At 36.0% G+C, this 144,179-nt stretch overlaps 1 protein-coding gene across 3 annotated transcripts; it reads right to left on the minus strand.

Annotated features, from left to right (window-relative positions):
• Positions 1–1,176: 1,176 nt before the first annotated feature.
• Positions 1,177–118,985, minus strand: NOVA1 (NOVA alternative splicing regulator 1). Of its 3 annotated transcripts, none has more exons than XM_080909883.1 (5): positions 118,310–118,985; positions 116,607–116,750; positions 22,704–22,870; positions 15,165–15,236; positions 1,177–4,183 (listed from the first exon to the last, which is right to left on the minus strand). In XM_080909883.1, exons 1-5 carry the CDS (start codon positions 118,443–118,445, stop codon positions 3,179–3,181), a joined length of 1,524 nt encoding a protein of 507 aa, XP_080766009.1. In that variant the 5' UTR covers positions 118,446–118,985; the 3' UTR covers positions 1,177–3,178. The 3 variants fall into 3 exon arrangements, with proteins under 3 accessions (XP_080766009.1, XP_080766010.1, XP_080766011.1); XM_080909884.1 differs by lacking the exon at positions 118,310–118,985 and adding an exon at positions 117,734–117,814; XM_080909885.1 differs by lacking the exons at positions 116,607–116,750; positions 118,310–118,985 and adding an exon at positions 62,563–62,598.
• Between the last annotated feature and the right edge of the window lie 25,194 nt (positions 118,986–144,179).

The raw sequence follows: 144,179 nt of genomic DNA on the forward strand, positions 1-144,179 counted from the left end.
GTGCTGAAAGAAAAGCTCCCAGTGAAAACGGAAATAACCGAACCAAACCAAAAACCAAAACCCAAAAACAAAAACAAAGAACCAAACAAGAACCAAAACAAAGAAAATAAACTGCAATGCAGCTTCAAGCAGTAATTTTGTGGTGCTGAAAGGACAGCTCCCAGTGTTGAGGAAAAGATCTTGGACCTAGAATGAGGTGTCCAATCTGTATGATAAACAGCACACTGTGTCTCAGAGCGTCCATTCAATCTCAGTAAGTAAATGAAATATTGATTGAAAGTGACCCTGAAACAGAATGCATTAAAAAGACACAGAAAGCTGCAGAACTGAGGTAATTCGTATTCAGCGTGTTCACCAGCCTCCTTATAGCGAAACAAGACTATAAATAGTTGCATTTCATAAGATGTTTTGCCTTGTGTCACCACTTTCCCCCACTTTGGATCAGTATAGCTGAGCAGCCTTTGTTACACGCCTACCTGTGGCAGTCTGAAGCCAGACTAAATTCTTGCAATGAATTAAAGCATCGCATCACAAATCAGTTCTACATGGTCTATAAATTTCAGTACGTTTAGAAACAGCGTGAAGCTGATTTACACATAATGCATACAAACCCATATTTGTTACCATAAATTAAAATGGAAATATCTCCAATTTAGCTTTCAGTTTTTAACTAACATATAACCATGCCAAGTAGGAAAAGTTCGGAATTCCCATTTACAATTATAACTGAACTGAGTGCACTGTCAGCCACACTAGCTAATAAAATACATGTTACTGTTAAATGGTTTGGCTTCAAAGAAACATTAAATTCCAGATGAAATGTATGGGCTCCACAGTGGACTACTGGAATTTTGAAAAAAAAAAAGATCAAAGATTTGCTAATACTGAACAAAACACTTTAAAGACCCGACATTTGAAATGCTTCTAATACACATCCTAGATCGCTTCCTTTCTCTTCTTCCAATGAGTGGGGCCCCAATCTTTGCCTTTCTTCACTGCTGACTCTGAGACAGCATGGTGGAAGAAACTTACATAGATATTATTTACTGTTAATGTATTATAAATGATCTGAGACTTGTGACATGCAAGGAAAAAATGAGACGGGAGACAAGTGAAGCTACATGATGAACTGAGCACATTTATAATGATAAAATGAGTAAGTATAATAGCGGCAATGCTAACCACGGAGTCCACGAGGTACACTATATCAGAACTTACACAGCTACAGAGTATCGGCGAGAAATAGTCATTACCAATTAACACAGTTTACTACAGCTTTTCTCTTTCATTTAAACAAGCATATCATTCCCTTTGAAAATCATTCTCTAAATAAATATTTAGAGATAGAGAACTCTAAATGAAATAACAGTCCAATGTTAAAAATTAAAAAGAAAATGAGTCCTACCCTTACAGTTTGACAGAAATGAATTATTAATAGTGGAAGGGGAAGGGATCAGGAAATAATTTCAAGTTCTCAATGTCCAAAAGTAAATTGCACAGTAAATCAAATGAAATGAAGAGTCCATATAGTTCAATGAACAAAAGGGAAAGTTCATGAGGACAAAGATCACAGTTCAGAGAGAGGCTGGACGAAATTCAGACATGGAGCATCACACTCATTGTTCTTTAATTGGTTGCACAGAAAGGAGCAGCTGGGATGCCATTTAGCTTGCTAGGATGGACGTAACCAATGGGCTGAAGTTGAGATGGAAGTAATTCTCTTTTGTAATTCAGTTGCTCAGCCAGATGATCCAGAGGTAGCCAGCATTTTATTTTTGTCCATTGAATTTAAGACTGCATGCACAGCATGAGGAGGTGCTTGGGGATGGATGCCCCTATGAGTGGCCTTGAGCGGGCAAACTCACAGGTTAACAGATGGTGTGTCAAATGGCCTGGACAGTTGGCACTCAGGAGAGGTACAGAAGAGGGTGACAGTTGTTGGGTCTTGGGAACAAAGGCTTACTCTGAAATGACCTGTCAAAAAGCCTGACAAAGGTAGATCACGCTACCTCTCAAGATAAACTGCCTCTTCTAAATAAGCATGCAGGAAATACTGTCTGGTTGGTGACATAAAAATGCTCCACAAAACATGCAAATTACCGAGTATTAGAAACTGCACTGGCTGCTAGCGCCATGCTGCAAGGACTCCGTCATGGAGCAAACAGCTAAATCACAGATAGCTTCACAGTAAAATCTACATTCACAATACTAATAGGTTTCTAGTGTTAACAAATTATACACAATTATAAGCTCTTAAAATGCAACATACTTATCCAGCAGTTGCAGATAATGAAACATTATCAGCTATCAATAATGTGTTGGCACTTTCACTTTTGTTTATAAAATTTCCAATACACTGTACCACAGTTATGTGTCTAAACAGTGAGGATGTTAATGGAGTAATGACTGTTCTACTGGCCAGGCGATGGGATCAGTAGTGAATTCAGTGCTTAAAAACAAATGTACAAACCTCTGAAGAGGTGGGACTCCATGTGAGAACTTTTGTTGAACTTACAAATGATGAAGAATGGGCCATGGCCAGCACGCAGCATTATTCCCATTGTCTAGTTCAGATGGAGAACAGGTGCTTTTATTGATCTGTAAACTTACCAATGTAATTTTCCACAGTTTTAACCTTTGAAATATTTTACAGTGCTTTTATGCAACTATATTGCTTTTTGATCATTTTAAATTTAAAACTTATTTTCAAAATATTGTTTCCTACTTCTCTGTGCCCTAAGCAGGAAGTAAGACATACATGACAGTGCTTTGGCCTCACTCCAGTTTAGGTCACTGACCCCACCATACTCAACCTAACAGTAGTTAATTTAGTGTTATCTAGAACTAATACTGAAAACTATACGCATATCCCTGTCTACATTCAATCATTAAACTACAATAATGCTGGTAAAATGGCAGGCTTAAATCTTACACTAGAAACACCTCTGACAAATATACACAAGCAAAGTATAGAGAACAAAACAGGTCAAGAAAAAATTCTATGAAACATCTGGTAAAACACATATTATTTACATATACACATTGTCAACATAGTCGCATTCATTTGCATAATTATATATTAATAACAGAAAAACTTCACTTCTGCAAAGTACAGTACATCCTTCTTGAAAATGGGGTAAAGGAGGGGTTAAAACAATCTGACGTATAATTGGGACACTCAACCCACTTTCTGAGGATTGGCAGCCCGAACTCCTTGCTCATATGTGATCCTCTGTGTAATTAAATACTGAGCAGCCTGTGTTGCAGCTGGTGTTCCAGTAATGGTTACCTTCCGATTCCGTGTGCCAGGTACGAATTCTCCCTTTTTGGAGATCTGTATCCTTGCACCAGTCAACTCCTGGTATTCCACTAAGGTTTTCCCTCCTTTGCCAAGTATTGCACCAACTAAGTTTTCTGGAACTGCTATTTCAACTACATCCTTTGATCCATCTGTGGATTTCTCTGTCCCTAGAATGGCACTGGCAGCTAGGGGCGAGGCAGCTCCAAAGTATCCATTGGTTGCAGCAGTAGCAGCAGCCAGGCTACCTAATGCAAATGTCCCCGCCGTTCCACCAGCTGTGCTGCCGCTGGCCGAGGCTTCACTGGCATAGGTGGCCAACAAATTGGCTGCTGCTGCTGCTGGGTTGGCACTGGCAGCTGCGGCAGCCAAAGCCCCCGTTGCTGCTGCTTGGCTGAGACCTAAACCTAATGTGTTGAGATTATATCCATAGCTGGCTAATGTATTAAGTGCAGAGGTGATGGCCACCAGGTCATTGCCTGTAAAGCCAGATAAAACTGCTGGGAAGGCCGCAACGCCGGCAAGGTTAGCATGTCCTAATAGCCCTGCGGCTGCTGCAGCAGTCGGTAACACTTCAGCAGTGTTTGCATAAGGAGATCCGGTTGGATTGGAATTTGCCACTGGACCTGTCACATTGGCATAACTGATATTGAGACAGCTGCCACTCTGTGGATCCTCTTGTATCTTCTGGATGATAAGTTCAACAGCTTTTCGGTTTTGTTCAGGTTCTCCACTCACAGTGACAACCCTCTCTTGCAAGTTGATCCCATCGGGTTTCTGGGAAAGCTGCACCCAAGCCCCTGACTGCTCCATTATAGCCTTCACAGTAGCACCTCCCTTCCCTATTATCAGACCTGCTGTGCTGTTGGGAACTATAATCTTTACCTGTAATTAAAAAAAATACGTATAAATAATACTTCTGCTTTGTGCACATGCATCATATTACTTTGCTATCCTAGAAAAAGTACAGTAATAAATTGATAATTAGTTTAAACACAATTTATTAAGATGGCAATACCACAACTTTAAAGTGACTTTTATCATACTTTAATAAAACTACCTTGTACAATGAGTTTCCCAAGGAAAACACATTTTTCAAGTAAAAAAGCAATCCTCAAGTCAAAATTACTAAACACAGATTTCCTCGACACTCTGCATTTTGCAACAGTCTGTAGAAAGCAGCCTGTCAAAGAGGAGGGACTCAGAAAGTTACAAATGGTAATGTCTTCACATAGCTAAAACCACCATGCAGCTGCTTGCTCTTCATCTGCTGCAGCTCAGAGACTCCCTCCCCCGAGAGAGGAAAGACAGCAAAGTTCACACAGACAACTGGAGAGAGCACTCACCTAAGCCTTCCAAACATTAATTTCATGTTCCTTTTTATCTAGCAGCTTGGGGGTTATTCGCAAATACCTTATTTGTTTTATGGCTCTATTTAGAAGTCAAGATCAATAAAATTGTTATTAGCATTTTATTTTTTTATTTGGACGAACAGTCATTTAAGTTTATAGAAACTCACCATCAAGTTGTCAATAATGATCTAGGATGTTCTGTAAGTTAAAGGGCTGTGGGAGTTACATCAAGTACACATTCTGATGACGTGACTCTATTTTAGAAGGTAATTCTCTTCAGAAGCAGTGCTTGTTACTCTATCATTGGGCAGTGATGAGAAATGACTGTAGTCACTGAGTGCTTAGGACAGTGTGCAATGTGGTCATTTTGTTAATTTATACTGTGCCCAGCCACAAGAATCATCACATCCTGTCTTACTTAACCACAATAAAATCATACTGTTTAAACACACAAGGACAATATTTCCTTAAACCCCAAAACTAAAGAGCTAGATACCAACCTTGAGCTTGCACTTGTTGACATCCACATATCTATCTACACCCCTCCCAGGGTTCATCAAACCTGCGACTGCAGTCACTGACAGGGCACTGAAGTAAGATCTTCATTCTCTTTGGCATGGTGGCTAAATCACCTCTAACATCTGAGTGGAATTTTAGGGTTTGTACTTGAGATTTTTTTTTATAATTCATTAGGTAATTTGAAACAAGTGTCACCAATGCCACCTTTGAACCCAAATCTGCAAAGGGACATTTTAAAGGCAGTTGGTGGTCTGGCCATTCTGCTCCTGAAGGAAGCAGTAAATGAATATAAATCCATGTTCCAGTGGGCACGTGTGAGTACAGTTATACATCATACACATATTATTTTGTTTGAACACATATTTTTTTCTGATTGTAATTTTATTTAGTCCTGCGGTTAAAATAGCTTAATTTTTGAAAACTACAAAATTCAAATTTAAAACCAATTCTTAGGAAAGGCAAATATATTCAAAGTTGCTGCCTAAGTTAATTTTATTTTATGAAGGCTATTGGAAGAATGTTTTAACAGTTATTAATTTCATTATACTTTTTCCAAGAAAATTTCTTATTTTTAAAGAATTATAATCTTACAATTCTAGCCCCATTTCTACCTTAGGCGATTATAAAGATGAAATAGAACTTATTCTAGAATTATTTGACTTAACAGCATTTTGCTTTGCTTCTGAAATATTTTGCCTTTTTGCAAATGATGTCCCTTTTAAGATTTATCACACATACGAAACTCTGGAAAAATACTATTCAAGTCCTTCAGTAACTCTTCCCAATAAGACTCTGCACTGAACTAGCCAGGAGCCCCGTAGACTGTACACGTCCCTAGACTGTACCTCAGTGTTTGCGTCTCCTGTCTGATCTCATCATCTGTGAAGAAGCCATAACAGCTCCACATTCAGCACACACATTAGCTGTGAATTCCTAAGTGCACTGTATGCTTCTTGTGTTTCTCTTTGCCTTGATCGCCGAGACCTTCCAGCTGACTGAAATTTTTCTCTTTCCTTACTGAGAAAAAGTCCTTACTGACTTTTTCGTCAGTGTGTGTAATTTCACCCACGAAGTCTTCTATATGCTACCAGCAGTTTAGTTGCAGCTACGTAGAAACAATCAAACTTTACACCTCCAAATTTTTTTCTGCATTTCTTCCTATGTAATTCCTCTTAAGAAAAGGTTAGCACAAAAAGTCATCTGCTTATTGGCCACCCTGTTATCTGACTTTACCACTCCTATTTGTACCTGGTTTAACTTACACATGGGTAATAATCAAAGAAACAGCAAAAATATATTTGTATAGGAATAAGCTTATATAAAAAATTATTTACCATAAACACAGTGAGACATTTATGTCTATTTACAAAATTCTCAGCATTGGGTTCATTATGTTTTAATTTAAAAATATTTACTTATTTCATGCCTGTATTTTGCTTCATGTACATAATTGTATCAGACATATGTGGTGCCTGCTGAGGCAAGAAGAGACTGTCATATCTCCTGGAGCTGGAGTTACAGTTCTTGGTGGAGGGTGCTGGGTACTGAACCCAGGTCCCTCACAGAACAAGGAATCACTCTTAATGGCATATCTCTAATGTCTAACTTGTTTCTTAAATCAAGGGTAAGGTTTATGATCAAATCCTAAAATTACATCATGCATATATTGAAATATTCAAAAGTAAAGGGCATGATGTTTCAATATTATCAGAAAATTTCTGAAAACACAACTACAAGGTTTTCCCACTGGCAAATAAACAATTAAGTGCATTCCATCCGTCTGATTCCTACATGTTCATTTATCATTTGTTTCATTTATTATTAAGATATACTTTCCACCATGTTTTCTAGTTTCATAGCATCTATGAGTAGTTAGCCTAACTCAGCCATGAAAATGTGGTCAGATTTAGAAGTCTAGGACAGAGTGCTACTTGATTAAGTGGTGAGAGGGGCTAGTTAATGCGATGGCTCAGTGTGTGTAGACATCTACCAGCTCACTCAAGGAGTAACTACTGTGGATGTTCCTCCCTTTCTTCAAGCCTTGTGTTTTAAACCCATACTATACCTGATACACATGAGTATCTCTAGAGTGTCTGTAGAGGTTCTGCCTCATCACTTTACACTTGTCTTTGTGTGTGTGTGTGTGTGTGTGTGTGTGTGTGTGTGTGTGTGTGTGTATAAGCTAAAATAGTGAGGGAAATTGAATCACATTTTGTCTGGCTCTGGAAGGAACAGAAAATGAACAATCATCTTCATAAAACTCCTAAAGGGAAAAAAGGCTTAGTATACGTATTTGACTTAACGTTATTCTGCTTTGCTTCTGAACTGTCGTCATTTGTGAACCATGTCTACTTTAAAGCTGCACTGTATCAGTGCTTGGGAGGTGCAGCTGGGATGAGGACTGGGCTGCCCAGGCTTCCCGGTGCAGAGCACTTCCAACCGCCCGCTACTGTGAGATGCCAAACTCTCCTGTCAGTTGCACGAAAAGGAAAGCCGTTAGAGTCAACTGCAGGGAACCCGAGAACTTGTAAAAATGGTACAATATGGCAGAGAAATCTGTTTTAAAAGTGAGAATAATTTAGAGTAGTCTTGCTGCTTTTAAAAAGTAAGATTTTACTAAACTGAAGTTTTGTAATAGAAGAAGGGCTATTTACAATTATTCATGGGTGAAATAAAAAGGCTACTCATGCTGTTATTAAAGTCTTCCCATATCCATTCTGGCACATATGTCTTAAAGCATATGCTCAAGAATTCTTAACTCCAGTTAGCAGAAAAGTGTAACTGAAAATTTTTAAAAAAATTAATATGCAATCTAGGACTCTCAATTTTTTAAATTTTTTCACCAAATTCAATATTTAACTTAAGAACTGAATGGTGAAAATCACTATGAACCAAGTCAGAGACTATATTCAGTGATGCAGATGATGGAAAGAAAGAATGAGACATGTGGCTAGAAAGGAACATGTTCTGGACATTTCCAGCTTGAAACATCTATTAGACACTGGAGTAAAAATGTCAAGCAGATGAATGGTTATGGCTCTGGAGAGTAGAAAAAGCTTGAGAGTTAAGGAGACACTCTGTCATGGAAATACGTATTATCCAGATAGGGTAAATGCAAAGAGCACTAAAATAATGACCAGTGAAACATTAAATCCGGGAAGGTCCGAATTTAAAATCACGAAAGCTATCAGAGCAGTAAGTTAGGAAGTGTGAGGCCACTTGTGGACATGCACGTGTGTACACACTATCACACCTACACCAGAGTGGAGGAAGGTTCTGCAATGAAGGAGCATGGAGAGAAAGCATCTACTTAATCGAGTCCCACAGTTTTTTACAATAACAGCACAAAACAATCTTATAAACCATAGTTATAATTCATATATAGAGAACTCCAGGGCAAGAAATCTAACCCTATCTGTCTATAGGTAACCCGACTAATGTAGCCTCAGACAGAAAAACACCTCTTGAATAATATGCCTTTGTGCCTTAAATCAAATTAATTGGCAAAACTCAATTCGAAACTAATACCAACACTGAAACTTTTGTAGTTATCAAACTATTCAAATATATCCGTGTTATCTTGTCCCCAGGAGTCATTACATCAAAAACTCCACAATAAGCTTTGATATGAATATGGGCTCAAGAACTTAAACTGTGAAAGATAAAAAATACTGCATGTCTCATATAATAATTTACTTTGTTAAATTTTTAAGGCCTCAAACAATGCCCATTCCCTTACAGTAAATGAGCTTGTCTCTGGGATAAAGCATCTCTCCAGGGACCCTTCCTGACACACACTAGCACATTCCAAGAAGTACAATAATGCAGGGCCTTTTGCAGCTCAGCAGGACATACAAATCAAGTATTTCCACTGGACACTTCTAATTTCCACTTAATATATTGTGTTAAACACATACCTAAATTTTTGTCCTGTTGTCATTTTTAGCTAACTTTTAGGAGGAAGGCACGGTAATAAAAAGCTAGTAATTTTCATATTTCTGCCATCACTCTGATGCATTCAAACATAGAACATGGCAAACATTTTCTGAACAATAAAAAAAGGAAAATGCTTCTTAGTAGCTTAGTTCCTTTTAGCTCAGAGACAAAAGCTATTGGACCAGTTCACCTGGGTCTTTTCTGTCACTTTCATAGGTTCCTCGTAACTGTCTGCAATACCAGAAATACTTCAAGAATTTTAGTAGTAAAGATCAGGTTGTTTTCCTTAGTTTGCAAGTATAAATATTGCTGAATTACATACTCATATATCTATATATTCTACACATCAGATTAGGCCTTAGGTGAGCTTCTTAAGAGCTGTCCCACAGTACTTCCTTTACTAGCATTGTGCATGAATGCTTATTTCTGGCTACTTAACAGCATTTGACTTCTAAGCACACATATTGTTTCTGAATCTGAAACATATATTTTTACAAGAATTCTGAGAAAAAGGTTAGCCTTGTGACAGACAGTGCAATTGAACCTGAGGCTGGTGAGAAGTTGAACATGCTTTTCCTGGACATTTCTATTCCCTTCTCTGTCAACTAACTTTCTTGTCCTTCACTTCACATTTTCTAACGGGTTTTTAGATTTTTTCCATAGAAATTGAGAAACAATACATATATCACTGATGTTAGTACAGCTGAATAGAAGAAAAGTATAGCAAAGACTATATATGTTTTAAGCTTAATCTTTTTACTCAATAAATCAATTTATTCTATTTTCTTTCCATGATTAGAGACAAAGTTTTATCTGAAGGATTCTGCAAAGCATATGATCCTGTTTTATGTAATGGCAGTCACTCAACGTGGACCTTCTCGGAAACTACTATGCACGCCCTGGGTTCTGTTTTATACATCAGAGGATAGAACAGAGAAAATTCCTATTGTCATACAATGTCATGTTCTAAAGGAGTGACGGTGCACACAGTATACAAAAGGTGTGTTAGGAAGAACGTGTGTAGTTCTCCCAAGACAGCAGAACAAAAAGCAGCATGAACAATGCCATCAGGAGTGTTGGGGTGAGAGGGGGCGGGACGGGTGTGCTAAACAAGGCAGTGCTCTTCTGCAGGAGATGGGCTTGAAGTAGTCTTGAAAGATTATAGTAGTTTTAAGAAAGCAGGTCTCTGCAAATAGAATTTCACATGCAGAAAGACAAGAGCTGAGGAAGAATCTGTCAGTATCTGGAAAGCATATCACATCACTCTGTGATCTGATGCCCAGCGTGAGTGATGGGTACTGTTGGGATCACATAAAAAAGGCAGTGTCGTCAGAGACAGAGCCTCACAGGTGCTGGTGTGATGCTGGGTATATTGCTTCTTACCTGGCAAACTGGTTTGCAACAGTTCAGATGTAGGCAAGAGAACACAAACTTGACAGTTTCAAAGGAGGTTTAGGGTGGTCTTTCGAAATGTTGAAAAGAAGGTAGCACTTAGATTTGTAAGTGAGAACATTAAGCAGGCAGCTGCATACCGTCTGGAATTTCTGTGAGAGGCAAGGTCAAGGAACTTGGGACCAGAAGCTTAAATTTTATAAAATGTTTCTGAAAATTATAAATTTAAATAATGAACATTAAAACATGGTAAGTAGCTCGTGTGGGTCTACATAAAGATTCTGTTAGTTCATGGTTGCTTGAATGTAGTATGCTTTTGTCTTGACAGTTCACGTGCTGTAATTTGACTCGAATGCAATGGTGTTTGGAGGCCAGGGCGTTCATCAGTGCATACATTTTGTGGGCTACGCCCTCACTAAAGGGTGACTACCACTATATGACATATGTTGGTGGAAATGCTTTCTGTCTCTTCTGCCATGTGAAGATAGATAGTGTGTTGGTTCTTTTCTCTGCCTTTTACTCTCTGGCATGTGGGTATGCTGCAAGAGAGCTCTCATTATTTGCCAGGGATTGAACTTAACAGCCTCTGGATCTGTGAGAAATGTCCTTCATATGGTAGCATGTATAAAAGCAGCACAACATGCCTGAGGTGCACATGCTATACAATGCAGACATAAAAGACAATATATATGATGCTCAGAAGTTCCATATTAGGCAGAACAGGACTTCCATCAGTGTGATGGGACGAGGAGAGTAAGAGAGCAGAAGCAGGATCAGCATAGCACGGTCAGGGAGGGACATAAAGCTGAATCGTGGATTCCAAGAACAGGAAGCACATCACAGAAGTGGATGTAAGCACATTGGATACACACTGCCAGTAACATGTGGATTGAGAACAAACACCTGGAACTAGCAGTGTGGCTATCCCTTTGCAGATCTGATGAGCGGTGGCAGTAGGAGCCTCGGTGGAATATCTTTAGGAACAGGAAGTACAAGGGAAACAAAATAGAAAGAGTACTGTTATGGAGTTTGCTATGAAGGATGCGAAGAGGGTTTAGTTTGTGCAGGAATAAGGAAATAATGAGAGAAGGCTGTTCAGTGTTTTCAAATTGGAGACAGGAGTGGGAGGGGATAAGAGAGGAATAAAGTGCAGGGTGAATGTGATCACAATACACTGCGTACACATACGAGAGGGTTAAACACCTAGAAAAAGATAGAGCAAAACAACTGCATGCAGATTGTAATATTGTAATATAGAATCAAAACTTGACAATGAATAATTAGAGAGAAGGTTTGTTTCAGTACTAGGAAAGGAATCTGCTTAGTGAATAATTGAAATATCTGACCTTCGGAGGAACAGAGAGACCAAGGCCTGTGGAAACAATGTGGATGTGAAGTGTTGCTCTAGTGAGCACTGTTGACATCAGGTTATGGAAGTTCTCTTTTGATGGCTTCAATGATTTCAGTGGAGTATATGTAAGGTTATAGGTCAAGAAAGGGGAAGTAGCAAGATCGATGGAAAAATGGGGAAGAAAAGACAGTTGTGAGCCTGCATCCTTTATCTCTGCCCCCTCCTGATAACCATACACCAGTAACTGGCATAAAATTATAATGAGATGACTGAGTATATAAACATCTTCTCGAATTGATAATGCTACTGAGCCTGTTGACGCTTATGAAAGTTTAACCAATTCTCTTTACTTTAAAGTTTTTTTTTACTTGAAACCATCATAAATAAAAAAGCTGCAAACATTCATCTTAAAATATTAAACACACAAAAAATAAAATGAAATGTAGCAGTGTCAGCTTTACCATCTGTCTCCAGTAGAGACAGAGGTACTGCGCCACCAAGAGCGTGCTCCCAGGCTGTAATCATACAACTGTGCTAAGGGCAGCGAACCTGACCACAGAAATGCCTTGGACTTCAGAGACACACAATACTAGACCCACAAAACATAGTATTGCTATGTTGTTAGCCCGAACATTTAAAATAAGCTATTTACCAAGTAATTTACTTTCATAGAGTAAGTTTTTTCACACTTCCTTTAAAGAAAGACACCTGGACACTGAAGCACGGTGAGAAGAGCTGGGGACTTTCCTATGTCAGATTAAAGGGTCTAAGAGAGTCTAGCATCTGAGTTTCAAGGGGCTTACTCAATAGGTAACGAGCAAGACAAGGTCCTCACCACATCCAGTGTGCTATTATAAGGCTCATCACACAGTGGATGTTCCATTTGTCAAGGACGTTACTATTGCACAATACTGTGCTCAGACAGTGTGACCCCCGGACACATGCTAAGAAGGCTGTAGACTAAAATAAATAAAAGTCACGTGATAAAAATGAAAATGTTTAAAATGTAAAGTTCTCGAATAATGTTCCTGCATACCAAGCATATACTTCGAATTATTCTTACAGTATATTTCTAGACCTGCAAATTTACAATTCTTTTCTGCACATCAGTAACACAAATGACTAATCACAAATGAGAACTTGATCAATGTCATTTAGCCAATGTTGGTTAGAAAACAATACAAATGTTAACTTTTGACAGCATCGTTTTGTTGCTTATAGAAATTTTCTTAGGGAAATTCTTTTTTCTTCTTTTACAGCAGGGTTGTACTTGTTAAAACTTATGGCAGTAATTTATTACCTAAAATAGACATCCATGATTTTCTCGGATATAAGAGTTGAAACATTTTTGAAAATAGCTGAGTAAATATAAACTAAGTTCAAATAAATTTATATCTATATGTATGTATGTACATGTAGTATTTTACTTTTGTAAAGCTTAAAATTATTACATCGAGCTACATTTTTCTTAAATAGATTGTATTCACAGATAAATCAGTAAATTACTTAGGATAACTCATAAGAAAGGACTAGGTGCTCTAAATTTAAAGTGTGAATGAGTAACAAAGACAACATTCCTTTGCTACTGCCATCTGATGGGAACCTACCAGGAAGGAGTACAGGGGAGAGCTACAAACTACCAAGAATGAAATGTTATTGATAAGCTACAATTCTTTCAATAAATTAAGAGTTTGTTCTTCTTCATCTAATGCTTGCTTCATGTGGTCCAGGACCTATGCTTCTTTGTACACAAACAGAAAAAAAAAAAAAAAAAGAAAACAGCATGAATAACAAAACATATCAGTACAGTAGACAGAATATGAAGTCACAGAGCCTATATTTCAGATCATTATGATAAAATACATGGCAGAAGCAAGTGTGATAATAGATCTAGAGAATAACAGAGCATTAATGAGAAAGGAGATATACTTGGTCTTTCAATAAATCACCTATAAAAATCCACATTAATATAAATAAACTGTGAGTCTAATTTCAGAGATAAAATTAGTAGATTGGATTTCTACATATCGTCTTTGAGAAAAATCATTGGTTTTCTTTAAGCTTTACCCATCTGTCCAGCTTTTCTTAAGAAATCAAACCATAATGGAACACAGGCAAGAAATTTAAAGCAAAAGACAGTCATTCCCTTGGTGAGTTTCTGTACCACAGAATTAAAGCATGGGAGAACAGAAGCAAAAAAGGAAGAGAGAACATGGTCTTCAGAGAATAGTGCTGAACATATCATCCTGATGGGCCTTAACTCTCTCAGGGACAGAATGGGAACACTATGACAATCTTGTGGTTAAAGGAATTGTCATAACATAGAAAGAAAAAATCAAACTCCTACTGTAGACCAGCATCTTAAAAGTGCTTAGATTTGCCTAGGACACTTTATTTTTCCTAGGTTGAAACATTATTAGAATCACTTGATGGGCAAAATGATCCTGATGACATTAAATTAAATAATATGAAAAATGCCACATATACTATGTGTAGAAATACCTTGTTGTCCAACTAATAAAAATAGTTTAAAATATAAGAGATTAATATTTAAATAATAGTATGAAGCTTTATTTTACTAAAAATGAAAATCAGATATAATAAGAAAATACTTCCCATCTAAATAAAACTCAATTCACACAAAGTAAAAATATGTTAAAACATTTTAATACATTACTCAACAAATTTGAAAAGTGGCCTGCACGTAATTTAGTCCTAAAACAACTGTCAAACTGAAGTAATAAGACCTAATTTTCATTGTAAAGTTTGATACTCTCGCAATTAATGTGATTAAGAGTTTTTAATTAAGAAAATATATTATGTTTGTAATTAAGAAACACTAAAATTATACCAGTTTTCTAGCTGAAATGCTTAATGTTTAACTGTTAACAAAGTAAGGCTGGTTTCAGAAAGTTGAATAATTTTTCACCTTTAAAGACATATCTATGCTTAATTTTAATATAATTCATAACCCATGTGATAAGCCTACTTTGTTTATAAAAACTATTAGGAAAATAATTGAAAGGGATGAAAAAGACCAACTCAATAATTAACCTCCAAGGCTTTGTAAAGTGATCACTGTTTTAAGAAGTCCAAAATTCTGATTAAGTCTACTACCTGAGCAGTTTTAGTTAATGAAGTTAAAATGCATGTAAAATTAAAAAATGATTGATATTTATTCATTAGGTTGTTTGGAATCTGATCATGGGCATATATGCGAATGAACGAATAAATCCTTAACCCACCATTGTCTTTATCTCCAGCTGGCAGGCAACCGCTGTGAAAGTATGGTGTAGATGAGAGGATGATACTGTACCTGATTGGCTCTGGAGGTGGTCATGGGGTCAGATGGAGAGGACTTGGTGGTAGTTGGGGAAGATGGCAATGTCTGGGAACAAAGCAGTTCAGGAGCAAATCAACGTTTATGAGCCTTAAGCTGATCATTAAACAAAACAAAACAAAATAAAATGTAATATAACGAGAACAAAATCCTATGGACAAAGTTTCCACATAGTTGTTCAAATTTAATGGAATTTAACGTCAACCAATACATGTAAATATGCATGCATAAGCATGTAAAAATAAATTCATGGCTTGAAATCATGGTGGTGACTGATAGGAACTCACATGAGTGCTAAAGGCATCCTGCCCTCATGCATGAAGAGCAGTCCCATTTCTTTCCCTCTAATTTGCTTTGGGAAAAGAGATGTCAAAGAAAATTCAAGAAGTTAGATGAATACAACTGAAGAGCTACTTTCCTGTTCATGAATACAGTCAGATCTGAACAAGTGGTGAAATGAAGTGTGCTTTGGCATAAAAGTATTCACCTACTTAATCTGTTGACTATCACCAACAAGCTGATTCCACATGAATTTAGGGATCCATACATAAAAGCAATTTAATTTGCAGTTCTGAGTTCTTAATATCACATTATCTTCTAAAATAGTAAATTTTAATATACTTAGAGCCATCTGAAAATGTAAACATTAACCTCATTAATAAGCAAGTAACTGACCATATTCTAAAAATTATCATTGTTTATTATTTATGATAAATGGTACATTCAAAATAAAGAGTATAATATATTGTACATCACCCACCTATGTTCAAAACAATCACAAGATATTATGAACTGATTTTTCTCTTCATTGATAGCTGTTTCAATGTATGTGACCATGTCATTAAGCTAGGTTGAGAAAGTGAACCTTTTGATGTTGAATTCACACAGCATACCATAGCATGATGTTAACAAGGCCTCAGTATATCATTGCATGGAAAAGAAAATACATGTTAAAGTGACTTTTGATGATGGAAAGTAATGTTTCTGTAGAAGTCTGAGAATTAATTACAAAGTGCCAAAATAGAAAATAAAAGAGATGAAGCTATTAAGTGTTCATAAGGGTTTATCCCTGACTTAGTACCTTTTCCAGTTTGTGTGTGTGTGTGTGTGTGTGTGTGTGCATGTATGTGCATGTGTGTGTGAGTGTGTGTGCATGCATGTATGTGCGTGCGTGTGTAATATACTACAGAGATGCAGCACAGCAAACTATACACATCCACTGAGTCATTCCCCCAGACTTTTTAGAAACCTTTTACTTGTAACAAGGGGTTCAGAGTTTTGGTCAAGTGTTGTACTGTACTTAACATATAATATAGCTGGGTAAGACCCCATAAATCGAATATTTCTTAATAGGCAAATAGGATAGTTTTCTATAGTTTATACAGGCCTATATAAATGGTATTATGTGTTACTTTGTTATATGCCTACTAGCTACTGATACATGAACCAAGTCCTACCCTTAGAGGTTTGCCAGTGCAAAGAAAAGTGCATGGAAGTGTTTGTGGTTAAATATTTGTATCAGGTGTCATACTTTTCAATTTAGACAGAATAAAGCAGTTCAGAATAAAATCAATGATTAATTTGATCAACTCACTGATGTCCAGTAATACTATCAAACTACTTGCCCCAGTTGGCTATGCCACACAATCAATCCATCACACATACATTCTCTCTCTCTCATACACACACACACACACACACACACACACACATGCACACACACACACACACACACACTCACACACACACACACACACTCACACACACACACACACTCACACACACACACTCACACACACACACACACACACACACAAACTGGAAAAAGGTACTAAGTCAGATAAGTCAGGGGTAAACCCTTATGATGACTTAATAGCTTCATCTCTTTTATTTTCTATTTTGGCACTTTGTAATTAATTCTCAGACTTCTACAGAAACATTACTTTCCATCATCAAAAGTCACTTTAACATGTATTTTCTTTTCCATACAGTGACATACTGAGGTCTTGTCAACATCATGCTATTGTATGCTGTACAAGTCAACATCAAAGAGTTCATTTTCTCATCCTAGCTTAATGACATGGTATTATAGGAGGGATCACATACATTGAAACAGCTGTTCTGAACTAAACTGGAACCAACACTCAAGTTCATGAATAAATAGATGTTAAAGCTAGAGTTCTTTTCTCCCATTATAAGTTCACTTCCTCCTGAACCCATATCCTGAATGTCCATGTTCACTAGGATAGGAACAATCTGAAGTGCTGGATAATATCTTGTTGAAATACAAATCCTTACGAGGTTCTTAAATAGTGCTAAGAGGTAGGTGTAAAAGTAGCAATATGAGGCTCAGATTTTGTAATAACTTAGATTCAGATGATGTGTCAAATTTTTATTGCTATTCTTTATGATTTTCATATATTTTAAATATCTATTAATAATTGAAACAACTCATTCATCAAAATTGTCTTTAATAAGTTGGTTGCTTTCCCTTTCTCCTATGAGTGAAATAAATGATTTAAGCCTCAAAATTATATTACTGTGCTTTAAATATCTTAAAGTTTTATCATTAAGCATGATAATCAAATAAGGAGCTACATTTTAATATTTTACATAGGTGAGAATTAATCAAATGTGTACTATAAAGGATAAACTTATTGAAGCATTACTAAAAAGAGTCAGTATATTTTCTAGGGTGACATATTTGATGTAATAATGACAGAAAAATGTGACAACTTCCCTAGCTACTACTCACACATATCCTTTGAAGCACAAATGCATCACTTTTATAATTTGCAATAATAACTATATGTGAAGCAGTTTTCATTTCAGTTGCCTTTTCAAGTTTCAGAAGAAAAAGTGCCCCAATAAACATATGACCATGGATATATTACAATAGTGCCTTTAGTTTAAAAGTTCAAATTAATTAGGCCAGTGAAATAGTTGAAAAAATTGTTAGTAAGTCCATAGATATGGATGACAAATCATGTAAAGTGTTTTGACATGAAATATAGGAGTACAATGAGTTTTTCTTTATTATGCTATAAAGAAAATATTTATATCAGCTTACTATGCAGTTATTAATATATGGTGATTATGAAATGCTACCAATTCAAATATGTTGTGAATGTGTAATTAACTTAGTATCCTAGTACCAGCAATCAGTGGCTAAATTTGTAATGTATAGCATTTGTAAGCACATGTTTTAATGATATATATTTTCTCAATTTTAAGTAGCTTTGAGTTCCTCTTCTCCTTTCAAAAGAAAAGCCTCTAATTTATATTACTTCATTGACTATTTAACAATTCATCAGACTCTAGGATGAATTACTTGTTACAGGAACATGATTTTAAGAAAACAACCAAACAAACAACCAACCAAACAAACAAAACTAATGTTTCATTATATAGCCTTGACTGGCTTGGAACTTGGTAAGTAGACTAAGTTGGATTTAAACACACAGAGATCAGTGTGCTTCTTCCTAAAACTGTGGACTCTTTGGAATATAAAATTATTTTTTAAAAAAGATCAAGGTTTTTTTTAACACTAAACATTTTGTAAAATATTGATGTAATTATTTTGGGGGAATTAAGAAGCAAAATATTTTAACAAAATATATAATGAATTCTTGTCAAAATTAGTTTTGTTGGTCCAGAGACTATTCCATAAACAAACTGTACTACAAATGTGGCTTTCCTTCTAGGAATTCTGTCACAGTTTTTAACAACATGTAATATTTACAGGTAAACCATGAAAAGCCATCAGCAACAGAACTCAGTTGTTCTCCATGCACACCTCCAAACATCAAGTAACTTTATTCTACCAATCCAAAGTCCCAAATTGTGAATGTTATATTAAACAAGTCCTGTATACTACTCCTTAGGGACAAAATATTTAAATAGCAACTCTCCCATTAGCTTATTGGTGAATAGCCTGTCTGTCTTACAACATTAACATTAGTCTATTGGCCTATTCATATTTATTTTATTACCAATAACAAAGCTTTAAAATCTGGTTTGTTTTAAGCACAAAGAAGAGCAAAGTGCAGAGAAGCCTTCACTTTTTAAAAAAAATCTTTAAGATTAATTAAAGGAGCTTCCTCAGAAAATGAGGAATGATCTTATAGTCTATAATACCCTTCAGACAAACATATAAGTTCTTACTGATCTGTCCCCCACCTACTTAACTAACATTAATTTTCTCTAAACAGTAGAACATACATTCCAAGTAGTCAGTCCTCTTACTATTCAAGAGCTGTCACAGCCTTCTTTCCAATTGTATCGTGTCTCACCCTTTTAAATCAGACTTTTCCCTGTCTTCTTTGCCTAATCTCGTTCTTCTGAGATTTATGGTATACTGTCTATATTACATCTCTGGAATATAAATATGCTTTAATATTTCATAGGTATACAATATTACAAAACAGACTAATATGAAGTACAAGGTGTATCATTTTATATGATTTACAATTAAGAAAGTATTTTAATTAATTTATGTTTAAATAAATGATGTTCAAAGATTGACAAATTTTGCCGACTTATGACAGAAGTAAAATTCTGGACAGATTTTAAAGAAAAATCTTGGTATTTTTTAAATGTAAGAAAAAATTTTAAGTTCACTTAGATTTTTCCTTATAAAGTTTGGATTTTAAAAAGGATCCAAAATTAAGAACCGAATAATCTACAACATGTGTTATATGAAGTTGGATCTCAGACATTGAACCAGAGTTCCTCACTGTTCTGCAGTGGGACTTTAGAGGTGAACATGTATTTGCACTTGCATAATGCCATCAGTCAAGGAAAGGTACATTTGCATAGGGTATTATGGCTAAAATGTACTCAGTCAGTGAATGTATCTGAGAATACAAAGTAGGCTATAACTTATTATAAAATCCACAGTGCATGGTGAAGTGTCATCACTTTTAAAATCCAATTTGTTGAAAACTACTTTTGACTTCTGATTTTCAGTACAAATTATAACTTACAATTTAAAAAACAAAACACAAATTTAAAACTGTCAGCCCAAAACAACCAACTAAGATAAGAATGGAAACACTAGCAAAATTCTTAATCCTATTTTTCACCTGAATTTGTCTTATGTAAAAGATAGATATTTGACTCCAGCATTTTCTTGAGTCCAATTTTATTTTTAAATAAGCTTGTGTAGAATAATATTTGTAATTAATACTTGAAAATTATTTTGTTGACTAAAGCCCACAGCAAAAGCAAATGCATGGGGCTTGTTATGAGCAACATTCTTGGCAAGACAATTCCAGATTCTATGAATTAAAATTCAAACTTGTAAGCATCAAGTAAACCACTTTTATCTATTTGATGACTAAATAACTTACAAATACTTATTTTGTAGAAAAATTGATGTTTCTTTGAAAATAAAATCACAGCTATTTAAGTTTATATACTTGACAACTATTTAGATCATGGCTTGATATTCAATATTAAATTGGTGAACTAAGTCCTTAAAAAGTTAAAATTCTGCAGGGTAGAGAACAGATCTATCTCTGTAGGAGGTCAGAAAGCCATTCTTTCCACAGCTCTAAGAAACTTGCTATGGTGCTTACACTGTACAGACCGACTGTGGTAAACATGCGACCCCAGCATGATCAGTGTTGGCTTCTGGCTCCCTTGTAGTGAGTCACTATGTTATCCAGATCTCTGATTACATGAAAATGTAGTGCTTAACAATAATTTTTAATCCTATGAATATTAAGACATGTAAATGAATGTGAGTGTATGAAACTAGATGAGTCAATATATCTTAAATATAATAAAAATTAAACAGGGCAAATGAACAAAAATCAGCCAAATTCTATAAAATTCTGGTGACATTTGTCAGTCTACATTGGTCCTGCATGTATAAGAGAGATTCACTCATAGACACCCATAGCTAAAAGTGGAACTTTAATGATTCAGACTACTATTTAATGGTGCACGTTATTGTTTCAACACAAGAGAAATCTCCTATTACTATCTAGACCGTTTTATACTTGTCAAAGTTTAATTTTATGACTATTTTTTAAAAAACATTAAAATGGTCAGCTAAATGTTTGTATATTTTAATAGAGGTTACAGTAGAAAAGGGGGAAGCAACGGGCTGGAAGAAGGTGGTAAGAAAAGAGACCAGATACTTCAGTGCTCCTGCAGGACATTGCTAGCTCTACATGATCCCACCCCAGATGTCTGCATCTAGACACCCTGCTTTCCAATCTGACAACATCCTGATATCACCTAGCCTGGATAAAATAAGCTCTTCAAACTACTAAATGATTATGAATAAGTACTAGTATGTAGAGTTTTAAGGTATGTGGATGCTTCCATGTGTACATAGGGGAGACATTGTGATATACTTTTGGAGTAATGGAACAGTTCAACATTGATGGAGGATCTTGCTAGTAATCTTTATATGGTGTGATGGCTACTTTCTTATGGTTTAAAGAAGGAAGTACTTTTTAATAGACTCTTGATATACAGTTAAATATTAATCTATAATTTGAGTATATATTTGCTATTTATAAATTTTAAAGTTGATATAGGCTTAGTATATTTATCTAAATATTGATAAAATTATGATAGATCCATAACACTGGTTTACATATTTTCAATTCAGAAACATGAAATTAATAGAACTTTCAGCTATAGTTCAAATTACAATGAAAATAAATTTTCTGTAAATTGCTGAATAATAATACATTTATTCTAAAATCACAATCTATTCATAATAAAATTAAATCACAAATTAAGTGGCTAAGTAAAAGGGCAAAAAGTAGACAATAAATGTGAACATAACTTTTAAACATATATGCTAAAATATTTACGGTAAAAAAAGCCTACATTATTTAACATCAAGCAATATCATTTCCCTATATCATATCAAAAATTATTCCATCTTAAAAATTCACAATGTTTTTTCTCAAGAAAAATTTTCTTTACAAGAAAAATCTCATATATTAAAATTCAACATTAGACTTTTATAACAGATATATAAGCACTACACATGTGATACAAAATGTAATAGCTGATTCATAACAAAGACCTGAATACTAGGTGTACAACATGATTTATACATATCTGCTGATAAAGTGTAAACAAGACAAATCACCCAGACAGGACTATATGCAATAACTGTCTTGAGAACTACATGTCACTAAAGTAGGGCACTGGAAATGTTGAGAATATAAATGTCATTTCCACATTTCATAATTCAAGAAGTGCTATATATTTTAAACAGAATATATTTCTATAAATTAATAAAACCCATCTTTCCATATTTGCAAAAAAGCCATCCTAGTCATGTCAGTGCCTCTTATGATATTACTAATGAGGATAAAATTAATCAATATATTGATCTGCCAACTAAAGGCTCCAAAAGTCTTCAAAAGCTAAGTGAGAACTTTAGATCAGCGGAACCATTTTCATGCTGAGACTCAACTGTTTCCTCTGAAAGGAAGAGTACTATGCCGTGGACATTTCTCCCTGATTCCCAACTGAAACACTCACTTGTTTGATGCGATCAGGATTAACGGTGGTCTGAGGCTGTAGGATACTGACTGGTTCTGTCTTGGCGACATTTTGGGGCATTTCTCGAATTTTTTCTGCAATGAATCCATGAACTGCATTCAGTGCTTCAATTGTTCCCTGGATCAAGCAAACCCTCTCAGTAGTACCTGCAGACAGAAGACTCATTTTCAGAAAACATTCCCTTTTCAGTTTACATTGAAAAATTATGAAAACAGAGGATAGCATAAGGTCACTAAACACTGTAACACACGGCTCTGCTCTCTAATACTCAACTGAAATAAAACAAATCACCACATCTACTTCATTTAAACATGACTTTAGAATCCATTCCTTTTTTGTAGTTTGAAGCAGGTATGTGAGTTCTAGAAGAACCAAAGATCCAGCGATCCAAGCACATCACTCATTTCTGGGGATAAACACATGCAGTACTCATAAAAGCCTTAGAAACTGTTGCAGACAGAACCTATGAAAACACTTTTTAAGGATCTCATTTTTATTGGTAAGTGATAAACTTTTTGAATACCAGAACAGATACCCATTTTATTGATGATGTATTAAAAATAAAATATAGAATACAAAATGAGATTTAGATGGTTTATGCTACAGTATAGAAATTTTATGAACATGCCTTACGTCAATGACAACACATCAATAGTAAATCTGAGGCTGCCCCAGCAGGTATGTCTTACAGCAACCACTTCCTCAATGAACCAAAGCAGTACATAACTTGCAAATCGGAAATCAGTACTTTCTGGGACTTTCCCATGATGTTCTACAATTCCCATTGCTCGCAGTCTTTAAGAAGTCAAGCCACTCTGTACATGAAAAATTATAAAACTGCTAAGGTCCAAAGCAAACAATCAAAAACAATCACAAAGAGTTAATGTCGATTTAAGGGCCAATTCCAAAGACCTTTGTTGTTTTTATAGAAACAGACTTAGATCACAGAAATTAGACAAAAATAAGACTACAATTATAGGAGTATATATGTTATGTTTTCATATTTTAATCAACAGAAATTTGAATTAGTAAATATGATTGCTCAGTTTTAGAGAAACTTTAAGAGAGCACAGCTTACTTTTAAGGCTATTTGGAGAATAATGTGATCTGTGGATTTAGGTTTTCCTGTTTCTATTCATCAGCTTTAGTTACTCTTGTCTATGTTGATTCATCTTTTGGTCCTAGGGTAAAACAATCTACTTTATATGGATACCCTGGGGGCACTTTACAAGACTGTATTAATTGTCTAGTAAATGACCAGAGAGGATTCCCGATCAATGCAGCTAATGTAAAATGTTATTCAGGTTCTCAGACCACACAGAAAACAGATCAGATTACATCAACACATTCAGAGACACCACTGAGCACTTGGCAGATGCCAAAACAGTCTAGCTTAAAGGATGACTTCCAGAGAAAGCCTGGCACCAGGTAACAAAAGATTGTGTAATCCATGCTATTCTTAGCATTTTCATTTGACATAACACAACTCTGTCCACAGCAACCAGTGTTCGGCAGACTGTGAAGACCAACAAAATAAATGGAAACCCCTGGATCCATAAAGAAACATGACTGTCTTAAAACAACATCACACAACAGCAAGTACAATGTCTTCTAAGGGCAGTCCCAGAGGACCACTGTTGTAATATATACACTGAGGACTGGCTGGATTTCTTTTCCTTGCAGCTATGCAAACAGGGCAGGTCCAAAAGGAAATAGTGCTTAACACTAGTAGACTTCGCTGAGACTGTTAGATTCTGCTCCTGAATTTTAATGCCCTTTCACTCAGGTAACACAAAACCATAATTTTAAGAAGAGAGGTTCTTTTTTTTCTTTTTCTTCTTCCTTTTGTTAAAGAATACTGTCAAGTATATGACCAAACTGTGTAACACAAATGAGACTATAAATCATAAAAGTTGTTGGGTTTTGTCATTTTAAAGGCTTTTAGACTCCATTAGTGTCTGAGTTAAACTGCCAGTTGTTTATCATTTTATTTGCTTAATGGCAGCATTTACTAGGCTTTGCAATACAGTACAACAAAGCAAAGAAGCAGCTACAGGAATACGCACACCCGCCCTACATAATGCAACGCACAGGTGTGCAGGACACCATTTCTTCCAACCCACACTGCATGAGACTCTTGTTTCACTGCACAGTGACTGACTTCATAATGGCACTAGACTGACCACCTTTCCTGTCCTTCCTAACAACTCCACACCTCCTGCTCCCTCTCCACATGACCCTACCTTCTATTTTCATGTCATATATATTGAGAGAATTTACAAAATGCATATTGATAACAAGAAAGACACATGGTAATGAGCAACAGTGCCTTTATTTTAAAAGCAATACCAAACACTAAGAAATATGTTCTGAAGCATATTCACAGAAAAGTCTTTATAGAAATGAAGTAAAACTCTTTCTCCATGCTACTGTAATTCTGGGCTTGGCATTTAGAAAAGATTTTAGATATTATGCTCCATGTGCACTGGGCTTCATTCTTTTTTATCCAACACATACTCCACTTCTTAAAAGATAAGAGTTTTTCCATGTACACTGTGCATTTTCTTTTAGATCTTTTCAGTGGCTAAAATTAATATAATTGGAACAAGACATTTCTATAAATCTAATGAATTATAACCTATCAAAAATAACACAAAAGGAAAAACTGGATGAACATAGTGGGGAAATGTGTATTGAAGCATCAGTGTTTTCCCTTAATCTCACATGTCAATATTAGTATGATGAATAATAAAGAGCCATGCACTGATGTGAGGCAGGGCAAAACACTGTATTGAGAAATAGATATACCAAAAGATGTGGAACTAAATTTAATGAAACAGTTTCACATGATAGTTACATATGACACTGAAAACTGAAAAACTGACTATACCAGAAAGGAAGAAAAATTTCATTAGGGATGTGAAAGACATCTATTGGCCACTCACTCAGTTCTCTTAGCAAATAAGGATTCTTTTTTATAAGACAACTCGACTTTAAGGTACTATAATCAAATGTAATTGAAAATTTCATTAGTTTCAAATGTAAAGAACTGCATTTGAAAGATAACTGGAGCAATGAAAAGAAGTATACATTACATAGCAATAAAGGACCACTAATTAACAGTTATGATTACAGTATCAGGCTAGATAAAACACCCTTTCCTTATGTCAGCATTCTTGCAGGAATTATATATATATTCTCTATCTACCTACCTATCTATCTATCTATCTATCTATCTATCTATCTATCTATCTATCATCTATCTATCTATCTTACTTTCTATCCATCCATCCATCCATCCATCCATCTATCTATCATCTATCTATCTATCTTACTTTCCATCTATCCATCCATCCATCCATCCATCCATCCATCCATCCATCCATCCATCCATCTATCCATCTATCTATCTATCTATCTATCTATCTATCTATCTATCTATCATCTATCTAACTTTCCATCCATCCATCCATCCATCCATCCATCCATCCATCCATCCATCCATCTATCTATCTATCTAAATTTTACAAATACCTCAGATATATATATAATATATATATTATATATATACATATATATAATTTCACAAATAAAGACAAACCATTTGTTTTAATCTACATTTTGTCAAATGGCTTTTAGCTTCTTCAGATGTCCCACCTTTATTTCCTGCCAAAGCCATAAGCCATAGGTTTTTTTAAACTAATAGGTGAGGCATCTATACGATACAAAAGATGATCTCTCTACACTGTAATGCCGTAGTTAGGGTTTCCATTGTTGTAAAGGAACACCGTGACCAAGGCGACTCTTATAAGGAAAGCACCTTACAGGCTCAGGGGTTCAGTCCACTATCAAAGTGGGAACATGACAACTTCCAGGTAGGCATGGTCCTAGAGGAGCTGAGAGTTATACAACTTAATCCAAAGCAAGCCAGAAGCAGTCTGTCTTCCAGGTAGTTTAGGAGGAGGGTCTCAAAGCCTACCCCTCCACAACAAGACCATATCTCCTTTTTTTTTACAACTTTATTTTTAAAAACCTAGAGATACATTTAGAAATTTTTAAAAGCATTTTGGCATAAAACTATATGAATATGTTTTTGTTAGTACTTGACTTTTTTAATGGTTTGATAGTTTGCATTGAAATCTTACTAGTTACAATGAGCCTAAAGAACATGTAAAACAAAACGTAACATGGAAATAGTCAAAGTTTTCTCGGTGAAGGCCACACCTCCTCATAGAGAATAGAGTCATTCCCTGGGCCAAGCATAATCAAACCACCGCATGTATGATACAAATTTGTAATTTCAGCTCTGAAGAAGATAACCTTAAACACCAACCCGTCCCCCAGATCTACTCAATTATTACTTTTTCTACAATGTCACCCACCCAAACGATCCATCACCAGTGTGTCTGGGCAGAACCCACCTCCATGGCTACTCTGTCTGCCCCGCTATCAGCACTTGACTGTCCTACTGTCAAACATTGTTTTTCTGAGTTCTGGTTTCTGATTTGTTCACTCCTTTGATAAATATTCCCCGACACTCTACTCTCAAACACTACATTGAAGGCTGAAGACGCAGTGATGGCCCCGTACCCACCCTCATTGCCTGCATGATACTCACAGAGTTGTTCACACATACTGCACGTGAAACAAGCAAAGCACACACAATGAGGACAAAACAGACAGTAGTGCTATGGGGACTACATTGGGTACTTAGCCAAGTGCCTGACCAACTACAGATGCCCAAACTGCCCTTCTAAGAAATGACTACCATCTTCAGGCCGAATTTTCTCTCTAAAGTGAAAAACATAATTAACTTACACAGCTCTTTTTACTTTTCTTTCATATCTACAGATTATAAAGTCAATAAACTTCTTCTGATTTGTAAGTTCTGCTAAGGTATGTAAAAATGAATTTTGAGAGATGGTTATAAAATAAACGATAGCAAGTTTAAATTATTTCTATGTTTTTGAAAAGGCTCTCAGTAAAATAAACTTAGGCAAAAACACAAAAACATAGAATGAATATCAAAACTTTACTTGCAATGTTCAAAATAAAAATAGAGTTAAAAACGGCGCAGTGAGTATAGACAGTCTCCCACAAGCTTGGAGAGTTTGAATTAGAGCCCTGGAACCAGTGAAACACAGTGAGAAGCATTTCCCCAGGGCTGTTGGGCATCTTCCATGCTTCTATTGCTCCTGTGTGAATTGTCATTTCCTTGCATAATTTGTGGGTTATCTTTCTTCCAAAATTATTTTTTCCCATTTTACAGATTGTCTTATTTCCTGATGGTAATTTCTTTTGTGTACACAGGTTTTATTTTTTCAGCTTTGTGTGTATGTGTTTGTGTTTATGAGTATGGGTGTGCACATTCCTTGGAACCCATGTGGGAGCTCGGAGCATAACCTTTAGTGGCAGTCCTCACTTTGTATCTTGTTAAGGACACGATCTATTGTTGTTTGCCTCTGCATACTCAGGGTAGTTGCTCTGTGGAACTTCTGTCTGGGCTTTCCCTGGAGGAGCTCAGGGCTTACAGGTTTGTGTTACCACATGTGGCTCATGAGGGTTCTGTGAGTTTGTCCTCAGTCCTGTGTTACTGGTTTACCCATAGAAAATACTTATTTATTTTTTGCCCATTTCAATATTTTTTTTGATAAAATTAACAGATATATTTGTTTTCTCTTATTATTTCTTCTCCTAGTGCTAGATTTTGGATTTCATTCCCAAACCTAAGATGGCAAAGGATTCCTTTGTTTTCCTACTGGTTTTTGTGGTTCTCTTTCTTATATTCTTAACTGTTTTGAAGTATTATTATAGTGTTAACTTACCCAACAAAATAAGTAAAAGTTTTCTATAGGGCTCAAGATGAGGTTTTAGAAGTTTTTGAAAATTCTTTAATATTTAAATATTTAAGAATGTGACTGATAACATAATTCACTTTAATGCTGAATATTAAGAATTATAATTTAAGAGATACATAATTATTTAAAGACCTAAGAAATAAATAAGTGACATGTAAAGAGATTATACATCTGTAAATACTTGCCTATAGCTCAGAATTGTTCTTTGAGACCATGGACTAAAATTAAATGACACACAACTGTTTTTAAAAATATCTAAGCATTATCAAACTGTGTTCCTGTATTTTGATATTCCATTTTGTCTTTTTACATATAAGCTTCTGTTTCTTTTATTCATAATCATATAGGTGTATTCTTAACTGAAGGAACTCTCCCCTAGATATTACGTCAACATAACACATTGTGATTCAACCATTGTCACCTGGTTACACAATTCTACACAGGCTCAGGCCTCCTGACTCACCGGACTGTCCTTTAACTTCTTACCCATTTGAAGACAGATTCTTGGACGTAAGTTCATGTACTGGCAGTGTATCTCTGGGAGGACAGAGAGCTGGCTCTTTGTCACCCATTTCCTTTTGAAGGCATCCTTGGTCTCTGGTTTCTCGTCTGCTCTCTATGCAGTTTCTGGTCCCCTGCTTTACTCACTAGCCTACTCTTCAAATCCTTCAGTATCCTTCCACTGATCATCTTAGCCAAGCCTCCTCTTCTCCATTACATAGCATAACATTCTATTTAGTGTCTTATGACTATCCTTTCCATAAAGGCCTCAAACAATTTCAAAGAACAGAAAACCTTGTGGTACCACATGTGATTAAAACAATGACATGAATTAGAATTCTAAGAGTCTTTCTTCCCACAGTATACCATGATGCTAGTCACAGTGCCTTTAGCCACCTGCACTAGACTCCTCCTTCACTATCCTTTCCAAGCCCTGTCTTCCCCAAGGCTTTCATCTCTGAACGTCTAAAGCTCCTCAGAGCACTTTCTATTTTAAAGCACATTTAAAAACTGTATAGCGGCTGAAAGTATGTTCAGTACTAGAGTTTTCAGTCATCTTGACAGGATGGAATGAATATTGTAATTTATAACAACAAGAAAATGGTAAGTGGAAGAAAACGTAGGCATTTGCATTTTCTTCCCACATAGAGGACTTGGTTAGTTACGTGTTCCTTATACAAACACGCTCTTCTTTGGTGTTCTTGCTGTTACTATCTTCCCATAATAATCTTCCTGTAACCCCCATGTAAATATAAAATGTTGTAAATATAAAAATGTATTATGAAGGAATCCACTGTCTACGAACACTTCCATAGACTCAAACTAAGACTGTCTTATAACAAGGTCATTGAGAAACACTAATTATGTATTTCACTCTCTTATTACTTATTCTCTATTCCTTCATGTCTTTCAAACACTTAGATCATATGTAATTTACCTTTCAAAAATCAATAGTGTTTCCTTGCCAGCTAGAGTTTAGTTCCGACTCCACTGAGACTTTCGGGTCCACTAGGACTTGGCTCACCTCTGCTCTGTCCTTGTCTCATATGATCTTCCCCACCGTCTACTACTCTCCAGGGACTCAGGTCTTTTTTAGTTACTGGAACATGCCAGGTTGGTCTCACTTAGGATTTGTTTCCTGCTGATCTCTGTCTTAGTAACTCAGCTCCTCTGCTGGTCCTATGTCATCGCCCCAGCTGCACAGACACATGCCATTTATCCCTTAAGTTTTGGCTTAGCAATATCTCATCAGGGAAATCTTCAACAACCATGCTTCTGGTGGCTACTTGTACTTTCATATTTCTTTATTATAACCCCTGCCCCTAACCAGTCATTTTCCAAAACTGTCTGGTGTATTAGTTTTTATTTGTTGTTTTTCTCTCGATAATAAAAAGAAATTTTGACTTGTTTTAGTCACAGGTATAACTGCCCGGTTCTATTTTTGACTGTCCCCCTCCCACAGTCCCTTTTGTCCCTTTTCTCATTACTCCTCTCCCTGTCCCCGAGAGGATGTTCCTTAAGTCGGCTAAGCCTCCCCAATCCTCAAGTCTCTCAAGGGTTAGGTGCATCTTTTCCCACTGAGGTCAGACCAAGCAATACTCTGGTGTATGTGTCAGGGGGGCTTCAGACCAGCTAGTGTATACTGCCTCGTTGGTGGATCAGTGTCTGAGAGATCTCCGAGGTCCAAGTTAGTTGAAATTTCTGGTTTTCCTATGGGGTCACCTCCTGTTCAGCTCTTTCAAGCCTTTCCCTAATACAACCACAGGGGTTACTGACTTCAGTACAATAGTTGGGTACAAGTATCTGCATCTGTCTCAGTCAGCTACGTGTTCTATTTTTAGTAGAAGGCAGAATACAATTTTAAATAAGTTTTAAAAAAAGCTTTGGATGAGTCACATGCAATATTTTGTTAATCGAGATGAGGAACTGTCAAAAAGAAGAAAAATAATACATGAACTGCCACAACTAAAGCTCAATACTTAAAAGAGTACATCCTACATATTTCTATTGGTCCGGGAAGGAAGATCAGTCTAGTTATCTAGTTATCTTCTACTTGCTTTAGGGCACATCCAATATAGGGAGTAATTCTGCAAATTGTTTATATGGGGGAGAAAATTAAACTGCAGTAATATCTTAACTATATTACAAACAGATCAAGCTCCAAGGATTGGCTACATCTTTTTCCAGGACAGCCTGACCTACAAAATCATACTGTTTCAAAGGAACAAATTTAAAAATTCTTGATGTAACACTTTGTCTTTTACCTATTAAAAAGAAAATACATTTACATAAATATTGCATCTTAGTTTTCACATAAAATGATCAATATACTAATAATTTGCTTTAGCTCTACACCAATAGGACTTGTCAAAATATTTTATTATATAGTGGTTAATTCAATTCAGAAGCTTGATCTGTTTGTAATATAGTTCTAAATCTCAAGAGGCTAGGATTTAAGAATAATCGTGAGGTTAAAATGGCACACTATAGAAAAACAGAATTTAAGGTGTAGAGGTAATAGAATTTAGATAATTGATTGTCAGAGCCTGATATCTCATGAAACTGATCTATAAAGGTGAGAAAAATCATGTTCACTAGGAACTAGAGAAGACATGAAGATGAGCAGATAATATACAGCATGCAGAAGGAAAACATATTATCACAGACTAAGAATTGTGATGAATTCTTTGAAGTTACATCAAGAATAATCAGGAATTGGAGAGGAAACTCTTTAAAAAGAAAATATGCTGAGCTAGTATAGCAGTTATGTTTAAGTGTTTATGTATAACATGTTATGTTTAAACAGAAAACATTATTGTGAAATTTAATAATCTTTGAAAATCAAGTTGATGAAAGGGACGATTTTAAAAAGGCAGCTGTGCTTCCAGATGCTTGTCTGGCACTTCCACCTGTGAGCGACAGTACAGTTGTTCTGCAGCAAGCTTGACAAAACATAGGCTCTGCTGCAATAGCTTTGAAGGGAAGAGGTACACATGATATTCTCCCTACTTCGTCATTCACAAGGAAGTCCTATGCAAATCTTGCATGTCAGCAGTTTGGCCATGTGGCATTTTATAGATCATCTTCTGCAAAATTTTACAGGGTCACAAATCAACTGTATTGGTATATTAAACCCAAAAACTTAAAAAGTAGGAAATCAATGGTAGTTGTAGAAAATAAAAACAAAACGTTAATGAAGGATGGTATACTACGACCCCCAGTACAGACAGTTTTGTCTATACTTCACTGCTAGTTTTAGAGCTAGTTTGCCAGAATCATGGAAAAACACAAAAGATGAAAAAACCACCAAGTGGAACAGAGCTAGAAATCTAGTACAGTCCAGAGGCACATGGGAACCCAACTGCACACAAAGAAATCATAAACTCCATCTGCAAAAAAAAAATGCACATGTGCACTGAGCAGTATCGGGAGTGAGTGCACACACGCTAAGAGTCTGCTTCTCATGGTGGGGACAGGCTGAGGAGTCAGTTGGGATTTGCTATGTAGGGTAGCTGAGGCTTGAATTTGAGATTCTCATTTGTTAGTATCCTAAGAGTGAAAATAAAAGTATTTTTAAACCCATGTGAAGTTTACAATGTTATAACAAAAAAAAAGTCACTGAAGTGTTCTGAAAAAAACCAATTAACATGTTTGCTTAAATGTAGGTAGTTCATTGTAGATATGTGAGAAAAAGTTCTACTATTCCAGTGTCTAATTAATGCAGATGTGAGATAAATTTTAGAATTTAAGTTTCAATTAAAAGATGCTGGAAGAGCTGGTAAAAAAGGAAGGCACTTTCTGAAAGTTTTGATTCTAATTCAGAAACTGTACAATAAATATAATTGAAAATTATTTAATTATTTTGAGAGAATACTTGTTATGTTTGCTTAAGACTTTGTAAATATTAAAATAGCCAGAGCTTAAGAAGTGGAATTTCTATAGTACCCCGCTCTGTGAATTTTATAACAAGCTATATATACTGAAGCTTAAATATCATGTTTGTAAAAATAAATAAAATGAAGTACATATAGAAAATTATATTACAGAAAGCAAATGGTTAAGATTTGTTACCTCATTTAAACCTTACAGATGTCAAGTTTAAATAAATAACTTCACTTTGATCTTGAATAATTTCACAACTATACGGTGCCTAGCAACCCCAAACAATAAATATGTTAGTGCTATCTCACCTTATTTGAGTAGAAAGAACTACTAGGCATTAGTTTTATAGAGAGTGCTGTTAATATTCTTCATAGGTGTTTCTTTTACGCTTCTCAATGAGGACCAATGCAGAACTGTGAAATATTTCTATTTCTATCTGCTTAGTCTGTTGGTTTCTATTAGCAATGTCAACGTCTGTTTCCCACATAGGCTCTGTAGGCAGCATTTTAACAAAGTTCACTCCTATGACTCCAAAGTGTAGCATGAAAACCACCGTTTGACCATGACAACTGGAAGCACAATTGCTGCAGCCCAGAATGACTTCGAATATAAGTTCTTAACACAGAATGAGGTAGAAGCCTTAAGAAATAGACAAACACCAGGAGAAGAAGATGGAGTTGAGCACTGTAGCACTCTTTCCACAGACATATGTCACAGGAAAACACAGGGGACAAGGAGAGAGGACAGAGACACAAGTGGCCTAACAATGGAATGTACACACATATAACATTACTTATTAGGAATTAGCAAGCAGGTAAACACACCACATAGTGCTGATCAATAAATGATTGTAAAGGTTTTGTATAGAAGACAGAAATGGACACGCTAAGACTCCTTCTTACACTATTGGCAATTATTAAATGTAGGAATTGAAAATTTGACAATAAGCGGGTTCTAAATTCATAACAACCAAAATCTAATTCAAAGTCAAGCTCATAATGAATACAAGGGTTTCTGAAAGTGCTCACTTTCACTGCATCTTTGAGTCCATAGCAGTCTAGGTTTTAAATATGATACACACATTCGGCACTTTACAAGCCTTCATAGTATGCAAAGCCAATTAGCACTGTCTCAAATACCTCTACCCTTATCTGAGACTATTACATCATGACCCACCATGTGTTCAACAAACATACCACATTTCTGCCACATAATTTCTGAAACATAACTATTTAATCATAGAAAATAAAGGGAATAATTTTCCTTAGCAGTAAGTGGTTAATAAATATTAAGTTAATATTATTATAATGTTGAACTGTATGACTGTCGATTCAGTTGCCGAAATTCTTTTAAAAATCTACTGTGTTTTGTTTTTCAAGTAAAGCAAAATCTATAGCAATTTCTGAAATGTGTCGGACTATACTCTGCAACTTTGTTCTTATGAAGTGACATGTTTTAGAATTTTGAAAGTACTGACAAAAATTTGAAAACCAGTGATTCTCTGTATTCTCTATGCTCTGCAATAGCAAATCCTCAGCTGAGATTTATTTATTTATTCATTTATGTAAGAGACAGGGTCACACAGTGTAGCACAGACTGGCCTAGTTTTATGCCAATCCTCCCGTCTTAGCCTTGCAAATGCTAACACTTCATATAAAGACAAATATCTTATTAGATGTATTTCTGTAAATAGTTGCTCTTGCTTCTAAAAAATGGCAAAGCTATGCTTTCCTAATGATTGCTTTACTAGCAATTGTGATTTTTTTATGCATAATTGATTTGTAGACCTAGTTTATAAACCTATATAAGCAGGATTATATGAAAATGCTTTGGCTGAGAATTGTAGGTGACAGGAAAAGTTTAAGAAACATTGCTGGAAGTATGGGCTGGGCTGTCCCATTCATTGTAGAAGACAATTTGGCAGAGGATACAGACACATCTGCATTTGGCCATTTCATCTAAAATTTACAATTCCTAAGGATTTTACTCAAACAAGAGTCTCTTTTCTAACACCTCCCTCCCCAATTAAATTAAAATAAGGCTCAACAGTAAGTGATTAAAGCTTGATTCATTATGATAAACACAAATTAATGATTACTTTCCTACCAAGTATTGAGAAGCTCATGATGAACCAAATTAACTAAGTTAACTAACTAACTAACTAACTACATATTCAGCAATAGGATGCTTAAGACAAACAAAGGCAGAGAGGGCTCGATGTGCTGTTCACTGTTTCCAGAGGGCAGAAGAAGATGATTCTTTTCTAGAGTATAAACTAAATCTTCTATTTAGTGGGTGTCATGACTTAAGGGAGTTCCAGGGAGTCATGCCATCAATTTACACTGCACATTAAATGGTTACTCTAAAATTCAAGTTGACTTTTGACTATGATCCAAAGTATCAACAAACTAAGCTCATGGTTTATAACACAGCCTTTGACTTGTGGCACAGCAAGACAGGCAACATAAAGTACCCAAGGATGCTCTTTACAAGTCCAGTAATTATAGGCTTTATATGGTTCTAAGTAGACTGAATACACTCACAAAAGAAGGAAACCAGATTTTTATCTTACCAGCACCCCAAGTCAACTCCAGATTGACTGAGTATATAATTGTGAGGGATGAAATAACAGAAACACAGGAAGAAAATGACAGAAATGTGTCTGGATATTGTGATTTTTTTTGAGGGGAGAAAGGACAGAAAAAGCACAGGAAAAAAGAAAGGAAACACAGTAAAGTGGTTTGGTGTGTGGGTACGGGAGCCCAAACCAAGCAATATGAGACAACAAAAAGTCAACAAAATGGTGGGGAGGTGAGAAGAATCTGGGAAGAGTTAGGAAGAAAAGTTATGATCAGAATATATTTTATTAAAAAGTTAACTGAAAAATGTAGAAAAAATGTGTAGAGTAATTTTAATCCAGCAACATGGCTGCTCTGGCAAGAAATCAAATCCAAAAATATGATCTGGCTGGAAGGCAAAACCACCACACACTCTAATCCCTCTGGCGGCAACACAGACACGCACGGTACACACCTCAATTCCAAATAATGAAGGCAAATTGAGGGCAGACAGAGAGATTTGACAGAATGAGTCACAGAAAGGATAAATCCAAGTCTCACCCAAACAGTCAGGAAAGAGAGGCTACTTAAAAATTAAGTAAGGGAGAGAGAGTTCAGTTTGCTGCAGTTCAGCTGAGTGTAGTTGAGTTCATTTCAGAGCAGAGCAGTTTTGAGTTCTGAGCAGTCCTGTTCATGGAGTTCACAGGCAGTCTTTCAAACAGCAGTTCAGTTAGAAGCCGAGGAAAGCCAATTTGATTCAGTCATCTTGGAGAAGAGTTTGAACCAGAGTAGCTGAGTTGAATTTGCCAGTCAGACTATAGAAAGAGCTAGAAAGGGTGAATTTATTCAGCTGTTAAGTCTCTGAGGCTGATACATTCTAGGCATGTGCTGGGAGAAGGAGGCTAGAAGCTGAAGGAAGCAGAAGATTAGATTGTAGAGGTCAGAGCCTTCCAGACCTAGGCATAGGGTTAGTTACATAGAAAAGCTCAGGCCTCAGCCCAAGCCTTACATTCATAAAGCTTGGGTGAGACTCTAATCGCATCCACATTTCTGCTGAAAACCCCAGGGAGTGGGACATCCCCTTGGAAACTGGGATGAGATGAAAAACTGTTGAGGGGGGGGGGCTCAGATCCTAAAGGGGAAAGTGAGTGGAATGTAAAAAAAAAATGATTACAGATAATTTTTTAAAAAAACATAGGGAAAATACGCCAAGATATACAAAAAAGGAAAAGAGAGAAGGGATTACGGTGAAGTTGAAATTTCTGTTCAGCGAAGCCAGTGGTACCAGGGTGAAGAGAACCTACACAATGGCTACTGCTGGTAGAAGACAGAACTCAGGCAGAGCATCAGTAAACACCAAACGGAACAAAAATTGGGCAGAACTAAATAATCATTATTTAAAAACTTAAAAAGAGGGCTGAGAGTTGGCTCCGTAGATACAAGCATTGGCTGCTCTTCCAGAATATCTGGGTTTCATTCCCAGCACACAAATGTTGGCTTACAACAACCTGCACTCCCAGTTCTATGAAATTTGATGCTTCCTTTAGGCCTTGGTAGACCCTGTACGCATGTGGTATAGATAAAGCATGCAAGAAAACAACCCATACTCATAAAATAAAAATAAAATTGGCCAATAGGCAAATGAAAATGTAAAAATACCAGTAATTACCAGGGAAATAAAAATTAAAGCCAGGATACGAATCTCTTTCACTCAAGTTAGAATGAGTATTTTCAAAAGGACAATGATGCTGGAGATGAGGTGGAGGAAAAGGACTACGACATACTTTTTAGCAGAAATGAAAACAGCATGGAAATTCTTCAGTGAATTGAAATTAGTATTTCTCAAGGACACAGCATCCCAGGAGGTAAAGATCCAAAGGAAGAAATGCAGACATGTCTGAGTGCCATGTCTACCACAACATTTCAGTCACGAGAGAAAGTAAGTGTTCATCTAGTGACAAATGCAGAGAGAAAGCATGATCTATAGGCACCAGGAACGGGAATTCAAACAATAAAATAATGAACTTTTGACATTTGCAGTAATGTAGATAAGCATGGAAATTATGTAAAAAAAAAAAAAAAAAAAAAAAAAAAAAAAAAAAAAAAAAAAACAAGCAGCGAAAAACTTGTGCCAGATGAGTTTTACAACATGGCTTTTTAAAAGGTGTTCCCCACATCATATGTGAATTCAAATATTTGAAACAACTCACATAGAAATATGGAATAATGTTTCCTGGATTTAAATTTTGCAATTTTATAAAATAGGCTAGATTATTCAATGTCTAACATGAACAGTTTCTTGATTGATGGTAAACTATATCTTAAGACATAAAATTTCACATCTACTTGTCATAAATTAGGATTGTTATTTTGCTAACATTAACTACATAAGTTTCAAACTTTAAGCAATCTACTTAACATACAGATAAACATCACATCTAGGTAGGTGGTACAACTGGAAAGAATGCATTAACACAGTTTAAGTGATTCTCCAGCTTTGATTCCTGACACAAGTGAGTTTCCTGTCTGCAAGTCTCCTCACAATAGATAAGATGGGAATTGATCACTGAAGCATTGCCCCTGATAATGTGAATTTTGTTCATGTAAGGGTGCTTTTATATTGCTATAGTAAAAGAAATCAAACTTAGCTTTTTAAAAACTTTGTAATGTGTTATTTCTAAAGTTGTCAAAAATAAAATTTCAAGGAGAAAATTAAAAGATACCACAAAATGATTAGGTAATTAATGTCTAAGAATTTCACTGAGTTTTAAGAATTCACATTCATTTCATACTGAAGTCACTGTCTTGCTTTGTCTAATCTGAGTAGGATTATACATAAAGATCTGGGCAATAGCGTGAGAAAGAGTGTGTTTTCTGGGGCTTTCTGCTATATGACAGTCCCCATTGATCACGTTAGCCTCCAAACTAGAAGATTCCAATAGGAACATATACTATCTCTGAGTGGTTCAGTCTCCTACTTGAAATAAACCTGTTCATCTTGGAAGATACAAACCTAAACACCAAGTACTGAAACAAAAAAACTCTTTCCTCAATAAAAGTTGGTTTTGTTTTTTATTGTTATTGTTGTTTTCTTATGTTGTATTTGAAAACAATGTTTTCATCAAATAGAGAACAAAAACAACAACAAAACAACATTTAAAAATGTGTTAATAATACAAGTGTTCTCGAAAACTTTTTACTTCTTGTAATTGTGTACAAATGGTTTACAATTTATAAAGACCCAGATTAGGATGTTTTCAACTTCTCAAGGATGCAAAATTGTATCACATTCTATATAAATTAGACTTAGAATGTTGCTCTCATCTCAGTTGAGGGATATTAAGGATATTAAGGGATATTAAGGATACATTATATAATATTGTCTAATGAATCTTGCAAGTAGCAAAAAACTCTATGCCACACATACAAGGTAAAACCACTGACACTCTCTAGTGCCCTACCACCATTGCTACACAGAACACAAACTGCCAAAAATAAGACTTAACAATGATGTAGATTATAAAGTCTCATTAATGGGGATTCATTATTTGTGTACCTGGATACATTAGTTTACAAAAGATAGGCAGAGGATTTATAGCATATGGCATAGAAAAGAGCACACTTTAGGTAGACCAGAGCATGGAAGTACAAACTAAGGTACAAAGTGTCCAAACTATCTGGGTCACTATCGGCCCCTACAGTTCCATATGCAGAAATGACCAGAGAAACTGGTGGATGAAGGGGTTAAAACACTGTTGAGATAAAAATCCCTCAAACAGCTTTAATTTTCAGGAACAGATGACAATTTGGTTGATAGGAATTATTCAGGTTAAGATAAAACCCAAAGCAAAGGCAAAGAAACACCAGTAATTTTCTATGAGAAACACAAATTCTAGAGAAAAGCAAAAAATAGAATTCCTCATTAAGAAAAAATAAGTATAAAACTTTGTACACATCTATATAAATATCTGTATATACTAATTTTTAATTTTCCTTTCAACACCTATATTGAAAAAATTTCTACAAATGTACTTGAAATAACTACAGTTGTCATTACTATATTAAATTATGGAAGAAGCATTTTATGTATGTTAATTATATGTGGGTGGGGCACATGCATTTGTATATATGTTTTCTCCTACTGAGTGATCTCTGCAGCCCTGACAAATGTGTTTTTAAAAAAGGCATCGTCAGCATTTTTTATAAATTATACATAGGTGTCAGCTATAATTATATTTTTTATAAAGTATATCATATATATATAATTATATTTTTATAAATTATATCATAGATTACAGGAGCCTGATATGGATGCCTTTTCAGAGGCTCTTCCAGAGCCATACTGATACAGAGAAAGATGCTTACAGCTAACCATCTTTCTGAGCATACAGACCCCAATGGAATAGCTAGAGAAAAAACTGAAGGAGCTGAAGGTTTTGTAATCCCACGAGAAGAACAACCTTAACCAGCCAAAACCTCCAAAGCTCCCAGGGACTAAAACACTAACTGAAACACATGGAGAGACCCACGGCTCCAGCTGAATATGTAGCAGAGGATGGTATTGTCTGAAATCAATGGGAGGAGAGGCCTTTGGTCTAGTGAAGGCTCATTCTTCCAGTGTAGGGGGATGTAGGAGTAGGTGGTTGGGAGTAGAAGCACCTTCATGGAAGCAAGGAGAAAGGGTGGGGGAATGGGTGTAGGGGTAAAATGAATAACATCTGAAATGTAAATACAGAGAATATCCAATAAAAATGATTTTAAAATTACAGGTAATGAGCTATACTGACAATGAGGTAAACATCATGGTGAATTAGACTGTGGTTCTTAAGGCTCTTGAGAGACTTTTATCGCCAGGTTTGAGTATGTCCACAGAAGGTGGATTTACACTAAAGACGGTCTGCGCTGAGGAAGTTGGGAATTAAAGGGTAACAGCATATACTCCGAATGTGGAGAGAAGGGACAGAGACATTTGAACTTGATGTCAAATGATGTGACATAAGGGTGTTTGAATAATGTTAGGTGGTTAATATCTACCCTATAGGGAAAAAGTATCAACAGCAAGAATGGAGTACCAGTACAAAGTGATGATTGATCATGACAACAGCAGGTTCCCAGAACCCACTTCAACTGAGTGAGAGGGCTATGAAAAATGAAGATCTCTTCAGAGCTGACAAGGTCTGAGACTTTCTGAAGTTTAGGTGGGCTGAGATACTGTTTTGCCTCACAATCTGGAAGTCACTAACAATATCATCAGCTCTAGAGAAAAATTTATTTTCTTAGGCATAGGCCACATGGCTGAGTCACTGTCTTTACATATGTTTAGAATACTTTCCATGTTGATTTGAGGCACACAACCAAAACTAACAAAGACAACAACCAAGACTAAATAGTTGACTGCAGACAATCATCTGCTTTATCTTTTCTGACAAAAACTTGCATGGTCAAGTTTATAAATGCCAGTGGCATTTGCAATTGATATTTGTTTATGATTAGGAAGTACTAAAATGTACTCATAGTACCTGTGGGTTAGTAGTAAAACAATTAACCACCAATTTTAAACATTCAAATCTTCAGCCAATACAAATACATTTACTCTAAACAATCTGTGTGTTTCTGCTTCACTGTGTCAGTAAGTGTGTCCATGTGCATCTCTGCAGAGGACAAAGCAGAACGTTCAGTGTCTTCTTCCCTCACTGTCTTCTATATCCCTTTGATGATAGGTACAGTGAAGAAGGTTTGTTTCCCTATTCCCCAGGCCTGCCAGCCCTAGAGCGCTTAGAATCTGCTTGTCTCCATCACGAAAATCTGGGTTTACATGTGCAGCCATGTCTGACGTTTTACATGGGAGCTCAGGACTTGAACCTGGGTCCTCATGTACACAAAACAAGTATTCTTACCTGAGGAGTGTTCTCATCTCTATAAACCATTTTTCATTATTGTTACTGGAAACTCAATAGATTATACTTTTAGGAGTTTGAGATTCATAGTTTTCTAAGTTTCCTTGAAATCTTTTCATTTGTAAATTTCCATGAAGATTATTCATAGGTATTTAATTGGTCAAGTAAATTCTTTGAATAAACAACTTGACATTACTATCTTGAGTACACTATCTTCTTCTCATAGGTTTAATTTATCTGCATTTTGAATCAGGTTTCCTTGATGAATAACTACTCAGATCATGATGGGAGAGTCCTCCCGTGTCTTCCTGACCATTGGTTTCTTGTAGAGCACTGTAACAATGCAGAACCTGCTGACACTGACACTTACTTCAAAGCCAGCCTGCTGCCACAGAGTGAGATGATCCTGTCCCATTTTTCTTTGTACTTCATGCCACATTAGAACTGACCAAAATGATGCTCACTTACATTCGTGGTCTTTTCTCATTTAGATATGATTAATATGTGTCAATAATACCAAAGAAGCACAATGCCATGGTACAGTGAACACTGCCACATTATCACTGGGTTGCCAATAACTGCAGTGGGTTAAAGGGTGATATATAGGGAGGATTTCAGCACATGAATTTATTCGTCAACTGTACAGCTGTAGGTATGGGGCAACATCAGTTGGAAGGGAAGCATGCATGCCTTCTAGCAACTATGTTTTTCTTTGCATTAAAACTGTATTTTAAGCCAATCTTCATATTTCTGTGACATGTTCTTAATTTTTTATTTACTACATTTAGATACGTATTTTAGAATGAAATTTATTTGTGTGTATTTGTGTTTGTGTGTGTGTGTGTTTATTCACTGGACACTCTCTAATATTTACTTAGTCTAAAGATTTCCTTAGAGAAGTCATAACATTTTTTAGAACCTTTTTTGGCCTTTTTGCCTCTAAAGTGCCTTTAACATTGATTCTCTAGTATTTTTCTTCTGTACTGTTTAGCCAAGGGAAAAATTAATGTTCTTATAAAAACTGTGCTATAGTTGTCTTGAGGGACAAAGGCTTCTACTTTCAAATTGTTATTGAAGGATGTACAATATTTGTACATCCTTTTGTACAAACATTGAATAGATTATTGTACTAACTACAATATTTGAGATTCTAAAATTCAAAATATTAAAAAGTTTTCAATTTTAAGATGAAATTATTTCCACTTGGTACTTTTCATTTATTTTGCATTATATTCATATTCATGAAATATTATTAAATTAAGTTTTAGAGAACAAATTCAGCTTTAAAAAAATGCTTTTTTTTTTTGTTGTGGTTGATACCCATAATTCCAATGGCACAGAGGCCCAAGACAGCACAATCAGAAGGTGAATACTGGTCTAGGCAGCTGAGAAAGATTCTATCTCAAGTTAACTCACAACAGGCTGAGTGCAGCTCAGTAGCAGAAAGCTTGCCTCACATGTCCTGAACTTAGGTGCAATGACCAGCTCTTTCCCAGCCCCACTCACTGAGCTCTCCAATGTAATGCATTACGTATTACCACTCCCAAATGGTATTAAATGTTTCATTAAACTGTTGGCAATTTTATTTCAGTATATAACAACAAATATGTTAAATAAACATGACTCATGTTTGAGACACCTTCAATATGGAATATATTAGTTTAGCTCTGTAAATTGGGTGGAGTTTGCTGATGACTAACAGATTTCTGTTTTTAATCATTTGTGAAATTCCAAAAGGATAAGAAATTTGGGTCAGTTGGTTTCCTGAGTATTAAGTCACTCTTACAATTTCAAAGTTAGTGTTGCCTAGTAACTTGCATTAGCACATTCATGGTGTGTTTAAAAGTTAAAAAATAAAATAAGAACAAAACTCAACTTCATTGGCCTACTTTTTAAAATTGGAGAATTATACATTATACCAAATATGCTTTTACCTATGAAAAAACATTTCCACTACTTAGTTTTTTTTTTTCTTTCTGTCACTGAGATAATGCAAGGATAAGCCCACCCTCTACTTTGCAGTTCAAGGAGTAAATATAATGTGGAGACCTACCCAAGTACATCGCTCCTTTCATAGTTTCACCATGACCCTTCCCAGTCAATCACCCACACAAAGGGGAGGCTCAGATTTTCTACTTCATTTCTACTGCTGAGATTCCTTTGGCTCCTCCTCTGGCCTCTCCTACCTGGACACAAACTTGTTGACTTGACACAACTTACAATACTTTAGCTAATGATCTGACTCCATTATGATCAAGCTTTACTAACATAACAATGTCTAGTGTGCTGCTTATTCAGGATACATTAAAATGTTTATTTAGATTACAGTAATTTTAATTTAAAATTTCTACATCTACATATTTCCATAGTTTGTATTTCTTGGTTAAAATGAACCATGTTTCAAATATTACATGTTAAAAGATTGGAATCAACTCTTTAGAGTTACTATGTGCTTATTCTGGCATGCATATCATATCGGAGTTTTATTATCTTAATTGTAATATGGCATGTTTTAAACCATACTTTGCTTATCTAGTGCATTTTTGTTGAATTTTTTATACTAAAGATACCATGTTGCTAACCCCAGAGGCTCGGACTGCCCTAGAAACAATTCACAGACTGTGTGAAGTTCAAGAAAAAAAGAAAGCAAAACAAAACAAAACAACAACAACAACAACAAAAATGCTCAATCCTTACACACCAAGAACACATTGACAAATTCCGGGTTACACCCTGTTTTACATGTACTTTTTGCTCACTGTAAAAAAAAAAAAAAAAAAGAAAAAAAAAAAAGCCAAGCACTGACACAATTGTATTTGTATACATTTATGCAAAAATGTTTAAAATTTTTTTTTATCTTTGTTTTTTAAAATAAAGTTAAAAAAAAAAGAAAAAAAAGATACCATGTTGCTTCATGTCTGAGTTATGACACCTATAAAACATGTAGAGATTTGTTTTTTGCAGATAGTTCATTTCTGAGGAGTCAGCTTGATCTAGTAAGACTTAATTTTAGACTTTGGTAAGACTCTTTTTCACATGTACTTACTTCAGACTTAGGAGATTTGTTGTACAAAATTCTCAGTAGGAAAAACTAATGTTACTGAAGTGGCCCTACATCCTCATAGTGGAGCATACACGCATCCCTCACTCGTGCAACACTGACTCGTGTGGTTTTGTAACCAGTAAGATTTCATCTGAAAGCAACATAAGTGTTGAAATTGCCTATTTAAAAGTTGCGTGGATTTTAGAAACAAGGGAATAATTATTCAGAATGAGATGTCACTATATTTTTTAAAAGTCTTGCTATTTTTCAGGTCACCTAAAATATTTCAGTTTAGGGTGAGACATCATTCCAAAGCACAACATATTGCAGGTTATTATACACCGAAGACAATATTAAAGTCACATTAAAGCCCTGCAACCAATAGCAACCTGAAAGAACTACCTTGAAACCCACCCTCTGCAAACAACTCAGTCCAACCCAACACTAAGGAAAACACAGCCCCTTTCCTTTCTCATATATATATATACAGCTTGTCATTTGTCTGGCATCAGTGGGAGGAGAGGCCTTTGGTCCAGCAAAAGCTCATTTTTCCAGTATAGGGAAATCCCAATGTGCTGAGGTGGGAGAGAGTGTTTGGGAGAGGAAGCACCTTCATGGATGCAAGTGGAGGGGGAGGGGAGATGGGAGTTGGGGGAAAAGGTGGTAACATTTGAAATGTAAGTACAGGGAATACCCAATAAAAATTAAATTAAAAAAGTATATAGCTAGTCCTAAATGCTATGCCCCCTTTGCTAGGATGCATGGAAATGTGTCGATTAGAGGACACTGACAAAGTACATGTCGCTGATGCTCTGTTATAGACATATATTCTCAAATATATCTTATCAGATGATGATTCTGTCTTTGGGGCAAAATGACCCAACATCAGAGACACATACTGGACACTCCATGTCCCACAATATCCTCAGAGAAGAAGGGCTAATACAATTTAGAACAGACACAGAACAGGAAAGGTAAAATTGACTCTGCTTTCATGGAACATCCAAAAATCAGTTTGACTTCAAAGTGTGCCAGGGATCCAAATGTTCACCTTCCACTTAAAGGGATACTTGGATATGAAGTCTACAAAACAAACAAACAAAACCAAAAAAGGAAGCCAGACTTCCTTTAAAAGATCCAAAGCATATACTTTTTTCTCAGATTATTTTCTTTCCTATCTACACTTGGAATCATGTTTCAGAACATTCCAAGCAAAAGACAACCCAAAGATTGAGTCTCGTGCAGGAAAATTCCACCCTAATCCTTTCTCAATCTGTTAATTTGAGGAATAATCACACACACACACAAAAGCACATACTACACATACAAGTATGAACACATGCAGGCATGCACCATCCAGTCACTAATTAAGTCCTTATCCCAGTCATTTTAGTAAATTTGTTATTTTTTTGCTTATTCAAACTTTCCAGACAAAATGATGAAAGAACTGGCACAGTATTCCCTAATGATCCACTAAGTCTCCTGCTAGGCTGGACCTAGGGATCAATTTAATTTTCTCTGGCTTAAGAGGTTGAGACTAGTTGAGTCTGTTAGTTCTCCTCTGGGGTTTCCATTAGCTTCCTTGCCTCAATCCTTCCCCCAACTCCTCCATAAGGGTTGATGACCTTCTTCCAATATTTAGCTCTGTGTATCTCCATCAGCTTTAGTCGGCTGCTGGGTAGAACCTCTCAGAGGACAGTTATGCTAGGCTCTTGTCTGTAAGCATGCCAGAGTATCACTAATAGTGTCAGGGATTGACACTTGCTCATGGGGTAATCTCAAGATAGGGCAGTCATTTGCTGGCCAGTCCTTCAGTCTCCATGCCTAGATATGGGAGGTAGCTTCTTCAGGTTCCATGTCCCCACTGTTGGACATCTTGGGTAAGGTCACCCACATTCACTCCTGTAATTCTCCCCCATATCAGGTCTCTATATAGAGTCCCTTACCACCCTACCCCTCACAGCAGCTGCAGATTCCCATCATGGCCCTCTGGGTCTCTCTTTTGTCTCTTCATACACTTGACTCTGTCCCCCCATTCCTCTCCCCTCCCCTTTCCCACGCATGTTCTTCCCTCTGCATCCTGTGATGATTTTGTTCCCATTTCTTAAGTGTGATTCAAGCATCCTAACTTGGGCCTTCATTCTAGTTTAACTTTTTAGGTTCTATGAGCTGCATCATGGGTATTCTGTACTTTATGACTAATATCCACTTACTAGTGAGTACATACCATGCATGTCCTCTTAGGCCTTGGTTACCTCAGATATTGGGATGACATTTTATTGCTTTATCTAGTCTTCATGTGGGCCCCCGAACAAATCCTTAAAGCTGTCACCAGACTGTGGTATCCCTTCCCCTATAGGGCTGCCTTATCTGGCCTTAGTAAGAGTATGGACCTACCCTAAATAGACTTGACCCATGAAAGGCCCATTCTTTCAGAGGACAAGGGGAAGAGGGATGTGAGAGGGTCTCTTTGAGGCAGGGAGTGAGAGGGGAAACAGCATTTGAAGTACATAAATAATTTTTTAAAAAAGTTTGAGACTTATCTTCAAAATCCACCTCATCTGCTCAGTAGAAGACAGGTTTGTCCCCAGACACAAAAGTATATTTAAGTAGAGTATCCTATTTAGTGATATGCTCTTATTAATTGTTATTTCATAGAGCCAAGTCTGGTTGTACATACTAGTACTCTTACTATTAGGGAAGCTGAGGTATGAAGATTATAAATTTAGGGCTAATCAGTGAAATAGCATGAGATGCTATTTCAAAACATACATACACACACTCATGCACATACATATATACCCACACCCATGAAGGCAGGACCCAATATATGTTATGTAGACTTTGAAAGGGCAAAGAATTGAGGCTCTCATAAACTCACACCCTCATGATACTATGTACCATGAACTTATATGCACAGCCAACATGGGCAGTATTTGTCACTGCATGAAGCTAATCTTCATCATGGCTGGATGTTTAATTGTCCTCCTAGAACATGACAGGATAGAAGAGATTCACGAGACAGTTTCTTGTGGTGATTTAGTTCTAAAGAAGTACTAAAGTTGTAAAGAGGCTTTCTGCTTCACACGGCTTCACCTTCAGTCCTTCTAATGATGAAGCTATAGAGCAGAAGATGTTTTTCTGTGGTGTAAAACCGACTCCTCTATCTGGGAATAATCTGTAAACCACAGTGATGTCCATTGCTTGCTTTGTATCCATGTCATACTTTTAAATGCAGTAGATATCTTTAGCTCTTTCGGTGTTTAAGTAAGTAACAAACTACTTGACTCTAAACACAAAGCAGTAAAAACAAAGATGGCATTAACTTTGTACTGTCCTAAATATCTTATGACAAAACACTCAGTCCTTTCAAATAGATAAGTATGTGAGTATGTATTGCCAGTAGACATCAGCTAAAAACACAAAACTATCTGATGGCAAACATAAAGGCTTTAACAGTAATCTCTGGGGCAAAGACTGAAGCAAAATATACAGTAGGTCCACTGCTTATTCTATGGTGACTGTTGACATTTTAACAGATACTCACAAGTTGTCCACACAACTAAAATACCAAGGCCAAATATCTCTAAGAGGCTTACCTAGCATCATTTTTAGAACCCTTTAATGATTTAGTTGCCTGTTGTTGAGTGTGTCAAGGGAGAGTAAGAGTTGAAAATATCAGAATCAAAGATATCAGCACTATTTTGTGCATTATCTTTTGTACAATTCATCAAAGCATGTACCCAGAAAGAGCGGGGAACTATCATGGAAACTAAACCAATACCAACTGTCACTAAATGTTTTATGTGCTCCAAGTCCTGAAATTGGAATTAATATGTACAAATTGTCCCTGAATTATGTACGTAACACATACCTGAAAAGGCTACTACTAATGGAAAGTTTGTTATTTTACAGAAAAAGTAAAAAATTCATCTGCTGTATGTACTTCAACCAAAACCAAACCCAAAACAACCACTCTCTTACCTTCTCTGCATTAGAAATCTATCAAATGTACTTTTAAAAACCTCTTAATTAAATAGATGAATTGATAAAATTTTCCCATAATATGCAACAATTAACTTGAATTACTGATCTGTCCATAAAGAGTAAACCTTCAAACATCTATGAGAAAAATTCTTGCTTGTAAAAGTATCTCAAGACATGTGAAGGAAGAAACACAAAGAAACCAGTGTAAGTCACACTTCACAAAATTAATCAAAATGTTCTGCCTGTGGAAATGCCTGAACATATATATATATATATGTTGTATACATGTTGTATATATATATACACACACACAACAACAACCTTGAAAAGCCATGTCAATAGTATACGAACAACTCTAACAGCTAATAACAGGAAGAACCGGAGTAAATGTGCTTAAGTTTTGACAAAATAGTTGTCAAATGTAAACAAATCAATATTCAACAAATACATAAAAAACAAAACTTAAAACCTGAATATCACATCCCAATTAGAAGAACAATTTTTAAAAGTGTGATTCAACGAGACTTATAGAGGGTATGGACCCTCTGAAATCCTCATGAATTGACAGTAGAAAGGAAAAATTAGCCAACTTTTCTGGAAAATAATGATGATTATCTTTTATATGCGTGCAGTACTTTACCTGACCCATATAATATGTGATAAAGTAGTGACCTAAGAGAAATAAGAGCTTAACTTTGCAGCAGTATACAAGCATTTCAATGATTTTAATAATAACCAAAAAAAAAAAAACTAGGAACACATTGTTAATTCAATTGCACAAACTATAAAATTAGATGATACCTATTATCAATAATAAAAGAGTCCTAATTTGCAAATCTAGGACCAACTCTCACAAATACGTGGACCAAAACAAGTCAGAAAAAGAGGCTACATAATAAATGATTGTATTCTGACAAGATGACATGTGCACAGTAGCAGCAGTTCAGTGATACCTGCAACAGGAATGAGCAAGGAAGGAAGAGTATTAGGAAGAGTAAACAATATTTTATGTTTGCTTAAAAACATATATACTTTATATGCATGTGTATCCATATCCAAATCATTTAAATTCTGACACTTTGGGTTATAATGATCCCACAAAGAGATGTACATTATCTAACCAAGTTCAACCAGGCATGAGAAACCTTACCAGCTGTTTATCAAGGGAGTTGAAGAGACTCCCAGAATAATACAGGATATATTGCATTTCCCTTGGTTGTCTCCCAGAAATTGAAGGTAAGAAACTATTGTTGAGGCTGCTACATACATTGGATACAGGGTTTGAAGGAAGCAAAGTGAAACTGACCTGAAATTCTCTTATTTAGGGCCTAGTTCTTAAAACATCTGAAAGTGCTATGCAGCTGCCAAGGAAGAAAAAGAACGAAATGCCAGCCGACCTAGCATAATATCCCCAAGGGTATAAGAGTGGCTCTTATATCTCACAAGTAACCAACAACTGTTTAACTGGACCACTCAGGAGGATGGAACTGATGCCTAGTGTAAACCTAGCCAACTACCTGTGGCTGGTTAAGTTCTATATGCCCGAGGAGGTAAACAAACTACTATCACTTTATTAAAACAGTATAATTACTGACTAAAATCTTTATTTATTTATATCTGTAATTGGTAAGTGTAGTTCTCACCCCAAATTACTTTTTACAGGAAATGGAGTAAAACTGTTTTTTCAATAGAAATTGACAAATAATTAAAATGCAGAGAACTGACCATGAGTACCCAGTCTTATCTGATGCCTCTATAATACAAGCCTATACCCAGTGCTCAGAAGATATCACAGAGGGTACACAGAGTATAACAGACAAGATCAAGACCTCATCTGATCCATGGAGTCTTCTACATAGGACTGGAGGCTATACCCATGATCTAAAAATATGGTTACAAAGGCTTGCTCAAGGACAGCACAAGTTGATATCCCAGAACAGATGGGGTGATCACACAAGATTCCACTCCTAGACAAAGAGGTATACGGAATCATGCGATAATAAAAGTGAGATACTTACCCTTCTCCAGGGATGTGCCCACAGATATGTTATCCAATCCCAAGTGGCCAGTCCTGAACAGACATATAATAATAGCAACACTAAATGGATTCAAAAGTGTGTGTGTGTGTGTGTGTGTGTGTGTGTGTGTGTGTGTGTGTGTAGCTATAATTAAATACGTCATTAAGTAGATAAAGTGTTGGGTACATGGAAAAATTTCATTAGGAAAGAGTATGGAATGAAAATGATGTAAATACACTATTCATGTTAGAAATTCTCAAAAATTAATAATAAATGTAAAAAAGAAAGACATTTTCATCAGCTCCAAGTATACCTGACAGCCGGAAGTTCCCCACAATTTCCTGTTATTCACAGCGTCTGACCAGTAAATAGATTTCGCACAGAGTAAACAGTCTTGGCCAACACCTGGTTATCAGTCTTCCTTCCTTTTTCATCGTTGTTTTGTGTTTGTTCTGAGATTGGCTTCTAATACAGCCTGGCCTGGACCAGAATCCTAATGTTGATATGAAAAGAATATGGTACCATACACAGCTCAATATTTTAAAAATTGTAATCATTTTCTTCAATTCTACATTTGTTTGCAATAATGCCTTGTTTACCTCCTTCTAACCATTCCACTGCCTAGGCTAGTCTTCTGCTAGTGCTGATGGGCTAATAAACTTTCCAACATGTGAATCTGTGGTCATCACCTCATCAAATGCAGTTACATACTTGGCAAGATTCCATAGTGGAGCTTCATATTCCTATTTATTATTCTTTCCAATGAAAACCTAAAGTTACACATAAGAATTCTATGCCATTGTCCAATTCCTCAGAGGCTGAACCGCTTTTATTCCCCTGACTTTGTTTGTGTCCTCCTGGTGGATTTTTCTGTTACCCCCTACAAAACATGGACTTCCCTCTTGTTAATGCATGAGGTAAGGTTAATACTTCGGCATTCTTTCCTTCTATATGCATAGCACCTAACACAATGCTTGACAAACAGCAGGCATTCAACAGGTGTCCCATTAACATGCCTGATAGAATGGAGTACAAAAGCATGCATTATCAACATTGACTCAGAAAAAAATAGATAACCAAGAAATTGAAAGCCCATGAAATAACAACATTCAAGTAACATGAAAGAAGAGATTGTTTTATATTTTTTTCAGATTTTACTGTGATCATTTGCATGCCCTAAAAACTATTCAGTTTATGAACATAAAACTAGACTTCCATCAATTTTATTTCACTAAGAGCTAACATAACTCTGATAGGCCAATTAATCTTGAATGCATGGATATATACCTCAAATATCATAAAAATACCAAAAAAACTAATTTTAGCAACATATTTTAAAATGGATAAACTATAAAATATAGCACAAACATATCATAATCAAAAGTTTAACTAAGTACTTTAAAATGCATAACATTAAAAAAGGTATCAAAAGAGTGTAGTGGGCAATTAAAGATACAACAAAAAGATATTTCTGTTATTAAAAAAAGGTCTACCTGTAAAAAAGTAAACTGTTTTAAGCACTTGCATTAAAAAGTGCAAGATGCAGCGATATTGGCAATAAAAAGAATGAAGACCTTACTGGAAAACAGAAAATACCATTGTTAATTGTATACAACATGAGCTAAATGCAGTAACAATATGTGAGCTCAATAAAGTACAGATGTAATAATTAGAAAATTAAATGGCTCTTCTCTCTGTGGTGGAGGCTGCACAGAGTTTCCTAATATGTCATCTACATGCTAATGCCTATAGGCTAGGGATGCTGTTCCTTACAAAGAAGATCTGAACTGCGATGCAGAAAGGGCCTGTGAGAGGACTGTTCTGTGGTATCGGTGCCACAAAATCTTGTCACACAGTCACAAGAGCCCTCAGGGGTGGCCAGCCAAGAGCATCTGCAAGTGTGATGATAAAAGACTGGAATGACTCAGGAAATGATCAAGCAGCAAAGGCCATGGTTCAGTGGGTAAGAAGATGGGCTGCAGAAGCCTGATGGCCTGAGATGGAGATCCCTGCACCTGGACTATAGCCAGCACACCATGGAAGTCGGAGACAAGCGGATCACCGGTGCTTGCTGCATGCCCATCTAGGTCTAGGGGCAGTGAGAAACACTGGCTCAAGGGAACAAGTGGGAGAGTGACAAAACAGGAGTGCTCATGTCCTCATGTGCCTCCAAATGTACTCAGGAACATGCATCTACACAGACATACACACGCACACAGGCAAGCATGCATGCACACGTACGCATATGCACAGATGGAGATTCACACGCACCTAAGCACTCACATACCTAAAAGGGGTATGAGGGAGAATATAGGCAAGCAATCGGTGACAAATTTCTTAAAGCTTATGTAAAGGGGGCAGGTGGCAGAATTTAAGGACTTCCACAGTGGTCCAGATGATACCAAAGTAAAGCTGATTCTGAACCTCTGGCCAGCCAAACTTAATGTGAATAAATTTGTGTTGTTTTAAGATACCACATTACAATGAAAGTACTATACTAAAAAAAATTCAAGAGTAAAACAAAGTTAGAAACATGTAAATTTAAAAATAATTTTTAAAGAATTTATGAATAACATTACACAGAAAAGTAATTTCCATCACTGGAATTATTTTGGTCACTACAAATTCAAATTTCGAGAGACAGGGAGGCAAAACTCAGTTCTAGTCTCTTATCTCAATGTGATAAGAGTAACCTGAGATACCAATGAAAAGTTTAATGCATAAGATGTTTCACTATAGACCTGCAGGAATGACGAAGAATAGAGCTGAACTATGGTCTTAAGACACATAATAATGCAGCAGATTAGTTTAAAAAATAATGATAAAATGGGATATAAAATACCTTACTAAAAGACTATAAAACAACGGTAGCAAAGTAAAACCTTAACAATAAACCCAAATAGAAATCCTGTGGTCAAAAGAGTCTGGCCACTTAAAATTCTGGTAAGATTGTATTAGAGATTACTTAAAAGTGGTTATGCTGGTACAACTGAACTATACTTGGAAAATAATAAAGTCATATTTCTATGAACAAGTAAATTTATTCTTAAGTATTTATTATAATGTAGTTCTCAAAAAATTTAAATGGTACAATCCCCTTTGTTACTCATCAAAAATACAAAAAACATGTATGAAACTACAAAGTATATTATAAAAATGCCCAGTATAAGATACTTGATATAATGCTTTGATAATGTTTATAAAGTATAAAAAATTATCTGTATACTGTTGCAATACAATATTAAAAATAAAGTTGACTATAAGTCGAATCTGAAGTTTAATTTTTTACTTGCTTTAAACAATTTTTGTCTTTTTAAATTGTAAAATGATTGATTTAGTGCATGAGCATGCATTTTGATTGAATCCACCCATAATTCTCTCCCTTCCACTTGCTCAGTATTAACTCCTTTCCTCTCAACTTCCTCTGCTCTTTTTCTAAAACCTTTTAAGTCCATTTACCATGTATGAACATGGTTGTAGTATAATTTCCTTCAGAACTTGACAGTAAGACGCAATTGTGGAAGACACCCATACTTGTGTCATAGAACATGCAGAAATCAAGACAATGTCTACCTGGAAGCTACAACCTTAATGGCTAGCTTTCATAGTGGTAAAAGGTTCTATAAACACTAATGGGAAACACAAGCATTCAACACTTTTACATAACTGTGAACCCTGTAGACAACAATGACTCAAAGTATGCCAAGTGGTACTGTAATGATACTAATGGACAACAATTCACTTACTGACTGGATTGAGATGCTGGTCTACAAAACTGAAATCTGACTTGGTACATTTAACTAGGTCAAAATCCAAGAAGGCTATATCATAGGCCCAAGGGAGACACTAAAAGAATTCTTGTCCTAAATTAAGAAGTTAATAAACTACACCTTAAGTTTTTATCCTTATACCTATATAGATAAATGCATCTCATAACATTATCAGGTTTCTTTTTCCAGATAAATACAGACTCCCAACTAGGCAGTCCATAGAGAATACGAATCAGTGGGTGTTCAGCTCTAAATTAAACATCTACAATATGTTCTCTTACCCTAAAGATAAGGGATCATTTCAGAAGTAGGGCAGAAAGATTCCAAGAGCCAGAAAGAGTACATCCCCTTTTTATTTGTTTAACATAACAGGACCACCAAGCACATAAACTCATGTAAGACCTAAATAAGATCAATCCACCCAAAACCCCAGCATGGATGGATAAGGGGCTCAGGAAGTCTCACTTCTACCAGAAGTTATTTGCAATTGATTGCTACTTGGGAAATGGAGAGTTGGTTCTTTTTTAAAGATATAGGCTCTCAGAAGATAGAACACATAATGAACTCTTACTTACAAATGGTTTTTCTACTTTTTTATTTACAAAAATATTTAAAGAAATGAATAGTCTTACAGTGGAAATAAACCAAAGGCAAAACAGCAACAAAACCACATCAAGCTTAAGAGATGAATGGTCAGTACCATTATATCATTCACTCTATGGTATGCATCAATTCCCGACAATGCTCAATAAGACTCTAGCTCCAGAAGGCCTAGTACAAACCAAGCCAAAGCAGATTCCTATCCTCTTGGTTCTTTTATTCATGAGAAAGGACTGCTAATAAGTACCTAAGAGATAAGTGTAGGATGTAAGTGCTGTGAGAAACACAACACTGGGCAGCACACTACAGGAATGAGGAGGAGGATGCATCACCAAATTGTGAGAAGTCACTCTAACTGGGTGTCACTGACCTAAAACATGAAGTACAGGACTCTTCTCCCAGCCACAATGAAGATTTTGAGAGTCAACTTCAGTGTCTCCAGTGTAGACGCCAGGACACACACACACACACACACACACACACACACACACACACAAACCGACAATACAACAACAACAAAACAGTATTAGAAGTGTTTAAGGCCAATGGTGCTGGAGATTTTTTATTATCTTGGGAATTATTGTGACTTGAAATGAACAAGGACAAAAAGAACACTCCAGTGTAACTGACCTTAGAACCAAATTGCTTGAACTGGTGCTACAGGAATGCCAATACTCTTGAGGCTCAAGAAGGGAGGTCAGCATTTCTTATGCTTGTTCTTATTTTTTTATGACTTACACATCCATATTTGCCATCTTCTAACTGTCCCCAATTCATTTTATGATATATTTTTTACTTAATATAATTGGTCTATTAAAATTTCTCATTTAACTAGCATATGTAATTGTAATATCAACTCTGTCTCTTCATAAACATTAAAGTTTCATGAGGGAAAACAGTTTCTATATATTTAGCATGTAGACCAATGAACCTAGTATTATTAAATAAAATTTAGTGAACAAGTGATAAACAAATGAACAATAACAAAGAATTGTGCAAGTATTTTAGTTCAAGTTATATTAACCTTAAAAAATCTCATCACCATATAATAAGAAACATACCTCTCTTCTAATATAAACATGTATGGAAATTAAATAAAACAGAGTTATCAACTTTTATTTTTAAATAAGGCAAAATGATTAAACTAACTGTAATATAACCTTCTTCATAGAACAGGATGAACTACAATTATTAAATAAATTTATGCAATTAAGTGCATTTACATGTATATATGTACATATGTGTAGACAGAAAACAAACTACAAACATACAAACTATATAAATGAGGGGGAAATAGAAAATAGGATCTTTAATCAAAATATATAAAATTGGACTAATGCTTATCTTAATGAAAATATTTAGAATATAATCTTGCTTCAACATAACACTAGCAGCATAAAATAATTTTATTAAATGCTAAAAACAGTAACAACCCATTCAATTTATTTTTATGAATATATTTTTATAGAATAAAAAGAAATTCAGCAGTCAGTTACTAAGCTATCAATAAGGGTTGAGAACAACAGTTCCAGAACAGTTACTCTCCTTGGCAGCCATTGGCTCCTTCTGCTAGACAGAGAATCAAGCAGGGTAGAGCCTCTAGTCAGAGCTCATCCAGAGCATGTTATATCTGAGGAGCCAGCAAATGACTGGCAATAACAAGAGGCCAAGCAGAACCTTTCTGCTTTAATGATTTTCTGAAACAGACAAATAACCTTACTTTAAAATGGTGAACAAAGGGAAAGGTACAGTGATCCGTCTCAGACTTTAAGTTAGAGCAAAGCCTGGGACACAGAGCAGACTGGGAATGTCATCTGGAAACCCTCCTTTCACAGCAGCAATCCCAGTGCAAATGCTCTGAATAGGTGATTACTGAAACTTCATGTAAGATGGTAATTTGGATGTATTACTGTCGATAAACCAAGTTGGAGGAATATGTGACTAACTTTATATTATGGTACTGCCTTTCGGAGGTCTCTTCAGTATTTATAAGACTTGAATTTGCCAAGAACCAACACCCTCACAATTAATTAAGTGAACTTATAAAGTATTTATGAGAATATGACCCACAGAAAGCACAATGGTAAATCAAATCATAAGTATTCTCCACAAAGAAAACTGTTTTAAGAACACACTCCTACAGGTCTCTTTGCTCTTAAGTTCCATCAGTAAAAGAAAGGATGACAGAGGAGAATCTTAAAAGGCAAAGCCACAGAGATACAGAAAGGGATGCCATGATGTGAGTCAGGGCTGAGCGCACTGCTTCTGTGTGAGCAGAGTGCATGGTGCCAGAGCAGCTGATGCGCGGGTGATAGAGGCAGAAAGGAAAAGAGCCGTCCTTGTTTGGCTTCAGAAAAGCCTGTTTCAGCCATCCCAGGCAGAATGCTGAGCAACAGTGAGAAGATTGGGATTAAAACTTAGGAGAGTAGCTTTAAAGAAAGGTATCAAGTGTCAATTTCTGAATATGTGGTGTAAGTAAAGTAACTTGAATAAGAAGGTATTTAGGACTGATTAAAAGGGAAGGATTGAGTATTTGACTATTTAGTTATTATTTTAAAACATTTTAAAGTAAATAAATTGAATAAAGAGAATGTTTGAATTATTTCAATGCTTTTGAGGGCACAGAGAAATAGTGTCTCTTAAACAAGTTTATTTCATACTGTGGGGAAGGGAATGCAAAGGTTCGCAAGCGTAATAAGTGTTGAGAATAGTCCTCACCTCCAGAAGACAGGGTGAGCCTAGGATCTGCCTTGTGCCATCCAGCCCTCCCGGAGGGAACCAGCAAGTGCACACCAATGTGCAAGGCAACCTGATAACAGAATATCAACGGTGACAGTGCTGGGAGTGAGTAGCCAGCACCTTAAAACACACTTCCGACAACATGAAAATAAGAAAGGACAGGAGCGGAGTTTATCAAGTTCTAGTCTTTTGAACTTTAATAATACAATTTAAAAAGAAAACATTTCTCTGCTTATTGTGTTTTCTGTATTCACACGAAACTTTCAAACAAACAGGTTGATGCACATAGAGAATTTTTCAGTCATCACTATTACCATGCTATTTTCATTTTTGATTATCTCATTTTTATCTATTTGTCTAAATATCTGTTCTAAATAATACAGCTCTTGATGATCAGTTAAGGATGACAGAAGCTTAGAGCTCCATTAACAACTGAGATAATTTATTTTAACAGCTACTCAAAATACTAATAAAAATGAAACCTGATTATAGTAGCACTGTCTATGAAGAATATGACTCTACTTAATTCCTATTGATTATTATTTTATAAGTAGAACTCTCATTGACCAATAGTCTAATGTGTAGTAATTTCTGATCATATCTAGTAATAAAATATGAAGCTATCAGGATATTAAAGTAAAAAAAATCTTACAATAGAAAAAGATAGTCTATGTGATTCTTTTTACTTATAAACACAGTTACCTGTAACTAATTCACTCACTGTTAAAGTCACTGTTAAACCCATTTGCTAGGGTATTTCCAAAATGTGTAAATGCAGAGGGAAAACATGAACTACACAAACATTAACTAAAACCTAACAAATGTTTCAAAAAAGTGACAAATCATCTCCAGGATTAAAAAACAAAACAAAAAAACCAACCAACCAAAAAAATAAGAGGAGGCATAAAGTTGTTTTTGACTATCAATTTTGTTTTAAAGAAAGAAAACAAGAGGTGGCTTCTTAATTATGCAACAAACTTATGTATTTCAACATTAGCTTTTCATAAAACATTGTACTGCAGCGAACCAATATAGGCAGTGAGGGAGGCCCAGAATAAAAGCCAGAGACCAAGCAACACTTCAATGAAGAGAAGGAGTTAACCTAATCAAGGGTGATGAGACCAAAGGCAGAGTAAAATTGGTGTAGATTTCTAGCCCACCCATACCAAGATAGAAAAATATTAATCATCATGGTGGAACTGCAGGTTACCTGACAGGAAAGAATAAGGCAGAGAGGTTTAAACCTCTGGGTACTCCATGTAGTTAGTTATTTAAGATGAAAATGACAGAACAAAGTGGGTTGTCGTAGTATATAACCAGAAGCCTCATGCTGGTCTATGTAGCTAGGACCCACTTAAATACAGAAAAATAAAAGTTGCTTTGAATATATGTACAATAATCACATAAGGATTATATATGATGATAGCACTCTAGGAACAAGCCAAGGTTAGCTATACAACAAACACTGGAGGAGGAAAGGCTAGGAGACATTTCATTGTAGAAGAATGCCAGAGTGACAACTAGGTGTGAGTTGGTGGATCAGAAGACCAGTGGTTCAGATGTACAAAATGGACAAAGGTCTAAAACAACACAGACCAACAGACACAGAGACTCAGACACACAGACACAGAGACACACAAAATAGCTCTGTGTTTTAAGTAACTACTAAAACGTCAACAATAACACAGTCTGGAAAGAAAGAATGAGTCAGTTAAGGACCTAGGGAGAATCAGATCACACACTGTGACAGGCACTTGGATTTCCTCTTGCACACAATGGGGTAGGGAGACTGAAGGCTTAGTAACACACAGTTTTCAGATATTGCACTTGCAGCAGATGTTAAGCACTCTTTCAAGTATGTTTATTATTTTCCCCACAACAACCCTGTGAGGTAGGTGTAATGATACTCAATTAACAGTCAAAACAAAACAAAACAAAAACCTTAAACTTGTTAAGCAATTTACACTTGATTAAGTCGCTACATATGACAGTTGGGGTTCCAGATTGCACTACAAAATACATTAGAAAACTGATAAACACACCAATACATACATCTACACATAACTATCAACAGGACACATGGCATTTTTATACTTAAGTCAACGAAGCAATAAATGTATGATAATTCAGCATTATAATCAGGTTTGGGTTTTCTATGAGAACACATTAAGAATTTCAGACTGATGATATATATACTGAAAATCTACATTTACAAAAAAGAAATAGAAATTTGTTGGTACATAATGACTGAGGAATTCAAATACAATTTTTTTTCCTTTGAGTCACTTAAAACTATCTGGTATCAAACAAAAAAACAAAAACTCTTATGATTTATAGCTAAATATTCTCAATTCTAATTACAAATATTCTAATGAAATAATTTATCATTTGGATAATTAAAACAGGATATTATATGCTAAATTTTACTTAAGTGAAGTAATTAAAATACTGGCCACTTAGCATGAGCTATAAAATTATCTGTCTATAGAGCTCTAGGGACCAACAATCATCTCTGTGACTCTGGTAAATAAAGTACCTGAAATGTTTTGCCTACTGATTGAATCAATAATTTGCTTTATATTTTTAATACTTGATGTTAAAAGATACTATATTTTTAACATGTTTTCAATAATATAAAATATATTTCTAAATCTCTACAAATACTCTACTAATCTGTGGATTACATCTGAAATTGAAAACTATAAAACTATTTTGAATTTATTTTAAAATAATTTAAGATACATAAAATCTATCTAAAATAATTTGCACGTTGGGCCTTCTCCTTTTTCATTAGTATGACTTTGGTTCTAAAACTACTTTTCAAGTTCATCCATTAAAGTTAGAATTTGCCAGAACATTTACTAGTAGATGTCTAACATTTAAGGAGTTAAAATTATATATACAAATTGGCTTTATTTTTCTTATTGCAAATTGAAAATTATAATACAAGGCAAATTTTGCATATTCATTGAGGTTTAATTATTCTTATGTTAATATTTATTTCTGGATTCTCAAAAAATGGACTGTGTGTTGATTTAATAATCGCAACCACAGTTGTAGGTGCTCAAAGTCAATTGGAGGAACCCATTCTCCTGTGGAAAAATTACATAGAGAGTCTGCACTTACTCTACAGTATTACAATAACTACTGAATAACTACAAATCTCCAAACTCACAGTGTGCTGTGACTTCACAAGCAGGGAATCTGCATTAAGTACAAGGAAAATAGGCATGAATTCAGTGCATCTCTACCTAAAGTCCCAATCAGAGCTGCATTGGAGCTATACGTTAATATCAGATTCACATGGTCAGAATTGAATCTGTTAAGTTGGCAAACTTACATTGCCACATACTAAGTATAAAACAGGAACTCTGAATAATTCTAAACCCACTCAGTCATATAACAAGTACACCTGACTTTTAAAAATCCCAATACAATATATGAAACATATGTATTCCTTCCAGATTTAATAAAAACAGTGAGCTGTATTTAAAATTTACCTTTTTTGAGAACATGCAGAAGCGATAGCGACTTAACATTTCATAAACTGGTAATGCCTTCTTGCTAGAAAGACAAACTATAATACATCTATACTATACTTTAAAACAATTAAGCTTAGTTGGCATTTTATTAAGTCTTAATTCTATACAAATGATGGTACAAAATAAAATGTATGTATTAAAATGTATCTATTTAAATAAAATTTTACAATATACAAATCAAGTTTATCTAATTCATTCGATTTTAAAAAGTTACTGAGAATTGTAATAAAGGTACTTAAAAATACTTTCATTTCTAAATTTTCTACTACAAAATCTAAGTAGCAGAAAGCCTCTGGAGGACAGCCATTGTTTTCCTATGACTGTACCCATAGCATAGGTCCTGTTAACCATCACAAACAGCATTCTAACTAGAAGAAACTCACATCAAAACATAGTATGAAATACCATTTCAAATACAAGGAATTCTACGTGTGTTCAACAAAAAATTTCAAGAGGTCTCTAAAAAACTTCTTTTTCTATCTACTTCTCAATATGAGTGAATACATGAGCTGTTTTGAAACTAAACCTACTCATGTTTGAGGAAGACTCTATAGACGCAGATGTGTGCATAGGTATCCTCAATTAGCGGTTCATAATGGACAGTTACGTAAACCAAATGACAATGTGTGATTTGTGATTAAGACTCTAGGAAGAGAAAGGTGTCCTAATTTTTTTTAACATGGAAATGTCAAGAGGCTCATCAAAAATAAATAAATAAAACTAATCAAACTGCCTATTATACTACTGAACTTAAAAAGTCTAAAATAGCAAAATAAAATCATCTACACAGATTTCTTAATGATTTTTTATATACTAAAAGTAATAAACTTTCCAACTACTCTTACTAAAGAAAGTACTATTTTAAAATTAGGTCATATCTACAAAAATTCATTAAGTAAATGGCAGTCAGAGAGCAAAGTATATTATGTTTTATTACTTAACTCTTTCTCCCATGCCTGGATTCAAAGCTTTTTCTTTCTCTAAATTCAAATTTGGTGTTTCCAAAACTAAAGGAGCCAACTAAGTTCATCACATACTGGCTTTTCTTCAAAACTCAGGCCAGAGGCATCATCAGCTCTAAACGTGCAGCCCTCTTCTAGGTCAAAGGACTGCTTCTGCTGGAACACGGAAAGCCAACCTTAACAATATGGCTGTGCTGCCTCACGGATGCTCTGGATACTTCAATTCCTGAACGTAATTTGATTTCTTAAAATTCTGGTTTGTGAACAGTTCACAGAAAATTATTTTAGTTTCTTTTGGTTTTTTTTTTATATTTATTTTTAAACAATAAATTAATTTCCAATGAACGTTCCTTCCATCTATGACGTATCCAACTTGTATGGATCACAAATCACATTTAGGGCCAGGGAGAGAAGCAGTACGTTTACCTGACCTGTCTCGTACTGCGTTCTCCAGTCTATGGTGGGTACACAAGAAACTTACAGTCTATGTAGTACTCCTAGTCAGTGTCACTCTGCAGATGGCACAGTGGAGAAAGACCTTCCGTACAGGCCCATGTACAATCTTCTGCAGTGGGCAGCACCTAGGGGAAAGGGCGCTGTTAAACAGTTGCTGCGTTCCACCTCAGTAGTGGCTGCAATTCGGTGGTGGGTGAAGTGATTCCTGTACATACATACAGGGGTGAAAAGTACTATAGAAAATGAACATATTTAAGAACAAAAGCGACTGTGTGGGAACTGCCACAGCAAAACAGAATACATCACTCAGTCACAAGAGACCTACACAGAGGACTGCCATTCAGTTAAAGGCTGGATGTTAAGAATGACTGCAAGGAACAGAATACAGCTGTTCAATTCGCAACACAGTTATAAACTAAATGGAAAACATGGTAAAAAAATAAACCCAAGCATATATTCATTTATAACATCATTTCAACAGAAATGTACCTAGAACAAGTAAATATATACAGCATTATCCATTAGTGTTCAGCCAGTTTACTGTTGTTTGAAGATGACAGATCAAGGAGGTGGGGGATCCAAAACAGGCTGAGACATCAAACTTGAAGGCAAGTCACACAAATATACAGTAAGAGAAATGAAAAAAAGTCTAAACTATTGTATTTTAATGTTTAATGACGTTATCAACATCTAGTGACAAATTATATTTGAAATTATGGAATTTTAAAATAATCTTGTACACAGAATAACTGTCCTCCTCCAAAGTTAACCTGGGTCACTTTCTAGAAACAGTCATTTTCCTAGGACCATATAAGTGATGAGCTAGTGAAGAGGAAGATGGCTTTAGTTCATACAGAAGGCATACAGAGGCCAGAAATTCTGTAAAATTGTACACGGAAATAAAGATACATGAGTCCCTAAATTTTTCCACTGAAAACATACCATAAGCTTCTGTAAGGTTCTTAAGATGTTCTCCAGTGTCCCCCATGAATTTTAAGGAGTTACTAATGATTCATGTAAGAAACTCAATACAATAAGCAGAGGTAATCTTTGTAAATTAAATGTATAAGTGAAAGTAGCTGCTGCTTCTCATGTGAAATGAATCTCCATTTACAGTGACGCTCCACAACACACAAACCCGGTATGAGACGCGCATTTCACACATGGTTTACTGTATCAATAGCAGTGACTAGGGACTAAGCTTCTTTATAGTGCCCCATATTCATTTAGTGCTACATAATGTTACTGTGCTTTAGCCAATAGTTTCTAAAGTTTAAAATTACAAGGCATATACTTCAACAATTATTTGAAATTTCAAAAGTGCCAAGATAAGCTGAGGCTATGATTACATTGGTGGAACTCCCCAAGCCATAGTACATTGGTTTACCTTTTATCATACTCGATCTCAACAATTCCAGCTACGAAAATTTTGCCTTGAATTGTCTATATAAAATTATTTCACTTACTCTATCATTCTTTCATTCTTTCCCTTATAAACTTATTTTAAAAATCATTAAATTTGTAAAATACAGTAAGAAGTTGAATTTTTTATTTTTGCAGACAATGGTATTAATGGTCTGCTTTTAAAATTTATTTTCCCAAATCTTTAGAAATGTAGCTTTCTGAAGATTAAAGGTAATACATATTCAAAAGTATACATGCTTTTAGGGAAGGTGTCTTTGAACTGTCACAAGAAGGTACATTTTGTCCTGAAAATAAGCTCCAAATGCTCCAATATTAGAGAAGACAGCATGTGGACCTTCTTAAGGTGAGATATGCTCTAAAGCCAAGAAAACAACAGGTAACTCCCCCCATTTATTACATATACTCAGTAGGCAAATAGGTTTGTTAATGGAGATTATAAAAATATATAGTGTCCCAACCATTCCAATGTAAAGAAGCTTTTCTAGAGACGTCTCATGTTAAGGGTTAGATGTTATGTGGTGACACACTGCACTGTGAATACAGCAGAAGGAGAGTTTTATGTGGAGGCACAGCTGAGAAACAGTCCAGCATCTGCAGTGGAAAGGATGTGTGTTAAGTACACATGCAGGAACCTGTACGGAAAAGAATACGGAAGGGACAATAGGGCAAGACATTAGCGCTTATTTTCCTCTCAGAGCACTTAGTTAAGCAATGTATAAAACTCAATCTACTAGCATAATAGAAAATGAAATTAGAGAGATGGATAATTCAATTGAGGAAATGACTATAGGAGCATAGACTTTTTTAAAAAAAATTACTAAAGGGGCTTTCAAAATAGAAATCCCAAGAATCTAGCTTAATGGCAGACTTGCCTAGCATATGCAAGTCCTTGAATTCAAACCCAGCAAAGCACTGTAAAAGAGACAATAAATACTATGTAACTCCCTGGAAGAGGAAAACTATCAAGTAAGTCAAAGTTTTTTTCAGAAGTTTGTGTCTGAATAAAAAAGGTTCATTTATTCACTTAACAATAAGACTTTGTTCAGTTTGAGGTCCAATACCACATACTAGGTAATGCAGTCAAGCAAAGGATCAGCTAAATTGACAAGTATTTTTTAACTGAAGAAATATCAAGTCATTAACTATAACATGCAGCAAATGCTTGGAAGAAGTGTATAAACCCCAAAACAAATCTTTGTTGTGGAAACAGGATGACAAAGGTAGTGTTGGTGGGGATCTCAGAGAAGATCAAAACAGTATTTCAAATTCAGTGAGCAACTACATGGCATAAAAAGGCGGCAAGCAGGTTGAAGATTAAGCATGGTTAAGTGCTAGAATATCCTTCCTGGGAAATGTCCACCAGGAATGGAACTTCTAGCAAGACTAGCAAAGGGAGGTGATAGGATAAGGTGGGACTTTGCTGCCAAAGAGATACAGCCTTGTATTGCTTAGATGGGTGGTCCTTCCTCAGCGGAACTTACTGCAGAATAACTATACACCAGTCATGAGTCCTGAGGAAATGGCTCTGAAGCAATGGAGATGTACAATGCACAGTGTGAAGACACTGATGTAGAAGCCATTGCTTCTCAGGTCGTACAGAATGCAGGGGAACCTGTTAAGTTAAGGCAAGGCAGCAGAGACCAAAGGGAAGGAACAACAAAGATCTCAAATATGTAAGCCTTTCCCGTTCACTGCAGTCCGCTATGAGCCAGTGGTAATTGGTTATTCTCTACTCAGATGCAAGCAGAGAAAGCATCTACATGTCAACCTCTTTTGCTGCCACATCACTACACAGGCCACTTCTGACCAGCAATAACCAAGGGGGAGGATGCCATAAACTGACTATGAGGTTAAAGCTCACCCTGGAGAGATTACATAGACCTCAGATTACACAGAGTCAAAGAGCCAATAAACACTGCTGTGCTTACTCATGACCAAAGCTCACACTGAAAACAAAGAAAACCATGCACAGTTTGCATACCCGTGCTCTTCCTCACCTTAGCCAATACTGTTTATGAAATAGCTATCAATAAGGAGCTGGCTAGTGACTCTCATTAATCATTTTCCTGGAGTGTCCCATGGGTATCAGGCCAAACATCAGCACTACCTTATTAGTTATTCTTAGAAACATCTAGTAGTCTAGGGCTAAATAAGAAATTTCTAAAAGTTTTTCTTCAGATGCCGATTAGAGAATTGTGGGCCAGTGAGAGGGTTGGGCAGGTTAAGGGTCTTAAGGAGAAGGCGGGATGGTCTGAGTGAGAGATCTAGGACACACATATACAGCGAAGGCAAGAATGACCCTGCAAGGGATCCTTTGATGTCGTCATGACACATGCCATGGCGAGCACATGCCGACACACAATAAATAAACAAATAGAATTTTAATAGCAAAAAAGACCTTACATTCTCTCTCTCTCTCTCTCTCTCTCTCTCTCTCTCTCTCTCTCTCTCTCTCTCTCTCTCTCTCTCTGCTTTGTGTGTGTGTGTGTGTGTGTGTGTGTGTGTGTGTGTGTAATGGAACAAATTGAAACTGTAAAATTTATCAGGAATACTAAGTGATTAAATCATATAAATGTAAATATTTTGCAGATTTGTAGAGATTATTTGGTTTTATAAAAACTGAAAAGAAAGGCTGGAGATGAAGCTCTGGGGCAGAACAGTTTCCTAGCGTGACCACAGCCCTGGACTCCATCCTAAGCACTGTGAGCAAAATATGGAATCTAGAAATTTAAATCCTTAAAGACACAACCCAGAAGACTGTAAAAAAAAATACAAGAACAAGGCTTTTGGTTTCAAATGAAGACCTGATATATACACTTAAGAAATCTAAAACAATATTAGAGAATGTTCTGGTGTAACTCAAAGTTTAATAACATAATATCTCCCTCATCTTCTGAGCATTTAACATTTATATTAATATTTGAAGGAGTCTCAAAAACTCAGGTAACTCATTTTAAATAAAGGTATCAGTATTTTACATAACTAAATTATACATGAACTTATCCCTGTTTAAATGTCACACTTTTCAAGGATCTGATAGCATTACATTGATGCTTTTAACTGTTGAAATAATCCCACTTGCTTTACAACCACTTGTCATCGTAAGTCAGTACACACAATTCAACACAAACTGTCTCAACCACTCCTCAGAGGTACAAAGCAATAATGGCTAGTGTAATAATATATAATACTTTTAGAGGCTGGAAAGTTATTTTACCATTTCCTAATACTATATAAAAACTAGTCATCTGCCCCAAATAATTAAAATAATTTAGTATAAAACTAATTGTTGGAGCGCAATGTAAGAATGGAGTCATGTGAGAATTTTGAGTACTTGTGAGAAAACTTCAAGAGAACAAGACACAAGTATTGTGACCTAAGTTTCCTTGAAATACAGAATTTTTTTGGAATATCTCTGTGTGTTCTTCCCAGGTATAATGGACAGGAGTGAGTTTACTTCAGCTCTTGTTATTCGTGTCTCTATGCAACAGATGTGTTTTGACAAGTGTAACTTGTCTTGGTGACTGTAACCTTTACTCAGGAAGGTGACTAACCCTCAGAGAACAAATTGCCTGATGCTCTGAATAATGTTGGCCTTGTAAGAGACTTTAGTCTGCCTCTTTTAGGTCCAACACTCCAGCATTCACACTTCCAACTACAGTGTTAAAACAATGAAAGATGTGTATTCATGACCCACATGAAAACTACTACAAAGTGTGGTGACAAAGGTCAAGAGGCTTAAGTCAGTAAGTGGCATGTAATCCATGTCTCTGGACAGTAAAACACATCCGGTTAGAGGCCAGCTCTCAGTAAACTACTCTGCAGTAACTCCAAACAAGATCCCAGCAGTATCAATCTAACTGATGTTAGACATCAATTCATTAAAAGGCAAAAGATGCAGTTAGTGAGCATAAAACTGAAAGAAGAAAGTGAGGTGGAAAGATTCCTGCCTTCCCTCTTAAAGAGGGCAGTAAAGTTGCAATAATCAAGCCAGAGTGGCACTGCTGCAAAAGAGGCAAATTGATTAATAAAACAAGAAAAAGGTGATGAAAATAAACCAATATAAATACAGTCAACTATTTTTTATAAAATAATAAATGGACATTAGTAAATAAGTGACTTTTAACTAGTCAATCCAGATATAGAGCATAAACCTTTCATAAAACATTAACTGAAAATCAAAGATTAGGTCACCATTATTACTGACAAAATCATACAAAGAAACAAAGGAGAAAAAAATCTATGTGATCATGGAATTGACAATGAGTTCTGTTTTTTATTACAAAGCAATTCTTATTAAGGATACTTATCAGCTAAACTATGTGAAGGAGATATATCTTCTGGAAAACACTACAGGAATAACGAATTGATCATAGCTGGAGACACAGAGTGCCTGCAAACCATCTCATTGAGGACTACCGTCCAGAACATGGTAAAGGTTGGAAAATTCCACTTAGAAACAGATACCTCACCACATTGATGGCTCACCCCATAGAAATGCTCATACTATGGTGATGTAGGGTGAAAGCTGAAATCTAAATCTTGGAAAGATGATTCCTTCTAGAAGTTTTCTATGTGCTTAGACATGACAGTCTTCACATCCTCAGGTCATCTTTTTACATGTCTATCATTATATCAAATTTTCCTTTACTCACAGTGGATAAAAACCACCATAAAGAACTCATGTTTACTTGATTATATTTCTGTAAAAATCCTATCTCTAAATTAGATCACCAAAGTAGTGGAAGTCAAGCCTTCCAACAGATGAATGTAAGGAAGGGACTCAACCCTGATCAGCAGCTCATTTAGAGGGGAACTTTAAATATATATTAGCAGTAAACACAATGCAGAAACAGACACTCATGATGGAAGTCGTGGCTAAACCTTCTTCTACACTTCCATACACAGAATACACAAATAAAGAGGGAGTTTGAAAACTTGGACATGAAGTAATCACATCTTTATGGGCCCATCCACTACAGCTGTACTACAGAGTGCAGGACTTGGAGCTTATTGAACAGCTGAAGAATGAGGAGCAAAAGGGCCATTCTGGACTTTTGTTTTATTAACCTAAGTTTATATGTAAACCACTATAAATACACACACACACACACACACACACACACACACACACACACACACACACACAAATGTTTATAGATTGTTGTTAGGAATTATGCTGCTTGAGTAAATTAGAGGTTCTAGATTCTCCTCCTAAGAACATGACTTCAATAACACTGAACTAGGTTTCAAGCACCAAGCAGGTTTGCTTTCTTGTTTACTGGGTCTCAAGTTCAGTAACAGATCTATCTGCTAGATATGACAAAGTATGTGTATGCATACACCTACTGCACCATAGGGATATCATGCCATTGTGGTTATTAATGAAGTTTATAGGCATTATAGCTGGGTAGAACTGCTGGTTGCCTCCCTCCTTTGAAAGCATGCATGGTGATACCTTCTCATGTCTTGAAAGCTAGTCCACAGGGAAAAGGCATTCAGGTCAGTGCCAACATAGGCATCTCTGGACCTGGGTCTGAAGTCATGGTTTCTTAAGCAATAGAAATTTATCTTCCAACTCTGAGAGCAAACAAGAGCAACAGCAAAAGGCTGTACGTTCTAGGAGTCTTTTGAACAATCTGACCAACAACTTGAAAGAGGACTTCTCATGTTTGATATTGGGATTTTTGCTAGGTAGTCTTTATCTCTTAGAAGGAATACCATCAGTTCAGATGAGAAAAGTTCATTAAAACTATACATGAATATTTATATAAATAATTATATATACTATAAGTAGTTTTATATTTTAGTCAAATAGTTAGTTGATACCTGGTTGCTTTTCCAAGCACTATGAATTGCTTGTCCAGTTGAAATGGTCAGCCCAGAAAGAATACATGCAAGTAATATTGTATAAGCCAAAGAGATTAGAAAAATGTGTTTATACATATTTATATATGCATAAAATAACAATTTTAAAAGATGGTAAGAATTTTAAGGAAAGTGGGAAAAAACATTTAGGAGGATTGAGAATAATTAAAGGGAAGAAAGAAATGTCATTATATTATATTTTCAAAAAATATGGTTGCTCTAGTTTGAAAATCAAGAGATTAAGAAAATAAGATAAAACACCAAAGTGACAATGGTGCCAATATTAGTTTTAAGTGATAATCCTGAAAGAGAACATGGGAAAAATACTGTAATAGTTTGGATTTTAATTTCCTTCTTAAAACCATACTTTATATATAATAACTTACATGCTAAGTAAGACTACAATAAAATGATCTAAAATAATTTTCAACTGAAAACAAGTCTTAAAAATAATTTTTATTCTGTATAGATTTATTCATAATCTTCTGACTTTATCTCTAATATTCACCAGCTACTTTCATATTTTTAACATACCATTCCTTTACAAGAGTAGCTGTCAAATGTGAAGTAAACAGGAACTATATTAAAAAGTAAAATTCTCTAGCTGTTTTCTCCAATATATCAATTACACTTCTGGGCAGACCTCATGCCTAGGATGAGTTGGCCAACACAGAAATGATTCCAAGTATATTGTGGGCTTTTGTTTTATTAATATTTTTTAGGATTTGGTTTTACTCATCTATCCATCTATCTATCTATCTATCTTATCTCTATATAGGTATATATTATGTATGTGTGTATGTATGTATGGAGGTATGTATGTATGTATGTATCTATTCCTGACAGACAAAATTTGAAGTAGGGTGGGAACAGGAACATGATAAAAATAATGTGTATAGAAAGAACTTGTAAAAGTGCAGCTGAGCACTCTAATTGGACTTAAGACCAACACAACTCAAGAGAGACCATGCCTCATACTGAAAACCTAGCTAACGACCCAGAAAAAAAATGAAGTCATGGATGTTGGAAGAGACTTTACAAACAGTAATTTACTCACCAGCACAATCCCTAACAGTGATCTATAAGAATAGGTTCTTATACCCTTATGTTGTATCCCTTTATCAAAGGAAAATTCTCTATACAACAAATAAAAATCCCTATTTATTTAAAACAAAAAAAGACCTTAACTAATCAAAATACAGAGTTGTAGAGCTCAGTCCCAATAGAAACACAAAACATTCCACTACCAAAGGTAACATTGTAGAAAATGAGGCAGAAATAGTGTAAGAGGCAAAGGATCAGGGATTTTGCTGTGAAACTGTATCTCCTAGCAATGCCAGAGGTTACACCATCAAATTCATTCACATGAGTGTAAGCTAAACAAAGACAACATCAATGAACATGCCAAACTAGACAGAGTTAAGGCAAAAAGCCTTAACTTTTCAAACAGCTACCTGCCCTTGCTGTGAATAAGAGAGGTAGCCTTCCTAGGTTATAGTACATCAAGTGGTTATCCAATAAGGAATGGTTGGCCTTCAAAACATAAACACAGGTACCATTATATGCAATGGTAATTAGTAAAAAAAAATATGAGGGCATGAATTAGAACAAGAGTGGGAGGGCTATATGGGAAGGCTTGTGGGGAGGAAACAAAACAGAAATGCTAAATACAGAGAGTATCCAATAGAAAATATTAAAGAAAGTAATTGGAGGATAATTGGAGGCTAGAGATGTGGTGTAGCAGGTAAGAGTACTGTCTGCTCCTTAAGAGGCCCCAGTTTGATTCTCAGCACCAATATGGCTGCTTACAACCTTCTGTAAGTCCATCCAGTTTCTGGGTATCCAGGGCCCTCATCTTGCCTCTATAGGCATGCAATACATATGGTGCCCAGATATCAAAGGAAACAAAACACCATAAGATAATTTATTTAAAAAGTACAACAAGACATGTCGAGGTCAATATGCAATGCGGAGGCTGTGGAATTTATTCTTACCCTCATACTTATTTAACTGTTACTACAACTCTGTGAATTGCATTAAATTCCCTCTTTAGACATGTGATATTATCATAGATTTATTATAAAATAAATAATATAAGGTTATTTAAATTGCACTTCTACAAAATATACTCAGGTATATATTTGAGACCCTCTAGTTTTATCAACTGTTTTTAATATTTTTAAATCTAAACATTTATTAGTTTTTAAGACATGCTATTTATCCAAGTTATCATTTATCATAAACTTAAACATAAATGTTTGCCATAACCCTAGGAGCATACCTACCCTTTAAGCATGTGTTAAGATGTTTTTAAACAATCACATTTGATAATAATTTTCCTTCACAATTTTCTTAAGTGAAAATGAATGAGAGTTTGAGCTGCAACAAACATAATATGTAGCACTGAAGGTGGATTTTGTGTTACTTAGTAATGTGAAGACTTTATTGAGTAAAGAAATACAACTCTGTTCTTCATCTACACACCACAAAACACAGTAGCAACTACAAAGCAGAAGAGATCTGCACCTGCCTGAGGCTTTCATTGATAAGATTACAGTAGTAACAGAATTTTATAATTCACAAGGAATCTAGATTAAATAGTAAAGTTGCTTACGTCTGACATTTTATCTAATTTTTTACAATCAATGATGTCCTTAGACTAGAAAGTAAGATCTCACATAAAATCTGTTGGAATCATACTATAGTACGACAAATCTAAAGAACTCTAAACAAATTTCATTTATACCCTTAGTTTCATAAAATTATATAAACATATATACATAAATAAAACACATTTATCCGTGCAGACTCCACACACACACACACACACACACACATTTATGTTGTTTTTCCTCATTGTTCACTTGTGAATTAATTCAATCACAATTGCAATAGCATGGAGCTAAGTATGTTCTACAAAACTCTTACTTATGAGTTGTGTTATTATTTACTGCTGAGACTTGCACTAACAGTAATTTTAATATGCCAATATGCTCAAAATTTTTGAAAAATATCCCAGAAATGCTTTACTACTAGTTCTGAAATTTAAATGAATCTGAGGACTACTATCACGGCTATTGAAAACAAACATGAATTTTAAGAAAACACTCAAAGCTCATCTTACTGCAATCAAAGCAGCAATGTCTACAAAACAACTGAGAACAAAACCTGCTAATGTGGACAACTGGGACTCTCATTCACCACTGGTGCCAATGCAAACTGGCCCAGCCACTTTGGAAATAAGTGTGGAGAATCCTCCAAAAGCTAAGAATAAATATATCGTATTACGCAGGTATACCACTCCTTGGCATATTTCCAAAAGACTAGATATCCTACTGTTAAGCCGTGCTACTAATGCTCTATTTCATTTCTATCCTATAGAAAACTAAAACAAGCCCAGTATCATTCAATGAATGAATGATAAAATGTCATAAGCAAATATTATAGAATGCTATTCTGCAGTAAAGAAAAATTAAATCATAAACTTTACAGCTAAATGTATAGAAGAAAACTCCATACTGAGTGAAGTAACACAGGTGTAGAAAGGTGAGTGTCACGTGCTCTCTCAAATGTGCATCCTAGCTCCAAACCTTCAGATGAGAGTGCATAGCCTTGAATAAGTACAAAAACCAAAGAAGTCAAGAGGCACCATTGTTGGGGAGGCGCAGTGGAAAGGGGAATAACAACACAGGTATCTGCAATGGGAAAATTGAGGCTCCAATTAGTGGGGCATTAATACAGAAGAAAAGGGATAAGAGAGAAACAAAACTATGAAACTATGTCTGACAAAGTTGACACAAGAAATCATACTATTGTCTACCCCAAAATTCGAATAAGTTCGTGAATAAATATACAAATATATTTTAAATAAAACTGTCTCTTCTGGGCTGACAATGTTCCCTCCAAAAGCCAAAGACAGTCTAACAAATACCCCAAGGCCAAGCATGAGGAGTCCTCTTTTGAGTGATTGCTCAGTGTTTTCTAAGAGAGACCTCCAAAATTGCAAACTATTGCTATTTTTCTTGGTTGCACCCCAGAGGGGTCGGGAAATTCTATTGTTGAAAACACTAGCACTTCATACATAGAGCTCAAAAGGCCCTAGGCTAGAACTAATTAGTATAAATGCCTCCTCCCTGAGGCCTAGCTTTCTTGGTACCAGAAGGTACCATGTAAGCTTGCAAAGGAGAAAGGCAAGCAACAGTCCTATTCTTCTATATCTATGAATGTCTTCACTGATCAAGCATGACATAATAATTCCAAAGGTGCACAAGTAGCACATGTACCTCTGTGGTAACCAACAGCTCTCCAATAGGACTTACGGCTCACACTCAACAAGAGTAAAGTTATTCCTGGTCCTGGAAATCATGTCAATTATAACTACCCAGGGCTAGTGAACTCATGGATTGTGGAGAACCTACGACCACAACTTTACTTAAACCAAAACTTCAACTATAACCTTCAACTGTATTTTAAGTATTTGTCATTATACCCATCAATATTACCCTTACAATAGCAATTTCTCATTGCAACATATGAAGACCTTTAGAGAAAAACCACAAACAATCCAAATGTACAGTTATGGTGACCAATCACACAAGATATATCAACTCTACAAGTCAACTCCTGTACATAATGTTCAAGGAACATTGCTGAAGAGGGAGCAGAAACATTGTGAGAGCCAGGGGATAAGAGAGTTCCTTGTGAGATTCAGTCTCCTAATAATGTCAGAAACCACACCCATAAAGACTCAATGACAAACTATGTAAACTAGATCTGAATGATGGCAACAATATAAACATGGAAAAGCATATGAATGCAGGCTTATGATCCCTCATCCCCACACAAATGACTCAGGTGACTGAGGAATTCTGACAGTGGAAAAAATAGTCTTCCCTGGGTAAGAGCATAGAAACTGGTTTTCCAAAGGATGAGCCCTTGAAACAAACATACGAGTAACATTATACAGACCAAATAGGCTGCATTTATGTATTTCAGAATATATATATATATATATATATATATATATATATATATATATATTCAAATATGTATATAACAACAATTAAATAGGCCATGAACTTAAAAGAGAGCAATAAGCTGGCTAAGTGAAAGGGTTTAGAGGTTAAAAAAAAGCGGAGGGGGGGTGGAGAGGAAAAATATGTATATTATAATATAATCTCAAAACTTAAAAAATAAAATAAATACATAAAGTATTTAGAAGAAATGGAACAGAACAGAATACAGAAAATCATTTTTTGTGTGTGACCAAATACTTAAAACTCTCTTGATTTTAAAATATATTTGAATGTACTGTGAGATTTGCAAGTAAAGATAAGGTAATTATATCTCACCTCAAACCTTTTTGCACTTTCACAATAGTAGCAGACACAGGAGAATAATTTCCTGCTTCACTGTGCTGACAGTGCACCACAGACTCAGAAATCATATTCACAGCAGTAAGGCAATAGGCTTCTGCACTCAGTGAGGAAACATGAAATTTCACAAAATAGATATTACTTATTATTATAATAAAACTCATAGAGTATCGAACAGAATTTATTATTAACTAACTGTGGCGAGTAAAACTAAATTCATTTTTAATTTCAAGCACTTGACTGGAACATTTCATTCAAAATAGAAGATTTGTTTCCTTATAATATTTAACTCTTAGAAAAACATATATATCTAATCTAACTGTTAAAACAAAGAATTATAGCATTATTAAAAATGATTGGTTCTTTAACTTTATTTAACTATTTGTCATCTGTTAGATGACTATGCCATATTTCAGGTGAAAAATGCCAATCTATTTCTAAGGTGGTAATGATTAAGAAGGAAGTTGTGTTATTAGGAAAATTATGTTGTACTCAGTAACTTAAATTCCACAATGTATACAGATATGTGCATGCAAAAAATACTGGCTCAGTGGCAGGCTTTCTTCTAATTCACATTAAAGTGCTGTTACTTCCCTTACCTTAAGGGATTTTAAAATGAGATAGAAGCATAGAGAAGTGCTTAGTCTGCAGTTCATACCAACAAAGTAACAACTCTGAAGAGTCAAGTTGTCAAAGCAAGATGCAGACTCGGATTAGATCTAGATTAGATCTAGAATCTAGATTAGACCAATACTAGCCAGGGTAAGTCTTCAGTCTGCATCTTATCTGTAAAGTGAGAGTAAGAATAGAACTAAGTGAGAAGCTGTATTAAAGTCCTCAGAATAAGGCATAGTAAAGTACATGGAAAAGGATTGTGCTTCTGAATTGTAAAGGATTCCACAAATATCATTTGAGCACAGTTAATTCCATTCCAGAAACACCACACCAGAAGGGGAAGTTAGGTATGGTGTGCATGCCTGTAATTTCAGGACTCTGGAGACTAAGGTTGGTGGATCACCTTAGTTCAAGACCAGCCAGGACCACATAATACATTTTACCTATAGAGCCCAGGGGAGAGGCAAAGGCTGGGGGAAGGGAGGAGAAAGGCAGAAAAGAAAGGGAAGCATCACAAATTGCCTGACTTAACAAAGGACAGCTTGGAATCATCAGGAGGCTGTTGTTACTGGAGCTTAGAGAAATACAGTTCCCAGGGGAAAAAAAAAGGAGAAACAGACTGAGGGACATCCGACATGTCCATAGCTAGTAATTTCAAATCAGAATGTAAACAAAACGTTCAAAAGGGTTTCAGCCTTCATTTGACTTCAAGTCTTTCCATGCTATTTTCTAATTACAAACACAATTTAAGAAAGTGAATTAGATAAATTTCTTACCCACAGCACAAAACAATAAAAGATTAGTGTCAATGTATCAGTTTTAACTTAAAAACATCTCAATTTTCCAGGATCAACAGAAGCCCACTTAGGGGTGACAGGTAAGGTAAAGAATTCATCTTTTTTAAACTTTTTATTGTTTATTTTATTTACATATCAAATGTGATCCCCCTTCACAGTTGCCTCTCTGCCACCCCCTACCCTACCCCCTCTACCTGCTTGTATGAGGGTGTTTCCTCACCCACCTAGCCACTCCCACCATACTTCCCTGTCATTTCCCTACACTGTGGGGCATCAAGTCTTCACAGGACCTCCCATCACACTGATGCCAGACAAGGCCTTTCTCTGCTACAGATGCAGCTGGAGCCATAGGTCCTTCCATGTGTACTCTGGTTTGTGCTTTAGTCTCTGCAAGCTCTGGCAGATCTGGTTGGTTGATATGGTTGTTCTTCCTATAGGGTTGCAAACCCCTCCTCAAAAGTTTTAACCCAGAATTGCTTCTCTCTAAAGGAAATACTAGGACAAAGAATGGAGCAGAGACTAAAGGAAAAGCCATCCAGAAACTGCCCCACCTGGGGATTCATCCCATATGCTGCCACCAAATCCTGCCACTATTGTTGATGCCAAGATGTGCATGCTGACAGGAGCCTGATATAGCTGTCTCCTGAGAGGCTCTGCCAGACCCTGACCAATACAGATGTGTATGCAGGTAGCCAAACACCGTTCTGACCACAGAGACCCCAATGGAGGAGTTAGGGGAAGGACTGAAGCCTACATCTTTACTTTTTCTCTTCGCAACTGACTCTGTCCTCTAAGTGTTAAGCATGTGTGCCTGAATCAAGGGCTATCTGCTGAAATATGAGCAACCTGCAGAGGTCACATTTCTGAGGAAAATTGGTTCTTCCTCCCCCAGCACCAATGAATGCCAATAGCGCTCCATTGGCTATTTGCAATTTTTAAGCCACCAATTGTTCAAAAAAAAAAAAAAAAAAAAAAAAAAAAAAAAAAAAAAGCTTCTGCTGCTGCTGATGATGATGTTGATGATAGCGAGGATGATGACAATAATGATGACCAACAAAGATGATTCTCATTCCATACTAACACACATTCCGATGCATGAAAACTTCAAGGAACTTTACAGTCCAGGAAAATAAATGTTCTGAGACATCAAGAGCTAAAGCTTTTGTTGACGTCTCTGAACATCAACTCGTTCTTTTTCCTTAGCACGGAAGCAACATGTGAAAGAATCTTACAAAACGACATTCCTTAATCACGTTGTTTCCACAAGTTTGAATCAAGCAAGAGGGACACACAGAGTCCTTTCAATGATCAAAACTTACTAAGCATTGGGTATATCATTCTTGTCTTGCTGGTATTGTTATTATCATAAAATAAGAAATTTCTAAATGTACTAGAAAGTTCTATTTCAGCATCTCCAGCACTTCTCCCTCTTCTATCTCTCCCTCCCTTTCACTCCTCCTGCCTTCTTGCCTTATTTACATCTGCAGCTATTTCTATTTGAATGGAAAATGAACAGTTTCCTCTAATAGGTCCAGAGACTTTAGCACTGTGTTTGTGTTTTCTGTTTGTCCTGTGTGTGGTGGGAACCTGAGCAAGCTGGCTGTACTGACAGGCACAGAACTGGAATTCAATTTTGGCCCTGCTCCCTATTTTAAGGACAGGAGAAATGCCTTCCATGGCTGTCAGAATATGCTGACTGCTTTATGCATACACTACATTTTAGTTGGCATAGTGTATAAAGCTGGTATAATCGGTTATACTTTACAAATAAGCAAAACCAGGGACAGAAAAGTTAAGTTTTTAAGAACAAAAAACAGAATGGTCAGCTTTACACACAACATTAGGCAATAAAACTATAAGTTCAAAATATCTGAATGTCGCGAAAAAATTAAAATAAAAGTAGCACATTTATTGTGTTTACTAGGAACTCTGATCTAAATACTATAAAACTGAAATTGCCTTCTGCTAACTCACATTTGATAGGAGAGAAAGCAGCTCAGAGAGGCACTAAGATGATGAGTCAGCAGTCCAGGAGATCCCTGCCAAATCCCTTTACAGATCCTGGGACCTGGTGCAGTAGCCTATTGTTAGCTTTGTATGTCTGCAGAACATGGCGTGACACTAGGAACATCTCAGGATCTACAGAGTCTGAAGAATGTAACAAAATCCTATTAGCATATTAGAGATATGTGAAAATGTATGCATAATTAGCAGAATGTTATATACCAAGAGTCATTTAAATATGAAAATTTCAGGAACCGTAAGTTTTCCAAAAACAGGAGCTAAATGTAAACTAACATTTTCACGTATTACTTTGCTTTGCAAGTTTCCACTTTTCCCTAAAAATATAATAGTAAATATATTGCCCATCCTGGCATCCACAGTTTTATTTTCAAAAGTTCCAAACTATACACAGCCCAAAAATAATGAAGAAGTTCTAGAAATAACAAGTGGTGAGGGCTAAAATGTATGCCTTTCTTGGCAGAGTGACAAGACACACTGATCCTGCTGATCCCTGCAGCCATGCTGACCAGCCCTTTGTCCTGCACGTGCGCTCCTGCAGCGCCTTCCTGAGGGCAGGGCAGTAGCCGTCCTGTGCAGAGGGGCAGGATTTCAGTCAAGGACAGTTCCTGTGAAGGGCCACTGCACCACAGTTCATGACTGTGTACTTCACCATCTCACGGAGCACCTTATCCTACCTTGGGCACATGAAAGGCTCTTCATATATAGCTTGTTATATATTATAATTATTCTGCTTTGCTAGTTATATTATATTAGCATATAAACTAAAAATAGATATTTGTGTAGGGAAAAACATACATGTTATGTAATATGACATATTTATATAATATTTATATTATATATAAAACATATAAGACATGTAATAGTTTATTGTACTACAGAGAGATTAATAAGCCAATGAGTATCCCCTACTATATCACGATTTTACGTTTAGCTTACAAACTCAAATAAATATAGACAATATAATATAAAGGAACAAGATAAACACTGTTCTTAAAAAGTTTTATAACTTTAAAAGCTGTGCATACATCTATGTGGTAAGTCTATACCACAGTCCATTTAGTCCACAGCGTATATATTCATATATTTTTCTTCTCGAAGTCTATAAAACTTTTCTTATCAGCTATGTGCTCTGTTTTGAATGTTTCTAGTGAAACTTATTTTCAAATTACTCTGCATAGTGAAATATATGATATGGAATCAAGTAAGACTTTAAGTGGCAATTAATTTGGGACTCCATTGTTAGGAGTGTACTAATGCATTTAAAGGATTAATAGGTGATCCCGAGAGTGAGGTCTGTGCTTTATTCTTACCTTGTTATGTCTTGAACCCTTATAGCACTCTGAAAATCCACACCGGAGGAAGCCTCTTTATACAAGGGGCTTTTTTACTTCTGTGACTCCAACCTCAGGAATTGCTAATAAACTTCTCTTTATGTAGTTTTGCAGTCTGTGTCACTGAGTTACAACTAACAAAATTGAACGAAGTTTCTCTGTATGTGGTACTTGAACAATGGTGATAATGAAGTAGCTACCAGTTACACCACCTCAGTGGGCCAGGCATTGCTGTGCTTGCTCTATGCACATACTAACTTCTCACAACAGTTCTAAGGGTAGGAAGTGTTACACACAGAATACATTTTTTAAAAAGTAAACATTAAATAAAACACTGGCTTTGAGCAGCTGGTCAGTGGCAGAACCAGGCTACACGTTTCAACAGAGATCTTGTTCCAGATCCTCAGAGGTGTGTCCGCAGTCTCAACACATTACTGTGCATGATTTGGTGCTTTCTCTGAAACATGCTAACTCCTCCGGATTTTCCCTCTAAAAACACTTCTGGCTAAGGAACTGTCTGAAAGGTACCTGGTTTTAAGCCACCAGTTTTAGAGGATAACTATAATTGAAAGTTATATTTTGTACTGCATTTTGTCTGCAAGCCAAAAATAAAGATCATGTGGCCAATGGACAGCAAGCATTCTCTAAGACCCCAGTTAGCAGCATCCCACCTACCTCCTGAATACCCAGAGGAAGATGGGCAAATATAGAATATTTAGTTAGGATGTATAGTTTTTTAAAAACAAATACTCAGTTTCCTTTCTAAGGACAACTTCAAATTCACAGATTCAGAATACATGTGCTATTATGAACTGATAATTTTTAAAAGAAGTGGCAAATATTTTTGGTTACAATTACCTTAGTTCATGAGATGAAACTTCTCTTCTTTGAAACAAGTTTAAAAAAACTTCAAGCATTGGTATATGAAGTAGAGGCCAATAACCAAATACCCATATGATTTCAGATGAATATGTTTTGTGTTGAAGCAGGTGTCTGTATTTGATAGTTCATATATAATATCACTACTGCAGTTTCTTGTACAGGTTCTACAAGCTCTATTATTATGAGATCAGCGTTAGACCAAATCAAAGGCTTATTAAAAAAGAGAACAGGAATCCAGACTCCTGTTATATTTCAAAGTCTTTCTTCTATGAATGTATAGTATACATTAAGAAAATGTAGAGAGATTGAATGAAATCTGTGATAACAGCTTTACTTTAATATATATATATATATATATATATATATATATATATATATATATATATATATAAACAGTAGCACCAACTATTATGTTAATTAGAAAAAGTAAATATATGTTTAATAGAAGCCAGGAACGGCGGTAGACACTTGTAATCCCAATGGAACCATGTCAGAAAGATTTAGAGTTTGTAGCCAGTTTAAGTTAATAGATAAGTTGAGACCCATGCAGACAGAAGAGCAAGGCAGTAACTCACAAACAAATCTAAAAGGGAACTGAAGTGATGGCTCAACAGTAACTATTCATTGTCCTTAGAGAAGATTGAAGTTTGGGTCCCAGCACCCATGACTTGCAATTCACAATCACTTGAATGCCAGGGTTAGGAGAACTGACACTGTCTTCAACTTCTGTGGACATCCACACATGCAGCATACATAGACATGCAGATACATACATACAGAAAGAAGAAATTACTAGAACATATAACATATACTTTACTGTTACTGTGAGGTAAGTCTAGTAAACTGCATAAGCTGTGGGAATTCCATTTGAATTTGTTTAGGGTTCTGTAGAAATGCTTCTAAGGTGAATCACACAGCTACTGATTTATAATGCCAGTACCATCACAAAGTTTAAATATCTTAATGATATTTAAGCATTAGAGTTGTCACTGAATATCAGGAATTACACTAGATTAAAAGGAGGCAGGAATGGATAGCAGAAGGAAAATCTGAGAACTTCATGTCCATTGGAGTCCTGTAACTCTTGGCCATGCTGGGAGAATTCAGACTCAACACTTCTCAGTCTCAAAAACAAAAACAAAGATTAAACAAACAAGCAAACACGGCCACAATAAGTATTGAAGTCACCATAAACAAAATCATGTCAGGCTTTTGATATCTTGGAAGCAGAGAACAGATGCTTAAGTGGTGATTTGGTGAAGATTCTAACATATACCAAACGAGAAAGGGAGCTCCAAAACTGAAAGGGCATTACAGTGCATGCAGCAGCTAGGACTAACTAGAAGAGTGATGAGGAGGAATCTGGAAGGAACTAGTTGGTTCTATCCTTTGATCCTGTTAACTCCCACAGACAGTAGAGCATTCTCCAAAGACAACAGATAGAATGTACAGCCTATGATAGGCAATTCACAGACAAAAAGAGGTCGCAACACTCTTAAAACTTAATCTTGGTTATATTTGAATAAAGACACGTGGGAAAAAAGAAAGTCACCTCCACCCACCCACACACTCCTTCAAACAGACAAGCCCCACTGCAGTAACAAAACAAGAAAAAGCAACATAGCATGATCCTAACAGACATACAAATACCATAGTAATGAACCAAGACTAGAATGACCTGGAAGATCTTCCAGAAAACGACAATGCAAAGATAGCAATATATTTCAAGGGAGTAAAAACAAAACAGCAAATGAAGAATAAAAGTTAATATGCAATATGAAAATAGAATTCAATAAAGAGAATTCCTCAACAAAAGCCACACTTAAGTGATGCTGCAAATGAACATTTCTATCAGCCAAATAAAAACCTCAGTGGACAGCCTCACCAATATAATGGACCAAATTGTAAAAACAAAGATAAAGCTGAGAGACAGAGTAGAAGAAGTAAATCACTCTATAAAAGTCAATGAGAAGTTTACAGAATATGTGGATGGCCAGCGGGAGAACACTGGGGCCTCATGAGCAGGTCTGGTCTTTGAGGTAGGAGCTCAGAAGAAAGAGACCACAGTGAAGGCACAGAGAGGACTGGGGATAATAGCATACAACTAATTCTCCCAAACAAACCCAAACATGTCATTTAATTTCAAAGGACTAGAACCTAAAGAGATGAGCTGTAAATGGTGCATAAAATATAAAATGGACAAAACTAAAAACATTCTTAGGAATTATTACAATTAAAACAGTAAGACCAAAGCAAACTTTAACGGATGGTTGGAAACGGTGAGAGAAGAGTCAGATCACTCATAGAGATAGGTTCATCAGAATAACATCTCACTATTTGACATTAAATGTTCAAAACCTGAAAGAATGTATTTCAAGTTCTGAAAGACAACAATTATCAATTTCTATTATTATACTGAGTAAAACTATCTATGAAAATTTAAGGAGAAATAATTATTTTCCATGAAAAAAAAAAACCATACTAAAGAAATTTATGACCACTAAGCTAACCTTACAGAGAAATACATGAAGAAATACTTCAGGTTAAAAGGAAGGGCAAAAGTATCCAAGAGGCCAAATACATAAATAATAAATAAATATAAGAATCTATAATATAAGAAAATACCATAAAAACCAAAATGGCAGGAATATACAGCATTCAATACCTCTTAATAATAACAGACTAACCCCCAAAATAAAGCGCATGGGAACAGATGGTATTTAAAAGAAAACAATAAATAGAAACAAAACAAGACCCATCATCTTGCTGCCTCCAGTAAATGTCACCATGAACCTAGACAACAGTGGGGAAAATAATGAAAAAGGCATTCCATATAAATGGGGAAAAAGATAAAAAGGAATAACTATTCTTAGAAAATAAACTTTAAACCAAACATCCAATAAGAAAGGGCAATTCATAGGTATTAAAGAAAAAATGTGCTAAGAGAATATTACATTTCAACATACAATAAATATAGCATATTCAACTTCATAAAGACACACTACTAGACTTTTAAAAAAAAAGACTAACCCCAAACCTATATACAATAATCTTAAGTAACTCTGATACTCTACACTCACTTATAGGGAGGTCATCCAAAGCACAAAACTAAATAATATCATAAATTAAATGGATCAAGCAGAAATACACAGAACATTCCACCCAAACACTAAAAATACAGTTTCTTCTCAAAAGCCAATAAAACTCTATCCAAAATTAATCACTTAACAGAATACAAAGCAAATCTCAACATAAAAAAGTGAAATAACATCCTGTATCCTATAAGACCATCAGAGAATAAAGTTGTACATCAACAACTGCAAAAGGAACTACAAAACTACCCAGACTCATGAAAACTAAACATAGTAACCAAGCAAAGAAGTCAAAAAAGAAGTTAAAAAATTTCAAGAACTGAATCAAAATTAAAAGCAAAGCGAACCAAGTCTATAGGACACATCATAGAGGGAGATATACATGTCTCTGTAAAAAGTAAAAAAGCTAGAAAGATCACATATTCATAATTCAAGGATAGGTCTGAAAACCTTGGGAAAAGAAGAATAAGCAATTTCCCAAATACTATATTGGATGAGATGATCAGTATTAGGGATGAAATCAATCTGGGGTTTCTTCCCCCACCCCACCTTCCTTATTTAGTTCCTGGATAAGATACACAATTTTTATTATTTACCATAAGCCTTAATCAGCATATGAGCTGGACAGATATCTACCCTCTATGCTAGTAGAATCTACTTCCCTCTACACGGTACTGAATTATTAGTTACTGTGTTTTATCTGGGCTGCTCTTAACTCCAATTAGCCAGTCCTCAGGGTCATGTTTCTTTTTGACTCCTAACCTGTGGTGTTTCTGTCCCTCCATTTCTTGTTCTCTCCCCCATGGCTCAAGAATCCTAAACCCTGCCTATGTCTTTTTGCCCAGTTATTGGCTGTCGGCATCTTTATTTACCAATTAGAAATGACATGGGGCAAGGTCACATAGAGTCACGTGGATCTATGTGTGAACCCTCTTGAACCTGACCAACCAGGGCTTCCAGAACCAGCATTCACATTTGAATACACGCAGCATCAAGCTAACCCACTACAAAAGATAGAAAAAGGGACAATGAGAAAACTCAGAGAATGGTAAAGACATACTTGAAGAATTTACCTTCCTCTGACCTGCAAAATGGGAATAAAAATGGATAATTTTTAAATCCATGTGACCTACAAAATTAAACTAAGATGAAGTAAGCTAAACAATTTAAACCATTTCTCCTAGTTAGTGTTTCAATTGCTACAATGAAACACCATGAACAAAAAGCAACTTAGGACAAAAGGGTTTATTTGGGTTAAACTTCCATCATGGAAAGAAGTCAGAAAAGAAATATTGCAGGGACCTGGAGGTAGGAGATAATGCAGAGGTCATAGAAAGGGGGTGCTTACTTGCTCCTCATGTCTTTTTCTTTTTTTATTGGAATTTTTTTTGCATTTACATTTCAGATGCTATCCCTTTCCCACAATCCCATCCCTCATCCCCCTCCCATTGCCTCCATGAATGTGCTCCTTCTCCCAACCACCCTCTCTTGCCTTAGCATCTTGGTGTTCCCCTACACTGGGAAAACGAGCCTTCTCTGGACCAAAGACCTCTCTTCCCACTGATGTCAGAAATTCCTCTCCTCTGCTGCATATGTACCTCGGGCCATGGGTCATTCCATGAGAACTTATTGGTTGGTGTTTTAGTCCCTGGGAGCTGTGGTAGGTTTGGATAGTTGATAATTTTGTTCTCCCCATAAGGTTGCAGACCCTTTCAGCTCCTTCAGTCCTTTCTCTAGCTCCTTCATTGGGGTCCTCGTGTTCACTCTGACAGTTAGCTGCAAGCATCCTTCTCTGTAACAGTATGGCTCTGGCAGAGCCTCTGAGGAGGCATCCATATCAGATTCTTGCCAGTAATCACTACTTGGCATCAGCAATAGTGCTTGGGTTCAGTGGGCACAGATGGGGTGTATCCCCAGGTGAGGCTGTCTCTGGATGATCTTTTCTCCATTCCCTGCTCCTCTATTTGTCCTCCCAAAAAGCATGGAATACCCAAGGAGCCATCCACTGAACTTATAAAGGTCAAAGAGAAGGAATGCCAGAAGGTGGATGCCTCAGTCTTACTTAGAAGGAAGAATAAAATGTTCATGGGAGGAAATAAAGTGACAAATAGAGGGGGGGCTCCTCATGTCTTGCTCAGACAACTTTCTTATACAATTCAGAATCAGGAGTCCAGGTCTTCCCCATCAATCACTAATTAAGAAAATGCCCTACTTACTTGCCTAGTGTCTGATCTTATAGAGACATTTTCTCAATTAAGGTTCCTTCCTCTTAGATGACTTTGGCTTGTGTCAAGTTGACATAAAACCATATAGTACACAGACAAATACAAACCAAGGATATAAAGCAGTAATTAAAAATCACTCAGGGATAGATAGCTTCAGCACAGAATTCTCTCAGACCTTCAAAGAACTAAGGAAATCTTTCCTCTAATTACTCTGTACAACAGAAACGCTATGGAACACTTCCATTCCTTTACAAAGGCAGTTTCATCATGATACCAAAGCCAAGGTTCCAACAATGACAATCATAGGCCAACCAACACAGTGCAAAAATTCCCAATAAAGTATTTATAAAATAAATCTATAAACACATACAAAGGATTCAATATAAGTCAGCTTCATCCCAGAGCTCCACAGATCGTTCACCATATATAAATTAGTAACAATATTTTAACACATAAATAGATTCAACCTACAGGACCATCTCTTTAGATACAGAAAATGCCTTTGTCAAAGTCAAAATATCCAGTCATGGTAAAAGTTTTGGAGGCTCTAGAGAAACAAGCTCATATCTCAACACAATAAAGACAATATAAAGCAAGCCTATAGCCAACATCACCTCAATGGAGAAAAAAAAAATCTCACAGTATGTCAGTTAAAATCATAAACAGGAAAAGATATCTTATCTTTCTACTCTTTGTTCAACACAATACTCTAAGTCTTAGCAGTAAGACAAGATGGAATATATATTATATAATATATACATATATGTATATGAAAGAAAAAAGTCAAAGTATCCTAAAATGGAGATGATACAATTATATATAAAATAGACCTTAAAGATTCTACCTGAAAAATACATTTGAAAAGCATATTCAACAAAATAGGATACAAAATTTCCAGGCAAAACTCAGTAGTCTTTCTATATTCCAACAATAGATATACTAAGTCTGGAAAATAATCCTACATACAATATCTTCTCTACCTGATACCCAAATAAAATATCTCAAAATAAACCTAACAAAGGAATTTAAAATTTTGGTCAATAAAATTTTAAGGCACTGAAAAAGATACCAGAAGATAGAATGATACCCCATGCCTTTAGACAGGTAAGGTAAACATTGTAAAATTGGTGTTTGAGAGGACACAGTAGAGGAGTTAAATATGAGGTACCTCCTTTTGAACTGTTGTTCAGTGGGGTCTACTGAACTTCCTATAACACTATATACTATCACCCTTGTTCTTGGCTGTTTTCCAGAACTTGAGTGAAGACAATTTTGTTGGATTTATTAAGTACTGATAAAGTATTGAGAAAGCAAGCTTCTGGTCACTTGGAAACTTTATTATTACTGACTACCTTTGATAGTGCAGAAAAGTTCTGTGCATGCTAGTTGGAGTGAAAATTAATCAGTAACCTTATTCAGCCTTGAATCCTGCAAGTTACAATAAGGTTTGTCCTGACAAGGAAGCGTACTCTTATTTATAATAATGGCATGGATATTAGAGGAGTAATTAAGCACTTTCTAATTGTATTTAAAGCCTGTTTTATAAGAACAAATTCACATCTGGTACTGTTAACTGGATTAAAGAAACAAACAAATCTAAAAACCCTATAGATGGCTATATCATAGGCTCTATAGGGAGAACCTAATACCACATTTGCTAAATGGTTACAGTAATAAAGTGCCCACTAAATTCTTACCTTTATACTGATAGATTAGTGCATGCCTATCCCTTGCCAGAGACCCACAACTGGTCAATATACAGAGATTAAGAGACTTGGATTATTCGGATCTAAATGGAACATCTAAATTACATCCCCTTGCCCCAACTTCAGTGAACAATACAGACAAGTTATCAGAAAGATTCTGTAAGCTAGACAGAGTAAATTTCTTCAGTGTAACATTGCAAGCTGGACATGACAGGGCTGTTTTGCACAAATACTCACAACAACTGTGACTCTGTGACCTACACATCAACATAGCTAAAATTCTAGCATGGACAGGAGGACACCTCAGCTAAGGGATTATTTCAATTCCTCATTGCTGGGGAGTGCTTTTTCATGAATGCAGCTCTTTAGAGGTGACCTGTACTCCAATGGAAGGCCCTAACCCTGCAAATATGCAGTATTAAGAGCTGACTCTTTTATTAGGAGAACATGAAGTTGGGGAGAATAAGGGTGGGGTGTTAGAAAAAGATTTGGAGAAGAGAGATGGGTAATATATTCCATCAAAATATATTATACATATCTATGGAATTTTCAATCTATTAAAATTGATTCAGAAAGATTTAAATTAAAAAATATTCTAACAGCCAAAGGAGTATATAACAAAATAATTTAGTAAAGTTTTAAAACTAACATTAATATAAATCTTAAGCACACATAATAATAATTCAATAATATTAATATTAAAAGTAATAAAAATGATGATGAATAAAATAGTTTAATATTATTTTTATTTTTAAATTATGTGGATACATGTGTTTGTATGAGACTGTGCATGTGTGAGCACAGGTGCTCACAGAGGCTGCAGGATTCTGGATGCCCTGGAGTGGAAATTCCAGGCAATTAAGCCACCTGATATGGGGACTGGGAATAAAATTTGCAAAGGCTACCAATGCTCTGCTGATGCAAAGACAGGTAGTATTAACAACAGAGGATCAGTAAGCACTCTTTACCACTGAGCTATTTCTGCAGGTTTATATAATTATAATCATAAATAAATATAATAAATTAGCACATTAAATTTATATAACACATAGTATAAAATACTTGGTAATTCATAATAGAAACACTTTCTAAGAAAATAGCGCATTTATTTCAGATCCAATTACTTAACAACAAAATAGGAGTTAGCATTAAAAATATGAAGAATGCTATTTATATGTGCTTCTTATAAACAGATAAATACTTCCTGTAGTGATGTAACTAACATTTGTCCATCAGATTTTTCATCTACAAAAGTAGATACTTCATGAACTTACTGAGCAGATGCCATAATACAAAGAGCAAGGATCAGGTTCTCTCCTCAAGCCCTCTTTGTGTCTCACCACGTGTTCTGCTACACGGTCCCTCGTTACCACCTAACCCCAGAGCCAGGAAGGAGATCAGTCCTACAAATCACCACTCAGAAAAAAAGCTTATACCAAGCCTTTAAGTTTTAGTGTAAGAAAGTACTCATACTAAGGAACACAGTCAACCACAATTGTCTTTACATTTCTTATGGACAAAAGCAACTTATGTCAAAAAAAACAGTGAAAAGAATGAGAATCATAACTCACTGTGTTAACAATCAGAGCATGAATAAATATGCTTCTTCACATATAGAATTCAACATTTTAAATTCTTCTCTAATTGAGTAAGCCTTAGAGAAACAGATCATTTTTCTTTTTTGAATTTTTTGAGGAGAATCTGGTACTATTATGTACAAAACAACTTGGAAATACCTAGAACTACCCAGAAGGAGCACTCAGTAACAGTCTGTAAAATGAGGAAGAACAATTTTACTTCCTATAATAAACATCTGTCTCTAATTCATGAGCTTCAAAAGAAACACTTCACAAAAGATGACTATATTAAGAAATAGCAAGTAACTGCCACACAATGACATGTCAGCTTCTACACCACATAATACAGGGCCAGGATCAGGGTATAAAGGCTTATACATCTGAATTTGTGTCACAACTCTAACCTGTTCATGAAACTGTCTAATATCATACTTCTGAGAATGTATTCCGGAATAAGCAATAGTATATGACTGTAATCTTTAAAATTTAAAACTTAATAAAATAATGTATTAAATAACAAATTAAAAATATTAATTTAATCAATGACTTCAATAAAATGTATTTAGTTTCTCCGGCTGGCCCTGTATGTTGGTCTTATGAAGGCCAAGTAAATTTGTATATTTGGCTTGACCTATTCTGGTAGCACTTAGCAGATCTGAAGATCACCAGGAAAATCATTAGTAGTTTATCTGTAGTTTTGATTTCATTCTGTACTTATTCATTTCCACTCTTCTGTTATTTAAACTATCAATTTTTCAAACCTACTAACTTAAAAATTTTTGTCTCAAACTGCAAATGATTAACAACTTCAAGTGTTTTACTGCTCCAGAAAAGCTAGTGAGGCAATTTTACTTAATAGTAATTTTTATGTAACATTAATACTGAACTCAATAGAAACTCTTTTACTGAGAAAAGGCTTGGAAAATATTATGTTAATGTCTTCATATTTCTTGTTGGAATACAAATAGTGACGAGACTGGTGATGGAAAAAAGCCAATGGAGGAGTTTCAGTGGTATAGAAAAAGTCTACAAGTGTCACCGCAGGCAGAGGACACTGAGACAGCAGGACAGGTGGGGGCAAGCACAATGGATTCCCATCTCTTTAGGAACATTTTTAAAGATATATTGATATGTAATATATAAATACATAATTTGTAAAGCAGGAAAGTAATTATGCATTCCTTTTCAAAGTCTTTCTAAGTAATAGTTTATAATCCCATTTCTTTATATCTAATACTACCATAAGGAAACAAAATGAAACACTTTCCCACTAAATATTTCTGGGTGCAGGACCTAACTTCACAGAGTCAGGCTGTATAAGCTTAAACCCTCCTGCCCTGTGTAAACATTTTGGGAAAAAGTATCAAAACCATATTGTCAAATGGCTTCCATCTGCTGAAAATCAAGTCACAGTTGAAAATGAAGGTGGGAGCAAGCCAAGCGCTTTCAGGCGCATTTACAAGATGTGGCCTTTTTGGCTAAGGACATCGTCAAGAAAACAAAACGGCAACCAACAGAATGGGAAAAGATCTTTACCAACACCACATCAGATAGAGTCCTAATATCCAAGGTGTACAAGGAACTCAAAAAGCTAGACACCAGAGAATCAAATAACCCTATTAAAAAATGGGGTACAGAGCTAAACAAAAATGTTTTCAGTTGAGGAACACCGAATGGCCTAGAAACATCTGAGGAAGTGCTCGACATCCTTAGCCATCAGGGAAATGCAAATCAAAACAACCCTGAGATTCCACCTCACACCAGTCAGACTGGCCAAGATCCAAAAATCAGATGACAGCAGATGCTGGCGAGGCTGCGGAGAAAGAGCAACACTTCTCCACTGTTGGTGGGGTTGCAAACTAATACAACCACTCTGGAAATCAGTCTGGCGATACCTCAGAAAATTGGATATAGTACTACCTGAAGACCCAACTATTCCACTTCTGGGCATATACCCCAGAGACACTTTAATACACAACAAAGATATATGCACCACAGTGTTCATAGCAGCTCTATTTATAATAGCCAGAAGCTGGAAAGAACCCAGATGTCCTTCAGAAGATGAATGGATACAAAAATTGTGGTACATTTACACAATGGAATACTACTCAGCCACCAGAAACAATGACTTAACCAAATTCTTAAGAAAATGGCTGCATCTAGAGAATATCATCCTGAGTGAAATAACCCAGTCACAAAAGAACAGACATAATATGCAGTCACTGATATTGGGATGCTAACCCCAGAGGCTTACACTACCCCAAAAAGAACTCACAGACTGTATGAAGTCCAAGAAATAAAGAAAACAAAAAATATACATATATTCACAAAACAAGAAGACTTTGACTATTTCCATGTTGCCTTTTGTTTTGCATGTACTTTATGCTCATTGTAACTATTAGGTTTTCAATGCATACTGTCAAGCCCTTGAAAAAATCAAGTACTGACTAAAAAATATATTCACATAGTTTTATGTAAAAATTATTTTAATATCTGAAAAAACAGTACTGACAAAAATGTATAATTTAAGCAAAATATGTTTAAAATCTGTACATTTATCTTTGTTTTGTAAAATAAAGTCGTTTAAAAAAAAAAAAAGATGTGGCCTTTTTGAATTTTGTTCTTTCCTAGTATATCATCAGGATTTCTTCTTTAATGTTTTGAAATTTAATAAGACAATCAAAAGGAAACCAAACAAACACACTGACAAACCCAAAAAAGGAACCCAACTTGTTAAAGGTGATAGTCTAATGAGCATCTCCAATAATCCAAAAATCAAAGAGCGTACAATCACTGTCAGAGTAAAGTGAGAACATTCTCTAACGTTTGTCAGCATATACCCGTGAAGTTTAGGGAAGTGAGGCTCTAGAAACTTTCCAGAAACTGGCTTTCAATTAAATTCCCAACCCAAGGTTATTACAAATAATCTCAAGCCAACAATTATATATCCTACTTTGTAAACTTGAAATGACCACTAAATCAAGACACTAAAGGGCAACATCTCTATCCTAGGGATCAAAAACTCCCTGAGATATGCAGGTAAGACCAACAACAAAAGAAACACATCACATAACAAAGAAAGATGGCAAGAAAGAACAAGAGCAGAAACCACAGACAAGAAAACTCCTGTCTTCTGAAAACAGTCTGCCTCATACCGTTCAGGATAAAGTGCCAGACTATGCAACCCAATGACAGCACTTAGAGATCTAAAGAGCTGCTGAAAATTAAGGAAGCAAACAGAGGAGTTTGCATTACAGTATATTTTAATGCAATTGCTTTCCATTTGCTCCTCAAAACACAAAATATTTTTATTAAGTAGGACAACAATTATGAATTATTTAAATGGTTGAATTATGATCTGCTCTTCTGTGGTTTGTTAAATCATATTTCTTGACAATAAACTCAGCCATTAAGATGTTCACAGAGTAGATATAGACGATCTATAAGAATGTTAAATTTTTCGGTATAATTTTTAAACATTACACATTACTGGTAGTATTTTCTTTATCTAGAAAATTCATTTACCATAGAAAGTAAATTCTATGTGCCACATTCAGACTCATATCTATAGATAAAAATTACACATTACTGGTAGCATTTTCTTTATCTAGAAAATTTATTTACCATAGAAAGTAAATTCTTTGTGCTACATTCAGACTCAGATCTATAGATAGAACTTATCAAAAACTCCAAAGTAGTATACTAAATATACAAAGTTTCCTCATTATTAATGACAAATTTTCACATTTAATTTTGGTGACTACCTATGGAATAGCATAACTTCAAGTAATTTGCTAGTTCAAAAGACTCAGCTCCTCTCCTTTCATATACAATTCTTCATATGTTATTACCTTTAACTTCATAGACATAAGCACAGCATGCCCAGGAATTCCAAAGTTTCAATCAGTACAAGTTTGAGTTTTTCTAGTTGCTAGTTATTCCTTATCTTCCATTCTAGGATATTTATATTGAAGTACACATAATGAGTTGTAGACAGCAGAAAAGGAGAAAATCATCTCCTTAAAAATAAATATTAAGTGGTCTGTATAACTCAGATAAATAAAATAATCCTTCATCTACTTTAAACATTAAAATACTAAAAACAACATCCCTGAAAAATTACAAAAATGTATTCATCAAGATGAAAATCTTCTTAAAATAGATTTTTTAAAAAGGATATAGTTAGACAAGGAGACTAAAGGGAGGAGCAGAAGGAACAGCTGTGACTAAAATACACTGTACACATGTCTAAAAAATCTCATGAAATAAAGTACAAGAAAAGACTACTAATCTCCCCCATGATACACTGGCCTTTGGGGGGGTGTTTGTTTTTTGGTTGTTTCTTTGGATATGTATGTGTATCTACATATATGAACACATAATATGTATATAAACATATATATGTATGTATTTATATGTATCCATATATACATATATAATATGTGTGTCTTGTATATGTAAATCAATAAACAAATGTTCCAAGAATTCTCTTCCCCAAACAATATGTACTGGTGAGAAGCCACCTCCCTTCCTAGTCCATGAACTGTTGCTAGGATATTACAACATGCACTACAACGTCTTCCATTAATTTTATATTATATTAACATTATGTACTGTTAAAATTCTGTCAGTGCCTACTTTTACACAAATAAGCCTAAAACAAGAAAATTTTCTGTCTCAATCTATACTGCACATACTCTCAGTTATATCACAATACTGCCTTTTTGGTATCAGAGTGGCAGACATGGGAGCAATGATTGTTGATACTTCTGTTTAGAGATTAAATCATTGGACTGAAAATCTTTTTGCTGTCCATGCAAGAAGAAGCTTAATGATCCTTTTCATCTTGCCTCAAACCTGGAAACTCCATCCAAAAGGTAGAAATAAGGATGAAATCGATGCTCTCACATTAAAAGGAAATAACAAAAACAGCTAAGTCCAGATGACATCTTTCTGGAAAACTCCCCATGGGGCTGCAGATCAAGAAACAATCCTTTCATTCCAAGGGTACATAGAAACATTTTCCACTCTTGGTTTCCATCAGAGCTCATGTAAAACTGCCTGTTTCTAAGCATATACATAAAACTTCAGCAGTTATAGGAAGAGAAAATGCTTAGGCTATGAAGTAATTACCTCTAATTATTTCTGATGAGTGTCAGGTGCCCTTGCCCCAAGTAAAAAGCTACCCCTGGAGCCCCTTGTCAACACTTCATAAAAGGGTAAGGGTGTGTAGCATCAGTCAGAGGCTGTCAGGCCCAACAGGCTAGATCACAGAAAGCCTAAAATATTTCAATAAAGATGCATCAAGTTTTTACGTATAACAGTGTAATAAGAGACCCCAAGAGAGAACTCCACATATTATTTAAGCAAATTGGAATTCTAGGAAAGTTTACACAGTTTCCATACAGAAACTAAAACACTAGAGGCTAGTCTAATCATATTACAGATACAGAAGAAGAAGAAAAAAAAAAAAACAGATGTTAGGGAGGAAGAAAGAAAAGAAGAAAGAGATGGAGGGAGGAAGAAATAGAGGGAGTAATATAAATCCTAATATGAACCTATCTACACAAAAAGAGAACTTTCTTCATTTCCTTACATTGAGTCCCTCAATTTGAAAGAAATAAACAGTGGGGAGAGAAAAGGTACTTCTATATTTATAAATTCTACTACCTAAATCTAAAAATATAATGTAAAAAACAGATGCCTACTAACATAAGATTCCCAGGGCAAGGGCCAAAAGTGTTGGAATAGTGTCTCTAAGCAGATATAATTCAATTTTCATATTACATTCTTATGGTTTGTATTTCTATAATAGACAAAGGTGACTGGGGTGTTAGGAAGCATATTTAGGATGGTCTACTACCCAGGTAGACTACATACTGTCCAAACAAGAGGGTAAAATGGCTTGTCTAAGGACCATCTAAGCACAAAGAAAAAGATTATGCACACTAAAGACTTAAGGTATGTATCATGAGCAAAACTGGTTTCTTAAAAATTTTCAAAGAGTAAAAGATCTAAATTACAGTTGATGGGGTTTTGTGGGAGAGAGGTTGTTTATATAACTTGAAAGAGCCTGGTACATTAGAAAACAAAAATAAAGGTTTTCAAATAAAGTGGTTACAGTTTTCTACACTCTGAATTTTCTATCTATTCATATATATACATATACATGCTCGTACATAAAAATCACAGAGAGGTTCCAGAGAGGAAGTATATATGGCAATGAAGCAATTATTACTAGCCACTGTTGGTGTGACTGGAGAAGGTGCAGGAGATAGCTGAACAGAGAGAGCAAGGGACAGAGAGACAACAGAGAAAGGCCTCTCATGCCTCAGAGCGAGAATGCATACTTTAGAATCCGTATCACATATTAATGGAAAGTGCGGTGGTCTTTAGTCTTACAGCTAACAGTCTACCACAGCACAAGAGATCTGAAATGCAACATATATGTAGCTGGATAACTAGGAGGAAGTGGACGTAGGAAGCAAGCCTCAGCAGAAAGGTTACTGTTCCAAAACATGTGATAGTTATAAAAATGGGCCATGGAAAACACAGAGAAAATATAAATCAAAGAATTAATTAGACGATTTCGTGATTTAATAAAAATAGAAGCAACACATTAGGAAGGCAAGAAAAGGGAACTACTGAAATGCTTTTTAAAATGCAAAGTTTGAAATAATCAAACAAGGGTGTGAAAACATAAGGAGCATACAATAATGGCAGCTGTAAGAAGAGGCCTTCCCTTTCTGGGTGAGAAAAAAGCATTGAGTGTGAAATACACAGTAATTTCAAGTGTAAATGGAAGCTGACGGAAATTCTTAAGCATGATCCACAGAAACTGAAGCAAGTCCAATTACAGACCATCACTGCGTAGGGGCAGTTTTGAGGGCATCAGACATGAACACCTTGACAAGTTGGTAGAGGACAGAAAGTTAAACAGTAATAAGTAAAGGGTCACACAAAAGAGCAGGGCCAGTGGAAAAGACTTGTTACACTGAGAAGTAAAGTAAACTGAGCCAACTTCAGGCTTTTGTGTTGGATGCTAGGTGACCAGAGCAAAGTGCCAAGTAGGTTAAAGGCAAGAAAAGGGTCTCATTTAGCACTCTTGTTTTCCAAGTGATCCTGTCTACATTGTAACAAGCAGCAGTGTCCCTTGGCTCTTCAGATGATGCAGATTATGAGCTGAGGAAGCAGCTCAGTTGAAAGAGGGATGACATACCACACGACACCCTGTTTAACCCCAGCATCACAGGAAATTGCACGTCTCTAATCCTAACCATTCAGTGGTAAAGAAAGTCAGAAACTTGAGGTCATTTTTGACAACAGAAAAGGTTTAGGAGACCTGCAGGAGTTTGGGTGGTCATCAAAAGGGTCATGTCCACCCTGTTGAAGACTTGCAAAAGACACTGCCTTTACAGCGCACGGGGAGCACCTTCACATTGGTACTTTAAAGATCAACAGTCCCACAAAGGAAAGGTTGAACATTCACATAGGATTATCTGTCAGGAATACAAATTCCTACCACACAACTAGGGTTAAAAAATCATCAGTGGAACTGTACAGCATTCCTTTGCTACATTTCTAATTAATTTAAAATCATTTAATTCAAGTTTCCTGACATGTCCTTTTCTTTAATGAACTCTTACGGTATCATGTTACACCAAATGGCTTTCAACTTCAGCTTTTAACAGCCATATAGGGAAGTGTTAACAAAACAGTTACTTTAATAGCTTTGTTGTAAGTAAATCAACTATTTCATGCTTAGTATCTTCTCGCGTCAAAAGTCAGAACTATTCTGATAGCTTCTAGGTAAGTTCAAAGTAAATCTGTTAATTACTAGCAGTATGATTAAAAAATATGGTGTTCTGTGTGAATCATTCTCTGGCAATTGCAGGCACTACAATGACAAAGGCACTGTGCATTAATATGCACACAGGTCCTTAACAAGCTGTGTCTGATCCAATTTAAGGTAAATTCCAGGCCGAATTACATGATACTGCCTAGAAAGGAACTTTTAGAATTCATATGTAATAAATATGTATAGACTGAATGCATGGGTGGCAAATATTAGAAACACATAAGTAATACTAAATTAGAAAAATAATATGAGCAGGAAATACTTAGGAATAAATATACATATGCATGCAATAACAATGAAAAAGGAAGTGGTGAGTTTGAAAGACAGCATGGGTAGTTTGGGGAGGAGAAAATGAAAGGAAGAAATGTAATGATATTATTTCAAAATTTTTAAATGGAAAAATGAAGGAAATGTTATGGTAACTAATCATCTCAAAGTACATTAAATTCTGTTCTCACAATTTACACTCTTATAACTATGACTTAAACAGTTAATATGATTTCACTACATATGTAGACAATTATTAGCATGACTGGACAAAAAAGAGAAAACAAGAAGTACACGTGGCAGGTTGCATGTGTCAGCATCAACTGTGGGCAGACTCTTTGAACGTAAGTCAATTAAGGAAATGACCGACAAGGTCTTAGGACTTTGTAATAACAGCCTGTGCAGTTCAACAGAGAAGCATGAAGACTCGAGCAGCTGGAAATATGATAAAACAGATACTTTCAAATTTCAGGAACCACAAAATTCATATGAGAATACAAAGATTGAAGAATGAAAAATGTGATCAGTAAGTATCCTAACAGTGTTTCTGGTCATTAATTTTAAGCTTTTTTTGTAACCCATCAAACTTAAGTTCTATGCCAAACATAAAAATGAAGCCAAATACATAAACTCAAGCTCTTGTTCTGTAAACACCAGCTCTGCCTTTATCAAAAGGATGGGACAAATCTGCTTTACTGTATCACTGAATTATAGATCAATCTGTCTGAATCTGACAGATTATTTCCAGAGGTTGATCCTTTTTGGCCTGTGTATTACACAGCAATAAAAAAACATGAATAAAAAAGGAGGTCAATTTTATATCATGACGTAATTATTTCATTAAAGATATTATATTGGGACTATAAAACGCATTTTTCTAAACAATTTTCCACTCTTCTGTTTTTCTTCTTAAAACATTTTATACAGACATAATATATATTGAAAATATTCTTCCCTATCCCAACTTCCCTCTTCTCACCCCTCCTGTTAATTCCATGAGTTTTTCATGTTCAAGTTCATTTCTACATATATTCTACATAGATATGTTGACATCATACATATGGATGCATAAAATTATATAATCTATATAGTATCTAAGAACTGCCAACAACAGAAAACCTGTTTTTGACTTTGGGGAACTATTTAGTATTAACTTAGTTGCTTAGTATTAACTCTGATAAGAGGTTTTTCAGAAGAGGACGTACAAATGGCCCCTACGCTTATGTAAAATGGTGAGTATCTCTAGCAATCAGAGTCATGCCAATCAAAACTACACTGAGACTCAATTTACACCAGTCAGAATGGCAACCATTAAGTAACAAATGGCAAAGACTGCTGATGATTGAAAGAGGTAAAGGAACAAACCATGTATGGCCTTGATAGGGAGGTAACTGGCCCATCCTCTGGGAATCAGTGTAAGGTAAGAGCCAACCTACACCATGGCTCAACTACATCACTCCACGGTATCTATCTAAAGGATAGGACTTTAACATATCGGGAAAATATTAGCACAATGTTTTACTAATGCTGCAGCATGTACAAACATAAATTTAAAGTAAAAAATTAAATTTGATTGACCTAGACAAAACTAATGCCTGTCAAGTAAAGTAATTTTTCATGACATGAAACCAATACATAAATGCACAACTGGTTGGCACAACGTATCTCAAAATATTTTATGGAAAAGCAAAAGACAATGTGTTCATTTGTTTTTAAAGTTGCTTATGTAAGATATAATCCACATGCATATGAACTGTTTACTGAGCACATGCTCTATATAGATTAGTTCACATCTATCATTCACTGTGTATACATATGACATACAGAATATCCAATATTTTAAGGTAATTTTGTTCTCTAAAAATCACTTATTACTTATTTAGTTGATGCTGAACTTCACATATTCTAATAATTGCACCACAAAGCTAAATACCCAGCCCAGATTTTACTTCGCCATCACAAAATCTTCCCACATTGTACTTGTTGGAAATGTGCACAAGACCCTGAGCAGCCTATGGTGTGCTGAGGACTGTCCATGTTATTTCACTGGACTACACAATGCAATGATCTCAGCCATGCTTCCCACCATAACTTTTTGTGGCAACGATATCCAAGATGTGTACTTTAGAAAACAGTGAAGCATTAACTACAAGCCTCATACTGCACATACTAGATGTATACATTTGTTAATCCTGTGTATCTGCATATTTTTATTCCCACACTTACCATCTCTCCACATGCCTCCATGTCCTCTTTACTCATCCAAGGTATACAGTTTTTCTCCATTTCTCTACATTCAACCTTTGTGGGGTGCACCGGTAAGTGAGCTGAGGCAGTATTCTGTCTCTGGATCTGTTCACTTCCACTACCCTCCCTGAAGTTGTCATAAAGAGCAGCATCTCCTTTTCTGAAGGCCGAATGCCATTCTACTATCTTTATATTTACCTTCTGCTTAAAAGCCAAATATTTTAAACTGTAAAATATTTGTGCTCTGACAGATATATTTATAATGTCATTTTTGGAAATATTGTTACTTCCAAATTTTCCAATGATAGAAAGCTAAAATTGACTCCAGGCTTTCTGATTCTTCATCTTTTGAGGATTGTTATGACGGACCTACTTACAACAAATCATTTTAACACTTTACAACCAATTACAATGTGAGTTTAATTTTTATTTAGTCACACATGATGTCCCCAGCATGTTTTTCTGTGTGTTTAATATTGTTTTGGTCTTGGCTAGTTCGTTTTCCTTTAGGGCAACAATCTTGAAGGTAATCAGAATCATAATTGTGGATTACATGTGGAATTTGACAGATGAGAGTAAAGGTAACTCCTAAGCTTCAGACCTTAGAAACCATGTGGATGATGCTGCAATTAGGATGCAGAAGAAGATGAACTTGGAGACTAAGAGTATCAGCAGGATAGGTAATAGTCACACTTCATTTTGATGTGAAATTAGACACTCACCTACAATAAAGCTGAGAAATGCAAACATTAAAGGTAATGTAAAGGTATGATACTGGATAGAATAACAAACAGCAAGAGTGAATACAAAACTCTTCAAGACCCGAGGTCAGAAATGACGAGAATACAGAAAATACAACTAGAGGTTGCAGTCAGCACACAGCAGAGGGTTGTTGCAAGAAGGGAAAAGTGCTGGAAAGGGGGCAGGGCAGTGTTGAGAATTGCTATCATAGACAAATGAGGGCTGTGCTGGAAACATGGGGTTAAAGTTCCAAGAGATGGGGTTAAGATAGAAACCGGAGAGGAGCAGGGAGGTGTGCAGGCAAGGACTGATGCTTCTCATTGTTAATAGCAAGCGAAATGGAAACAGAATAGAGGGGGATATGCCTTTTATTCTTAACAAAATGGAGAAATTACAGCACATTGCTAAAAAAAAAAAAAAAAAAAAAAAAAAAAAAAAAAAAAAAAAAAAAAAAGCATTCCAACAGGGTGAGAAAAGAGGAAAGAATGATAAAGTTGTGGCAGGAGGTAAGATGAGATGGAATCTAAAAATAGAAGTTGGTTTATTCTTGGCAGAGACATTTGCCAAATCAAGAAAACAGCAAATCTGGCTTTGCAGACTGGCACACACCTGTAATCCTGCAGTCCAGGAAGTGGAAGCAGGATAGAGGCCAGTATACTGGGTACCACTGAGGCCTTGTCTCAAAAAGAGAAGGAAACATCTTGGCATAGGCATTGATAAATACAATTACACCAGTGGCCTGGTCTCACCAACTTAAGAGGCTTCCCAAATAGTTTTATCTTCTGGGAAACGGGAAATAAAATTTTCATGAAGATGGCTGGAGGGGGTTTTGCAATTAATTATTTCAAAGCAATGTTTCAAGTAAGAATATAGCTGTTTACAGCCTAGCTCCTGTTTCTGCCTCTAAAACCATATCTTGATATGAATAGAGGCAAGGAAAGACCGTAGTAGCTTCTAGAGAGAGGAGTGAAAGTCAGTCCAGTGTAAACTTTAACACTTAATGTCACTCCGCTCACTCACCTGCACATCTATAGATCCTACCTAGAAAGAACTGCATGGCTTTAAAACCTGGGCCCACACTATGTGTTTTGATACTGAACAGCATTTTAGAAAATGTTTTGATTATTTTAGTTTCCTTATATTATCTAATATTCCTAAATAATTAAATTTATGCTATACAATAAAATGTCCACTAAGATTATTATTTTAATTCAGGAATCGGTTGGTCTCAGTAAATCAATGTGCATAAGATTGCTGTCAAACAAAATAAGACTTTGTTTTATTATGGTAAAAGATTAAATATAATTTATTTTGTCACCAAAAACAGATGTTTATACAATGATTATTACACAGAGTGACATATATAAAATTTTAGAGTAATAGCGTTCAAGAATATGTGCACTTGTTAAGAAATGGAAATGAATAAAACACAACACCTAAAAGACACTTTTGGGAGAATTTATCACTAAAATGTTCTGGTTCTTTTATGGAAAATGAAAAGCACATGAATTTAAAGTTAAAAATCTTGCCAAAACCAGTCCATTTATATCCACAGCAAAAGGAAATCTGAAGAACAAGACTTACAAATGATCGTCTACACAGCTTCAAATCCAGTGCTTAATACTTCTTCTCACTACTAGGGAGGACTATTTCCAAAGTTCTGTGTCTTGAGGCCCTGCAAGCCTAGCACTACATATTATGCAGTTAGCTTACTCCTGAACATCCCTGCTAAGTTTCCCTGTTCTGATTCCAGTGCTGTTAATTTACATATACAAACAGAATGAAATAGACTAATGAATACTTAAGTTCTGAAATTAATAATGCAAACTCATATTTCATATAACATTTTATTGTTTTGAAATCCTGTCACTATAGTGAAAAATCTAATACTGGTTGTAAAATAGTTATCACATCACATACAGTCTGTGATATGGTTATATATCTTTTTTTTATTGATATTTACTCTAAAATCTTAAAAACTGTGAGTGAAAACCCAACTAAGGAGACTTTTTTTTTTTAAGTACAGAATAGAGTTTATTCTAGTTATGGAGGAAGTTAAGAGGGTAGAAGAGACAGAGAAAGAGAGGAGAAGAGGAATAGAGATGTAGAGAAACAGAGGCCGGCCATGAGCAAGTGGAGAAAGAGGTGGGAAGGGAATGGAAAGAGGAGGGGTAAGGGGGAGAGCAAGAGACCAAAAGGCCAAGAAAGCAAGAGAAGAGAGCAGGAGCAAGGGGACATTTTAACAGCGGAATTCCATGGTGATTTCAACTTTGACTATGATGATAACACAATGGATAGCTGGTGAGCCAGAGCTAGGTTCACACTGGTACAGCAGCACATCTGACTCCTGCCCAGATGGCATCAACACACTCACAAATAGTGTGCTCAGTTCACAACCATCCTGCATGGTACACATGGCATGTTTTCCTCATGCAAGCGTTGCTTATAATGATTATTCATGTGACTTGGCTGTATCATAAAAACTCATCTAGACCTTTCTGGCCTTGTCTATAATTTACATGTTATTATGATTACAACCATCCATAACTTAACATTAAAAAGAAAAATCTACCACAGACAAACTAAGAAGCTAAAAATCATCGCATAAATAACCTCAAAATGTAAAGCAATTTGGGGGATTTTAGTGTCAATGTGAACACAGGACACACAAGCGTCAACTTTGTTCATATTTCTGTAGCCAAACTTTAAATCCTTTAATGGCAAGCAATTAATTTGCGGAATTTCCAGAATGAAATCTTAGCGACTTATTCACTATATCTGATCAATTTTAAATAATGGACTGATACAGATATTTGGTAGCCTAAATTCTAAATACTTCACTCCCAAACTAAAATTTGTTAAGTAATCCAGTGGAGTGACACACCGAAACTCAGCAGCCAGGTTTGTGACTAAGTTTGCTGTCACATGTCACTCTTATTCTGTCGTACTGTTTCCTGAACTAATTTGAAAATGGAGATGAAAATTCTTACTGACCCTGACATTTTAGGAATTGATATCAGTAATAGAAATCTAAGCTGTCATGAAGCTGGACTGATAAACATTCAGCACCTTTGGGTTGTCTGGTCCAGAATTATAAATTCAAGGCCATCACTCTCCTCCCTAAATCTGACAGAGGCAACATGGACATTTACAGAAAAATTCCAAGTATGTCTCTTCAGAAGTTGAACTTTATAACCCAATAAATGAATACAATTCAAACTAATTAAAAAAACTTCCCAAGTCAAAAATGTCTTCAAAATGTTCTTCAAACAGAATTGTACTTATTCAGCAGTATGTAAGTGGTCTGTATTTACATCTAAATTTGTCCCAATTATACCTTCATTTTACTTATTATTAATGAAATATTCTGAATAATTTCAAGAACTTTTAATAAAAACTTGATATAAATGGTACTTTTAAAAATTATAAAACCAACATTATTTCCAAGATGAACTCAAAGTTGAATATACAATCACTAAAGGACAGGTTTTACTACTATTTATTAAGCTATTTCTGTGAAGACTAGACAAAACTTCAAAACTATTTCTATTAAAGTACATATTTTTTCTAAAATTACTAAATATTTCAATCCTCAAACGTTTATATTATGAAATCATTTTGACATGTAATACTAGCACTGAACAAATATACTAGTATTATTTATTAATTCCTTGCAAACTACACATAAAGGCACACACACACACACACACACACACACACACACACACACACACACACAGATTCCAAAGTCAGGTTAGTAACTAGGACATTTCTACATTGTTAATTCCAACAACAAAAATATTTTTACACAGTTGAAAGTAAGCATTTCCAAAGTAAAAAGTTGGTCCAAACTATAAGTCCAAAACTACACGGTGTAAGAAGCAGCTTCTTCTTTAGAACTACAAACACTAGCATTGCAGTACCTCCAGCACGCATCTGAGATGTATGCCAGCCTAAGCTGTCACAGGCAGCACATCTACCTCATTGTCAGTCTGTGTTTTCCTGTGCAGTGCTGTTCTGTTTTTTAAACAAGATGTCAAGTACACTGATGTAGCTAAAAATGGATAAAACTTTAGAAACAAAATACCTCCTCTTATTAGAATAGGTAAATAACTCAGAAGAACTAATTTTAAATACTACTATAGACAAAACATGGTTAAAAATGTTCAGTTATATGAAGTATAAATACAAAATAAATTGTCATTCAAAAGGCAGAGTTTGGTAAAAATATAAATTTTAAAATTATTTTAAAATAATACAAACACAAAACCATAAAATGTTTTGTCAGAACAACTGTATTTGTTCTGCAAGCATTTGACCCATATTATCCACCACTTCAGAAGCAAGGCATTACATCATACTACATTAGAAAAGTATGCCATACGTGGAAACCGAGGACAGAAGGATTTTTTAAAAGCTTTTTAAAAATATTGAATTAACTCGAGTTAAACAACTGGTATTACTGAACCTAGAGTAGCCCTTAAATAAAGATTACACATGGAATATTTTATTTTAAATCCCCATCTGCTGCTTAATGTCACTTCAGATGTTCAGTTGTTAGTGCTGTTCAGCAGCCAATGATTTTTCAAATGTGGATAAGATGGTAGATTTGAAGCTGATTTCCCAATGACAAAACCAGTGTCGTGTTTCTTACAATCATTTGTAAAGTTCATTTGAAACTGATAAAAATATCAATTAAGTCAATCAATATTTTATAAACTTTATTTGCCAAGGATAAAACTAATAGTTCTCAATTTCAATAATACAATAAAATTCTAAACAGAACAAGGGCATTACAGAAAGTTCACATCAAATGAAATACACAATGTCCATTACCACTGTCACAACACAGCAGTGTCTCTGTGATGGTCTACACTTTGGGTGTCTGGATGTCATATAATTCACACATTAAAAAACAAACAGAAAATATGCATAATTGTACTCACTGTGTAAACCATTAAACTTCATAGGCTTAAACATTATCTGTACCTTTCGCATGCCACAACGCTAGACAGGACTATAACTTCCAGGAATTTAAGAACTATGGGAAATGTTTTTACATATTCGATTTTAGCAGTCAGATGTCAGATACAAACAAAAGAAACTAATCAGTTAGTAACTTTAAACATGTAAACATACAAGATATATAAGTGCACCTGTGTCAAATACAGACCTGTCTCCAGAGCTTTGCTACATGCTTGCAAAACATTTTTCATTGACATTTGTCATTCACACTTTCAATTCCAGGTTTGGCACATAATTACTTCATTAGACAATTTGAATTTCTTGACATCTCTTTTGTATTCCCAGTTCCCTTGCCTTTCCCATTGTCTTTCCTTTCTCAGTGAACTTACCTCCGGTTCTGCCTAGAGTTCCTCTACAGAAACTCAAGCCTTCAGTCTCACAATGAATCCGGCTTTCAGACAACTTGGACAGTCATCAGGACAGATTTCTCAGAAAGATATATTTATATTTATACAGACAGATTTTAATGTTAGTATCACTGGCCGTTAAATAGGAACAACAAATGTATTTTAAAATTTTTACCTATATTTGTCATTAACATGAACTACATTGTTTCTCAAATATCTATACAAACATCTATAGTGCTTATCAATGACCACTAGAAACATACAAAAACAGCAAATACAATAAGCTTCATGGTATTTTTTGGTACTTTAAATATGGTACCAACTGACAAAATCTAGCTCTTACCCAAGGAATGCAAAACTCTGCCTAGACTCTGGATATACCAGATGTATTTTTTATATTTTCATGTTTATACTTTCGGTCTCTGCTTCAAAGCACTCTTCTAAAGTTTTCCAACAAGAAACTTAAAACTTAACCCTTTAATTCCTGTCAGCTTCTCACTGAAATCTAAATCTAAAAGACTCCTCCCAAACCCTTCAAATGAGGAAAATCAACTTCTTTACAGAATTCTCCCATTAGCTGCCAAACTTTCCTAAACCATACATTAGTGAGGCATTTTGAAAACCTTGTTTCTTATCTCACTGGTTAAAAATAAGATCATCAGATAATTTTACACTTAATTCCAAGCCCAAGAGGGCACATAAGACTCCATCAAACTGTCAAGGCTATATATATGTTGGGGCTGAGAAGAGCGGGAGGGGGGGCATAGCTAGTAAAGACCTTTGACTGGCATTTTGACCCTCTTCTACAGGAGTATTTTTGGCTTTAGGAATTGTTGTTTTGTTTTGTTTTTATTTTTGTTCCAATTTTAATATATACAAACGTTCACCTTTTCAAGACTCTGAATTTTAAATAAATTAATATATATTAATATCAATTTTAAATAATTAATTGAAAGCCCTAAGCAAGTAAGTTGTATTATATTATATAGCTGGTATACATTCCTTTTAATTAATAATAAAAGTAATTTGCCCAACATCATATGGTGATGTTAAAAATTGTTCCAACAAAACTGCATATTAACTTCCTTACTACAAATAAGAACATATGAACCTACATTATATATACAATATTCAACACTCATGTTTTCCATGTTGCTTTATTACTTAGTTAATAATGATGATTGCAAAGTATATCAAGAAGAATCACTAGTGAGTCCTGGATCTTACTGCACATGTAGCCACGTAGTCCCCACTACAAAGTGACAGAACTTCATAAACTTATATACAGCCACTTCCAAACTCCCTGTTAATATTTCTAATTAGTTTATGTTGCTTATGTCAGATTATATTAAAAACAGTTTTCATTTCAGATGTGGCTTTGAAAAGTTCTCTCGAGAATGAGGAATGTCAGTTTCCTTCACACGAGACCACATGCTCAATAGAAACCAAGATGGTTTTCCCTCACTCCATTCTTCTTTCTCAATCCTTATCAGTACCTCGCCTACCCAAATTGTTCTTGTTTCTGCAGTTCCTGAGCTCAGTTCTTAAATTTTTCAGCAATTCTAGCTTTAGTCACACATTGTATACATATATAAACACACATATAACACACACCCTCTATCAAAGTAAGCTAGAAACACAAAGAAAACACTCAAGATAGATTACCTTCTATGTCTACCCTACTCTATACAGGAAACCACAATTCATTCATACATACACACACACACACACACATTTATATCTACTTAAACATCTAGTGTCACCAGTGATTAAAACACTGGGCTACTGAAAGAGCAGCCTAAAGGAAGAAGGACAAGAACCTCCCACTCCAATGGACCTTACCCAAGTATATATCTGATGAGTAAAGATTCATACTCAGGTCTTTTATCACTAAGTTTACGTTTAAACTTAAAGCTGCATAAGAGAAATCTTCAAAACCACACTAAAGTTAAATAATGTTATTAGAAAATATTCCTCCAGCATGCCTCACAAGGAAAAGTGGCAAAAAAAAGGCTAACTGACAGAAAAGTAAAAAATTTAACGAACTGGATCTTCACAAAAAAAGTATTTCAAATATAAAGTTATTAATTAGTACAGTTAGTTTTAACTCATGTAGCTTTATACTTAGTCAGATTCAAATTTCTTAATTCTAATTTTGTCTTTTTTAAAACCATTATGATTACCTAATGAAACTTGGCATACTTAGTGAAGTTTTTTTGTTGGTGTTGCTGTTTTGTTTTTTTTCTAAATAAAAATTTCTAAACTTGAAGAAGTCCTATAATCCTTGGAAGCAAAGTTTGACACAAACTTTAAAAAAAAAAAAAAAACAAGGTCCATACTGTTTTTAATGAGAAAAAAAAAATCTTTAGTTCAAAAGAAAACTAGAAGGAAAGAAAAATAGCCTCATAAACAGAGAAAATAACTAGCTATGGAAATTTAACAAACCTTATAACAGCACCATTTTCAGAGTCCTGCTGTAGGTGAATAGGAAACAACTGGTCTTGACAGTCATTTAGAGCCTATAATGTATCTTCTAGTTACTAGAAGGGCAGAAGCACTGCCACTACACCTCCACAGAAGCAAATCAACTACAAAAATACTGCTGACAACACTGAGTTTTTACCTTGGCTTTAAAAGTCAGATGTATTCATTTAAAAAGAACATACTTTCTGTCATATCTAAAGTTGAAAGTAAAAAACTAAAAATAAAAAGTCAAGTAAAATAGTGAAGTTCTGACAATACTTCAAAAGTAAATCAGAAAACATGTTCTGTTAAAAGGACAGCAGGCACACTGCAGACCCGCAGAGCATCCCAGAGGTCCTTGTCTTTCTGAGCTCTAACTCTAAGCTCTGGGGGTACCACAGACCTAAGCTCCCCATTTTCACTCAATTCCTCAAGTCCACCAATACCACAAACCCTTTAAACAGAGAGCTTCAGACTTAATACATTTCTAGTCACGATATCACAAAATATGAACAATTAAATCCAATAATTGAAGGCATTAACAAAAGACAATTTCTCAGAGTGCAGAAACACAGGGCAGGATCCCTTTAAAGAAAAAAAAAAAAGATGCTTTATAGTCAACCTAATAACAGGACCAAATAGCTGTCTATCGCTGAAGATACACAGAAGTATTAAGCAAGAGAAAATTCCAAAAAGACTACAGTCAATGAACCCAAGATGGTTGGGCTTTGGTTTTGTTTCTTAATTAGGTTTAAAGGTATTATAATGTTTTCTTGAGTATCATTAATCTTAGAAAAATTTATAAGTTAAGACAATCCATGTGACAAACTCTCAAATAAGTCCTAATTCAACTGTGAGATCTTTTAAAATAAACAGGGTTTTAAAATGTGAAATTGACCAGCACTGAAAAACTATAGCTCTACAGTATTAATAAACAGAATAGTTTGTACTAGTACATATAAAGAAAAACCTAATACTCTATATTGTTTTGTGCTACTATAATGGCTACAACATTCCTCCCCACAAAGAGGCCTTAAAGACAGTCAATCTCAATCTAATCCTAGAGCAGTAAAGTTGTAACAGTGTCATTAGCATCAGACTGAATCAGCATTTATCACCTTAAAAGGAACAAAGGGCTTGAAATCTCAGCCACTGAAGGTGTGTGATAATCCTTCCTATGAATGGCATTACAGGATTTCAAAGTAAAATGAATCTCAAAAATCTGCAAAATGTAAAGAACATATTTTCCCAACCTTGAGAAAGTATAAGCACGTCAATGAGAAAAATGTTCTCTAAAATTTAAAATTGCTGAGTTTACAGTAAAATTTACTAAAAATTACATATACTAAATAGTAAAATCTAAGAGTGCCTACAAAAAAATAAAAAAATTATAACTTTAGATATTTAATGAATAAAAACCCACACCAATTAATCTTACCTGAATTATCTTGGTTTTTTTTTTTTTTTTTAAAGTCAAAATCCTGTTTCCATCTTACCCAGTCCCATCAGCAAAGCCATGGCAGGCCCTGCAGGAGGAACAGCAGAGTAGCCATGACATGCCCACAGTGTTTGTGCGTGGTCAAGGTCTGCCACTGAAGGATGTTCATACCAGGGTTTAACATTCAGAATACTGAAATTATCTAAACCATTATCAGCAGAAACGAGAGCTTTTATAGTCTCACAGTGTTCACTCTTTCTCTGTGGTCATCAAATCTTTCAAAGTCACGGTGGAATGTGTGTGAGAAACAGTCACGTGTCACATTCACACGGTCAGAAATAATTTCTGGTATCAAAACTGAAAAAAAAACAAATCTTCATGGAAAAACATGAATGATACATTTGACCAGTGTAAATTCCAAACCTTTCCATTCCCTTGCATCAACAAGTTAGAGCCGGTGTATTCGCACCAAAAATAAATAAATTAGCAAGGCCAACAGAAATTTGGGGATACACTGCTTCCCACGTCCCTTAGGATTTCTTTTCCTGTGTTCATAGTTCCACTACATCGAAACACAGGAGCATCTTCCCAGATTCTGTTTTAATGTTAGAAACTGTTTTTCATTCAATAGCCTGTAAACACAGAAGACTGCAATAAGATGTATGTACAGATATGTGTGAGAGCCCACCAGGTACTTGTGTACATGATAGATCCCACATGTAAGTCAATATCTCAGACGGATTACGGAAATTTTTAAAAAGCAATATATGGCAGACAATTTTCTTCAGTTTGTAGTTGTGTGTTTCTTAAATTTATTGTAAAACAATATGGTAAAAGAACTTTTTTGGCAGAATTATTATATTTAGCTCTAAGATAGATTTTAAAAATATGCTATACCTGTCATGTTTGTTGGAGCACTTCAAAATCCTTTGTAAAGTACTTAGGAACACCCTCAAATTCTTAAAAGGGAAGACTGAAACCTACATGCATTATTGCTCTTATAAAACGAATCAAATGTTAACCTAAGATAATTAACAAATATTAACCTAAGATTTTTTTTTTTTAAGTACAAGGTATTTCTACTCGTTCATCGTTTTAAAATGCATTTACAGAATTTAGGCATTTAGAAAGTTAAATGCCTCTTACTTTTGTCTTACCTAAAGCTTGGGTCCTTTCTTCCTTGAATTTCCATTAGGTAATTGAAAAATCATTTCATCTACAAATATTTTTATTTTAAAAGTGTGAGAATGCTGTATTTTTAAAGCTAAGGAGGTAACTGCAACAACCTACTAATATATATATATAATTATCGGATATATTGAATATACTGAAATATATATTGAATAGCAAGTACCACTTCTTTTCTTGAATGTTGAGATCTCCACCATGACACTCAGTTGCTGAGGGTCAGGTTAATCAAGCTGCAAGACGGCTGCCATGCATTCTGAGACACGCACTGCTGTGGTTCCCACCAGTCCGTCCCAATTACCATAGTGTTCCAGCTCCAGACAAGTGACAACCAAACACTTCTCTGGAGTCATTTGTTCCCTCTGGTCTACTGATAAGTGTGAGAACCAACCAACCTCTTTTTGGAAAGAACTGCAAAGCTGAATGCACCTGCTGCAAGCTGCAGTGATGAGTCCCAGAGAGATGTTTGTCAGTCAGACCTCTGCAGATGTTGTTTAACTTTAGGCTAGAGCTGGATCCAAAGATGGAAATGAGGTGGCAATCAAGCACAAACCTCCCACCACCTTCCCTCCAGCTTCAGAATGAACACTCTACTTGCTCCTGGGGCTAAACAAGTGGGACTGAACTCTATATACTTCTATAAGAGATGCTTGTTAATTTCAGAAGTCACGATAACAGGTAGTATAATGCGTGTGATTAACAGTTCTTGTATAAACTAAAGAGAAAAATCATCTTAGACTATAACAAAATAAGTAATGACAATGATAAACAAATTGTTGAGTGCTGGTGACTGCCAGGGATGTCTGGAAATACCACATACTACTTAGCATTTCTATGCTGGGGATGATTTATTCTTCTTGGTATATTAATATCAAACATCCTCAAAACACACATATTCAACTGTTTTGCCAATTCTGTTCACTACTTTTGAAATCACGGGGCACAGTGCCCGCACAGTAATGTTAGATTATGCCTCGGGATTTCACATGTTTCAAATGAACTATTTTTCCAAACCACAGATGGCTTCAAACAACACCTTTCAAAGTGACATCCTACCAATAAGAACTGATGAAAACATCAATACTGTAAGGTAGTACTTTTTAACAATTTGCTAATTCAGTGGTAGAAGATCCAATGTCAAAATGAGATCAAAGTGAGCAGATAAAGAAAACACCCAAGGCATATTATGCTGATTTACCTTCTAGAAATGCCCTGCCACGGAGTATCTGCATTTATGATATTAATGTAAAAGGTATCTTATATGTTCATGAATATTATAGCATACAAATAATATTCTTTCACGTGTGAAAATCCCAATGGTTAAAATATGAAAATAAAGTATTAAAAATTACAATAAAGCAAAATTTTGAGCAATACTATTGCTTGTGTGAACAGTAAGTTTTCTTCGCCTTAGGATTTAGAAAAGGGAATTATAAAGTTACCCATAACAGTAGGCACTATCTCAAACATAGACATAACAAGCTTAAGATTATAGAGAAAAACGCTTTATGGCCAGCAAAGTCTCTGGTACCACGGAAGTCAGTGCTGCAGAGAGTGCGAACTATCACGGTACACCAGCCAACAAGTCCTGAGACAGAAATACTCTGTTTTCTCTACGTCAGTGTATATTGATCTTGCCTTAAAATGTGTATCAATAAATTGCTAAGATACTTTACAACTGAGATAAAAGAAAAACGTAGAGGCTGAATTGTGAGACACTGCAAGGAAAATGAGATCCACATGGCATTTACTACCAACATCACCAAAACACTTTTTCTACAAAAACATAAATGAAGTGTCCAATTTAAAATTTACTTTCTCTGATTTTTATCTATATAGCTATACAGAGAGACATATAGATATAGCTCAACTTCAACCCTAAATGTAAATAAACCACTGAATTTTACCATGTCAAAACAAAAATGGTGCAATGCAGCTCCTTCACTGAAAGGACTTAACTTACAGTCTGCTTTTTTACTATCAAAAAAAAAATTAGATGGATAAAAGATTTCTAATTTTTTAAGCATCACCTTGGACACCACTAAGGCAGAATTTGTAAAATCTAAAATCAACATATTCAAATTTCAACTTAAGCAACATAAGAAACACTATATATTAAAAATGATTCAATTTTACAACCATACATACATACATACATACTAAAACACTTAACAAAAACAACATTATATGGTAACGAAATCCTGTTTGACTGGCATCAGGGTTGTCTCCAGTGTAAAAGGACAGAAACAGATCATGGATCAGATGTTCTGATATTCAAGGCACATGAGAACATATTGATATATTCTTTATTATTCCCAACCAATGACGAATATGTTCAATAAGTTTCTTTAATAACAAACTTGAATCATATATTAAACTTTAACAGATAAAAGCCAATCTATTAATAAAAATAAAACATCATCAGATGCCAGGCAAAAGAATTTAAAAATAATACTAAGCACCCTTCTGAGAATGCAGACAGTAATTCAGCCTCTATGAGAAAGCTGCTTTTTACCTCAGTCATATCCTATGTAACCTACTTACAAAAGAATACATAAATAAGTCCAATTAGGTTTCTTTAATCAAGTTCAGAAAACAACTACATTCCTAAATCACCAATGATAAGTCTGTATCGTGTAAGATTGAGCCTTAGAGTATCAATAGATAGAAGAAGCATACAGGACACATCTACTCATGGGTCACTTTCTTCTGGTCCCAGTGATAGAAATGTACTTGTTAACTTCACATTACACAGTTCCCCTGGTCACTTCATACATGAGACACTGAAATACATACACTATTTAGCTATATAAACTTAAAATCCATGCAATTTGTTTTGTCTTCTTTATTTTGACTAAAGGTTACAAATCTTTACTCAGAAATATAGGTTTGCTTATAAGACAAAGATACAATCTGACCCAAAAGATAAACAAATTTATAGGAATTATATTAGTTCCTAATTTTTAGATGTGCCCATCATTTGAATTCAGGTGTATTAAAATGTTCCAAAAGGTGACTGCATTCTGGGTTAAACATCTTGGAGAAAGTTTAGAAAAAATACAGTAGTATCGTTACTAAGTGTTTAACAATACACTTACATTTAATTTTAAATCATAGGTAATTTGAGTAAATCTAGTAGTTTCTATAAGTTGCATTTTCCTCCAAATATACTATAACCAAAGAAGAATCAGATTTAAAAAAATGATTCACTGAAATAAACACCAGGAACGCTCATTCTGGCAGAACACGACAATCATAAATACATGTTTGTGTGCATATAGATGTATTTATCTGAGACATACAAGAATCGGCTGCTAAATCATTGCAAACCCCTATAGGATCTTCCCTGGAACTCAACGATATGAATCACGGTTTCTAATTTAGTCCATCTGAATACGTGCATACCAAGTATCTGTTATGTATAAAAAGGTAGAAAAAAAAGCTCTAAAGCTCTTTAAATAATACTAAGATCCTAGATAATTTTACAGGGTCTAGTCAAATACAAACAGAAAACACAGGATAATGTCTATCTAAAGACTGAAGATGTGTTTGTCCTAAGAATTAATTATTGAATTAAAATTGTATTTTAATACAAACTACTGAGAATTCTTAAAGCTTCCTAGAAACTACAGGGATTTGTTTTATCGTTAAACCTGGTATTGTAGCCTATACTTACTCCCACCTGTTAGAGGGCAAGAATGAGTCATCTTTTAGCTGATGCTTTAACTCATACTTGGTCAGGTTACGTCACTACATGAACAAAATTTTATTCAAAGCATTGCAGCTTCTCATCCCCCCCAAAAGAAAATGTCTTGTTATATATAAATAACATCTTCACATTATAAATAAAATAAGTAACTTCAAGTAACAAAAAAATGTAAAAATATGTGGACTAGAAACAAAAGATCTAATTCTTAGTGCACCCTTTCCAACACACTGAAAATAAACTACATTCCTGTGAAAAGGCATTTAATTTGAGATTTGGAATACCCTGGCTAAACATCAATTTTCTGTAACACCCCTATGTATCTGACAGCACCTCATGTATAATGCAGAAAAGCGTTTTCATTTTCATCTATTGACAGGATATTTAATTGGCCACTGCAGCTCTTCCTAGTTCTAGCATGTTATTAATTCTGCAATCAAGCCCTTTTGAGTGCTTTTATTTAAACTAAGTATTTTCACAATTCCACACTGATTTTTATTATAATATACCTGCTCAATGCACCAACATGAATATATTAAACTTCCCAACTGCAAAAGGAAAGTTTCCCAAGACAAGGAGAGCTATCGGCAAACTTCGGAGAGCCATAGTAAGTAACAGGTTACACGTCAGCTTAATACATTTAACATTTTCCCCAAAACTATAGTGTTCAACTAGTACAGCATCAACCATTCCAAAATCGTTTCCAGTAAAGGTCAGTTTCTAACCCAGATGGTTAGCTGTGAAAAGGAAGTCCTCCAAGGGTTGAGCCTCCCTCCCTCCCTCCCTCCGTCCCTGCCAGTGTCTGAGTACTATAAAGCTTTTGGTAGCCAAGACCTCTGAAAGCAATTCTGCTTTCTTTCCATCAGGAAAACACTAAGCAGTATAGCTCACTTCAGCAATGAATTAATATTTTTACAGTCATAACACTAAAACATCCTCCAGGAATTCCCGAAAGCTAGATCTAAGCAAAGCAGATGAGCTAAGGGTATTTATCACCAGGGGCTGCACTCTTCTTCTGTGATTTCACTACTGAAGAGACATACACGGAGAAACAGAACGGAGGAGAATGGAAAGAAAAAGATGAACCTGAAGAAATGTACAACACAAAAGGGGAAGCCCAAAAGTAATAGAGAACAAAGCAAATCCACCACCAACAAAAAGCAAAGCAAACAAACAAACAAAAACAAAAATCCAAATCCACACAATCATCCTAGGAAACCTGTGATAATCCAGCAGGTTACTGTACAACACTGTAAATTCTTCCCATCAAATATGGCTCTTAACACCAATTCTAAAACACTATTCCACTTCTTGCAAAGGCAATGTAGCAGATTTCTTATTCCAATTAGATTACTAAAGTATTTTAAATATCATAAGAGACAGCACTTGTCCTCTTTACTTTATCCAAGGCCAACAAACAAAGCAATGAAGCAGAGAGAGGTACGTAATGAATTCAGAAGTAAATGGTCCATTCTTTAAGAAACCACCCTACCCCCTCCTCTGAATTCTCTCTAAACTAATTGTCATTACAATGATGTCTGTAAACTTCAGAAGAACCACATTTCCTTATGCCAAAGGTCCAGGTTTCTATCTCTAATTTTTAAGTTTTTGTGCTAACAATTAGCATTCTGAAACAGGCAGAGAATTATATGGCCATTAGTCTAAATCACATACACAGTATATCAATTAATGGGGGGAAACAGGAACAACAATGGAAATATGCTGAAAAAAAAATCCACAATGTATACTAATGTAACATTCAAATCTCCACCATTAAAAAAAATTTTTTTAAAGACAACACACAACAGATGTAGATATTTGGTGTTTTTCCTTGGGGATTCATCAAACAATTTCTTTACCATTTCACCTACCTGGATAAAAATCTTTGGACTTAGACAGCTTGATAGTGGCTCCAGTTTCCTTTTGCAACTGAACAATTGTTTGTCCTCCCTTCCCAATTATAGATCCAGCAGCATAACTAGGTATGAGAACCTTTAGAAAGTACTGGCCGTCTTCTGAAAAATGTAAAGAAATACGTTTGATTAACATGATAATTTTAAACTTTGAATCCCCAACCCACCCTCCAGAGAGAAAACATCAGCTAAACCAATGGACATATAGTTGCAGAAAACAGCGGTTTAAAATGTTTAAGAAATAAAAACCACCAATTACACGGAAAAACAAGTGTTTACAAAATCTTTCCCGGTTTGGGGGATTCACACGTTCTAACAAACTGAGGAGTAAAATTCCAGTTGTTACTCCAAACATGAAAATCTTCCAATTCTGCGGTTACCATGGCAAAAGGAAAGAAACGGACCCTTTAACCAAACTTCAGAGATTTAGAAGATGACAAACCTTCACTTAACATACTGAAGATAGAAAAAAATCCAACACTGTATATAGTGATCCGCTAAATTTGTCTCTCATAGCAAACATAAAAGACTGCAATTAATCATTGACTATATCCGACTTTGAGTACACAAAACAACCATCTTCCCGCAAAATAGTCCACCCAAACTGTAGGGTGTATTCCAAGCCTTGAGCAACTGCCAGGGGGAAAAAGCGTCAATGTGGTGGACAGAGAATCTAAGTAATCCTGATATATTTCCGTGGCACTTCTAAGTCTACTATGATCTCGTCTAAGCTCATTAATTAAAAGACCTTAAGAAGAATCTTGCCAATACTAAAAAGCTTAGGAGTTATTTATTCTAAATACACTCCAAAGTCACCAAAGAGATAATGCTCCCTCTCCAAAAGAACCATAAAACGGAGACGGGAGGGGGGGGGGTGTCGATGAGCCGTGAAAAAGAAAAATGAAATGTTTCAGAAAATAAAGCCAACTCCATAAACTTTAGTTTCCGTCAACCTGATCACGTCTTAAATAGCAAACTTCTCGGTAAATCCAGCTCTTTACTGTGAACGAGTATTCCAAATTTTGCGATGTGCCACTCACAAGACCCCCGTCCATTTCTAATGTATATGCTGGAGATAAATTCACCTCTGCTTCGATGCATTGGATGCATTGTTAAGATGACTCCAGTGCAAATGAAGAAGCGATAGCGGTCCCGTTATAACTCATCTTCCGAGGAAGCGCAGGATGTTAACTAACAAGTCACCGTACCAGACACCCCCCTCGTATGCATACCCTTGAAGACAAATAAATGCGATATTTGTACCGACCATGTAAGTGCGCTCAGGGCATGCACTCATCAAGATTTTGCATACTACTTGTGGCCCAGAGCAAGGGGATGAACAGAGGCAAAAGTCTCCCGTGCCCCCAGCATCTGCAAGCCGCTACCCAAGTGCCATTTATTTATTTATTTGATCAGACTGTTAAATGCAGCGCGCATCTTCAGGCGGCCATCACCTCTCGCGGGGGGCGGCCCTGGGAGCGGACCCTGTCGCCGGGGCCAGCACCGGCTGGGGCGAGCGGGTCGGCTCAGAACCCCGGGTCGCCATCTTGATGAGACGGGGCCGGGGCAGGTGCAGGGGAGGGGGCGCGGGACGGCCGGCGGCAGCGGCCACGGCGCGGGAGGGCGGCGGGGACGGGGCGGGAGGCGGAAGCGATACCCACCGCCCGTGTTGGTCCTCTTGGTGCTGCCGGCTTCAGGGGGCGCTTCAAGCGGCCTTTTCCGCGAGTCCGGCGGGTCCAGATCTATGGGAACCCCCGTATGGGTCCCGTTCTGCTGAATGGGAGCTGCCGCCATCATGCTTGCAGTTCCTGCCGCTGCACCGGGAGAAGCGGCTCCCTTTTGTTTTGGCCTTTTTTTTTTTTTTTTTTTTCTCGTTTGGGGTTGCTAAGGTTTCTTTTTTTTTTTTTTTCTTTTTTTTTTTTTTTTTTCTTTAATCGGATCAATAGCAGTCTGAGGCGGCGAGCAGTGTGGCTGATGTGCTCACTGGGGAGGGGGCAGGGCGCGGAGCAGCTGCAGTGCAGTGTCGGCTAGGAGCGGGAATGGAGGGGGTGTGGGAGCCGGAGGGTGAAGAAGGAGAAGAAAGCGGCGGGCAGAGCGGGAGTGAATGAGCGGAGGAGGCGCGGGCGGCCGGGAGGAGGGCGAGTGAATGAGCGGGAGGAGGAGCGGCGGCGGGCGGCCGGAGCGGCGGACCCGGCTAACGCGGCGCTCGCTCCCGCTGCTGCCGCCGCCGCCGCTGCCTGGGCGCGTGTGCCGCCTGCGCTGCTCCGCGCCGCTGCCGCCCGCCCGCGCTCATCGTGTCTCCCGCGCGTGGGGGGCGGCGGGCGGGGGCCGCGAGGGGCCGCGACTCCCACACGCGCCGCGCGGGGCCGGCCTCCGCGCCGGAGTCTCCGCCTGCGGGGGCGGCGGGCGCGCGCAGGACGGCGGGGGCGCGCGGGGCTGGCGGGGGCGCGGAGCCGGCCGGGGCGCTCCCGCGGGGAGGCGGGGTGAAAGGTCGCGGGGCCCAGGCAACACGGCTCAGGCAAACGTCAGCGGCTTGCCGCGGAAACCGAGGGGTCCGCAAAACGCGCTAGGCGGGGAGGCGGAGCCGTGCGGGGAGTGACGGCCGCCACAGCCAATGACAGCCGAGCGAGGGAGGCGGGCGGGATCCTGGTCCAGCTGGGACTTGGTGGTGACAGTTTGAGCTAGTCCGGGAAGGGCGTCTGAGTGACCGCGGGGAGGGGTGGACGGCTTGGGCGGGAGACCAGAAACCCTACTGGGACCCGGAGAGTTCGGCGAAAGGCATTCATTAGCATCTCTAGGAGGCGGTTTTCTAGAGGCGATGTCATCAGAGGATTTCTTTCTCGCCCAGTGTGACACTGTCCGGGACTTACTGTGTCTTGGCGCCTTATGTGCTTTCGGGAGCAAGCCAGGATATAAATAAATAAAGCGATATGTGGTCTCCACAGGGACCCGGGGGCAGACCGAAGTGGCAACAGCTGAGGGTAAACGAAGCTTCGCACTGTAGGAAACACAGACGAAGGCATCTCGGCACCCACAAGTACATAGCTTCGGGCGGTTTCAGGAACCTGGGCTTCAGCCTTTCAAGTCGGAGTGGGGGGTGTGGCTAAACTAGCATTTGAAAAGACCATTGAGGTTATCTAATCAAGTCTTCCTACAGATAAGGAAAGTGACTCAGAGGATATTTTGTTCAAGGTCATGCATCAAGTTAGTACTTTAAGTCCTATGCTCGGAATCTGGGTTAGTGGAAAAGCCAAAGTCTGAAAAACTGATTTCAAACCCAACCAAGCTGTTCTGACCGTGTGTCATGGGAAAGCCCTTAACATATAGTCACTTGGTAAATGTTTACCACTGTCCATACTACCCATTGCATTCGGTACAGTCTATATAGTAGTACTGTTCCGTTTTGTGAGGCAGTTTCATTTTGACGATGTTATTGTTTATCCACACTCACCTAGAAATCATAACCAGTATACTACTAATTCAATCTCGGCTCGTTCAGACTGGGGGCACTATGTCATTCTGAACTCTGACTGCAGTAATTTAGAGACAGGTCCTTCCTTCTTAAATCCTGCAGTCCTGCTTAAAACGTGGATTGCAACTTGTTGGAATCTCTAGCCTCACACAATAGGTAGATATCATATATGTGGTATATGTTCTTAGATGTACAAAGGTGGCACGTATTCACCAGATTACTAGAATGAAAATGTTCCTTATACCAGAGAACATCACTTAAAAGATGCCTAAGCTAGCAATAAAGGAACTCCAGAGTGATTGTGTGGGATTCTAACAATGAGTGTACTGCATCTGGTGCAAGGAGAGGGAGAAAAATCAATCAGATAGATTGAAAGGAGGAATGGAAAAGAATCTGAACCCTCTCCTGGCTCAGGGTTGGAAGCACTGTCTGCGAGGCATGGGGATTTCGGTTGCTTTTAGCAGTGGTGACCAGAAGAAGACAATTAAGGAGGAAGACAACAATGATTACTGTTAGGCTCATGGTTCACCAAAAAGTGTGAAAGACACATTTGTCTCAATTAAAAATATAAATAAAGATGGCCTAAAGACTGAAAAAAAGGGAAAGCAGATAAGTTAGCATATGTTAATAATAGTCTATACCCACACTCCCAAATTCTCACTTGATATGTAATATAGTAAGAAACCATAATATGCTTTCCTGACCAAGTTAGAGGATTTATATACAAAACTGGATAAAATTATGGAGCTAGGGTAAAGAAAAACGGTATTTTGAATAAATATGTGAAAATCAAGATAACAAAAGTCACGTCCCAACTAGTGTGCAATCAAAGTGTCCCACACTGTGTGTAGAGTATGTGAGGACATTGCTAAATGGAAACTCAGCAGATCTGTATTTGGCATTAGGTGGTTTGGAAGCAGTGAAAAGGACAAATGATGGATAAAGTGAGGATAGCTCCAGATATCTTAAATCATCCCAGGACATTTGGTAGAGTGGAGCATTGAACTGGAAGGGAAGCCTGGAATAAGAGTTCTTAAAAGAAAAGATTTCTGAAGTAGTTTGTAAAGTATTTGTCATTTGACATGTAAAAATGGTCCATCAGCTCTTAGGGTTTCTTTTGCTGCGATGAAACACCATAGCCAAAGCAGTTTGGGGAGGACAGGGATTATCTGCCCACATTTCCAGTTTGGTTTTCAGCAAGAGGAAAGTAAGTACAGGAACCCAAACAGAACAGGAACTTGGAAGCAGAAGCTGATGCAGAGGTCATGGAGAGGTGCTGCTTATTGACTTAATCCTCAGGGCTTGCTCAGCCTGCTTTCTTACTGTACCCAGGACCACCAGCCCAGAGATGGCACCACCTACAATGGGCTGACCCCTTCCCACTGACAGCCTGATCTTTTGGAGCCATTTTCTCAGTTGAGGCTCCCTCCTTTCTGATGACACTAGCTTGTGTCTAATGGACATAAAACTAACCAGTACAGTAAAACTTGTGAAAGGAGAGTCATGTACCCTTAGGGTAGTTATATGAGCCTTATTACTTTCTTTGGATTTATTATGTAAGTGTACAGAAAATACCACTCAGTAAAGACCAGTCACACAAAATGAGATTGCAAATATAAACAGTGGTTTTACTAATAATCTAGCTGTAATATGTCAAGAAAGCTGAGACCATATCCATAACTGGCTAAGAAGAAGAATTATTAGCCAAAAACTAATTGGTGAAGGTTATCACTAAGTTCACCTGAATTACTTTCAATTCCCAGTATACTTTATGTAATATTGATGTTTAAAATACTATTTCTATGCCAATCGTATTACATATGCTTCTAAAAATCCTGTTAAAGTAGAAATAAAATACACTTCTTACCTATTGCTTGCATTTTGTATCACCTAATAAGAATAAAGAAAATTAAAAATAGAATTTTCCAATTATAAGAGACCCTTTGTGCTACAAATAATTCACAAAATGTTTCAAAATGTGATAAACATATTTGACCTTTTAATTCTTAAAAGTAAATAAAATTTTATTTTATTTATTTTATTTTAAATTTACCTAATTTAGCAATTAAAAGATGCTGACTTAATAATGTTTTCTAACATGTTAAGACACTATTAAAAATATGTTTTTATTGCTAATTAGTTGTTTTGTGAATATAAATAACTATGATAGAAAAATATGTTAATATAAAAAACAATATTTATCTTTTTATTAGGGACAATAAAATCTATTAAGACCTTTTCCCTTATTTGTTTTAGACTGAATTACAAAACACCATTATTATTATTATTATTATTATTATTATTATTATTATTATTATCATTATTATTATTATTATTAACAATAGCAATGGCTGGTTTTCAACAGAAAATACAGATAGCTAATATCCACAGATAACTCCAAACTTTCTTACTTAGGACACTGTCTATTTTGAATTTTTTTTTCAGATGATGCTGTGGGTAATGTTTTATAAATCTGTATCCTATCACAAGTGGATCCTAAGTTAAGGATTCAAGTAAATGCAGTATGTGCTAGAAGTGAAATGGGAAGAAAAGAAGGAAGGTAGCTGAGGAATAAATTACCACACAGATTATCCAACTCTCACTGAGCTTTCCTGGGGTCCAGCTTTAAAAAAAAAAAAAAGAAAAACAACAACAACAACACAACAATTTTATAAAATAGAGGAATCTGGGGTATATGTAGAGACTCTCGAAGCCATTGATAGTAGTCATGAGGCCATTCAGTGTGCCCTGGCCAGGTTTCCATCTGCCAGTGCTACATGATTCTTTCCAGGCTTTCTAGTGACTGCAGAGTTCTCTGGCTGTACATTGTCTAGGAATGCTTGGAGTTCTCAAGGATACAGAGAGGAATATCGGCCTCTGTGGATTGTGGAAAACCAGGCCATTGTACTCTAAAAATAGGAAAGGGAGAAATTGCCAGTTTCTCACAAATATCAACATAAATTTTAGAAAAGGAAAAATGGGAAAGCCATCGTTCACTACAGGAAATTGGTAAGCGTCAAATGGCATAATTATAAATGCAGAGTCCTGAGGTCCAAAGAAACAGAAGCTTTTTAATTTCCACACTCAGATTATTATTATTATGTGATTAAAAGTAATGAATCCTCTGGGATTTTTCCTGTGAACATTTTTTAGTTTTCTTCGATGCAAGTCATGAATAATTGATGGATGTGTTCTAACTATTTTTCATTAAATTTCCCAAAGAAAAGAGAAGTGAATATCTACTCAAGGAGTACACCTATCCTAAATCTCTTCTGACAAGTTCTACAAATAGACCCATAGTGACATGAATTGGAGAGCTAGATGTGGGGGGACATGGGAGGAGTTGAGGGAGGAGTGAATATGATAAAAATGCATTGTACCCAAGTAAACAATTCTCAAAAGTGGCCTCATAAGATTACACCATTAAAACGCCTTGTTGAGCTTTAAGTTCTCAAAAACTTAAGCATCTCTTTTGTTTTTGTGTTTGATGACATAAATCTATTGTGGCAGATAAGTTATTATTCACGTTATGAAAATTCACACTCATTTATATGGAGACAAAATGCATTCTTAGTATCCTCTATTCTCCACATATGAATATCCCAGTTGCAAATAGTGAATTTTTAAAGCAATCTTTGCACACATATGTTTAATGTTACCCATTTTAATTATATCCACTTAGTCATTACTTGTTGCATATATTTTACATATAATATATAAAAATGTGTTCAGGATAATCCATGGTAAACCATAGCTACTCTCTCACACTATAGAAATCTAAAATCTGTAGTTCTGTCCAGGTTTATCTTCGGATCTGCTGTTCATCGTCTGCTCCATATCTTAGCTTCTCTTGACCACTATTATATTTTTTACTTATAAGAAATAAACATTTTCTGAATCCACATACGGTATTAAACCCGCATCATTTGAATTTATGAGTCTGGTTTCTTTACTGCTGTCTAATTCCATCTCTACTGCAACACTTGAAAGACTTTTAATATTCTGTGGCTGAATTATCCTCCGTTCTTGTACATCAGTTTTTCTTTATCCATCACCAGTGAATCAGTCTTTGCTGATTCCAAAACTCCTAATTTTTGTCATGTTTCCTTTATTGTAAAATGAGTTGCTCATTTTTAATGTTTTCTAAATTCTACACAATGAGTTTTTCTTTATTTACTTTTCAGGTAAGAAATCTGAATAAGACTTCCTAGCATAGTAAGATATTTGTAGTGAGAAACAAAGGCAACACTTGATAAATATTCATCACATTAGTTATACATTCTCTATAATGACAAGGGTGACCATAAGCCTCTGTTTGTCCAGGGTAACCCTGGATGCCAGGAGTCCTTGGGTCTTTGTTAATCTTACCAAATTGTTCAAATTTAGTAAGTATTATGGTTAAGTAAATAATACAGACTTGTATTTTGTTCCTGCCAGTTATAAATGATGAGATCATTTTGATTAGTCAGTTTAATTAATATTGAAAAGTTCTCTATGCTTGCAGCAGCATTATAATAGGGTACTATGCGTGGCTTATTCTTTCAGTACAGTTTCTCAGCTTGTTCTAAAGCCAGAGACCCAGACTGAGGTAGAAAGTAGTACTCATTGATAAGTGGATATTAACCCAAAAGCTCAAAATACCCAAGATACAAGTCACAGACCATATGAAGCTCAAGAAAAAGGAAGACCAAAATGTGGATGCTTCAGTCCTTAGAAGGGAACAAATACTCAAGAGAGGAAATACAGTGACAAGGAGTGGATCGGAGACTGAAGGAAAGGCCATACAAAGACAGTCCCACCTGGGGATTCAATCCCAAATGCAGCCACCAAACCCAGTCACTATTGCTGATGCCAAGGAGTGCTTGCTGACAGGAGCCTGATATAGCTGTCTCCTGAGAGGCTCTGCCAGAGCCTGACAAATACAGATGTGGATGCTCCCAGCCGACTATTGGACTGAGCATGGGGTCTCCAACAGACGAGTTAGAGAAAGGACTGAAGGAACTGACTGGGTTTGCAACTCCATAGGAAGAACAACAATATTAATTAACCAGACACCACCCCTCAGAGCTCCAACCAAATAGTACACATTGAGGGACCCATGGCTCCAGCTGCATATGTAGCAGAAGATGGCATTGTTTGGCATCAATAGAAGAAGTCCTTGGTCCTGTGAAGGCTTGTTTTCCCAGTATAGGGGAATGCCAGGGCAGGGAGTGGAGGTGGCAGCGGGTGGGTGGGAGGGGGAGCATCCTTATAAAAGCAGGGGAAGGGGGAAGGGTGTGGTGAGGGGAAACAGGGAAAAGGGATAACATTTAAAATGTACATACATAAAATATCTAATAAAATGCAAAACAAAAAATTAGAAAAGTAATCAAAAACATACAAATGATATTCTTCAAGTGGGAAAAAAAAGAAAGTAGTAGAAGGGCATTTTAAATATCTACAACTTTTAAAAATGAAAGCAATCTTTTTGATAGGACGAGTGCCTCAGTAAGGATGATGTGCAGCAGGAAATGAATTGAAGAAATAATAAATGAGTTACTATAATGAATGCAGCTGTAAATGATGAAAAATAGCTTTCCATCTAACCCCAGAAGATAAAGCATGTTATGTATTATTCAGTCTTCTAACAGTTTTCTATATCCTGCTACTAAGATAAGTGACAGTACTTGAGTTCTAGACAGGCTTTTAGTGTCGTTACTCAACATTTCCCTCCATGTGGTTTGATATTTCCACTCTTCCATGTAAGTCAAATAACAAACAGTTTGATTTGTCTTTAATAATTCCACTTGTGTTCAGAATCAAGGTGGCTGTGGTGTTGATTGATACAATGTAGACAAAGAGCTTCCAGAAACCCTTGCATTCATTAAGCATTCAATTTTGAAATATTTTTTGATGGTTGTGCATTCAGAAACACATTACTGTTGCCAAATGTTTTACAACTCCTGAATTCACTTAAGGGATCCCTATATAGGATCAAGACCCATAGTATGATTATCTGTGTACCAGCTAATGCCTGGCATATTATAGCCTTAACTAGCATCAGTGGGAGCAGAGACCCCTGGTTATGTAAAGGCTCGATGCCCCAGTGTAGGAGAATGCTAGAGCAGTGAGGTGGGAGGGAGTGGGTGGGTGGGGAAGCACTCACAGAAGCAAGGAGAGGGGAGTAGGATAGGAGCTTTGTGGAGGGCAAACAGGAAAATGGGATAACATTTAAAATGTAAATAAATATATTCATTTTCGGAAAAGAAGAAGACAATGGAATGTGTTAAAGACAAAAAAGTGGGAATGATTGATGTCTCCATTCATTAATGAAAGAATCAACAGAATAAAATAGACTCAAACAATGGGAAAGTACTGTACCAGAGAAAGCAGTGAAGTACTTAGAATTGCTTTAATTTGCATAAATCTCAAAAATACTATGCCAAATGAAATGTCAGGTGTAAATAGATCATTTATGTGAAACATGAAAGATAGATACAGTAATAAAAGCAGAAAGAAGATTATGCTTAATCAAGGCTAGGGAGGTGTCAGTGGGGGAATGGATGCTGAATGGTTACGTGCCTTTATAGATTAATAAAATGTCTTTGACCTAGCTAATGCTGATAGTTGCACAATGCTGGGAATGTACTCAGTGCTACTGAACTATGTCTTGACATAGTTAACGGCTAATTCGGCTGTGTGAACTTCTATTCTAATAAAAAACTTCAGGGATAGAAATGGAGAAAAGCCTGAGGAAAAGAAGTTCTAGCAACAGCCCAAAGTGGGATCCAGCTCAAGGGGAGTCCCCAAGGCCTGACACTATTACTGAAGCTATGGAGAGCTCACAAAAAGGGACTTAGCATGACTGCCCTCTGAAAGACCCAACAAGCAGCTGAAAGAGTCAGATACAGATATTTACACGCAACCAATGGACAGAAGCTGCTCACCCCTGTGGTTGAATTAGGGAAAAGCCAGAAGAAGCTGAGGAGGGTGACCCTGTAGGAGGACCAGCAGTCTCAACTAGCCTGGACCCCTGAGATCTCTCAGACACTGGATTACCAGCTATGCAGCATACACACTGGCTGTATGAGTCCTCCAACACATATACACCAGAGGATTCTTGAGTTCAATCAGAGAAGATGCACTTACCCTTCAAGAGACTGGAGGCCCCAGGGTGGTTAGAGGTCTGGTAGAGAGGGTAGGATGGAGACATTTTCATGGAGATAGGGGATGGGTAGGGGAGGAGGTATGTAATGTGGAATAGTTGGAGGGTGGACCAGGAGGGGAATAAAATTTGGAGTTTAAAAAATATAAAAATATAAATAAAAATTTTCAATGTTCTATACTCTCTCCCATGTTTACTGGATAAGTCTTCTATTTGTTTTAAAAGCTATTTTAATAGGGAAAAGTGACATTTCATTGTGGTTTTGGCTTGTTTCTCCTTGGTCATAAATGAAATCAAATGTTTTGCGACCTTGTTAGAAGGTTCTTTCAGGAGAGCATGGCTACACATTCATGAACCGTTACTAAAGGCAGATCCTCCTCTGCTTGGGAAGGTAGACCTCTTCAGCCATGTGGGAAACTTTTAGAAGGGTGCAACCAGAACAGTGAGAGAGGAAGAGGACACTGATTGACCAGTCTGACCACTCAAGTCAAGTTGCCTTCACACATAGCAGAACTTAGCAGAACCACTGCATCTGCAATGAGTGCCAGAGAGATGAAACCTAGGCTTTGAAGTAGTAATTTGCCAGTGATTGTTATCTGAAATTTTTATGGGATTGTTCCTTTGAAAGATTCTCTGAGCCTTTGCATAACTTAGTAGCAACATGTATCTGGTAAACCAAGAAGTCTTCTACAGCTGAGAGTTGCTTTGGAAATGGTTCCTTCAAAACAATCCCTACATAAGATAAGAGACTTTGCTTTATGAAAACTGACTTGCAGTGCCTTTAATATGACAATAAAAGGTGCTTCTAGGAAGCTGCAAGTGTTCATTCCATGAGAGGCAGATCCCCCTGCAGTTTGGGAAAACAAATCCATTCTACAGTGTCTCTTTTTCAATTGGTCATCCTGCCTGAGCACCAGAACATCCACACCCACATCCTGACATAGTGTCTTTTAATGTGCATTCCAGCAATTTATACATTGTCTCTGAAACCTTTTGATTGGAAACTTTGCCAGTTTTTAAATTGAGTTTCATCACTGTGTTACTGAGTTATAGGCGTTCTTTATGTATTCTGGAATTGAGTCATTTAATAAATGAGAATTTACATTCAGTTTCCCCAATTTGCAAACCATTCATTTACTCATATGCACTTTCCTGACACTTTGGAATCTGTTGGCTCTTCCGGTTAGATCCCTAACTCATTTGGAGTTAATTTCTGTGCGGTGTATCAGTTCCAGCTCCATGGAGAAATCCAGTTGTTCTACTACACCATTAACTCTTCTCACCTCATGATGTAGACAATGTGAGAGTAGAATGCTTGTAGTTTCGCTAGGACGCAATGTAGTGTAAACACTTTCTAAACTAGAAGTTACTATGTCAAGAATGGTGGTAGATGGCTTCAATCAGCACATGGGAAGTGGAGGCAGGTGATTGTCTATGAGTTCTAGGACAGGCCAGTTTCTTAGTCAGTTTCAAGACAGGCACAGCTCCATAGTGAGATCCTATCTCAAATAAATGAATAATAAATAAACTTTTAGAATTTTTTTAAGTAATACTAGAGCATGCCAGAAATAGCAAAGGAATATAAAGACAAGACAAAAAAATATATAAATTAACATTGACCTTGAACTAAATTGCATATTCATTCTTTCAAAACCTTAAAAAAATACCTGTCTTCATGTACCAGGTATATAATATACTTCTCCACATTCTTATAATCTGACATATCCTAGAAGCTCTCCTGCCTCACCTACAGTGTCAAGAATGCCCACTGGAAGTGTCCCCACCTTTCCACTGTGCTGGTCTCCTCACTGCTCTGTCGGTTTATCCCACAGTAGTGAGCCAGAATAAATGGTGAACCCATGACGCCAGGCCACGTAAACATACAAGACTTTCTTATATCTTGTCTGCTTGATTCTGCTTGTTCTTTGCTGTGGTATCATGTAGCCCAGCCTGTCTCAGATTCCCTATGCAACTGACATTGACCTTGACCTGATCCACCTTCTACCTTGTGAGCAAACACAGCTAGTTTATTCTGACCAAACTCAAGGCCTCCTAAATGCTGGACAACGTGTGAGTGAACTGAGCACAACCCCAATACTTGCTTTCTGACTTAAATGAAAGAATTGCCTGAAAAGTTTTATATTCAATTAATTTGGAAGCTAAGACAACTGACCCCCCCACACACATATCACACACACATTCTCACATGTATACAAATGTTCATCTACCTATATACATACATAAACATATGCAAACACAAACACACTTTTGAAGCCTTATACAAATGTTGTCAGCAAGAAACACAGAATATATAAAACTAGATTCTCTTAGGTAATACAAAGAATTGATGCTTTGTAAATAATTCTTTGTCTCGCACTTGACACAGTTATCAGCTATTTAGCTTATAGTTTATGTAAGCTAGTTTCCTAACAGGTTGTCAACTTAGTACTACCTGGAATGAAATTTCATTTTGGTTTATGTAGATGTCAGGAATTGATATTCTGCATTGTATCTGCTTAGTAATGAACTTTGATACAAAATATTAACCTTCACACTCAGAATTTGAACATTCTGCCTTGAAAAATACGAATGATCTCTACATTTTGGTAGACGCATGGCCAAGAACCTGTAGATAAAACTCCCCTCAAGAGTTTTGGAGGACAAGGAGCACTCTAGGGACAAAGGTACGATTATCCAGAGCTGACATAGAGAAGAGATTCTGCTGAAAGTCAGGGATAGCAATGGATGACACTTGCCAGGTAAGAATGAATGAGAGGTAGCCCTTAAAACCAGTCTCTAAAAGGAAACCAAGGAATGGTACTTACAGGTTCGAAACTGAGCTGGTCCTTGGTGAATGTGGAGTGATGTCATTGTGAAGGGCTTTGAGCACCTGCTGGAGGATTATTGCTTAACATATAGTAGGAGGCTAGCCATAGTAACATTATTGTGGCACACAGGAACCACAGGAAACAAAGAAGGAACTATGGCCATTGAGGTGGTGGACCCTCCATTCTCTTCATGCTTCATTTTCAATTTCTTTATGGGCATTTAGAGCATGTGTTCTAGTTCCTTGGTTATCTTTAAGAAAGAAAATAACCATGCATTAAATATAACAAATACAAATATGCTTTTAGAACTCTTGAGGGAATTTGAAATGTAACTTGGCTTGGATTTTAACATAAAGCAAAGAATTTGGTGTATGGAGCAAATCTGCACAGGAGACATGACCATCCAGTCCTGGCCTGAAGCAGTTTCTTAATCCAGTAGAAAGCACCATGACTCCTTGAAGCTCTCCTGACAGCCAGAAGCAGACTTTTTATCTGGACATTTTTATTTATTTATTTATCTTTTTTAAAATCTAACTGTCCACTAAGACCCTTTTTTTCTGTCAAAGAGGAAACTTTTAATACTAAATGTATTTTCAAAGTAGAGAAGAGTCATAGGTTTCAAAGTTTAATTGTTCTTGAGTGTCAAGACTGAAGTTCTGCTCAGAGTCGCAGAAATTCCCCAAAATGCTCGTGTCCATCCAAAAAAATTTTCCTTCTCAGTTAAAAATTTTAGAGGTACTTTTCAACTTCTTTAATTATAGCAACTTAGTTACAAATGTCTATGGAGAATAAGAGGGAACATCCAACAGGACTCACTCAAAGATGGTTGTCAGTAGCAGCCATATCTTGGCACTTTAACTCTCTGTCTATGCCATGTTTTCTCACATGCTTCCTCCGCATGTCAGTTGTGACGTCTCAGACATATTAAGTCCTGCTTTTTGCCCATGTTCTCTGTCAATTCGCCATCCTCTTATTTATTTCTTTGGCAATGCCCAATTGTTTCAATTTTCTAGACCTTATAAATCCAAAACGTAAAGAATTATTAAACTGTTTTTGAGGTTCTCTTTAATTCTGACTTCCTAGAGAAAAGCCATGAAACTTATCATGAAATATTATGAGGTCTTCATAAGTAAGAAGGGAATAGAATTCTGACTGTAATTTCTTTCAGTGGTGTTGAATAATTAAATTAAGCCTAAGTCTGTTGCTTTATAAAATAATGCTCATTAAAAATTTTAATAACACCTAAAATTGATGTGGTAGCAGGATATGCCTCGAATCCTATCAGTCTAAAGGTAGAGACAAGATGCTGCTGTGAATTCGAGGGCAGCCTCATCGACACAAGTGCTCGGCTAGTCAAGGATATATAGTGAGACTATCTCAAAAATTCAAGTAAATAAGAAAACAAACAAATATTACTCAATTGAAAAACAAAATGATGTAGTGAAATAGGTATTTTCAATATAATTTTCAGTATATATGCATATATTGTGTCTTTATACATTATGTATAAATATGAATTTGTATATAGATTTACAAAGATTTAAATATCAAATATACATTTTAATGCCTACACTTTTGTGTCTGTGAGATTCATATAAAATAAAATAATTTAGATAACTTAACCTGGAGCGGATTAGCACAGAATCCAGAATGTGCAAACAAATCACCAACAGTATTGCAGATGCTGTTTTAAGAGAGGAATGAATTGATAGCAGCTTTACTAGTAACGTTTATAGGAGAAAAAGAGGCTAACCTGAAAGTGTGTACACTCCAGTAGGAAACTAACACTAATATTCTATACATTAATATATCATTTTCCAGTGTTCTTGTTTAAGAATTGCAGATTCTGGAAATTACAGAACCACATTCTCATGAGGTCAGACATGGTACAAGCTCTACAACAGCTATTCCTTTAAGTGGTATACCTTCTGGGTACTTTCCCAGCATCCCATCGGCTCCTTGAGTCCCTCACTGCATCTTGTGTTCAGCAGCAGAGGTCTTTACCCACATTCATCAGGACTTTAACACTGAATGGCAAAGAACATACTGTGTTGGATTTGTAACGAGGTATTTGGAGTTCCTGCGGCCCAGAGGTAACATCATGTGAGGTAAACAAAAATCTGCACATTTCCATAATTTTCTACCCATTCTGAATTGAGAAAATGTTAACCTTTTTTAAAAATACAAACTGAATATTTTATTTCCTTTATAGATCTTTATGCACCAGTATGTTAACGTAAGTCAGTATTTTATTTTCTGTAATATTTTTGCTGTTAGGGAATTCTCCATATAGGAGTCATCATCTTTCTTTTTTTTTTTTTTCTTTTCTTTTTTTTTATAAATTGAACAACTTTATTTTAAAAAACAAAGATAAATGTACATATTTTAAGCATTTTTGCATAAAAGTATATGAATAAAATTTTGTTAGTACTTGATTTTTTTTAAAAGTTTGATAGTATGCATTAAAATCTTACTAGTTACAATGAGCATAAAGTACACGTAAAACAAGATGTAACCTGGAAATAGTCAAAATTTTCTTGGTGTGTAAAGATTAAGCATAATGGTTTTTCATTTTCTTTCGGTTTTTGTTTTTTTTTTTTTTTTTGGCCTTTGTTTTTTCTTGAACTTCATATAGTCTGTGAGTTGTTTCTGGGGTGTTCAGAGGTTTCTGGGGTTAGTATCCAATTATCAGTGTAAAATGTCAACCTTTGATTATCATATTTTTCAAATACAGGCAGATATTGAGTTATGTATTTTTTGTAGAGAAAATGCAGATGAAGAAATATCAGAGTTTAATTCAAAGGGTAGCAAAATGTACCCATGGGCAGGATATTTCAATTGAAATTTCACACCCACCATTGCATAACAGATATAGTTCCCTAGCATTCACCCTGACACAAAGAAAGCTCTTTAGGCTTTCAAGTCTTGAAGTAATAGTGAGCTAGATACAAATGCTTAAGAGATTTTTCTGTTTAAATGTAATTCATAAAATAAAGTAATTAGTATAATTATATTATGTGAATTTATAAAATAAAATTAAGCCTTTAAATACTCTCAGGATTTTAATGCAGACATTGTAGATAATAGCATTAGCTTCCCCATTTAAATTTTTGTTATATAGAGACACAAAATCATGTACCCATTAAGTTTGCTTAAAATTACATTGTTTGTGTGTCTATCTGTATTTGTGTGTATTCCTCTGTGTGTGTGTGTGTGTGTGTGTGTGTGTGTGTGTGTGTATACTTCTAGGCTCTAATTGCAAATAATAATAGACTTTTTAAAGAATGTATTTTCTTCCACTTCATAGTTCTGTCTATAATGTGTTATTCATATATATACATATATATATATATATATATATATATATAAACTTATTTGTCAAATTCCCTAGCTTTCCACTAAAGTGTACATATGCAACACACACACACACACACACACACACACACACACATACACACACACACAAATGAGATAACTCACAAACTAAAATGGTAAGTATTGATGCTAGCATAATGACTCAATTGGAAAAATCACTAGCTGCAAAGCTTGAGGATCTAAATACAATTCCCAGGATCCCCATGGTAGAAGGGGAGGATATTCAACTGTCCTCTGATTTACACACACACACACACACACACACACACACACACACACACACCACACCACACCACACAAGTACCATTAGCATGAACAATGACAAATGTAATTTGGAAAAACACTGTAAGTATTCTTTATCTCTAATGTGATAAATTTTGGTGTTAGACATATCATTGTAAATTGCCTTTAAATGATAAAAGTGTATTTAAAGATTAGAAATTTAAGTGAGGTATACACAGGAGCTCAAGCTCTTCTATGACATAACAGAAAGCCATATAATAATATGCAAAACATTCTTCAATAAAATTATTTGTGCAAGAAAAAATACTTTGAGGAGTATTGAACATTTTACTTTAAAACTAAGGATTACCTTTCATTTCCTCCTTTCCATTCTTTTCTAAAATGTATAAATATATGATGAATCAATTGAAGCAGAAAATGATCTTGATGTGTCCGCCACATATTTGTTCTTTCTAGTAGGATGTCCCAGATGAATGGTGGAATAGAAAAAGTCATGTTTTGCTTATGGTGTGTGCTATAAGAAAGACGAAATGGAGCCTTTCTGTAGGTATTCAAAGGTTTCTAGAGTTTGAAAAAGGTTTTATTTAAAATAGTAATATATTTTATCAAGATTTTGTAATAGTCTACTAGGCATACTGCTATAGTTTTCTCAGTTTCACCATTTTTTGGCTACTTTGTTGTGTTTTAAAAATGTGATGGAAATACTGATGGCAATCAATAATCTTAAGATGCTCTCAGCTGGATGTGTAAATAGGTCAGTGCTATCTTGCAAGGCTGCTTCAGGTTGTCAGCTTATTTCAGACAGCAATGCTGTTCAAAGGTGACAGTGCTGCAGCCAGTGGATTTAGTTCAAGTACCTTGAGAGTTCTTTCACAAAAGTATGTGGGTTATTTAAATTTGATCCCACAATGAAACAATGAAATCCAATGTACTAATACCTATACGCCTGGGTAATCATTTCTGTTTGGTTCTCAATGTTGCCTGTGCCCAAAATAATTATCTGATAAATACTTGTGAAATAAATCATTATGTAAAAGTTCGACTGTAAAAAAATTGGTAAAACCCTAACCATTGGTGAGTGGTGTTTCTAGGCATTGAACTCAGAGCTTAAAGACTAAGAACAGCCCCTCCCTCAAACCACTATCCAGTTCTTACCTGATTTGCTGGATGTGTGAATTGAGATATCACACTGAAGCTGTCTTCTAAAGATACTTCCTTCTTTTCTGGGGACATCCCCATTTCGAGGTAAGTGACTTGTGTCACTTCCAATTGTGAAAGAAAGACTGTTCGGGTATTGGAGTTTTCAGTGGTGAGCGTCAACATCCACGGATGAAGGAAGGTTATAAAGGGGAGAGCCTTCTCACCTCATCCTCCATCTAAAGTGAAAACACAGCATATCTATGTATCACATTTGTTTCTGAAGCAGTGGACCATAGGCTGCTGCAGTCTGGTGTGGCCTTGGTCTTGGGAATGGATCCCCAGAAGCACAGGATGTTGCACTACAGTTTATGCTGGTCTCACTTCTTATAACAAGCATTCAGCCATTGCATCTTTACTCTGATACCATATCTGACTCTAGGCATTTCTACGGCTTCGCTATAGTCAGCCCATATTTCCACCATCTTAGTAGTTCACAATGAGGATTAAATTTTGACACACAAGCCCTTTGAGAACAGGCTCAAATCAGATACCCTTTTGATGTGTTAAAACTAGAAACGAAGAGACAGCTCTAGCTTGTTTCCATTGCTTTAGCATTAATAAATAAAGTTATATAAGTGCATACATATTACACAGAAATCCCATTAGGTGATACCATTTTGTTGGCTGTGTGAATAAAAAGATATTTAGGGGGATATTTACACAGATGTTGTAGCCAAAATGTAAAATGTGGAATATTTATGAATTATAAGAGAGTAAGTGTATTTCATCAAAGGAGAAATCAGGAAGACACCATTATAGAAACTTACAACTACTCAAAATGTAAAGAAAAATGGAGTACAGATGCCCTACCCCAAGTGATATATCTAGAATACAACCCCGGCATCTGAGTCTTGGTGATTGTGTGGGGAGAGCATATGCTGCCAAATGGTGCCTTCTAAACATAACAAGGAAGCTATACCAGTAAATCTCAACAATATGATTGAATAAACAAGGTCTGAACAGTGACTGCACCTGTTGACATTCAAACCTGAATATAGGAAATTCTACAATATCTCTCACCTAGATGAAGATCTATAGATAATCAGTAAAGAGGAAGAATCTTCTCCATGAATGAGCCCCTTGATAATCTCAAGGAGGATCCCTAAAATCATATATACATATAAGTAGCATTAAATGTGTCTGTGTTATATGTAACAATAATGATTAAAGAAGGTCATAAATTTGAGAAGTAATGGTGCAAGGGTAATGGGAGAAGTTGGAAAAGAGGGCAATGTAGAAATTATTTAAATGTAGTATAGGGAAGAGAGGAATTCCTCAGTGAGTATGTGAGCAGCAGATGGAACTCCAAGTGAATGTGGGTTAATAAGATGGGTACACCCTTGAAGGTCCTCAAATTTCAGACCCACAGTTATGGCAAAGCCTTTCCCTTGTCAGAATTGGGAATTCATAAAGTCTTCCTTTATGAAGGAATTTTAATCTAGCAACATGGTTTCTTTAGCAAGAGATCATACCCAAAGAGCTTATAGGTCTATTTAATTTAGTTGGGATCCAGACATGGTCTGAATTATATATAGTATGATCTGGTTAAAATGCTGTGATAACATGCCTTTAGTACACACTTTTAATCACAAACAGTGCAGGTAAGGTTAGTTGGTAGATGGAAGCAGACATATTTGAAAGTGATATCTAATTGAGTGGTAGATAAACTGATAAATCAGAGAAAGATTTGTCAGAATGAGTCAGAGATAGGATATGCCCAACTACTATAATAACAAACAGACAGGAAAGAGGCAATGCTCTTAAACGAGCAGCACAGAGAGAGGGAGAGTGTGAGAAGAGCAAGTTTTACAGGGCAGTTTTACAGGTGAAGACAGAACAAGCTAGAGAATGAGAAGGAGCCAGAGGATTAGATCTGATTGCCAGAGTTAGTTTAGGGCCAACCAGAACAATTCAGTCAGAAGCCAAAAAAAGCCAGTTTAAATCAGTCAGTTTGGAGAGGAGTTTGGGCCAGAAAAGCTGAGTTGTGCCACACAGCCAGAGTTCAGAAAGAACTAGAAAAGGTGAAGTTATGCAGCAGTAATTATCTAAGATAAGACAATTACACCTGACAAATATAAATTACTTTTACAGTTAATGAATATTTGACAAGTCTTTTAAAAACAAACAAACAAATCATGTAAAACAGAAACAAAAAGCTTTCAACCACGGCTTCCTCTTCAAGAATGACTAAAATCTAGGATGACTGTTCCCTATACAGACACCTTTTTGGGTAAACCCGCTTTCCTGTTTAGCTGTACACCCTAAATCTATTTTCTTATTTGCCGGTATATAATAACCCCTCTTCTGGATTCAGATGTTTGAAGAATATTTCTGAATTTCAGGAAAGCAGTTGCTATTACAGAAGGTGATGTTCATTTAGAACAAGAATGGCTCACTTGACTTCGTCATTCCCTCATAATACTAGTCAGACTTCCAAGCCATGCAGCATGCAGCAATATAGTACTTGTACACAAAATTCTAAAATAGAAAAAATAAAAAAAAATGTAAGATTTAAAACAAGAACTTTTTCATATTGCTATATCAGGAGCCAGGAGAACAGAAAAAATAATGCAACACAACCAAATTCTTGATCAAAGGTGAATTTTATAGTGTATTAATGGATATTAGGGGTAAGTAAGAATATATAAAATTGTGCCTTATTCAAAGTGAAGACTATGGAGATTATACATTGTATAACTATCTTCACACTGTAAATATTAGAAAATTATAAATATTGTAGAATTCATGATCATACCTTTTTATGAATAGTGGATAATTGAAAGAAATATTTTCACTAAGAACAATGGAGCATTTTAATAGGAAATGCTCCATTTCAGTCCTGACTAAGGTTTGTATATGTTACTCATTATTATTTTAATCAATGTTCATGCATATATGATGTACTAGTTTTCTAATATTACAAATTTCATAGAAAATGCTAATTTAAATTCATCCATAATAATCTTGGCACGTTTAAACCCATGCAATAACTTCAAGAATATTTTATAAGTACATTTTACAACTTTATTTTAAGAAGTCTTATCTTGATTAAGAAAACTGAGGCGAAGTTGGTGATATCCACTATGTTTTGAATAATTTTTATGAGAAGATGAAAAATCATCTAATAAACATAGTTTTAGATTTATGAAGTGGCTTTGGTACTGCTGATTTCTTTGAACATTGGTGTTTGAAAATCACTTGTGGTAGAGACTGAACAACTGGTGGGTGGAAGATCTGGGCTGCCAAGGAGCAGAGAGATCTCTGCTGAGTGCACACAGAAAGTGCACCCCCTGCCTTGCCCTGCCCTGCCCTGACTGATCCAGCGACCAGGAACAGAAATTTGGAACTTCTGTTTCCACCCAGCGGCGACTTCAGGACCCAGATCAGAGCCTGGCCCATCTGCCACCCGAAACGGCAGCTCCTAAAGGCTGAACAACTGGTGAGTGGGAGACCTAGGCTGCTGGGGAGCAGAAGGAAAAGGTACCCTTCACAATCGTCACAAAAACTATGACATACCTTGGTGTGACTCTAACTAAGCAAGTGAAGGACATGTATGACAAGGACTTCAAACCTCTAAAGAAAGAAATTGAGGATCTCAAAAAATGGAAAGATCTCCCATGCTCATGTATTGGAAAGATCAACATCTTAAAAATGGCCATCCTACCAAAAGCAATCTACAGATTTAATGCAATCCCCATCAAAATTCCAACCCAGTTCTTCAAGGAATTGGAAAGATCAATGTGCAATTTCATATGGAATAACAAAAGACCTAGAATAGCGTAATCCATCCTCAACAAAAAAAAAAAAAAACATCTGCGGGAATCACTATCCCTGAACTCAAGCTATATTACAAGGCAATTGTGTTGAAAACTGCATGGTACTGGTACAGAAATAGGCATGTGGATCAATGGAATAGAATAGAAGATCCAGAAATGAGCCCTCATGTATATGGTCACCTGATTTTTGACAAAGGAGTAGTAAACATTCAATGGAAAAAGGACAGCCTATTCAACAAATGGTGCTGGTCCAACTGGCACTCAGCATGCAAAAGAATGAAAATAGATCCTTTCTTATCTCCTTGTACAAAGCTCAAGTGTAAGTGGATCAAAGATCTCCACATTAAACCAGATACACTGAAACTATTAGATGAGAAAGTAGGGAAAACCTTAGAACACATAGGCACAGGAGAAAATTTCCTGAACAAAACACCAATGGCTCAAGCTCTAAGGTCAAAGATTAACAAATGGAACTTAATGAGATTGCAAAGTTTTTGTAAGACTAAGGACATTGTCAAGAAAACAAAACGGCAACCAACAGAATGGGAAAAGATCTTTACCAACACCACATCAGATAGAGGCCTAATATCCAAGGTATACAAGGAACTCAAAAAGCTAGACACCAGAGAATCAAATAACCCTATTAAAAAATAGGGTACAGAGCTAAACAAAACGTTTTCAATTGAGGAACACCGAATGGCCGAGAAACATCTGAGGAAGTGCTTGACATCCTTAGCCATCAGGGAAATGCAAATCAAAACAACCCTGAGATTCTACCTCACACCAGTCAGATTGGCCAAGATCCAAAACTCAGATGACAGCAGATGCTGGCGAGGCTGCAGAGAAAGAGGAACACTTCTCCACTGTTGGTGGGGTTGCAAACTAATACAACCATTCTGGAAATCAGTCTGGCGATGCCTCAGAAAATTGGATATAGTACTACCTGAAGACCCAACTATTCCACTTCTGGGCATATACCTCAGAGACACTTTAATACACAACAAAGATATATGCACCACAGTGTTCATAGCAGCTCTATTTATAATTGCCAGAAGCTAGAAAGAGCCCAGATGTCCTTCAGAAGATGAATAGATTCAATAATTGTGGTACATTTACACAATGGAATACTACTCAGCCACCAGAAACAATGACTTAACTAATTCTTAAGAAAATGGCTGCATCTAGAGAATATCATCCTGAGTGAAATAACCCAGTCACAAAAGAACAGACATAATATGCAGTCACTGATATTGGGATGCTAACCCCAGAGGCTTGCACTCCCCCAGAAACAACTCACAGACTATATGAAGTCCAAGAAATAAAGAAAACAAACCAAAAAAAAATTTACAAACCAAGGAGACTTTGACTATTTCCATGTTGCATTTTGTTTTGCATGTACATTACGCTCATTGTAACTATTATGTTTTCAATGCATACTGTCAAGCCCTTGAAGAAATCAAGTACTGACTAAAAAATATATTTACATAGTTTCATAAAAATTATTTTAATATCTGAAAAAAACAGTACTGACAAAAATGTATAATTTTAAGCAAAAAATGTTTAAAATCTGTACATTTATCTTTGTTTTGTAAAATAAAGTCGTTTTAAAAAATAAAAAAAAAAGAAAGAAAATCAATTGCATCTGGAATAGTACTGTTTGTTCATTGAGATAGGATATTTCAATTGAAAATCCTATACTAAAAATATACCTTAGCACCTAATCAATTATATTCTTGATTATTCAGTGAAGATTATCATTGTGTTGGTTTAGAGTAATGACATCAAACATTTAGCTTAATGAAAGAGATAAAAAAGAATAGCAGTTCAGTTTTTGAAAGCAGAAACACATAGTAAAGTGTGCAAATATTTACCCATTTTTATATAAGATGGAAAAGTCTGCCCAGTGCTTACAAACCCATAGGAAGTATGTTTTGAAAAGAATAAAAAAAAAAAATCCAGCCCTCTTACTTAGGATGTTAGCAGTGCATGTCACAGTATACCAGGTGGTTGGCTTTCAGTGTTAACTTCCAAAGATGACAGATGACCTGCCACACAGCATTAGTGCTTCAAAGGGCCATTGTCACTGCCAGCAGCCCACCTAAATTATCAGGTTTCTAGTTTTTAAAGTGAGCAAGGCATAGTACAGTGCTTTCTTCAAAGTCAGGTCATGAAAGAGAGCAGCTAACCTCAGGCTTGAATGAAAGCAGGGCACAGCATCTGAGCTAACAGGACAATAGCAGGTGGGATTTAAGTCCCAGTGATGTCCATGGGGTGTGATCTGATGGACAGAAAGACAAGAAGAGCAGTATCTAGATATAATCGTAGTTAACATCAAGGGAATTCATTTGTGTTGCGTTAAGTCCTTACAAGCTAATATAGGCTTATGTCTGTGAACAGTGAGCTGTGGATTAGGAATAGGCAGGGTAAAGGGATTCTAGAAAGCTGGAATATAAGTTGAAATCCAGTGTAAGCTACAATTCATTAATAAAAAGTCTATAGTGTGCTGTTTCATAAGGTGGGTAAACTGGCATACCTAAGTGTTTTAGATCAACAGTTTTGAGCTTGGTATGTGATCTCCAAGGTTTGCACTAAATAGAATTACATGTAGAGAAGACTCACTGATATAATTGGTCAGACTGATATGAAAGACATTGGTTGAAATTTTAAAAGACAGTTATAACATTGTGTTAAATAATCACTTTCACAAATATTTGAAGCATTAAATTCAGCTTTCTGTCACTCAGTCAATATGCTGAAAAGCACAAGAGAGAAAGCAGTTATAAAGTCTGGGACCATGTCACTTTTCCTGCATACAGCACCAGCTGACAGCCATGAGCTATTGTGCAAATACTTTGAAAAGGGGATATTCTCTGGTGTTTAAGTCTTTGGAAAACCCTCAATTCATATTCTACAAATCGCCTCTTAGAAGGCAATACCTTAAGCTAAAGTTTTCAACTTGGGATGATGCAGAAGCACTATGAGGACAAGAGAAAACCCACTGTGAACATTAAGTCTTCCCATGTAATAGTATACCTTCTCTCAGTTCTGGACTGTGTTTGAGGTTTAGATCCTAGAAAGTCATGTGATCTCAAAGATGAACATACTTCACAGGTTTAGTTAGACTTTCCAACATATACAGCTGCTCTAAGGGAAGTCTCAGACACTCAGGCCAAACTTTGGTCAGTGTCTAAACAAACAAACAAACAAACAAACAAACAAATAAATAAATAAATTTAAAAAATGATAAAAATTAGGCAGGGGATACACATGCCTATAGTTTTAAGATGCTCAATTTCTGCTCATGCTTCATTTGCCTAAATAAATATTGAACATTAGTTATAAATACCGGGATGGATCGATGGAAGAAAGCTGAAGATGATTGTACTTAAGAGAATCTGAACTCACAGAACCTCTGTGGTTCTCATTAGCAAGGGAGCATCTGCATGGGTGTTGTTTGTAAGCCAAGATGATAGTCAGCAGTGTAGTGACTATGAGTTCCTAGACTTTGTTGGCATGCCTTGAAGTAGTCCAGGACCTATGGGAGTTTTTCTAGTGAGATTGGAAGCATCTTTACAAATTCATTATGTAGATCCATCAACCTTTTTATGATTAGATCCAGCCATCATTTTCAATGAACCTCAGGAGAGATCCTGATTGAAAGGCTTTCAGTTAAGCTGCTCTTGAGTCCCTGATATCTGAAATTTAAGAGAGAATAATTTTCATGTTACTTTAAGCTAATAATTTTTATAAGTGTCAGTTGTTAAGTGATTGTGCCACAGAAGCTCCTAAGCTGTTAAGTTTTGATGTAGTACATTTTCAAACACTTAACAACAAATGCAGCCATCTTAGGAAATTATGTTCAACTTGGCCCACCCACTGACTGGAGCTCTATTTGAAATGTGTAAAAGAAACTATCTGATACAAGTAAGCATACAGAGTCATTTAAGGTTTTTTAAATTGCATTTAAAAATTAGGCATATATTTTTGCAGCAATAGATGAAATAGAATTGATATGGAGAAGTGAGTTGCTACTATACCAAGCATATAAACTATATGACCGACTATAATCATGTAGCAGGTATAAGCTAGAGAAACCTAAGAGGCAGCCTGGACAGCAAGGAGATTGTTTTTGGAGCCTTTATAAAAAGTGACTGTTTTTCATTATATATGATGTAGCAAGATAATAACCAAAATTATAACATAATTAATTTGTATGTTTGACTAAGAAGATATCTAGACAAAAATCTGAATGCCCCAGGTGTTTTTCCTTAGGTGTATATGATAATCAATTGTATGAAATGAACCAACTAATAGAGTGCTTGCTTGATTTTTTTAGTATAACTTAGATGAATAGTTCTCATCATATAGGACTCTACCCCTTTGACCATAGAATGACCTTTTCATAGGGGTCACATATCAGATATCCCAAATATCAGATATTCCAAATATCAGATATTGACATTATGATTCACAATAATAGAAAAATTATAGTTGTGAAGTAGCAATGAAAATAATTTTACAGTTAGGGATCACTAAAACATAATGTACTAGATTAAAGGTTCACAGCATTAGGAAGGTTGAGAATCACTGAAGAAATGTCTCAGAATGCTTTGGATAATGAACCAGGCAATCAATATTTCAGATTTTTCCAAATATATGTCACCTCTAGCAACTATACACCTTTATACTTGAAATATAAAAGTTGACATACATAATATATAAATTAATAAAAGTATTGATGTTGACAGAAACCAGTGACAGTCTACATTTTACTTGAGGGCTATTGTACATCAACCTAGAGGAAATATTTTGCGATCATGATTTGCTGAGTTATTATGTAAATTATTACTACATGCACCTTTTTGCCCATAAAAAATCTTTTAAAGTAAATTAATACCTTGAAGCAAAAATCAAATGTAGGATACTGCCAGAAAAACAGCCAGGGCTTGAAAGTGAGGGGCAGTTCATGATTGAAGTTGAAGATTTTTTATTGAGCCTCACAGAGAAAAATGAAGGGTCCATTACCGAGATCCTCTTAGCTAAACAACAGAGATTTTTGCAAGAATGTAACTGCTTGTCTTATTGATCATTTCAGCTACATAATAGACTTTCTAAAACTCTATGGGAACGGCTCTTATTTAGTTAGACAAATGGGACTTTATGTATGTGTGTGGCCCTTAGGAGAGTGGATTAATGAATATCTCTTAAACTAAAGCCATAGATTAAAATTTAATAGACAACAAGTTCAATATTTGTAAAAATTTTAATAGTCTACATTAAAAGAAAGTAGCTCAAAAATAGCTAGGAGACCTCACTTATTAACATCCTATGAGGAGGGTGGACACAAGCTGGGAAAGCCAGCTGTAAATGTAGATTGTCCCTTATCAAAAAAAAAATGACATGAAAGACTACACAGAACAACTCTTAGCACATAAAAGGTAACCCCAAGACAACAGAAATGGCGACATTCTTCAAGATCTTAAAATTGCGGTG

The sequence above is a fragment of the Micromys minutus genome (assembly GCF_963924665.1).
Source record: "Micromys minutus genome assembly, chromosome: 1".
Taxonomy (NCBI): Eukaryota; Metazoa; Chordata; class Mammalia; order Rodentia; family Muridae; genus Micromys; species Micromys minutus.

Excerpts from the sequence above, each read along its gene's own strand:
- NOVA1 (XM_080909883.1), bottom strand. The coding sequence starts at position 118,445 with ATGATGGCGGCAGCTCCCATTCAGCAGAACGGGACCCATACGGGGGTT. Across the intron at positions 15,237-22,703 it reads ATCCTGATCGCATCAAACAA|ACATTGCCATCTTCCCCAAC; the intron begins GTGAGTGTTTCA and ends CTTTGTTCCCAG. Across the intron at positions 4,184-15,164 it reads CCACCTCCAGAGCCAATCAG|GTAAAGATTATAGTTCCCAA; the intron begins GTACAGTATCAT and ends TTTTAATTACAG.